This window comes from Crotalus tigris, unplaced genomic scaffold (assembly GCF_016545835.1).
Source record: "Crotalus tigris isolate CLP2741 ecotype Arizona unplaced genomic scaffold, ASM1654583v1 scf7180000017543.2237141, whole genome shotgun sequence".
Classification (NCBI taxonomy): domain Eukaryota; kingdom Metazoa; phylum Chordata; class Lepidosauria; order Squamata; family Viperidae; genus Crotalus; species Crotalus tigris.
Window position 1 is genome coordinate 1,543,463 of NW_024096463.1, and position 114,194 is coordinate 1,657,656.

Genomic DNA, 114,194 nt, shown 5'->3' on the forward strand with positions numbered 1-114,194 from the left:
GCCTCCAGAACTGTAAATGCTCCAACACTGGAGGTTTTTAAGAAGAGACTGGACAGTCATTTGTCCGAAATGGTATAGGGCAGTGGTTCTCAACCTGTGGGTCGGGACCCCATTTGGGGTCGAACGACCATTTCACAGGGGTCGCCAAACAAGACTGTCCGCCATTTTTCTCCCCTTTTCTTTGGCCACGCCCCTGGCATCCGGTGATGTATAAGTGGTTGGGGCTCACCACAACATGGGGAACTGTATTATGGGGTCGCGGCATTAGAAAGGTTGAGAACCACTGGTATAGGGTTTCCTGGCTGAGCAGGGGGCTGGACTAGATGACCACCAAGGTCCCTTACTACTACTACTACTACTACTACTATTACTACTACTACTACTACTATTATTATTATTATTATTATTATACTATTTTGCTGGAAAATGGCGTTTACTTCCTGTTTCCAGCAAAAAAAAATGTCCATTGTGAACAATGGATTTGCTACCAGCTGTCACATTTGCTTGATGACAGTGGCTTTCGCTTAATGACCATGGTGATTCACTTAACAACTACCACAAAGATGGTCATAAAATCAGGTACAGTCATGTGGTGACCCATTTAACAGCCGGCATAACTGTAAATCTGGGTTCAGTTACAATTGTAAGTTGAGGACTACAACATGTGGCTGAGAAGGGAAATATCGCAATGAATTCTGAAAGAGAATTTTAAAATCTCATTAAACAACAAAAAAAGCCAGTATATTCTAAGGAAGCAAAGATGGATGCTTCAGGATATCCTTTTACACGTGAACTGAGAAGCATGGGCAGCTGTTAATTGTTCCCTTTTAATTGGTTTAGCAATTCAATTTCTTTGAAATTAAGAAAAAAGTTCTGGTGGTACATAAATATTTTTTAAAAAATCTGTGTAATAGCATTCTTGATAGAATTTATTAGTTGAATTTATACCATCCATAACTTAACCTGGATACTGTATTAACCTATTTTCTGGAGTTTTCAATGACTAAATGACTAAGTTGAATACAGTTGAATAGCTGTATTCAACTCACTAAGCCAGCAAGAAAAGTAATCAAGGTTAAAACTAACCAAGCCTGGCATGTTTGCAGGTTACTGTCATCAATTGGTCTTTGATCTAGAATTTAAGCAGCAATTTAAAAAAAAGTCCATGAAAACAACCAACACAATTAACCAATCAAAATACAAACCTAGTCCCAACTCCAACTCACAACATGATTAACTCCCATAAAAGAGAATCTGTTCATAGCCTTGGGGAAAGATTTAACAGGAAAATTGTTTCACCATGTATGAGTGCAATTGCAGTGATTATGGAACAAGTTTCAGCATTTTGGGAAGCTTGTAGACATTGTAGAAGGAGAGCAGGAGTACTCAACAGTAGCAAAAAGATCAAGAGGAACTTGGGAACATCTGATAAAATGAAGAGCATGTCACAAAAATTTAATCCAGGGGTATCCAACCTTGGCAACCTTAAGATTTGGAGACTTAAGCTTTCAGAATTCCCCAGCCATCAGGGCTACCTGTAGCTAATTTAAGTGGCTTGTTTTTAGACCTAGCCAGCAACAAGAACAACAAAATCTACTGATTTGTTTCTGGCTGCGTTGAAGATACTATATTTTTGACACAGTGAAGTTGCAGTCTTGATCTGCAATAGTGATAGGTCTAGTTCAGGGGTCAGAAACCATAAACACTCAAAGAGCCACTTGGACCCATTTCCCACAGAAAAGAAAACACTGGGAGCCGCAAAATGCGTGTGCACACATGCATGCGGCGGGGGGGGGGGCTTGATTGAAGAGTTTAAGTAAAAAGAAATAGAGGGTGCTGTGCATGAGTTCTCTCCCTCTCTCTCTCTTTCTCTCCCTCTCTCTCTCACTCTCTTTCCTCCCCCCTCTTTCTTTCCTCTCCCCCTCCATCTCTCTGATCTTCTGCTCACCTGGCAAGCTGGCTTCACACTGTTCTCCAGCAAGCTGACACACATTCTTATTGGGCTGGCTCTCTTCTGCCCTTCCTGCTTCCTGCAGAGACGCAGCCAAGGCAGGAGCCCCACCCAATAAGCTTCTCAGCTCCTCAGAGAACAGCGTGAGGCCACTCTCTTTTTTACACACACACACACAGAGAGAGAGAGAGAGGGAGAGAGAGAGAGAAGGGAAGTGCAAGTGCCTCCCTCCCCCCCCTCTCTCCTTCCAAGTGGCAGAGGAGGCTGGGAGCCGAAGGAGAAGGCTCAAAGAGCTGCATTCAGCTCCGGAACCGTGGGTTGCCAACCCTTGGCCTAGTTCGTCTTTTAAAATGGCAAGTGGACCATAGCAGATTGGTGTCATCAGAAGGGACAGACCTGAAAATGGGTGGGTTAAGTTTTAGTTCTTAAAGGAGAGGGGTAGAGTGTTTAACCTCCCAGAATCTTTGTGTTCGCATTCCAACCCTGATCATGTTTAGCACTAAAATCTCAGGATGTTTAATGGAGAGACAAATAGGGCCTGAGATTGCATGTTGCCTACAGATTGCAGATAGACAGCTAAGTGAACAACAAAGGTAGCCATGTTTTGTTCCGAAAGGTCCCTCTTAAAGTTTGGGTGGAAATGAAAGACGGACAGAGCAAAAGTCAGGAAGAATCTGGTACAGTAGTATGTTTTGATTTGTTAGTCTGATAAGATATTACTAAATATCCTTCTGATTTATGACTGATCATGGCTGTCCTCTTACAGATGGGCAGGGCAACAATACAGGGAGCAGAGTCACCTCACCCAGATGAGTAGAACTGGGCTGAGCAATCTTTAATATCTACTCCAGACTTTTCCCAGGTCTTAATGTCAAGACCGGTCTGTCCCTTGCCCAATCTTTTCGAAGATAAGGAGAACATTTGCTCTCCTCCCATCAACTGGCATTTCACTAACTCTTCAGGATTTTCCAGACAGTTCAGTCAGACCATAAATTCTTCCAGCATCAATTCTTCGATTGTTCAACTGCTTCTGGCAATTTAAGCACATTTGAAATAAAGATTCCTCTTTATTTCAAGCTTACATCCTTCTCCTGTATTCTTCCCTTCACAATTTGTTGGTGCAATGCATCCCCCCCCCCTTGGAAAAGACTGGGCAAAGTAAGAATTGAATCGTTCAGCCTTTTCTTCTTAGTTCACAGCATTTTTCTTCACTGAACAGCTGATATACTGATTATTTTAATTCTGATTGCATCCAAAGAAATCCATTGTTCTTTTGCTTTTCCTATATGCCTCCTTTCCCTTTTTGCGGTTTAAAAACCCTTTTCAGGTTTTAAGTTTTTGGGGTAACTACCCTGGCTTCTTTGGTGTCTTCCATTTTTTTCCCCCTCCTTATTACAGTTGTTTGTTCAGGTAGTCCTCGACTTACAACAGTTCATTTAATGTGAAGTCACAGCGGCATTGATGGCCATTTTTCACACTTATGACTGTTGCAGCATACCCACAGTCACATGATCAAAATTTGGATGCTTGGCAACTGGCTTATATTTATGATCTCATATTTAGGATGGTTGCAGTATCTCGGGATCATGTGATCACCTTTTGCAACCTTCTGACCAGCAAAGTCACCAGACCTCGTGGTCTCCAGATTTGTAGCCTGTTGCTTTAACCATTACACCAAACTGGCTCTTGTACTTTATTTAGCTCTCTTTCAAATAAGAATTTCACTTTCTTCCAGCCCTCTTGGTATTCCCTTTATTAAATGCTTTGAATTGGTTTCAAGTCAAGAATAGCTGATTCGCTTGGCCTCTTCCAATACCCACGGAAAGAGAAAGCTGTCAACAAGACACATCAGGAATTTCCTGGAAGGACCCTGCTCAAAGACGTTTGTATCCTAACAGATGTTGGGCTAATTGATGTTTCCCATTTCAATGTCTTCATGCCTCTTGGAAAGGCCTGCCATTTGTTTTGGGAAGGCATCATGCAAATCTTCTCTGTAATTGGTTGGGTGATCATCAGCCTCATGGACCATATTGTTTTCATTTGATCCTCCACTTATCCAGATGCTCTCTGCAACATTGCCAGGTTTATCCATTTGTCGTTCTCAGCAGGAATGGATATTTTTAACCCACAGTACAGATCCTCCCCCACTTTCTTTTGCTTCTGTCTTTAGAACAAGTGGCATCCATAATTTGCTATATTCCGGTCATGGTGCCATCTCACCAGACCTCATTCCTGTTCAATCCTATTTGTCCTCCTAAGCTCATTGTGTTTACATTCCACACTCTGAGCATTAGATAGTAAAGGCCATGAACCTTTTGAGCCAATGTTCTTTTTTATTTTAATTTGAGTGGTTTCCGAGGCCTCCTTTCAGCAGCACTCCCATTTTCTACAGAGCACAAGTCTTTCTCTGAGGTGTTACTGCAAAGATTTCATCTTTATCCCTCTCTCTTTGAAGAAGTCCTCCTTGGTAGATATCTCCTTTAGGCTATGTGCATAGGGCAGTGGTTCTCAACCTGTGGTCCATGGACCCCTCGGGCTGTGATGTCGTCCCTGGAAGTCCCCAAAGAAATCTTGAAGAAATATTATGATTTAAGTCTTGAGGGGTAGGCAACCTTGGCTCTTTTATGACTCGTGGACTTCAACTCCCAGAATTCCTGAGCCAGCCATGCTGAGGGAAAAGAGAGGTTTCCAAGCTGAGCCATGCTGGCTCAGGAATTCTGGGAGTTGAAGTCCACCAGTCATAAAAGAGCCAAGGTTGCCTACCCCTGCCATAGTCCATGGCCACAAAAAGTATTTAAGGGGATCTGTGGTGAAGAAAAGTTTGGGAATCACTGGCACGGGCCATTTCTAGCCATCTATAACAGTGGTGGTGAACCTATGGCACGGGTGCCAGAGGCGGCACTCAGAGACACCTCTGTGGGCACGCGCGCCGTCACCCCAGTTCTAGGCCTTCAGCTGGGTTTTATAAAACCTTTTTGTTTTAGGCCTCGGCCGCCGTGTTAAAAAAAAAAAGATTCAGTCAGTCAATTTCAACTTCTTGTAGGGAAAAAAAAATCTTGCAAAGTTGGAATTGATTGATTGAATTTTTTAGTCCCACCCAGTCTGCTGTTACCACTGCAGCCATGCCCATCCAATGGCCACACCCACCCAATGGGCCACACCCACCCAGCACCCGACGATGCATAAGTGGGTTTTGGGTTGCAGTTTGGGCACTCGGTCTCTAAAAGGGTCACCATAACTGATCTATAAAGTTATATAAAGGTAGTCCTGACTTACAACAGTTCATTTAGTGACTGTTCAAAGTTACAAAGGCACTGAAAAAAGTGACTGATGGCCGTTTTTCACACTTGCAACCTTTGCAGCTTCCCCATGGTCACACGATCAAAATTTAGATGCTTGGCAACTGGTTCATACATACGACGGTTGCTTTTTCTCAAGGTCATGTGGCAAGCAAAATCAATGGTGAAACCAGATTCACTTAAGAAATGTGTTACCAACCTATCAACTGCAGTGATTCACTTAATAACTGTGGCAAGAAAGGTCATAAAATGGGGCAAAATTCACTTAATGACCACACCAAGAAGAGTGCCTAGCCAACAATTTCTCACATGCCTTTTCTAACTGTTGACAAAGCTGTGTTAGTAGAATTGCATTCCAAGGACAAACCTGTTCCTCCAACACAAAATGCATTCTTTACCCCATAGATGGTGTGTATATGTGTGTACAAAGACACCAGTGCTAATCTCTGCAGGAAAATGGCAGTCTTCTCTGCCTCTTATATAACAAAGTGACTGAGTCACTCCGAGTGTCATATTACAGATGTGCGAGACCTTGCACACAACTTGTATATTGCTGTCTGGCTTTGGTGATATTCTATCCCACTTTTAAGCCAAGACTGCTATTCAACAGAAGCTTAAAACCCAGCTTCACAACAAAAATGTGACCCATAACTGAGGAAGAACAAACTCAGTGCTGTGATAATAATGCTTCTGCCCTACAAACATAAAAGAAGATTTTGAAGCCCTTCCTTTCATCACTCCTCCATAACAACCTCTTCTCAACTCTACTCTCACAGACAAGGTTAATTAAATCTATGTCATCAATTCAAATCAACCCTGGATTGAAGTAAATCAATGAGGATTTTGTTCTGTCTCCAAGGCCTTCAATTCGGCCCAGGCTTGTGAAGAATCTTCGTCTAGAAAGGGTTGCCAAGAACACTATAATTTCTTCCCTTTGTCTTGCTTTAAGCTTTCAGTGAATCCAAACAAAGAATTGTAGCTGGTCAGAGATTGGATGAGTCTAATATAGTGGATGTCCTGAATCATAGTTAATCACCCCTTACTGTGCAGGAGAATCTAGTTTTCTATCATTTGTTTCCGTGGTTTTCTGGGTAAATATTTTCTCCATTGCTAGACACTGAAACTCAGAACTATCCTTTTTCTAATCCAGAAGGATTAATAGATTTAGAAAAGAGATCCCCATATTTTTGGACACCAGGGACCAGTTCCACGGAGAGAGTTTTTTTCCACGGAGTGGAGGGTGCGTGTGTCATGGTTCCGACAGATGAAACTTTTCAAAAAAACTTCGAGGCATTGCTTACCTTAAAGAATCTTTTATTCGAGAAATAAAGTATCGGCACTACATAGTTAAAGCCAAAAACTGAATTCCCCTCCCCTGGGCACAAAGTAACAAAGCACAATTCCCTCCTCCAACTAATAGTCATAAATCACATTCCCCAATTAGCTTGAAGCATGGGCTTTCTCCCCAGCTCTCCAGCCAGCCAAATCTTTATAAACTCTGGGGCAATAACCTTGGATTCCCATGGCTGAGTTATTATTGTTATGACTAAATGGACTCTCATCCACATTCCCCCTCCCAGCATTAACTAACTCTAAAAGCAAAAGAGTAAAATGGCTGCATTTCCTTCTGTTGTCAAAGCAAGAACATCCAATATTAGCAGCGTTGACAGCGTGTTTTTGTGTTCTGCCTGTATCTCGCGGATAGGGTTTTGCTTGTTTGTGCAGACCGGTTGCTGGCATGCTGCGGCCCAGTACTGGTCCATGGACTGGGGGTTGGGTATACCTGAAAGAAGAAATTTCATGACAGAACAATTAACCAGTGGAACAACCTGCCTCCAGAAGTTGTGAATGCTCCAACACTGGAAGTTTTAAAGACGAGATTGGACAACCATTTGTCTGAAATGGTATAGGCCAGGGTTTCCCGCCTGACCAGGGGGTTGGACTAGAAGGCCTCCAAGGTTCCTTCCAACTACTCTACTCTACTCTACTCTACTCTACTCTACTCTACTCTACTCAGCATATAAATGCTGATCAGTGTTACAGTGTACAAGTACTATGTTATTACTATCACATATGAACTAACAAATCTGGATACTAATACTTCTTGTAGATACAGTAGTACTAATTATTATCATTGGCTATTTATTTCTGAATAATTTATTTACAATTTAAATTATTCAAAGTTTCCAAGAGATCAGAATGACTAAAATGAAGAGTTGAAGCAACCAGATGTATGTATGAATTTATTTTCACATTTTTGAATTGTCAATATCCCTCCGAGAATGCACTTCAGCTCCCAGAATTCCCTAGCTAGCATGGGATTCTGGGATCCCATCTTAATTCCCTGAATTCTGGGAGTTAAGTCTCACAACTTAAATGTTCCCAAAATTGAGAAACACAGGGTTATTTGATAGCTTTGAAAAGAGAGTGAAATCCATGGAAAGAGCCTCCATAACTGCTTAGCCAGGTTATTTTGTTCTGAACTTCTTAAACAAGGCACAGTGGCCTGGGTTGATATGAAAGGAGAGCCTTTGAAAAATCATGAAAATATACAATATCTTGCTACAATTCTGAATCTATTCCATAACTACAGTTTAATATTGGTTAGGGGTTTGTCCTTGGTGCAAACTAAGCTTGTTGGTTCATCTAATGTTTCTCAACCTTAAGAACTTGAAGCTCTGTGGATTTCAACTCCCAGAATTCCCCAACCAGCATAGGTAATGAATGGCTTGGGAATTCTGGGAGTTGAAGTCCACACATTTTCAAGCTGCCAAGGTTTAGAAACACTGAACTAAGGCTAAGCTGCTGAAGATGATGCAAATGGAGAAAGTATCCAGAAAAAAAATCTAAGCACCAATTTAAAGCTGTTGGATAAATGCAGCTACTGAGGAATGGGAGAGAGACATGTGAAGAGGAATTTTTTTTTTAAAGAGAATAAAGTCCCCTTCATAAGAAAGGAGAACTACGGTAGACAGAACAGACAGCTTTACTCTTTAAACTAGCAATATTGGACAGACGCTCTGAGCATGCGTGACATAGCCCGCTTACTTGCCTCCTAAGTGTGAAGGGGACTGAGAAGAACCTCCGCGCAAGCGTAGAAAGAACTACTCGGCCCATAGAGATAGGAAAAAAGTCCATTGTGCGCCTGCTTCAAGGAGTTGCGCGTGCGCTAAAGTTCCTCGCTTCCAGGTTGGCTTCGCAAGTCGCGACTCTGACCGCTTTCCACCTCCCTTTCCCTAGTCTGCCTGTCCTTACGCCTGCGCAATTCGGTCCATTCGGCTACCTCTTGCTCGGACGGCGCATGCGCAGAAACGCGGTCCTAGCCTTTCAGGCGCTCGCTTCGGCCTCGTTTCTCTCCTGGTGCGCCTGCGCAGTTGGCGCTGCCTGGTTGGTGGTGCTGTCTGGAGCCCGGTGGGAGGGGGGAGTCGGGGGTGGGGGGGGGAAGAGGAGGAGGAGGAGGAGGAGGGATGCGGACGGGGGAAGATGGCGGCGGCGTCGTCGAACAACCCGCGGAAATTCAGCGAGAAGATTGCGCTGCACAACCAGAAGCAGGCCGAGGAGACGGCGGCCTTCGAGGAGGTCATGAAAGACCTCAGCCTGACGCGTGCCCACCGGGTGAGGAGGACCCGACGGAGGAGGGGAAGGATGGAGAGCGGGAGGGACCGATGGACTGACGCGCTGTCCGAGTCCCCTCAGAAAGGGGGGGATGCATCGAAATCCGCCCCTCTTCACCGTGGGGCTTAGGCAGGGGGCCGCTTTTAAAAGTCCATTTCGGAAGGGCAGGTTGAGGGGAGTCGAGGGGCACCCTCTTTTTCCTTTTCCCCGATAAAAGAGGAGGTGTTTAAAAGCCACCCCCTCAATTTGGGGTGAGGGAAGGGGATTAAAAGATTGTTAAGCGCGGCGCGGGAGACGCCAGATTGGCATCCTTTTCCCCTCACCGAGTGGGTGTGGGGGAGAGAACGGATGGGCAGCCCGTCATTTCAAGTTGAGGGGGGGGCAATTGAGGGGGGAGTAGACGCCCCCTGATCAGGGATGGAGCTGGGAATCAAAGCAAAAAAAGCCCCCGGTAAAAAAAAAAAAAAAAAAGAATCCCGTTAATGTTGTGATCATTACCCTTTACATTAATGGCTTATGTTATTTGCGAGGGGCCTTAGTATTTGTGATCAGAAAGGCAGGATGTTATTTAATACGTGTAGAAATGCTGGATGCATTCTTTCCCCTTGAAAAATAAATTGGAATGAAAAGCCCTTTCCGTGCTTTGGGTGAGAGATGGAGTGCAAAGATGGATAAACTAAAGAAAGGAGGTCAAGGGGGATGAAATGACCCACCTGTGCTCTTCTTTTGGCACAAGGAAGGGAATTATGCCTTCCCAACCTATCATGGAGTTATTAAAAGAGGGGGAAAGGATAGATAGATAGATTGGAAGAAGAGTGAGTCAGGAGAAGGAATTTTAATTCCTTTCTACTTCAGGTGAGGGATACTGGGTTAATAAAAGGTAAGAATAGGAGTGGGGGAGCATGGGAACGGAGTTAACCTCTCCAAAACAGAAGGGAATCATAACACTTTTGTCTTTCTTTTATTAAATATTAGGGGAATAAGAGAGAATGAGTGAATTTTGATAAAAGAGGTCATAATGACTACTCTTTCCTCAAGGGATGGGGAAATTATTATTTTTAATATCTAACCATGTAGCAGGACTGTATTACTATTATTCTTTACATCGTTCCTATTACCTACTCCTATTGGTATTTTATGACCATCACTTTGTTGGTTGTATCTTATGATTTATGATTGCATCTCATGATTTATCACTTTGTTGCTTGTATGTATGCTGAGAGCTTATGCACTGGAGACAAATTCCTTGTGTCCAATCACACTTGGCCAATAAAGAATATTCTATATAATGGCAAATATGGGGAGGAGGCTAGCAGTGCCTATATTTTTGGGCAGATATTCCCCTGCTCAGTGTATAGATAAAAATAATGATTTATAAATATTCTTTATAAGTATATAAGGAAATTGTAGAGGAAATCCCCTCCATATGTATGGGAAGGAAATAATAACTCTTCCCAATTTATAGACAGGGAATTGAAGAGTCTTGCGTTTATTGGGAAGAGTGTTTAATTAAAACATTCAAGAAGTGTGGTAATTACACCTCATCTTGTTATGTTTATAATGAGGAGTGAGGCTCCCATTCTTTTATTTGTATATAAGAAAGGACAGTATTGAGGGATGAGCAATATTGTGTCTTTGGAAAAGGGGAGAAAATTAATTAGCCCTTAATTTATGCATAAGGGAATCAATTCATTCTCCCTATGTGTATTTAGGAGCAAATTAAGAAAAGGGGTTAAAAATCTTTTCTTTGATAAAAAATGAGTGTGAAAATGAGGGAAATGCAAAATTAGAAAATGCTTACATCTAATTTACATGGTTGTGTGTGAATTGTTGAAAGGGTGACTTCTACCCATCTTTGCTTTTAGGTGGTATATATTTTCCTGTAGGATATTGTGAGGGCATTGTGAGAAGAAGCTCTATTTGTTTAAGCAATTGCTTAATGTTAGATGAGCGGGGAAAATTACAAAGAATTACAATCTATAGTCTGGGATACAGTATTCATTCGTTTAAGGAAACAGCTATCCAGTCTTTAAGAATCTGTTACTTGGTTTTATAGTGTGGGTCAGTGTGATCAGGTATCACAATATACTTAATGAAGTATGGATTATCAAGATGCTGCTGTTTTATCAGGGAGAATCATTCTTTTCTATTTTAGAATGCAATTACCGGTAATGCTCTCCTGCTTGGGTGGAGTATCTGGATTTGAACAAACAGGGAAAATATCTTTCCTTTGTATTCTATCTATCTCTGGGTAGAAATATATGAGATCAAGGATATTTAATATCCACTTGCTCTTGCTGAAAAAGAAGACATTGGAGAAAATAATTTTATTTCCCATCCTTGCAATGTTGTGTAATTGTGAATATTAAAGAGTTCAAGATAGTGCTTATATCATTTTAGTGCATAATAGCTATGTGAGAAAGAGCACTTTAAACAGTTGATTCCTTGGGAATTGATTTGGATATTAGCTTGTGTAGATTGTTTTGTAACTAGGAGTTTGCAATGCGTGTTGTAGCTGTCTATATTAGTAATAACATGTTACTAGAACTTTAAATTGTAGTACGCAGCTCTTTTCTGAAGTCACTAATCTTTCAGTGAGCAAGATTGGCTTTGTATTGAAATTAAGTTATTAACTAAGGGGGAATATTACATTTTCTAAATGAAATATCAATAGAATGATCAGCTATCATCTTCTAAGAAATGACTTTAAGGATGGGAGAATGGCTATTGCAATGCAGTTAGACGATTATAAATGTCATAAATAGAAATATTACAGTGGAGTAAAATGAACATCCCTCCTTAAAAATGCTGGTTGTCATCTATAAAATTCTATAAGGCCTATTGACTTGGGAGACTGCCTGTTTCCCATACGATGTGCCCAACCATTTTGTTCTTACAGTGTTGGCATACTCCATAACCAGTTTTGTCTATTGGGACTCCAGAATCACACATTGCAGTACCTTTACATTCTCCCAGACATCTGAATGGCCTCCAGAAGAGAAGATCTGGTTCCTCACACAGCTAGGGAGAGTGAACACCTTTTCACTCCATCTGGTCTGTCCTTTTTATCTTTTACTGATTTTATTGTAATGTCTTTATTTCTTTGTTGTAAGCTGCCCAGAGTCATTGAGATTTGGGTGGCAGATAAGTTTAATAAATGCTTATTTTAAAAATGCAACTTTGTTTATTCAATTTCTATAATCAGTCACCCATCTCAGCCAAGTGAGTGAATGGCTTACAATTCTAAAACTGTAAAACAGTTAAAACAATAAAAAAACAATAAAAATGTCCAAATAATAAATACAGCAGCCAAGGTGGTTTAGCCCAGGGCTTTTCAACCAGTGGTACGGGTACCACCTGTGGTACATTGGCACCTGGCAGGTGGTACGCGACCATCCTAGAAAAGTGGTAGTGGGGAAGGGGAATGAGCTGAACTGGTGGCAGCACCGCACAAGCCTGACCGAGAGATGGCTGGAGCTGCAGGGCTGTCAGGGCTCAGCGGAAGCGCCAGGATCAGTGCCGCTTTCTGGCTGATCGGGGCTTCTTTGGGGCTGTCAGGGCTCAGTGGAAGTGCCAGGATCAGCACCAGGCTCCAAGTGGAGCTTGGCGCTGATCCTGGCGCTTCTGCTGAGCCCAGAAGAAGCGCCGATCAGCTGGAATGTTGCAGCATCTCCAGGGTCTTTTGATTTACATTCAGATGCTTGGCAACTGATTCATATTTATAATGGTCACAGTGTCCCAGGGTCATGTGAAGTGACCAAAACCTGCTGCAACTACCCAGCAGACGGGGGGGGGGATAAAAACCAAACACCCCCCCACCCCACCCCCTCTGCCAATCCTCAACAGAAATGCTCACAACAATGAAAACCTTGGACAGGAGGAAGAGCGCTGCTGGGTGGGCAGGCAGGTGTCTTGCTTGGCTGTGGCTTGGGGGAACTTTTTTCAGTGCCATTGTAACTTTGAACAGTCACTAAGTGAACTGTTGTAAGTCGAGGACTACCTGTACTTTATCACTTTTTTCCTTTTTTTTTTTTTTTTTTTTTGGTCATCAAGTTTTTGACACCTTGCTAGGCGACTGGTGGTACTTGGATGTTGCCATATCCTAAAAGTGGTACAATGGGTGAAAAGGTTGAAAAGCCCTGGTTTAGCCAACTAACAACAAAGGCAAGGAATGGGGCCCTTAACTCTTTTGGAACTCCTGGTTCAGGAACAAGTTTTTAAAGCTTTATAAAAGAAAATCAAGTAAGACCCATGATAAGGAATTCCAGTTATGTCCCATAGCATCTGATGAGAGATGAATAAATAATTTATCTAGCTACACAGGGTCAGCTATTTGAACCAGTCTGGACTCTTCATTTCTTGTTATCTTCACACTGGTGTTCATTGTTTCAGAAGAACAGATGAAGTTGATATGGAGAATTAAACAGGACGTGCTGTGGGGTGTGGAGACATTTATTGGGCTAAATTAATGGTAGTGGTTTACAGAGGGCTGATGAAAATGGTGTAGTTCTGTGCCTCTGCTGTTTAAAGTGCCCTTTTCCTTTGAGTTCTTAATGTCATTGACAACATTGTTAAATCAGTGTGCTACTTACTATTATTGCATTTGGCAAATCAGTAAGATTTGTGAGGGTTTCTCATCCCGCCACCCCAATTCTTAAGCAAACTTTTCTGATTGTCTTGTATATTGAATAAATTCAGACATGGAATTGTAGCATCCATGGCAAATGCAGCGCAGATACTCTACTGCAGGACTTTTCAACCTTTTCACCCATTGTACCATTTTTAGGATATGGCAACATCCGAGTACCACCAGTCGCCTAGCAAGGTGTCAAAAACTTGACCAAAAAGGAAAAAAGTGATAAAGTACAGGTAATCCTGGACTTACAACAGTTCGCTTAGTGACTGTTCGAAGTTACAATGGCACTGAAAAAAGTGCCCCCCCAAGACACAGCCGACCAAGACACCTACCTGCCTGCCCAGCAGCGCTCTTCCTCCCATCCGAAGTTTTCATTGTTGTGAGCATTTCTGTTGAGGATTGGCAGTGGGGTGGGGCGGGGGTGTTTGGTTTTTATCCCCCCCCCCCGTCTGCTGGGTGGTTGCAGCAGGTTTTGGTCATTTCACATGACTCTGAGACACCGTGACCATCATAAATATGAATCAGTTGCCAAGCATCTGAATGTAAATCACAAGACCCTGGAGATGCTGCAACATTCCAGCTGATCGGCGCTTCTGGGCTTAGCAGAAGCGCCAGGATCAGTGCTGCTTTCCAGCTGATTGGTGCTTCAGGGCTCAGCAGAAGCACCAGGATCAGCGCCAAGCTCCACCTGGAGCCTGGCGCTGATCCTGGCACTTCCACTGAGCCCTGACAGCCTTGAAGAAACGCCAATCAGCTGGAAAGCGGCACTGATCCTGCCGCTTCCGCTGAGTCCTGACAGACCTGCAGCTCCAGCCATCTCTTGCTCAGGCTTGTGCGGTGCTGCTACCAGTTCAGCTCATTCCCCTCCCCCACTACCACTTTTCTAGGATGGTCGCGTACCACCTGCCAGGTGCCAATGTACCACAGGTGGTACCCATACCACTGGTTGAAAAGCCCTGCTCTACTGTAATAGTCTTGTAATATCTTAATTGTCATCCAGTGCTTGAAAATACATTTTCCTCCAGCTCCTCCTAGACCCTTGTGGTTATTGCAAAAAAAAAAAAAAAAGTAGCTACGAATTACACAGTGATTATTAAAGCTGTGAGTCTGGCTTTATACTTAACCTGGAATGACTTTAAATGGTTTTTTGAAAACCAAATTTATTTCTTAAATTTTATGGAGCCTTGTTTTTTCACTATCATTCCTTTCTCTGCATTATTTTGTGCTTCATGTCCATTAGTGTGTTTGTGTACTTTTTCTGAGGATCTAAGATAGCCAAGTAATAAATGATTACATTTATTATTCGTTTTCCAATGGATATTATAAATGGCTCCGCCAGGATTCAGCTGCTTGCTAATATTGTTAATGGTACTTTTTGATAGCTCATTATTGGCAATAGTTTAACTGATCTGCTAATTTGGTTTTTGCTTCTGTTCTGGAAGATCTTCAGAAGAATTTATCCCTTCCATGACCGATCAACTCCATGCTTCCTTCAATAAAATTCCTTATCCTCTGCCTTATGATTGAAGCACCCTAATATACAATTATTTTTATTAGAATGGAAAAGGTGGTGGTGGGAGAACAATACCTTTTCAAACTCTGCTGCTGCTGCAGTGCTATGTTCCTTTTTATCTGTATCCCTTGAGTGGCACCTAAGGGGATGCAAATCCCTCTCCTTTCAAAAGCTCTGAAATTTTGGTTGGGAATCGTTTGGGCAACTGATTCATATGTTTTCATGACAGAAAAACAATGTATACTGCATAGAGCTTTATTTTATGCAATATTTTAAAGATGTCTGCTTGAAGCAGTTGGAACCAATTCTTTTTATTATCATATTTGTTTACCGTACTTTCCGGCATATAAGACGACTTTCGCAAGTGTTAAAATCGGCACCGAAGTCAGGGGTCGTCTTATACGCCGAGTCATCTTATATGCCAGAAATTATGGTAGTTTCCGACATATAAGACGACTTTCTAGGCATGTGACTTGGCGCCGAAGATGGGGGTCGTCTTATACGCCGGATCGCCTTATACGCTGGAATATACAGTATTTATTATTGCAAAAAAATAATTATATCACCCATTTGTAAATCTCTGGTAAGTGTGCAACAATAAAAATAATATATAGGAAATAATAAAACCGTATACAATAAAACTATATTGTGGTTCATCAATATAGCTTATGCGTCAAAATCTTATTTGGAAAGAAAGGTTTAGCATCATCATAAATGCCAAAAGGAGAAGGAGCCAGGCATACTTTGATGTTTCAACACTTCTCATGAATTGAGATTTCTCCAGGCTTTTTTTTAAATTTAAAATTGGTCCTTTTTCCATCCATCTTTATAAAAATTAAATAGCATGTCCCAAATGGCCAACTAAGCACAAAGGAACAGTCCAGTATCCATTTGTATATTTTTTCATGAATACCACCAGTTATGAATCTCTGAGCCAAGAAAGAGTAGGCTATTTATGTTGTCACCAAGAGTCAAACACAAGGAAGTTTTTACAGTTGATTTCAAGCATTCAGCGTTTTGCAATAAAGATGCACCAGCAATGGCATTCTGCATTTTGTTGAATCCTGTCAAAGAATCGATGAATTAAAAAATACAACATATTTTTAAAATATCAGTACTTTTAAAAATTACACGAACAAATAAAGGTTGTGTTCTTGGGCACAAGTGTAGCAATTATATTGTACAAAATTAAAGATATTTTTTTTAAAAAATGTGTGGGTGAATGCTGCCTAAATAGGTGTAAAATACTGTATATTCTAACTGCAAAAAAAAGAAAAAAGAAAAGAAAACCCTCTTCAAATTGTGACATTAATGGGAAAAAACCTAGTTTTTTTCTTTCCCTTTTTCCTTAGTTCTGGTTAGGGTGGAATGCATAGTTTATCCAATTGTCACAGACACTCTTTGGGGTAGTTTAGGCTAATAAGTGTCTCAAGCCTGCTTCATGTGCTTCTTAATTAATGATTCAGTTTTGGTCCACATAGAATTAGCCTTACTCCTTATTGTTGACTGGATTTTGAATCTAGCCATTGAGTGATCATCTGGTGAATTTGATTGGGCTATGGTGCCATATAGTCAGTCAAATGGGCTATGTGCTGATGGGATTGATGGCAAACCTACATGACTGTTGTGTCAGAAACTGGAGCTCTTATTTTCCTTGCATTGGGAGTTTTGTTGCTTGTCAACTCTGCACAATAAGGCTTTTGCCTTGCTTTAACTTCAAGCGTGTTTAAGTAAAATATTGCTAGTTAGAACAGAAGGTGCTTTAGGACATTATCCCCATTCATGTCCTGCCAACTAATTGTTTCTTCATGACTGAACAGAGAGCACAACCATTCACGTGGTTACTTTGCCAATTGTAGTGTATCCTCTCATCTTCCTGGTAGGAAAATATATTGTAAACAGTCAGCAGAGCTTCACAAAGAGAGTGTCAAAAAAGCCAGTGAAAGAAAGAAAACATGTTTTGCAGGGGAAAAAGTGTTCAGAATATACATCACATGCGCACCTGGTTCATCTTGGCATGGATTCAGAGGGTTTCATGGACATGATTTTTATTTTCTCTACTCAGTAATATTCAAGAGAATTGGTTTGTTGGAAGCGTCTTCAGCTTAGTGCTAAGTACAGGTTTGAACGCCTGAATTCAGTCTCCAAATGATTAGGTGACAAATTATGAGAAAGACTTTTACTTTAATGCTTGAATTGTTAATTCTAATGGGGTTTTGAATTTAAAATGAACTTGGTAAAAGAGAGGTTCCTGTGTTGTTCTTTGTGTCTTTAGTGTGGGTGGGTTAAGAAGTTAAAAGTTGCTTGATATTGAGCACCCAGATAATATATATCAGAAGCCAGTTTCCGGCTGCATTAGTGTCAAGCTTTTTAGCTCACAGCCAATCTACTCACGGGTTGTCTGGAGGAAAATAGGCAGGAGCATTATGTGTGCTGCTTTGAGTTGTACAAAGTAAAGGTGGGTTATTTATTACCTGTTCACAACAGTGTGAAATCACAGCTGCCAGTTATTTACTGGTGTTGGCCTTCATATGCAGCAGGTTCTTCCCAATAACCTGGGAAAGGGGTCCTCAACCCTGGTCCATGGACTGGTACCGGGCCATAGCATGCCAGCAACCGGTCCGCACAAAGAAGCAAAGCCCCATCCGTGGGATGCAGGCAGCACACAAAAGCACACATTCTCTGGTCCGTGGAAAACCTTTCTCCACGGAACCGGTCCCTGGTGTCCAAAAGGTTGGTGACCTCTGACCTAGGATGTCCTAATGTATCAAAGTAGTGTATGTGCAGATTCAAGCAGTGTGGCCTTTTGTCACTAAGAGATGGAAATTTTGTCAGCGTGCAGATTTTCTAAGTGCTAGTAAAGATTTTTTGATGTGGCACCTGGTATGCCAATAACCACTGGGACCACCATGGCAGGTTTATGTCATAATCTTTCAATTTTGATTTTACTTTGTAATCTTTTTCAACTCTTTGTTTTCTACTATCCCCTGCTTTCTTCTGTTCAATCACAGTTAAACATAGTTAAGACTGTATCAGTTTATGTTTGGAAATACCACAGTATTTTAACCTGCTCATTTTCAACTACTTTTTCACCTCTATATTCCCACCAATATTTTATTGATAATTTTTACAAATGTTTCAGTGAATCATTTTGGCAACTATGTTATGTTGTTGTTTATAATCAGTTTGTGCTACCTTCTTGCATGATCTGACCATATAATCTAGTGTTTCTCCTGCCTCTTTCCACAATCTGCAATTTGGATCATTTCATGTTTTTTTGGTTCTGGTCTAGATTGCATCAGTTTAAATAGGTTGCTCTTGCACAGCCAAAATCAAGCCTTCAGTTTTCTTTTTTTTTAATGTTTAATGTTCCAGTTATAAGGCATTGCCAGGTTTTATTTTTATCCAGTTTCCCCTCATTTTTTTGTAGAAATTGACCATGCAATGCTTTTCCTTGCCAGCATTCTGTTTGCATTTTTATTACCGTATATGCCGGCGTATTAGGCGACCCGGCGTATAAGACGACCCCCGTCTTTATAGCCGAGCCGCATTCCTAGAACGTCGTCTTATATGCCGGAAACTACCAGTATTTCCGGCGTATAAGACGACCCCCGTCTTTGGCGCCGATTTCAGCGCTCGCGGAAGTCATCTTATACGCCGGCATTTACGGTACATTATTTTGATATTCACTTCTTGTTGCCTGCACATTCAGTAAATTCCAGTTTTAACTTGCATCGATGCTTGTTCTTGGCTGCCTTTTACATAATCAACCAATGCACGCTTTTCTTGACAGTTTGTTTGACCTGAAGAAGACCTCCTCCTCCATTTCTGTTGGGTAGGTATAATCAATATCACTGCAGGGATATAATTTATAGTTAATTCATTGCCTTCCTTTTTTTCAGTCCAGACTGTCTAATTCAGCTTGTATCCAGTTAATAATTCCAGCTGTGTATTGTATCACAGGTATGCACAGGTAAAAAATAACTGAATGGTGGAAACACCACCAAAACCATCAATACCTGTGCATACCTTTTCTCACTTGTTGTATGCATTGTTTACTGATCACATTTTTTACCTGTCCATGCTTGAGGTTATCCAACTGTAAAATGCTCAGATACTTTTAGGCTTGATCCTGATGGCTCCTGATGGTTTGGGCATTCAGTATTTAAATTCCATTACTGTTTGTAATGCTCCTAAATCATGCTACTGTAGCACATTACTCTGGGCCAAATTCCATTGCTATATCTATGCTAAAAAATTCTAAGGTTTTTGTCAATGACTGGATTTCAGTTTCTGGTTTTCCATAAAGCTTCAGATCACTCATATAAAGCAGATATGAGATTTAGTGGTATTTTTTGCTGTTTGATAACCAAGACTTGTTTTCGTCAAAATCACTGAAAGTGAGATCACAGCAAAGACAAATAATAAGGGTGGTCATGAATCAACCTGGAAGATGCCTCTCCTAATGTTAAAAAAACCATATTTTTTTCATCTACAACCACCAAGTTTGTCTTCCACTGATTCATTATTTTTTTCTATTAACACTGTAAAGTTTTTACTGACACCAGTTGTTTCCAAACATTTTATGATCCAGTTGTGTATAATGAATCAAATACCTTTTTATAATCAATCCATACCTTATGTATGTTTTTCACCTTTTGCGATTGTTTAAAACCATTTTATCAATCAATGGTTTATCTTTTGTACCTATGGTTTTCATTAATTTCCTTTCTGTTCTACTGGGAGAATGTTATTTTTTTCTAAATAATCTTGGATGTTGTCTGATATTATGCCAATAAGTAATTTAAATAGTGTAGGCAAGTATGTTATTGGCTGGTAGTTTCCTGTGTTGTCCCTTTCTTTATCTTTTGGAATCAGATAAATGTTATCTGTTATTAGCCAGTCGCTGATATATGCAATAGTTCATGCAGCTATAACTGTATGTAAGCTAATCAGATATTTGAGCCAAAAGCCACGTGATTGATTATTTCCAGGCAATGTCCAGTTTTGAATCCTTTTAACTTGATTTTTAACCATTTCTGTTATTAGTTCTTCCATTTGACTTTTACTAAATTCATGTTGAATTTTTTTTATCCATCCAGCAATTTTGTTGCAGGTTTTTTGAGTCTCCCATAAATCTTTCCAAAACTGTACTGTTCCCTTTTTGTTTTGTTTTCCATTTTCAGAATTTTTATTGCCATTTATACTTTGGTAAAATCATCCCTGGTCTCATTGAAATAGCTGATTTTGCTTAAATTGGATGATTTGTGCTTCATAATGCTGTTGTCATTTGCTGTTGTATGATTTCCAAAGTTGCTTCAAATTTTCTGCTGCTAAGCCAGTATTTTTTATTAGGCTTGATCTTTGCATTCTTCAATGTTTTGCTTTATCGTGTTTTTTAAATTATTCACATCTGATCTTAATACCTTAATCTTGACTCCCAATCTGATCTTCCACTTTGCAATTGAACATGATTTTAATTTTGGATTTCTAATGTCATCATCCAGTTCTTCTGTAACCATCACCACTGGTGTACTGAGGCAGTGATTGTTCTGTTTGATAGACATTATTTTAACTACTGCGTATGCCTAATTCACATCCTTCATAAAATGGTGGGTCTTTTTTTGATATTATGTTTAAGATTGGCTCTCTTTGTCTTTCTATTGGTACTGCTCTGTTGTTATTGCTTCTTTTAACTAAGTTACCAGTTTTTTAGTTCATATCAGCTTTTCCCTTTATACTTGCAATTGTTATAATCTTGAGTTTCTTCTACTAATCTAGGATTATTTTGGGGTCTTCTATTTTTCACAATTTTTCTGAATCTCTTCCAGTTCTGCATTCTTGAATATTTTATTTCTGGTAATGAATCTCCTTTTATCTGCTAATAGTTGTTTAGTGATATTTGATTCTGGATAAATTCTTTTCCAGTATTCAAACATTTGCTTTAAGTATCTCCACATGCTTTGTTGGTTCCAATTTATAATAGCAGGCAATAATGGTGTAATTTTCAAACATAGTACACTTTTGTCTTGTCTGTGGTGATTGTTGTTTCAGTAATCCTACAAGGCTAGGTCTTGGTTGCCCAGCCATAGCTCTTGAGTCTTGTTGCCCACTTGTCGACAGATGCTCAGGAACTTTAACATCTGACACAGGTAATCCAGTAATGGGATTCTTTTTCTTTTTTCCCCATGTTAAATGAATTGATGGATACACTTAGTTTGGCTCTTTTGCTAAGACTTATCTGGCATGGGTGACCTTATGATAGAATACACTACTGCCAGGATAGCTCTCAACCACATCAGAACATTAATTATTATTGGTTTGGTTTGTTGCACAATCAGCCAAATGTTTGGACTAGATTGGCATTTTTATCCACCTATCAAATCCTTCCCCAGGATCTGGAGTAGGCAGATGTTGTTTGATGGTGTTAAAGGTATTGTTGCAGAGTTTCCAAGTAAAGCTGCAATTGACTGATGATAATTTTGTCAATGGCGATGATGGTGTTTAAGTTGTGCTCCAGACTTTTTGGGATTGCATCCAAGGCACCTTTTACTTTGGGGACTATCTTTGCTTTCTTTTACCAGAGTTCTACTTCTATTTGCATTTTGTGGATTTTCTCCAGTTCTTTCTCTTCTGCTATCTCCAGGTATTGCCTTGTCCACTATCCAGACTTTCTTGCCTTTCCTAGTGACAGTTGTTAGGTCCAGAATGTTATGTGGCAGATGCTTGTCTGTTTGAATTCTAAAGTCCTAGAGCACTTTAGCTGCTTCATTTTCTATGACTTTTGTCTATTTTGTGGTCCCACAAGCAGATGGTATTTCTTGCAGATATTCCAATGTACTATTGTTGCTTCGTTGTTTTGTTATGGTTTGCAGTCATTCTTGTTATTCATATTTTCTGTTTGCAACATTGTGTAGTCACAGCTACCAGTTATTTAGTTGGGTTTGACCTTCATATGCATCATGCTATTCCCAAAATCCTAGGATATCATTGTGGATCCAAGCAGTACTGCCTTTTGTAATTGACAAATAGAAATTTTTGTCAATTTCTGTATTTTCTAAGTGCATTTTTGGTATGGCTCCCAGTGTACCAATAACCATTGGGCCACCCTTGCTGGTTTATACCATAATCCTTCAATTTTGATTTTCAGATCTTAATACTTTATGATCTTCTCCAAATCTTTGTTTTCTATTGTACTGTACACTGATATTGCCACATCAGTTATCCTTAGTTTCTTCTTTTCAAACATAGTTAAAACTGGTGTGTTATGAGACAAGACTTAAGCAGTTCATATTCAGAAATACCACAATATTTCTAACCTGAGCAATCTTGACTACTTTTTCAGTTCTGATTTTTTGACCAATTTTTAATTACTGGCATATGATGACTTTTACAGATGTCCCTGTGAATCATTCTGGTTACAGTTACAATTGTTTGTTTATAATTAGTTTGTGCTATCTTCTTGCGCAAGCTGATTTACTGTTCTTCTGCCTATTTTCACAATCTGCACTTTGAATCATTTGAGGACTTTTCAGTTCTGGTCTTGATTGCCTTAGTTCGAATAGCTTGCCTTTTCACAGCCAGAATCAAGTCTTCAGGTTTTTGTTTTTTTTAATGTTCTGGTTGTGAGCAATTGCCGGGTTTTATCTTTATCCATTTTCCCCCTCAAACTTTTGTAGAAATTGACCATATAATGCTTTTCCTTGCCAGCAATCTGTTCATGCTTTTATTGCATTAGTTCAATATTCACTTTTTGATTCCAGCACATTTCGTAAGTTCCAATTTTTAACTGGCATCAGTGCGTGTTCTTGTCTGTCTTTTATATAATCAGATAATGCACACTTTTCTTCTTCGATAGATAGTTTGACCTGAAGTAAACTTCTGCTTTCATTTCTGTAGGGCAATTTTTTCAATCTCATTAGAGGGATGTAAAGCATGGTGAATAGTAATCAGTTTCCTTGTTTTTTTATTCCAAACTATCCAGTCCAGCTTGTGGTCTTAAGTCAAGGATTACCTGTAATGCATGAATCTTGGCTTTTGGAACGACGGATGGGTGTGCTGGTAGTTCCGCCTTTGGATGTCTTTAAGCTAATTTTCTTTTCATGCTTTTTAAAAATTTTTTAATAAAAATGATGTGAAGTTAGAATCTATTGACATCGGTTGTGGTTTCTCTATTTTTTACCTCTCCTGCTTTTTTGGCAACAAGATGCTTTGCTATTCCATTTCTGAGATGGTGCATCAGAGTTTGCTCTCTTATTGCCTGTGCATATTTGATCTTTTCTCCCTCCCTGCAGCATTTTTCTTCATTAAGCATTGTTTACCATCATGCTTTTACTCTCGCATCCAGCGCAGGCTGTGGGCTGCCGTCTCGCTACACTCGTCTTCATTTTCAATCTTGAATGCCTGTTTTCTTTCGTTGTCGTTGCTGCCCCTCCCACACTTGCTGCTCTGATTTTGGGATGCAATCTTGTGTTGGTGGGTGGCGATATCTTTTTATTTGGTCTTTTATTATGATTTGATTAGAAATGCAGAGCTTTATTTCAGATCCTCTTTCCCTGGAAACAGTTTCACTGTGAAGAACAGATAAGCCCTTGAATGAGGGGGTGGAGAGGAGGTGGCTGAGTGTTATGTTAGCAGGGAGTATTCTGACATTCTGCTGTATTACTTAGTGTGGGAGGCAGATGGCTGATGATCAGGACCGTGCAGTAGTAAGGATACTTTGAAAGAGGAGGGATTTGCTTTTGTGGTACACATCTCTAAGTAACAGGAATCCATCTTGTCACAGTGGGGGTATTAAGAGGGAAAGACTGCTTTGAAATCTACTGTAAGGACCCACCCCACTTTGCATCTTAAGAAGACAGAACTCTTGGAATAATTCTTCCAACAGGAATCCTTTATTAAGAAAAAGTGGTTGCAGGCGTGCTAGACAGGACTTGGGGTTCAAGCTCTCCCATTCGAGGTTTTAAGGGGTTCCCCAGTAGTCCCACCCAATCACCCCCCCCTTCCAGTGATAGTTTCAGGCATCACAATCCCACCCCTTTTTTCCTTTCTTCCGTCTGGATGGAGACTTCAGATAAATTACATGAAAGGTAAATAGCCTCCTTTGTTATGATAAGGTCTTTTGGTGCTAACCACATTCAAACTCTTTGAGGTTGCAATAAACACATTCAGTTCCTTAGAAGTATATTGAAGGAAGTGAGGGCCATAAAGCCCCTTTGTTCTCCCCCTTCTCTCCCTCTTATGGCAGAATCCAGAGAAGGCAGAATTGGGGTTTTCTATATTTGATAACTAAAGATGAAATATAATTGGATTCTGACATCTACATATGAAGATATTATATCAGGAGGAAGAAGTGGCTATTCCTAAAAAGAACTGGTTTGTAGAATGAAGGTAATATATACTCTCTGCTCAGTTTTGGAGTCCCCCCCCAATAATTTTATTAAAGATTATATTATAAAAGAAGGAATAGGGGTGACATGATAGCAGTGTTCCTATATTTAAGGGCCTGCCACAAAGAAGAGCGGGTCAACCTCTTCTCCAGAGCACCTGAACGAAGGACAAGAAGCAATGGATGAAAACTAACCAAGGAGAGAAGCAACCTGGAACTAAGGAGAAATTTCCTGACATAACAATTAAGCAGTGGAACAATTTGCCTTCAGTTGTTGTGGGTGCTTCAGTGCTGGAGGTTTTTAAGAAGAGATTGGACAACCATTTGTCTGAAATGATGTAAGATTTCCTGCTTGAGCAGGCGGTTGGGCTAGAAAACCTTTGAGGTGTCTTCCAATTCTTATTCTGATATTATACAAATAAAACTAATATAATCTACAATAGTAGAGCAGCTGCTCCCCACCTTTTCTATATCCCGCACCCCTAGAACGCTTCTGATATAGTCTCGCACCCCTTAACAAAAGTTTGAAATAACGGCGACAAATTATGCATATACACCACAATTTTGAAAACCCAAGTTTTTGCACCCCCTAGAATATCATCTTGTACCCCTGTTTGGGAACCCCTGTAGTAGAGGAACTTATTACAGGAAAAGGAAGTTAAATTTAAAAAGTGCAGAAAAGAAAGGAAAAGCGAAAAGGAAATCTCCCCCTTCATCCTGGAGAAGTATAATCAGCATTAACAACTTATGACTATCTCTTAAAATAAAATAAAATAATGACCTCCAAGGTCTCTTCCAACTTTATTATTATTATTAAAACCAAACACATCATCATCCCGTATTTCATCTTTCATTCTTTTAAAGCTCATCTCTTCATATTAATCAGCAAAAGTCCATTCAGGATTATCAAAAATAACATAACTATGCCTGTTAGACCGTTTGAATCCTTCTATGTATTTATATTTACAGCTTCATTTCTTTATATCCCCTCCATTTCTTCTCTTCAAATGAACAATTTTTTAAAACATCACCATCCAGAGCCAATTAAAAAACCATGAAACATTATCAAAAAATAGTAACTCATTATTTTAACTTGGATCAAATTGGACGGATTTGAATTGTTTCTTCTTTTTCCCAATAGCATTTAAGTTCCTCAAAGAAAGTTCTAAAATTTGCTTTTTTATACCCTCTTTTCTCAAAGTTTTTAACATGTTTATTGAGCCCTTTTGTAATTCCAGTGTAGTAATCCCAGTAAATCCCTTTATTAACTCAACTTAAAAAAAACAACACATCACTCTTCTGATTTATTATTTTGAAGTCTTTTTTCATTACTAGATCATCATATAGTTTCATTTGCAAATCCATAACTTCCATCTCTTTCTTGTAAGCTACTGTTTTTTTTATCCACCTGCAAGTCGATTTCAGTTTTATTCAGTGGGGCTTGTTCCTTTTCACCTTCAGATTCTTCTATAAAGGTAAACGCTTTTAAAACTTCCTTTTGCCTGCCATTCATCAAAAATCTCTTTTTAAGATAGCCATCTGGTGTAGTGTGATGTCCAGCCTTCAAAGTAATCAGTTATTTTGAAATATAAACAAAGGCATATTTCCATGAGAAAGGATTTTTTCAATTGGCTTCAGACTTTAATCTTAAAAGGTCATTTGAGCCTTTAATTTGTTTAAAACTTTCTAAAGCCAACATTAATCATCTTTTTGCTGCAAATTGTGCAATACTTGTTTTGTAACAAATCTTTAAACTTGTAGTTAATTTTTTTTAAGGTTTGGACTCACCCAATGATTTTAATACAACTTGCCAATCTGAAGGTTCTCAGTCTTTAAAAAAAAACAGCAAAAAAAAAAAAAAAGAAACAGAAATCCAAAATCATTAAGCCTTGGTCAAACTTAAAGATCATATAGGCGACATTGGTGGCTATAAATATCAGGAAATCCTACAATTCCAACCAATTGCAAGCCAACTGTAAAAATGCAATTCCTACCACCTGCTCACAGAAAAATAGCTATGAGGAGTATGTATGGGTACTTTTACAATGTCTCCTTACTCCAGAAAGATATTGGCAGTCCGAATCCTGCACTTGAGTACCATTTTCAGCCAGAAAGTGTATTTTAAAGCTAGAGTTCCCCAACTTTTCCAACTTTGTGGATCGGTGGGTTGGAGGAGAGGGGATGGTTGGTAGTGGGGGGGACGGGGAGGTTGCTTTTTCCAAAAGTGTGGCTGCCTTGCAACATGGTGCCATCGCCTGGATGGCAGAGCAGAGGAGAGCCCTCCTCCCTTTACACACACCCCATTTTTTTCCTGCTCTTCTTTCTCACAGATACTGTATATGCCGGCGTATAAGGTGACTTCTGTAAGCATTAAAATCGGCGCCAAAGATGGGGGTCGTCTTATATGCCGAGTCGTCTTATACGCCGGAAATACTGGTAGTTTCCGGCATATAAGACAACGTTCTAGGAATGCGACTCGGCGACAAAGACGGGGGTCGTCTTATACGCCTGGTCGCCTTGTACGCCAGCATATATGGTAGATAGATAGATAGATAGATTGATTTTATATGCTGCTCATCTTGCAGTTTGAGGTGACTTGGAAACTCACCTGTCCTCTTTCCCTCACGTGTGTATGCGCACACTCATTTCTGCTGTTCCTTCTCGCTATAGGTAGTCCTCGGCTCATACCAGTTTGTTTAGTAACCGTTCAGAATTACAGCAGCACTGGAAAAAGTGACTTAAGATTGTTTTTCACACGACTGTTGCGGCATCCCCATGGTTACAGGATCCAAATTCGGATACTTGGCAATTGGTTCATATTTCTGACGGTCGCAGTGTCCTGGGATCATATGTGATCACTTTCTGCGGCCTTTGACAAGCAAAGTCAATGGGGAAGCCAGATTCCCTTAACAACGGTGTTGCTAACTTAACAGTTGCAATGGTTCACTTAGCAACTGTGGCAAGAAAAGCCATGTCAGAGCATGCACAGTCTTATTGCGCTGAGATAACTCAGGAGTAAATACAATAAACAGTGTTCTATACTAAATGGTGGTTTATATTATACTATCTTCAATGTACACTAGGAACAAAATACATACACATGGTAATACAGCAAACTCCAACACACAGCAGTTACAGCAGGAAATGAGGGGGTGGGGAGAGGGGGGAGAGAGAGAGAGAGAGAGAGAGAGAGAGAGAGAGAGAGAGAGAGAGAGAGAGAGAGAAGGCGGGCAGGCAAAAGCCTTCCCTTTTATACTCAGGCTCTTACATCATTACATAAGCTCTTTAGCTATTAAATTAATACCTTGACAAGTCGTAAAATGGAGCAAAACAAATGTTTTGCTTAACAAATGTTTCACTTAGCAACATAAAGTTTGGGCTCAATTTTGATCGTAAGTCGAGGACTGCCTGTAGTGTAGATGCATGTGCCCACTCCGCCTGAATGCCCTCCTGCGCCAAGCCAAGCCTTTCTGGGCTCCTTCCATTCTTGTCATCTCTCTTCCACTCCTGCCTAGGCAACCAGTGTAAAAGAGAGAGGATGGGCGAGTTTGACAGTGAGCAAGAAGAACAGAAAGCAGTGGGGGAGGAGGGAGGGACAGAGACCAGCCAGGAGGCAAAGAGAAAAAGACAGGAAGAAAAGGAAGAGGGAGGGAATACCCTTAGTTGCTTTTTTTCTTATGGGCTCTCCCCTGCTTGGCTGTCCAGGCCAAAGGCACACATGCTATTATGGAGAAGGTGATACCATGCAACAGCAGCGACCAGGCCCCAACTGTTTCTTTGCTTGGAGTCAAGGTTCTTCTGCAAAGTTATTCAAAGAATTCCAATTGCTCCTAAGCAGTCACGCCTGTAAAGGTTTAAAGCAGAGGTCCCTAACCTTTTGGGCACCAGGGACCAGTTACGTGGAGAGAGGTTTTTCCACGAATGGGAGGGGTCATAGTTTTTTGTGCTGCCTGCATCCTGTGGATGAGACTTTCCTTGTTTGTGTAGATCGGTTGTTGGCATGCCATGGCCCAGTACGGACAGGGGGTTGGGGACCCCTGGTTTAGAGAGCTTGGATTTGGGCAGGGAGGATTTTCAGCACCAGAGACAGTGATAGTAGGTAAAGTATGCAGGGTACCTCAAGAGAATGGATGAGGCTTGGGGAAGCTTCATACAGGCTGTGTGTGTGTGTGTGTGTGCGCGCGCGCGCGCGCGTTCCCCTATCCCCCCCCCCCCGAGGCACTTTGTGCTCCTTACCTGCATCTGCTTAATGACTCGTGAGATCCCTCATTGACTGTAACCAGAAGTGCCAGGATTGCAATCATTGAGAGAAGCAGCTCATGTGTTGTCTTGCTTAATGACTGCTTCACTCAGTGACCAAGATTCCTGTCCCAATTGTGATTGTATGTCAAGGACTACCTATATCTTCATGCTGGTAGGGTGCTGAGATTAATTTATAAAAGTGCGTCATGTACTCCTCTTATGATATTTAATAGCTTAGACAACTTTCAGAGAAGTTTGGGAAATTAATGGAAGAAAGGCTTATCAGTTTAGACTGTGAATGCCATTGTCAGGATTACCCTGGTTATCCTTGCAAATTGATGAATATTAAAATAATTTAAATAGGGGTACCCACCCCCCACAGTCTAACTACAGTATATGACTTTATGCCAGGTTTACTATAGGCACTGCCTTCTCTGCCTTATATTTTTCTGCATGTTTTCTTTTTTACTTGTTGAGGAAATTTCTTTAAGTTATTCTATCTCAGGTCTTGGTTGAAAAGAGAAAACAAGGTTAAGTACATACAGGTAGGAACTTGTGAACTGGCTAGTTCTGTTTTCCTTTTTTTGCTAGTTTTACTCCTTTCATCTTCACTCTGATTGGCTTAGCACCTTTCCCCAAACAAAATATAATTTCTATGACTAATAGAGCAAAGTAGGGCCTGATTATTATTAGCCAGATTATATCAGATGAAAATAAAGTGCCTATGCTTGATAAATAGTATTTGAGTGTTTAAAATATTTGAAAATAAAGTGCCTATGCTTGATAAATAGTATTTGAGTGTTAAAAATATTTGAAAAATGACGAAAATGTTGTAGAAAATGAAAGACTTGAGTCAGCTCTTTCAAGGAAAGGGAAGTTTATTGCGCAGGTTCAGAGAGCCATCGTGGCTAAAAAATCTGAACAACAGACTGTGCATTGATGACCATTTTTATAACCCTTCAGATGGGGTTATTTCCTGAGCAGGTCACATTCCATACATGGTTACATTCTATAGTTCCTTATTCTAACATAGGAAAACTACTAGACAGATCTATAATCGATAGTTCTTCTTTTACAGCGGAATGCTTTTAGCAATCAGTAATATATCAAGTGTTAAGCAGTTTAGATACACCATGTGATAGGCAGTTAGTAATATATTATGTGCAGAGCTGAGAACAGGATGTCTGGCCCTTCTAAATTTAAGAGCTGTCTGGTAAGCAAAAACAAACCTCCCTTTTACACACATTCTTTGTCGGGCCATCTGCCTTTTACACACATTCTTTGTCGGACCATCAGTATTTTTTCAGGTACCACTTTAAAATAGATTTTAGCAAATTTATGTTGTTAAACAAGATGGTTGTTAAGTGAGTTGTGCTCCACTTTTTGCCACAGTTGTTAAGCAAATCACTCCAGTTGTTAAGTGAATCATGCGGTTGTTAACAAATCTGGCTTCCCTCCATTGACTTTGCTTGCTGGAAGCCAGCTGAGAAGGTTACAAATTGTGATCACATGGTCCCAGGACAGTACAACTAACATAAATACATGCCAGTTACCAAGTGCCTGAATTTTGATCACGTGACTGTGGCGATGCTGCAATGGTCATAAATGTGAAAACTGATCATAACTTCCTTTTTTCAATGTTGTTATATCTAAATGAATGGTTGTAAGCCAAGGATTATCTGCAGTCAGTTGTTAAACAATCTGAATCAAAACCAGAATTTAGGTAAATTATCTAAATGGCTGAATTACTAAATAAACAAATCAAAGTTTCTTTTCTAACTTGCTTAGCAAACTCAGCTTTCCTTTACACATAATAGCAAACCAGGAATTTGCAAAAAGGAAAGTTTCCGATTTATTCATCTAGTTCAGGGGTAGGTAACCTTGGCTCTTTTATGACTTGTGGATTTCAACTCCCGGAATTCCTGAGCCAGCCATGCTGAGGGAAAAGGGAGGTTTCCATGCTGAGCCATGCTGGCTCAGGAATTCTGGGAGTTGAAGTCCACAAGTCATAAAAGAGCCAAAGTTGCCTATCCCTGATCTAGTTAAATGAGAAAGGGGGACTGTTTCCATGTGGCAGTTCGTGCAAGCTCATTCCTGCATATAATACTAAATAATGGTTTATTTTTGTGAATGGGGCCACCATGGTGTTTTTTTGAAAAATTGATTGGTTAAATGATTAAATGAAGGATTAAATGCATTTATTGCAAGTGAATTCTACTGATGTTCCTATGCTGCATTAAATGTTCTGATGAAAAGATGGGGAACCTGTAACTTTCCTAATTCTTGCTTAGCTATCTGGGAACAAACTAAATAACCAGAAGACACATAATTCAAATGACCTAAGCAACTAAACTCTGGGCAGCAAAATGAAGGGAAAAGGTTATAAGTGATGTAGGAAGAAGAAGGGAAAGTACAATCCTGATAGTGAACAATTAACTAACAAGATGGTGTTGTAAATATAATAGTCTTAATTCCTTAATTGTTACTAGCTCTTATAAGAAAGAACTCATAAGAAAGGAAGGGCTGCATGCAACACAGGCAAAGAAAAAGGTGCAGGTAGTCCTCGACTTTTGAAAACCACTGAGCCCAAAATTTCTGTTGTTAAGTGAGTATTGCTCCATTTTATGATCTTTCATGTCACAGTCGTTGAGTGAATCACTGCAGTTGTTAAATCAGTAACATGGTTGTTAAGTGAATCCGGCTTTTCCACTGACTTTGCTGGTCAGAAGGTCACAAAACACTACACTGCAATGGTCATAAACACCTGCCAGTTATCAAGCGTCCTAATTTTGGTCACATGACCATGCAGAGGCCGCAAAAGTCGTTAAGTGTGAAAAACAGTCATAAGTCCCTTTTTCAGTCTGTTATAAACTTCAAACTGTCACTAAACAAACTTATGCAGCAATAGCACTTAGACCCGTGGTTCTCAACCTTTTTAATGCCGCGACCCCCAACCGGTCGTAAGTTGAGGACTACTCAACCGGTCGTAAGTCGAGGACTACTCAACTGGTGCAACACCGTTTGCAGAATGGGACTTTTGGCGGGCTCAGCAGGGCAGAGACAGCCTGGACAATTCCTATTGGCTTTTGAAAGCCAATAGAATTAGACTCTATTCAAGAGAGTCTATTCTATTGGCTTTCAAAAGCCAATAGAATAAAAGGGAGTAGCACAGCTAAGGAAAAGGGGAAAAAAATGGCGGACTGCGTTGTTTGGCGACCCCCGTGAAATGGTTGTTCGACCCCAAATGGAGTCCCGACCCACAGGTTGAGAACCACTGACTTAGACTTATATACCTCTTCACAGTGCTTTACAGCACTCTTTAAACCAGTGGTTCTCAACTTTCTAATGCCGTGACCCCATAATACAGTTCCCCATGTTATGGTGACCCCCAACCACTTATACATCACCGGGTGCCAGGGGCGTGGCCAAAGAAAAGGGGGAAAAAATGGCAGACAGCCTTGTTTGGCGACCCCCGTGAAATGGTCGTTCGACCCCAAATGGGGTCCCGACCCACAGGTTGAGAACCACTGCTCTAAACGGTTTATAGAGTCAGCCTCTTGCTCCCAACCCTCTTGGTCCTCATTTTATCAACCTCGGAAGGATGGAAGGCTGGGTCAACCTTGAGCCAGTCAGAATCAAACTGCTGGCAGTCGGCAGAATTACTGCCTTGTAACCACTGCGCCACCAGAGCTCTTGAGGACTGCCTGTATTGTCCTGCAATCCTTTTGAAGGGCGTTTTAAACTAAACTGGAAAGGGCAAGAAGACAGGACAGAGACGGGCTGTGACAAAGCCTCTGGGCCCCATCTAAATCCCTGGTGCATTCCAGAGAGTCTATTTCATCCACCCTCAGCTCAGGGATCAAGGCTGAAGAGGTATCCTTCCCACCCTTTTAATTCCCTCAGCCTTGGCAAGCTTTTTTTCCCCCCTACTCCATTATCTTCCTGCATCACAGTCCAAATTAGGTGTGTTTCTGCTTGCTGATCATTGCTTCGAGGGAGCAATCTGTCTTTATTTGGTCCAGAATTAATTGGTTCTTCTGGCAGACCTTGGTGCTTGCAATAACTGTCTCCCTATCCCTAATTTGAAGGTTTCCTTTTTATTCATTCTTTGTCCAGCTTTCTTAGCCTTTCATTACCATTGGAAAGATCAGTGCTTTAACTATTCTGATCTTTGTTGTCATAGAAATAGCCTTATCCTTTGTGATGTTGCATAAGGTTTTCGATGTTTTGTACCTCAGATTAATCTCTGCTTTGTTTAATGGCCCTCTTCAGCTGTTTTGCGTCCAAGAAAATAAAACCATTCTCACCTTCACTTTTTATCCACTTTTTTATATGCTAGCTGATAATCTAATTGTCGTCTTAAATGTTTAACCTTAACCCAGATTTTCTACTTTCCATTTTTGTTTTTATGAAACAAAAATGGAAAGTACATTTTCCCAATAAACAGGGATCATTTACTTATCTCAACTTGTTAGTGCTTTCAGACTCCTGTTTGAGGTCCTTTTTTTCAATCCCGATATTCCTATATTTGCCGTGTGAGTTAAAAAGATACGGGGGCCATATGGATCTTTCTCTTACAGGTACTACTCATTTAATGACCAATCACTGAGCGATTGTTCAAAGTTACGATGGACCTACCAAAAGCTACTTAGGACCAGGTTCCAGAGTTCCAAAAGCTGCACACACATGACTGCATTTCAGGTGTTTGGCAACCATCTCATCTTTATGACTGTAGTCATGTGACCACAATTAACAACTTTTTTTACCACTTTCCAGCCAAAAATGTCCATAGGAATAATTTAACAACTACCACATTCATTTAATGACCACTGCAAAAAAGTCATAAAATTGGGGGCGGTCATATGGCTACTTTGACTTACGACTGTCATGATCGACAATGGAAATTCCAGGCTGCATTATGGTCGTAAATTGACAGCTACCTGAACTTTTCCTGTTTTGTATTGTATTTTCTCCAACTTCAAGTTCTTTATCCCTCACTTCTTGTTCAGTGTAAAAGTCTTCCAAGAAAAATATTCATGTGCTCTGATACAGCATTTTTTAGCCTTAATGTATTGCATATGCTGAAATATTCTACAAGATTTTGCTGAAGCCAATAAATAAAAGTAACTTTATATCCCTCCTCCCAAATCCTGCTGTGCTGCCTCATTGTGAAGAGAGGTAGATCTGTGTGTGTTCCTGGGAGGGATGAGTGAAGAACACAAGGAGTTTATGCGAAGAGTACATATCCCCAGTAGAGTCACCAAAGTGTGAAGGTTGTCCCAGTTGCCCAGGTAAAGCAAGCGGGCACTTCTATTGGGCAGTAGTGACATTAGAAAGTGCTGCAGACTGATGACCACTTCAGTAATGATGACAAGGGCTTAATTTTATATTGTGTAGGAGAAGTCAAGGCCATGGTTTTCCCAGTTGCAATGTATGGCTGTGAAAGTGGGACCATAAGAAAGGCTGAACGCAAAAGAATTGAGGCCTTTGAACTATGGTGCTGGAGAAGAGTCCTGTGAGTCCCCTGGACTGCAAGGCGATCAAACCGGTCAGTCCTAGAGGAGATCAACCCTGACTGCTCTTTAGAAGGCCAGATCCTGAAGTTGAAATTCAAGTACTTTGGCCACCTAATGAGAAGGAAGGACTCACTGGAGAAGAGCCTGATGCTGGGAAAGATTGAGGGCAATAGAAGAATGGGATGACAGAGAATGAGATGGCTGGATGGAGTCACTGAAGCAGGAGACGTGAGCTTAAATGGACTCCAGAAGATGGTAGAGGACAGGAAGGCCTGGAGGAACGTTGTCCATGGGGTCGCGATGGGTCGGACACGACTTCGCAACTAAGAACAACAACAAGGAGAAGGCAATAGTAAACACTCCTGTATTTTACAGAGAAAACCTCATGGTTAGAAAATATAAAATGATGGCTGATATTTCACACACAAATTAAATACAAGTAGTCCTCAACTTATGACCACGATTGAGTCCAAAATTTCTGTTGCTAAGCAAGACATTTGTTAAGTGAGTTTCCCCCCATTTTATGACCTTTCTTGCTAGAGCTGTTAAGTGAATCACCGAAGTTGTTAAATTAGTCATACGTTTGTTAAGTGAATCTGGCTTTCTCATTGACTGCTTGTCGGAAGATCACAAAAGGTGATCATACGATCCCGAGACCGTCAGAAATACGAATCAGTTGCCAAGTATCTGAATTTTGATCATGTGACCATGGACCTGCTGCCATGGTCATAAATGTGAAAAATAGTCATAAGTCACTTTTTTCAGTGCTGTTGTAACTTTGAACAGTCACTAAACGGGCTGTTGTAAATTGAGGACTACCTGTATTTAGGATCATCCAGTGCAGGTGATGGCCAATGTGCAAACTTTAGAAAAGGCTGAAGAACACAAAGCATTATTGCTCAAAGCATTATTTGCTGAAGCACATAAATAGTTGAGAAAGCCCAAGAACACCAAAAAGAATTCAGGATGTGATTCAATAATGATAGAAAGGCCTTAATTGTGTCAAAATCATGCCAATAAAATTGCAGAATTTTGTTCAGACATCAAAAACTGAACTCAAAGGCACACAGACAGAGTATTTAGCACTTGTTGAAATTTACCATAGAATTTCCAGTGTCTTCCACTGTCAGTAATTCACCAATCCAGTCGTTCATAAGCGTATATTATATTGGTGATTATTAAATATATTATTAAATAGATATATTCCTGTCACAAAGCATCTGTTTAGCAGTGCCCTTTTAGCAATAATAATAGCTATATTTTTCCTATCCTGCTCTATGGAGTAGAGAGTTGGTCTCTGACAGAAGGCCACCTGAAGAGACCAGAAGCATTTGAAATGTGGATTTACAGGCGGCTGTTACATATAAGCTGGGTTGACAAGAACAGAAATGAGGAGGTGATAAGCCACCTGGGAAAGCCAAGGGAAATCATCAAAACAATTAAAAAACGAAAAGTAGAATATTTCGGACATGTGATGCGACACCCAGGAAAATACGGCATACTCCATTTAATCCTCCAGGGAAAGACTGAAGGCAAACGAGGTCCAGGCAGAAGAAGAACGTCGTGGCTTCAAAATCTAAGGGACTGGTTTGGACAAAACTCAGCAGCACTTTTTTCGTGCGGCTGCTGATAAAAACAGGATCGCCAACATGATCGCCAACATCCGATAATGGATATGGCACAAGAAGAAGAAGAATAGCATTTAGCATTTATATACCGCTTCTCAGTGCTTTACAGCACCATATGGGTGGTTTACAATGTCAGCAAATGGTCCCCAACAATCTGGGTCCCCGTTTTACTGACCTTACTGACCTCGGAAGGATGGAAGGCTGAGTCAGCCTTGAGCCCTCTCAGGATTAAAACTCCAGTCTGTGAGCAGAGTTTGCCTGCAGCACTGCAGGTAATCCTGTGCCACCAGGGCTCCTTTTTAAAGTCTTCCTGCCATTTTATTCTTTTGCAGGATCTCATCACCCGAATCATGTCATTAATGAATAATAGAAGGCAGGGTTGGAAGGGACCTTGGAAATCAACTCTCTTGCCTCATGTGGTTTTTCTTTTTCTTTTTATGGCCCTTTAATTTGGGATGGAGTCAGGGCGACTGAATGGAACTGAATGTTTACTGGCCTGATGCCCTTCCTGATGCCTCTGTGGATTTTGCAGCAGATATTTTCCCTTTTCACCCTGTTAGAGAAACATCTGCAGCTGCCCAGGATTGAACTCTCAACTTTCCGAGTAGGAAGCGAGAGTCTTCACCTCTAGGCCACCACTCTGCTCCCCCTTCCCCCATGTTGTAATCCACAATTATAATATCCCTGAAAATAGCCCTCCAAACTCTGTTGGAATCTTTCCAGTGAAAGAGAGTCCCTCACATCCTGAAGCAGTCTGTTCAATTGTTGGACAACAATGAACACTACAAAACTTTGCCTGGTGTCCAGCCAATGCATTTCCCTGTAATTTAAACCTATGTGCTTCTTTTTCTGCTTCTGAAATACCTCTGAACAATATTGATCTCACGTTTGCATGACAGCCCATCCAACACATGAAGACAGTTACCATGCTTACCCTCAATCTTCAAGTTCTCCAGGCTAAACATATCCAATTGCCAACTGTTGTGATAACATTTTTTCTTCAAGGCCACTTGTCATTTTGATTTACCTACCTAAAATGTGCCCAAAATTCAGAATGCTAGGCAGGGTTTGACCATCATAGAATAGAAAAGAGCAACTATTTCTTTTGATCTTGATACCAGATTTCTCTTGATATGCTCTCAAGTAACTTTTACATGTAGTTGAATCAAATACATGTGGACTTATGACCACAACTGAGCCCAAACTTTATGTTGCTAAGCGAGGCAGTTGCTAAATGAGCTTTGCCATATTTTACGGCTTTTCTTGCCACAGTTGTTAAGTGAATCACTTAACTGGGTCCAGTTATTAAATTAATAATATGATTCTTAAGTGAATCTGGCTTCCCCATTGATTTTTGCTTGTCAGAAGGTGGTAAAAGTCGAGCACGTGACTCTGGGACATTGCAGCCATTGTAAATATGAGCCGGTTGCCAAGCATCTGAATTTTGATCACATGACCATGGGGATGCTGCAACAGTCGTAAGTGTGAAAAACAGTCCTAACTCACTTTTTTTCAGTGCAGTTGTAATTTTGAACTGTCACTATTGTAAATCGAGGACTACCTGTATTGCCTCAGTTTATACTCTACCATAACACCCAGAATCTTTTCCTGTGTACTATTGCTCAGAATGGTCTTTCCATCCTGTGCTCAAGATTTTGCCCGACTTAAATACATCTTACAGGTTTCTGACCATAGTTCCTGCTTGCCAGAATCCTTTGGAACTTTGATGCTCCTCCTCTCATTTATGGGTTTCATAAATAGCACAGCACCTAAAGTGGAATCCTACAGTATGTCATTTGATGCTTCCAGCTTGATGCGGAGGCATTGAATGTCTTGTTTGGAATAATTAGCCTACGTTTTGCTAATCTTCTGTACTAGAATCTCATGGAAACCGGTGAGGTCTTTACTGAATGAAAAGTGCGCTGCATTCTCACAGTCAGCCCCTTAGAAAGATCAGATTGGTTTGATGTGATTTATTTTTGACAAGGCTCCATTCTTTAGTTCTCAAAGTGGCCTGTTCCAATCTAGTTCCTGAACATTTCATTTGGTATGGCTGGTTTCTACTTCGACGGATTTTTTTTTTCCTGGTCCATATTTCTCATATTCAATGTTCCAATTTTATGTGTCTTTATATAAAAAGCAACTTCTTTTCCAACAATGGCACTATCATTGATGATAATTACTTGTGGGTATGATCAAGATCTATTTGTGAAAATTCAGTCATTATCTGGCAGTTAACCCACGACAACACTACCAAAGTAATTTATTTCATTTATTTATTTATTTGCCACCCATCTCGGCACAAGGCTAGTTTGCCAGACCTTCTTCCAGATTTGATTTTGTAGAGTTCCTTCTCGTAGGTATTTTGGCTACTCTCATGTCTACAGAGCTTAGCTGCCCCGTTTGTGAATTGCCTTCACATTCTTCCCTTTATTTTACCAACAAGCAACCATTCCAGGAACTTTTCTCCCAATCAGTATTATTCTTGTTGATTTAGGCTTGGCTGGTTTATGGTTTGTCTTCATGCTGGTTTGGGTCAGAATGTTAACTTTAGCTTCTTTATGGTCATTCACCAACATTTTGTGCAATTATTATAATTACAAGATTTAAAAAAAGACGTTTTCTAAAACCAATAGAAGTAAATAAAATAATTCACTATAATTAAATATGGAAAATAAATACCAAATAATCTAAATATTATAATTAATAGGATTATAAAACTACTTTGTGAATAGAAACTAAAACGCCAACGTACTAAACCACTACGTGAGCATGTATTCTATTCTATTATTATATACATACTACTATATGTATATGCATATAGTAATTGGATATAAATCTTATTAAGTCAGTGATTGGTAAAATACAACAAAGGACTAAAACTTAAAGAAAGTCAAAAACCATTTTAAAAGGTGGAAAAATGAAATTATATTGTGGTAGAGTTCTAAAAGTGGTTTTCTGTGTAAAACAACGGAGGCTGAAAAAAAATTGCAGTTCTCTTACGGTTCCTGTCCTACAGTAAGAAACAAATTAAATAGTTCCCAGAACTAGTGAGACAACAATTAGCAAGCAGAGTTACAAGGGTCGGGTACAAGTTACTGTAGAAAGGACATATAAGAAGTAAATGGGCTAGAATTTCAGATTCCTCCAGTCACAGAAGCAGGTTCACTGTGCCTACCATCCAAAATTTTGTAGCGCAAAACCTAAAAATTGGAATGAGAAGACAGCTCTGCAGGTAATACCGAATAGATAATTTGCTGGTGTGAAAAGGTTCCTATTTATATATTGGTGGTGTTAGTGATCTAATTTGCCCTGTCCCACCTGGAAAACTTTTGAAAAAATATGTTGCCTGATTATGGCTTTCCCTCTTAGTAATCTCATTACCAGGAGAGCTGTGCTTGACCAGCCAATGGCATCACTAACTCTGGATTCTTACTTTCCAGGAAGAGCAAAACTTGTCAAGAAGAATCGTGGCAACCTACGTCCTTAGGACTAACAGGGTCAAATCCTCCCGTGTATTTGAGAAAAACTGCGTCTCAGTCCACTCCTTAGGACAGTGGTGGCGAACCTATGGCACGGGTGCCAGAGGCGGCACTCAGAGCCCTCTCTGTGGGCACGCGTGCCATCGCCCCAGTCCTAGGCCTTCAGCTGGGTTTTATAAAACCTTTTCGCTTTAGGCCTCCGCTCGCTGCCGTGTGCAAAAAAAAAAAAAGGTTCAATCAATCAGTCAATTTCAACTTCTTGCGGGAAAAAAAAAGATCTTGCAAAGTTGGAATTGATTGATTGAACTTTTTAGTCCCATCCAGTCTGCCGTTACCACTGCAGCCACGCCCACCCAATTGGCCACACTCACCCAATTGGCCACACCCACCCAACGGGCCACACCCACCCGGCACCCCACGATGCATAAGTGGGTTTTGGGTTGCAGTTTGGGCATTCGGTCTCTAAAAGGTTCTCCATCATTGCCATAGGATCTGCATGGCTGGAGTGGAGCTCTGTGAATCCAAGCAACTTTATCCACCAAGTGCCAAGCAGCTGTCCTAAACGTTTCCTAAGGATATCAATCCTACATGTAGGGTTTCACACTCGCCTATCTGCCTGACAGTGCCCTAATAGCCTACCAAGTCTCCTAGACTAGGGGTCTTCAAACTTGGCAACTTTAAGACTTGTGGACTTCAACTCCCAGAATTCTGGGAGTTGAAATCCACAAGTCTTAAAGTTGCCAAGTTTGAAGACCCCTGTCCTAGACTACCATCATTACTCCCTTGCCCCTCTCCTGGAAGGGTCTGGGACAGCTGGCTGCAGGACAAGAGTTACCCTAATATCGAAGAAATAATCAAATAGAATCATTAAAGAAAAAAATACCAAAGGAGGGGCAAAATGAAATGGGAATGACAAAAATTAAAATATATTTTTTAATTATTTAAAAAAGTTAAATTGTTGAATTGTCCCACAGCAAGTTGTCCTGTGGCGAGTTGGCCGTGGCGAGTTGTCCCGCGGCAAGTTAGCCATGACAAGTTAGTCGTGGGGAATTGGCTGTGGTGAGTTGACTCTGACGAGTTGTCCCATTCCACTCCTGTAATTGTAGCTGGCACAATAGTTGGAAGTCCAAATGGACACTCCCTCTGTGCCCAGCCGGGTCTCAAATAATGCATGCCAGCCCAGCTCTCTCATCTTTTTAAGTTATGGATATGGTGAGTCTTGTTTGAGACTGATCAAAATGATTCATAATAACCTGTTTTAAAGTTCATTTAAATAAGACCTTATTTGGAATACTGCGTCCAGTTTTAGTCACCACAATACAGAAGATGTTGAGACTCTAGAAAGACTGCAGAGAAGAGCAACAAAGATGATTAGGGGACTGGAGGCTAAAACATATAAGGAACGGTTGCAGGAAGTGGGTATGTCTATTCTAATAAAGTGAAAGATTAAGGGATGATATAATAGTCTTCCAATATTTGAGGGGCTGTCACAGAGAAGAGGGGTCAACCTATTTTCTGAAGCAGGACAAGAAGTATAAGGGACGGTTGCTGGAATTGGGTATGTCTCGTTTAATGAAGAGAAAGACAAGGGGTGACAAATTTGAGCGGGGATAACCTATTCTCCAAAGAATCTGAAGGCAGGACAAGAAGCAACGGATGGAAACCAATCAAGGAGAGAAGCAACCTAGAATTAAGGAGAAACTTCCTGACAGAACAATTAATCAGTGGAACAACTTGCCTCCAGAAGTTGTGGGTGCTCCAACACTGGAGGTTTTTAAGAAGAGACTGGACAACCATTAGTCTGAAATGGTATAGGTTCTCCTGCTTGAGTAAGGGGTTGGATTAAAAGACCTCCAGGATCCCTTCCAACTCTGTTTTTCTGTATTCTTCCCAGATATTAGCTAACTGGTTTACAGTTTCCCAAAGCCAGGGAAGGAAACATATAATCATCTCCAGCTTGTATCTCAGAGGTTATCCAACATGAAGCAAATGGAATAATATCAACAAACTCCTTTGGGCTGTTTCCAGGCAGACCTTTTATTGTGCAGCATTCATTATGATAATTTCATAGGACTTCCAAATGACATTTTTATCCTATTTTCTTAATTAGGATAATCCATTTAGGTTGAACGGCATAGAACAGAAGAGCAGACCTCTGGATGTGTAGATGATTGCTTATTCCTTGTGTTCCTAAATTACAGAGCTTTTGTCCTCAGTGACAATAATTTCCCTCTCCTGTCTATCACTTATCTGAGTTTCTGTAGGTATTTCATACACTTGCACGTATACCTTTGCATCTCTACTTTTTATCTTAATTCTTCAGAATTCTACAATTGCCTTACTAGCTTAGCTTTGCACCACATTTTTCTTTATATTTTCACCTTTTTGTTAGATGTAAATAATAATAGGTGATATATCTGCAAATTAGCAGAATTTCTTTTAAAAAACCAATATGCTTATAAGATCACTTCAGTTCCATGGAGGTTAATGTGGAAATCAGTCACCATTATTCTGACAGAAAATAATCTAAGCCATTGCTCCTTAAGGCAATTCATTAATCTACCTTAGCTAGCCTTGTGATTCTGTTATTAAAGCTTTCATTTCAAATGGCAGCTTCTTTTCAATCTTATAAACACAGGATAACTGAACTATGATAAATGATCTCAGCAAAGGATGCTTAATATTTGAGTTCTTTTGAATTCTTGTCTGCGGTTTTAAAAAGGGTCCATTCATGCCTCAGAAGGTGGCAGTATTTGGCTGTCTATCCAGGTTCAGGAGCAAAGTAGAAATGGATCTAGTTAATATTTTCATGGGAGATTACCAAAAATTTCCAGGAATTTAGGCTAGATCTTCTGGAAAGTGAAGTGAATCGTGCCCTATTAAATAGCGCTAACAGCAGTGCTGCAGCAGAATCTTTTAAAATTTTACAAGATGACAACACAGTTAGCTACCGGGATGGAAAATAAAGCAGAGGCTGAAGAACTGGAAAAGATCGAATTATATTTTGATACCCCAAAAAAGCACAGTGAAAAGAACGTTCAGCTACCAAAACTACCAAACTACTGCACTTACCTCACATGGTAGTAAGACAGCACTCCAGATTCTGCATTCCAGAATTTTCCGTTTTACGTGGAACGAGAACAAGATGTACAAGCCAGATTCAGAAAGGCACAAGTGCCTGAGATTACATTGCTAACATTGGTGGATAATAGAAAAGGCCGGGGAACTCTAAATCAGAGTTCCCCAACCTTTTCGGCTTTGTGGACTAGCGGAAGAGGGGATAGTTCCGCACAAGTGACAGGCAAATGCACCCAGCTCCATTTGCGCGAATGGAGCAGACACACACGCTTTCGCCCGCTGCTTGCATGGGTGGGGATGCCCCTTCCGCAGCTCTGTTCCAAAAGGCTCAAGGCCCGGTAGTGGGCTGCGACCTGGTGGTTGGGGACCTCTGCTCTAAATGAGTAGTTAAGGTGCTGGACAAGTTGCAGAGAGACCCACATTCAAGCCCACTAAGTGACTTTGAGCCAATTTTTCTCTTAGCTCAAGAGCTAATGTTAAGATGTTAAACAAGAAATAGGAAAGGCAGCTTCTAGTCCACTCAGAACTATACAATCAGCAAAATGTTTACTGCCAAGGAGTCTGTCAAGATTATATATTGCCATCTTATTTACGCAAGCCATGGAAAACGTTGGCCTAGGAGAAACAGAAGTTGGAATTAAAATCTCTTAAGAGATTCAGCAGCACCAGTCTCTGTTTGCTGGAAGCAAGAAAGATTTAGGGAGTCACTTGTTGAAAGAAGAGATTGCAAAAGCTGGTGGGGCTGCTCAGTATTTTTTTAACAAACCAGCATGTGCATTCCTGGTACAAATAGCTGGACAGGAAGTTGAAATAATAACAAACCTTTATATTTCCAGCTTTCCAAATCCGCAGTGAGTTTTGCCCTATTTTACGACCTTTCCTGCCACCATTGTTTCTTTTTTAAACATTATATTAAGATGTAAAGTAAAATACAAAGCAAATAGTAGGGCACAATAGGGAGGAAAAGGGGAGAAGAAAGTGAGGAAAAGGGAGGAAAAAGGAAAAAAAAAGAGATTGACTTCCAACTTTCCCTGTTGCAGTAGAATAGAGCATTAACGTCGAGCCTCGACTTTCTACTTTTTCACAATAGTAAAAACTAGCCATTTCTGTAACAACAAATCAATCTAATCAGTGAAACCCAAAATTAAAGTTTCATTTCTTTGCCACCACTATTAAAGTGAATCACTGCAGTTGTTAAGTTAGCCACATGGTTGTTAAGTGAATCTGGCTTCCCCCATTGACTTTGCTTGTCAGAAAGTTGCAAAAGGGGATCACGTGACCCCAGGACACTGCCACCGTCATAAATATGAGTCAGTTACCAAGCATCTGAATTTTGATCACGTGACCACAGGGATGCTCCAATGTTCATAAGTGTGAAAAACAGTTGTGAGTCACTTTTTTCAGTCCCGTTGTAACTTTGAAGGGTCACTAAATGAACTGTTGTAAGTCAAGGACTACTTGTCCTAGTGTTTCTCAACCTAGACAACTTTAAGACCTGTGGACTTCAACTCCCAGAATTGAAGTCCACAGATCTTAAAAGTTGTCAAGGTTGAGAAACACTGCTATGTACAATATTAACATACAAGACATCACACTGACAACAAAAGTACATCTTGCCATTGAGGGTTTTCCACCCACATTTTCATCCTCCACGCTTTAGGTAGCTTGCTTAGGTCTTTCCTAATTTTTTGATTTTTTGCACCCTGGACCCTGTCTTCGTATTTCTGTTTTGTAAGAGATGGAAATGAAAGGTAAGGTGAATCTCTGCCAGGAGGAAGCTCCGTATAGCTATAATTTGTCTGTAATGTTGGGTGAAGAACAAAGGGTATTTAAACTGTATGAAAGAAATTAAATAATGTGCAGTTACGATAGAGGTTGCAAAACCTTGTGTATGTTGGCTGCCAGAACCAAAATTTGCTGGATTTCACATTACCCTGGTTGCTAATTCACTTCAGGCGTAGAAAGAATGATCAAGTGGCTGCTTCTTGATATAATTTGTTGGTGCAAATGTGTGACTTTGTATTTCTCACATAGGGTCCACCTCCCCTTGCCAGTAAATTCTTATAAATGATCCATAAGCCAAATGTGAACAAGAGACTTCATTTCTGCTAATTTTTGTTACTAATTTTTGTTTTTTTAATGGGATAGTGGTGAAAAGGTCTATTTTAAAGAGCTAGCATTTTTGCCATGATGGCTAGGAAGAGGCAATATATTTTGCTAGTAACTGAAAGAGTCACTGCTCCAGACCCCAATGCTTTTGTTAATTCCGGTGAAATAGCATTCCTTAATATGTTTTCTTACACTGCTCAAAAGAGGATAGCTTGTTGAGGCGAAGAGGTCACTATACCATCGTCATTAGAGGCCAAGGATTGCCACCATTTCTATATTGTAAATGAACTTCAGCAGAGAGGAAGATATAAATAGCTAGATCTTGGTTTCTTTCTTGGAATTCAGATCTAGAAATCTGAAGGGAAGGAAGGTGGCATTAGTAATGTGTCTCTGTCTTCCCCTTTTATCAGCCCCACGTTCAATCTTTCCAAATGTATACAAGTCCTGCCTCAACCTACAGCCATTCAAAGTTACAACGGCATTAAAAAAAAGTGACTTATGGTTGGTCTGCACACTTACAACTATTGCAGCATCCTTACAGTCATGTGATCGAAATTTGGGTGCTTGATAACTGGCATATATTTACATTGACTTCAGCATCCTGAGGATAAGAGATCTCCATCTGCAACCTTCCCAGCCAGCTTCCAACCAGCAAAGTCAAAAGGGAAAACTGGATTTACTTAACAAACACGGGATTAACAACTGCAGCGGTTCACTTAACAACTGTGGCAAAAAGGTTGTAAAATTGGGCGTGAACTCATTAACAACCACCTTGCTTAGCAACCGAAATTCTGATTTCAGTTGTGGTTATAATTTGAGGATTGCCTGTAATCAAGCCAGTTTGCTCCTTTACTCATTGCAAGCAGCAGTAACAGGTCACAGGCCATCCAGTTCGGGAATGCTAACCTGTTTCCAGCCAGTCAAGGCAATTGGGAGAGTCATAACCTAAAGTTCTGATAGTGACTTACAGGTAGTCCTCAACTTACAATCATTCATTTAGTGACTGTTCTACTGATCCTTGCTTGCCCTTAACAACCAACGCAGCAGCTTCACAGTTCCATGATTTAAAATGGTTGCTTGTTAACTGGCATGTATTTGTGATGGGTGCAGCGTCCCGGGGTCATGTGAATGCCATTTGTGAGCTTCCCAGCTGCAAGCAAAGGGGGGAGAAGTCAGATTCACTTAACCGTGTGATTCACTTAACAACTTAACAACTACAGTGATATGCTTAGCAGCCATGGCAAAAAAAGGTTCTACAGTTGGATGTGGCCTTGCTTAGCTTAGCAACAGAAATTCTGGTCCCAATTGTCATAAACTGAGGACTATTTATATAGGTTTCAAACTGCTTCCAGACTTTTCCTCTGATTCATTTGTTAAGGTGCCCAATATGTGTCATGTAAACTAAAGTTGCAGGTAGGTTTCAAAAAGGAAGGATAGGCCCTACTGACCGAGTTCCTATTTTGTCTGAAAAGATACCCAGACAGCTCACTTTCCTTCTTTTATTGCAGCCTATTTGCAGCCAGTCTCAGCAGAGAAACCCTGCCTGGCTCTATTGTTCGAAAGCCTGACTACATAGAAAGCAGTTAATAGATTGACAGAACACATGGCTTTGCCCGCAGAAGTTAGTTTCTGGCATCCTTGGTTGAGATTGCCTCTGCCCTTGAGGATTTAGAAAACTCAGACTCATTCAGATTAAAAGTGCTACACAATTCATGAGGTGAATGTATACACCCTCTCAGGTTTAGTTTTTGGCGTCTCTCATGTGACAAGTCTCGAATAGCAGTAGCACTTAGACTTACATACTGCTTCATAGTGCTTTATAGCCCTCTCTAAGCGGTTTACAGAATTAGCATGTTGCCCCCAACAATCTGGGTCTTTATTTTATCGACGGAAGGCTGAGTCAACTTTGAGCCGGTCAGAATCAAATTGCTGCCTGTCAGCAGAGTTAGCCTGCAATTCTGCATTCTAAAAACTGCATCACCACGGCTTTTTATAATAAGACTTTTGCGTCAGAGACTTGAAGAATAGCTGTCAGTCAAGAGGAGACACAACTGGGCCAATGGTGTCAGTGAGCCAATTTGATAGACTCATAAAAAACAAACAGATATTGTGCTGTGTGTGTGAGAGACAGCTTTTGCCGTTTTCCTGTTCTACATGGTAAGAGCTAGGGTGGCGCAGTGGTTAGAATGTAATATTGCAAGCTAATTCTGCTGACTGCCAGCAGTTCGATTCTCAGTGGCTCAAGGTTGATTCAGCCTTCTATCCTTCCAAGGTTAATAAAATTGCCCTATATTGTTGGGGCAATATGCTGACTCTGTAACCTGCTTAGAGAGAGCTGTAAAGCACTATGAAGCGGTATGTAAGTCTAAGTGCTACTGCTTTAGGAATTCATGGGGAGTGGCCCAGTGTCAGTAGCATCTTATTTTTTATGTGCTGTCTGCCACCCAGTAATGAAATGATAGTCTGTGCATTCCTTCACCCCAACATTATTTACACATACTGCAGAGCTACTATACTCTAAAACAGCATGCTGGCTGGGGCATTCTGGGAGTTGAAGTCCACACACCTTACATCTGCCAAGGTTGAGAAACTCTGCTCTAAAAGAATATAAATATCCCTTGTTTGCTCATATCAGAACTATGCTCAGTTACATAAGTGCATATTTATTCTGCTAAAAATAAAAACGGGAGCAGAAAAGCTATTTTAATCTTGCTCAGCAGTGGGCATGTCTGCTTTTTTTGGTGTTGGATTTTCATTTTGAGTAATTTTGTTTGCTGAATAGATAATTTAGTTAAAAGGGTAGGTAAGTTGACTGAGCATAATGGTTGGAAATTGAGCTATGAATTATTAAATCTTCAGCTTGAATATCTCTTCTGCCGGATATTTCCTTGGTGACTACGCAAATCACAAACATTAGTTATTCCACTTGTAATAAGGGGATAATAATACTTTATAAGAAATTATGAAAATTACAGCCTTACATAAATGGAATGGCTTGAACACTCAAAAGTGTTATTTTCTATATAAAATTTACCCAATGAGACATATAGCAAAAAAAAAAAAAACTATATATCTGAGAATTATTTCTATACCTAGGTTTTTAAAATAAGTCTTGAATCATAACTTGCTATTCAAAAACTAAAAAACAAGCAGCTCCTACTTTACTCCTCATTGTAATTGTAATAAAATATAAGTTTGTTCATCTATTGTATGTCATAAATTATCACTGAATAATATTTTGAAGCCAGATGGCTAACTTCTTGTTCTCTACACTACAACTAATAACAGTACCAACTGAGATGCTGGAAATTCAACAAAAAGCTTATGTTCCAGACATTTTCTGCTGGGTAGAAATGATCTAAGATGTTATGCGAGGGAAGTAGTGATCAGTAGAAACAGCAGATGACCAGATACTTTGTAACAAACAAGCTATTTTTTCCTAATCAGAGAAATAGAATGACCAACGATTGGGCAAAAAAAAAAGCAGTGGGAGCAGAAACAACTTCTGACTTCCTGTCAACTTCCTTGTCAATCTTTCCTTCTCCTCCTCCTTCTTTCCTTTCCTTTGTAAGCGACTACTGACAGGTGGAGGAGAGAGCAAGGGATTGTGAGATTGGCTGGGAAATTGTCACAGAAGTTTGATAATGAATCACATGACTGCAGACTACACCTGAAGAAGATATTTCACTTCTCATCCAAGAAGCTTTATCGGTTCTGGAAGGATGATGGGGGCTATTGAAGAAATAGTTCTGACAGGATTGGGGGAGGTTGGAAGGATCATACTTCTTTGCAGTCATCTGGTCGGTAGCCCTCTCCCTGAGAGCTCTTGAGTGCAAATGGGGGTGGGATCTTCTTGGAACTGCTGAAAGGACTGCCTTGTAGGCAGCAGATAGGTGGTATCTTATCCCTCCCCCTCTGTTAACATAAATGGCCTATTTTACCCCTCTTTCAAGTCAATGGTCCTCTCTCTCTAGAACAATGGTGGCGAACCTATGGCACACGTGCCACAGGTGGCACCCAGAGCCCTCTCTGTGGGCACATGCACCGTTGCCCCCGCCCTGCCTCCCCCCACGGCCCCCTCCTCACCAGCAGCCCCCCTGGAGGAGTTGCCCCTGAGCGCGGCCCACATGGAGCAGGGCAGCCAAGGATATGGCAACCAGGCAGCAGGGACAAGACTCCGCCCTTGTGCCCCATTGTGTGCAGTTGATGCTGTGGACTGTGGGCTGAGGGCGTGGCTGCCATGGCGCTGCTGGCTGCCTGGGCAATATGCGGCGGGCCGTGGAGGTGGTGAATGGCCCTGCGGGTGAGCCGGGCAGGGGTGGGGGGGACAGGGCGGGGCCAATTTTTGGACACTCGGTCTCTAAAAGGTTTGCCATCACTGATCTAGAATGTAGCAACTCTTCTTCCATCGTCCCCACCATCTTGCCAGAACCGATGAAACTTCTTGGATGAGAAGCAAAACATCTTCTTCAAGGAAAAAACAATCCACTTGCTTTTTAAAAAAGCACCTTTGAGACACCTAATAAAGATATTTCCTGGCAACTGGGCTGGGTGGGGGTGGGCAGGCAATACAATTTCCAGCTAGCCCCACCTCATTTCTCCACTTGGGAGTTTGAGTCCCCCCTCTCCCGTTGTTCTAAACAATGTTAAGCCATCGGAGGCTCACTATGCCCATTTTTCTTTTCCAGAGTAAAAAAAAAATGGGGGGATTGCGTAACTGTAGTTAAAGGAAAAACATTACCGTAAACCAGACTTCTTTCTCCAAATCAAGGAGCACCAGATGTCCAGCCCTAGCAAAAGGGGCAGCCTTTGCGGCTCTGCTTGCCAGCTTTCCAGAGGCATCTGTTCTGCTTTAGAAAGCAGAATGTTTGAGTGGGTGGACCTTGGTCTGATACAAGGCAATTTTTCTTGTCTGCCCACGAGGTCCTCTTTAATGCCTTATCCTTAGCAGATCAGACAGGCGGTGCGGTGAGTAGATGAAAAGGACAGAGCCGTCCGTTTGTTTTGGGATGGGAAGTGCATCATAATTCCCCCATTAGGTTCAGGATTCAAGCGGCAGGATGGACTGTCAGCTGACTGACAGTCTGAATCTGCCCCTCCTGGCTTTCCTCAGTCTGTATTGATCTCTTCTTATTTTTAACCAGGTTGCATTAATAATATAAAAACAGTTTGAACGTCTCTCAATTTTTGCTTCAAATGGGTAGGAGGAGATATTTCATGTGCGATTCTTGGTGAAGTAGCTTGCGTGCAACAACTTTTATAACTTTTTTAAAAAAATACTGAGTTTCATAATCAAAGGACTTTTATGTAAAGTGAGACATCTAAAGCTACTGTACAGGTAGTGCTCGGCTTAACAACCCTAATGAGGAGCAAGATTTCTGTTGCTTAAGCAAGGCGGATGTTAAGTGAGTCGTGCCTGATTTTATGAACTTTCCCCCCCCCCACAATTATTAAGCAAACCACTGCAGCTCTTAAATGAATCGTTGTTATTAAGCAAATCTGGCTTCTCCCGTTGATTTTACTTTTCTGAAGCCATCTGGGAAGGTCACAAATAGTTTAGGGTCTCCAGCTTGAGCAGGAGGTTGGACTAGAAGACCTCTAAAATCCCTTCCAGAGCTTATTCTGTATTCTTTAAATCCTGGTCTGCAGACCAGCCCCAGTTTGTGGTATGGCAGAAACCAGGCCATGCAAACAAATGAAGCCCCATCTGCAGGATGCAAGCAGCATTTGAAACCACGCCCCCCCCTGTGGTCCACGGAAAAACCTCTCTCCATGGAACTGGTCCTTGGTGCCCAAAAGGTTGGGGGCCGCTTCTCTAAATGGCAATCACATCACCCCGGGATGCTACAACTGTCATATATGCTTGTTGCCAAGCACCCAAATTTTGATCATATGTAGGATCATCACAGTAGGATGCTGCGATGGTCATAGGTGTGAGGACTGGTTGTAAGTCACTTTTCCTCAGTGCCGTTTCACTCACTAAATGAATGGTTGTAAGTCGAGGTCTACCTATACCTAAGTGAAATACATTTCCCACTCACCTGATGGGACAAAGCATTTGCCTACCTGGCAATCATCTGCTGGTCGTAACAAGAGTCACCAAAGACACTCCCTAGGATAGGTGTTTGTTGCAAGAAGAAAATCAGGAATTAATGTAAAGTCAAGTCCATCTAATTTTTGTAAGTTCAGAAAGGAATTTGGCATTCTATTTTCCACCCCAAAATGGTTTTACCATTACATTTTGCTGATTATAAGATTGATTTGCTCAAATTCTGTTGAATAGGTCGTTACTGGACAAGGCAATGTTCTCAGAGTGATTAACAAAAACAAAACCCATAAAAGAGTGGAATAATTTGGAGTGGAAGAAATACAAATTAGGAAACAAAGAAAATAATGCATCCATCTGTGATAATGATTGCAGCAGAAAAGCATAGATTGGAGAAAGAATGTGACCTTTCAACAACATTTATCCACATACATTTTCTCATGTAACCCAAGAAAAGAAGGAATAAGTTAGTGGAATTGAAAGATGGAAAGAGCAGAAGCTGCTACAGTGCTCTATAATAGGGCTTTAACTAGATCTGGCATTTTCCACGTGTCCTTTTAGAAGCAGCATCTTTTAAGTTCAAGAGGACTGACTAATACGGCTTGCATATTAATGTCTGCATCATGAGAAGAACTGAATGAGAAGAACAGCTTAAAAACCAATGGAGATTTCTCTGGGTAAAATACTATACCTGAGTCCATAAGCTGTAGAGAAGTTAGTTGTCTCCCCCAAACTTTCGCTCTACAGGTAGTCCTCAACTTACTACCATAATTGAGCCCAACATGTATCTTGCTATGTGAGACAGTGGTTAAGTGAGTTTTGCCCCATTTTACAAACTTTCTTGCCACAGTTGTTAAGTGAATCACTACAGTGGTTACGGTAATCACACGGTTGTTAAGTGAATCTGGCTTCCCCATTGACTTTGCTTGTCAGAAGGTCGCCAAGGGTGATCACATGACCCTGGCACAGTGCAGCCATCACTGAGTCAGTTGCCAAGTGTCTGAATTTTGATCACATGACCATGGGGGATGTTGCAACAGTTGTAAGTGCGAAAAACGGTCCTAAGTCACTTTTTTCAGTACCGTTGTAACTTTGAACGATCACTAAGTAAATTGTTGTAAATTGAGGACTACCTACAGTAGTGGCCAAAATTGTGGAAACCTTTTGGGAAAAGTGTATTTTTGAGGTTTGATGGCTAATAACAACCACTTTTTTGGGGGGAGTAGTACCATAAAATTATATATCAATGGAAAGATAATTTAATCAAGAATGTAATGCAACAAAGTTTGTTCAATTATCTGTGCTGTAGTCTATGAAAGGTTATAGCCAAATAACCAGAAAAAGGAAGCACAACTTGCTTAGGTTGATATCAGGTAGCTTTCCTTCATCTGATTGTAGCCAATGAGCACGAGTGTTTAGAGAGCCAATCAGGTATCATCTTGTTTTGGCAATGAGCCAATCAGATCACAGTAGGATTCAGTTATTGATGTCATGTATTGAAGCTGAGAGGAAGACATTTGTCAGTGTGTGATGTGATCGCTATCCAGTTGGTTGGGATTTTTTTGTGTTCTTTCATTTAGTGAGCTTGTAAAACGTAATAAAATTAAAGTAATGGTGCAAAGAGTTGACTGCTTGCCCAGAAAGCGATGTAAAATAGTATTATTAAATGAACAAGGCTAAAGAAATTAGAAGAAAAATTGGTGAAAACTTAACCTAAGGTGGCATTTCTACTGTTCACTTTTCCCAAAAGGTTTCCACAATTTTGGCCACTACTGTATATTATACTAGTTTCAATTTTAGGTTCTCTGAAGATGGGGGGGGGCATGATATCTTTCCTATTATCTAATACTTAAGAGCTTGTTAAATGCAGGTGCCAAGAATGTAAGCTGAGGTCTTCGGCATGCAAATTGGGTCTCTCTCCATCTTATCATCCCTCGACTTCAGTGAAGTTGCGTGTTAAACATTATACCATCACAGCTGATGAACTGTGTTGACCGGAACTTTTTTTTAAAAAAATTTTTTTTAGTAATCTTCTGGCAAACACACTGAATTATTTTCTTCTACTTCTGCTAAATTCTATACTCTGCAGTACCCTATGGATAATAATAATGATGATGATGATGATGATGATGACGATGATGTTGGAAGGAACCTTGGAGGTCATCTAGTCCAACCCCCTGCTCAGGCAGGAAACCCTATATCATTTCGGACAAATGGCTGTCCAGTTTCTTCTTAAAAACTTCCAGTATTGGAGCATTCACCGCTTCTGGAGGCAGGTTGTTCCACTGGTTAATTGTTCTCACTGTCAGGAGGTTTCTCCTTAGTTCTAGGTTGCTTCTCTCTTTGGTTAGTTTCCACCCGTTGCTTCTTGTCCTGCCTTCAGGCACTTTGGAAAATAGCTTGACTCCCTCTTCTTTGTGGCAGCCCCTGAGATACTGGAACACTGCCATCATGTCCCCCCTCGTCCTTCTCTTCTTTAAACTAGATATACCCAATTCCAGCAACAGTTCTTATATGTTTTAGCCTCCAGTCCCCTAATCATCTTTGTTGCTCTTCTTTGCACTCTTTCTAGAGTCTAAACATATTTTTTACATCGTGATGACCAAAAATGGATGCAGTATTCCAAGTGTGGCCTTAACCAAGGCATTGTAAACTGGTATGAATACTTCACGTGATCTTGATTCTATCCCTCTGTTAATGCAGCCCAGCACTGTGTTGGCCTTTTTGGCAGCTGCAGCACACTGCTGGCTCATATTTAAGTGATTGTCCACTAGGACTCCGAGGTCCCTCTCACAGTTACTACTATTGAGGAAGGTACCCCCTATACTATACCTGTACATTTGGTTTTTCTTGCCTAAATGTAGAACCTTACTTTTATTATAAGTTTAATAAGTAAATTTTTTTGTTTTCCCTCTCTGTCCTTGGGCCAAATCCCTCAAGAGGAAAGAATGAAAAATATACCATCCATATTCCCTTCTCCCTTGCAAAATGTCTTCAGGTTATGTCCGACGGTATCATTTGTTCTAGCAGGGATCGGTAGAAAAGGATATTTGTCAGTGGACTTCAGAGTGATGATGGGTTTTTTTTTTTCCTTTCAAGTAATGAATGTTGCATTTTAGTTGATAGACTGTCCATCTGTAAATTGGTGCTTCATTTCCTTTCTTTCATTAGAGAGATTCCAGTCATTGCTATGACTACATCATTTTCTCCTCTTTAGAACAAAGGCAAGAATCTTGTTAAATGGCTTCCTCGGTCCCAGAGGCCCTTGATAGCGGCTTTTCATCCACAAATCTAGAAATGTGATCAGCAGTGAGGCTCTGGAATAGATTCTGAATTTCCAGAGTATAGGAACTATTCTTGAGAGACTTGGGCTATTACGTCCCATTCCTCCCTTCCTTTGTCCTCTCTACTTGGCTGTCTTCCATCTTCTGGAAGGGTTCTTGAAGCACTTCTTATGTCTTATTCAAGAATTTCAGACTCTGAACAGCTTACATTCCCCTACTCCATAAAGAAGGTTAATCATATGCATAACAACAACATCAATTTACACTTAACTGCTAAGAAACAATACCAGAATACATTAAAATAAAACTCCAAATATTAAGGAGAGACAAAAATTCATCGCATATCTAACTCTAGGGCCTCTTGAAAAGCCGGGTTTTAATAGTCTTTCTAAAGCCCAGCAGAGTTGGAGCTGTACAGATCTCAGAAGAAATACTGTTGAGTCTCTTAAACATTAGTATAATCTAAATTTTTTATGTCTGAGCTTCTCTTTCCAGTCTTTATAGTTTCTTTGTTATCCACGAGTTTTTTCCTCATTTGCTGGAATTGTGACCTAAATCTAAAAATCACGTTTGAACTTATCTTAGCCATGTGCAAATGAAATAAGATGCATAACTCAAAAAAGATTTTCTTTAGGTCACAAAGGTGCTTTTTTTTTTTTTTTTCAAAAGGCAGCTGGATTTTCTTGTTTTTCCTTGAAGACGTTTCGCTTCTCATCCATTCTCAGATGAGAAAGGAAACGGCTGCAAGGCAAACAAAGTCCAGTTGCCTCCAAGTACATGGATCAAATTTGTCACACATCTTTGGGAATTTTCAAGCCTATTATGAGCTTGGGGGAGCGTTCCATCCATTGAGGGGTAAGGCACTGCTTTACAATTGATTCAGAGAGTTTAATGTTATATTTAAAAACCTGCATGGCACAGCACCAGGATACATGTCCAGTCAGCTGATCTAGGGTCCCTTTCCTTTCAAGTATATGGGGTGTGGTCTGGATAGTAGCCCCCACTTTGTAAAACTCCCTCCAGACGTATAAATGACGGTGTTAAGTTAAACACATTAAATACGTATCCTTTCAGCCCAAGGTATCTAATAGATGTGCTTGATTTTCAGAGGGTACTTGGGGAAATATCTAAAACCTCTGGAAAAAAGATGAAAACATATATATATACATATACATATACACATACATACATACATACATACAAGCCCATAGTAGGGCTTACATTGTTGCAATAAGAACAGCAACATATAATTATTTTACTGCTCATAAGAAGTCTGCAAATTGCCAATCAGTAGTCCTTTTCAAGGTACAGGTATCCTCAAATTATGACCATAATTGAGCTGGTGCTTTGAATCCCAAATCATGATGGTTGTAAAGCAGGTCACCATGTGACCACACCTGATTTTACTATCCTTTTTGTGGGTATCATTAAGTGAATGCAACAATCGTAAAATGAACCCATTGTTCACCATGGGGCATTTTTCATTGGAAACCAGAAGTAAATGGTGGTTTCCAGCAAAAACATTGCCAATTGTGGTCATGTGACTGTGGGATGCCGCAAATGGCCATAACTGCAGACTGATTGCTGAATAACCAAACTGCAGTCCTGTGACCATGGGAGGAGTGGGTGGATGTTGGAAAATTGAATCCAGGTCATAAGAAATTTTGGAGGAGATCCGTTGTAACTTTGAACAGTTACTAAGCAACCGGATGGAAGTCAAGGATTGCTGTACCTGTAACCCAAAGTCTCTTAAGAAAGGAAAGGTATGAAATGTATCTCAAGGGATGCCATGAGGAATATTCTACACATCTGGAAATAAAATTGCTCAGATTCGTTCCAAGTTGGACTCTGGATAGGCAGATTCAAGCTAAAGTTGGCTAAAGTAGTGGCCTTAGTTGTATGGAGGTTGAGCCTGTGGACAAGGCAAGCAAGTGGATCAGGTTCCTGAGATTATTAGCCCTGTCACATGCATATAATATCCATGTCCTTCATGGTTGATGAAGACTGTCAGGAAGGTGCATCGTGAATGGGTTCTGCAGTGAAAAATTCACCCGTGTGTGAATTTTCATCCTTCTCACCTGTTCTGAAGGATGGAGTGATATATTCTCTTCTCAGGAAGCCATCTCTGCTGAACACCTAAATCTCGCAGTTCTGTCTAATGTGTATGTATATCAATCCATAGAGCAGTGATGGCGAATCTTTTAGAAACTAAGTGCCCAAAAACTGCCCCCGCCCGCAGGGCCAGCCACCGCCTCCACGACCCACTGCAGCAGATCGCCATGGCGGCCCAGCAGCGCCATGGTGGCCACGCCCTGTGCCCACGCCACGCATCATCTGCGTGTGATAGGCACGAGGGCGGAGTCTTGTTAAAGTCTGCCCGGCTGCTATGTCCTTGGCTGCGCTGCTCCACGTGGACTGTGCCCAGGGGCGACTCTCCTTTGGGGGGCTGCTGGTGAGGGGGTCGTGGGGAGAGGTGGGGCTGGGGTGAGGGCATGGTTGCCCACAGAGTGGATTCAGAGTGCCGCCTCTGGCATGCATGCCATAGGTTCGCCATCACTGCCATAGAATATGGCTGTAGTATTATTATTTATTCCTTTTATTGTTTTCTTTACTTTGCCCGTTTATTGGTATCATCCCCGAGTGAGGCACTGCCTTGATGTGTTTATGGGACTTGTGTGTTCTGAGGAAGATGGGAGCTGTGCCAAACATAAATTACAGGTAGCCCTTGACTTATGACCACAACTGAGACATGGAGACATGATCTGGAATTAAGGGGAATAGAGATCTCGCCCTTGTCATGGACAGATCATTTCCTATTGAGGCTGGACTTCAGAGCATCACTCCCCCATCGCAGGGAGAGGGAGCCGACTAGGTGGTTCCGCCCCAGGCGCCTAATGGACCCAGATCGGTTCCAGGAGGAGCTTGGGGAAATACCTGACTCCCTTGTCCACAACTCGTCTGGGTCCCTGGTTGCGGCCTGGAATGAGGCGGCGTCCGGGGCCCTGGATCGAATTGCGCCTTTGCGACCTCTCTGTGGTGGTGGTCCCCGGAGGGCGCCTTGGTTTACTGAGGAGCTCCGGGAGATGAAGCGCCACAAGAGACGTCTAGAGCGACGTTGGAGGGCCAGTAACTCTGAATCTGACCGATCACTATTAAGAGCCTATCTTAGGACTTATTTAGTGGCGATAAGGGCGGCAAAGTGTGTTCACTTTTCCGCACTTATTGCGTCCGCAGAATCTCGCCCGGCCGCCTTCTTTAGGGTGACCCGCTCCCTTCTTAAAGTGGAGGAGGCGGAGGAACCCTTGCAGGGGAGAGCTGAGGAGTTTGTTCAGTTTCTTTCGGACAAAATCGCTCAGATTCAGAGAGACCTAGACTCCGACTGGGCAGTGCCAGCCGAGTTGCCAGGGGCTGGTCTTAGTCATGTTATCTGGAGCGAGTTTGAGCCTGTGACCCCTGATGAAGTGGACAAGGCCGTGAGGGCAATGAATGCCGCCACCTGTTTATTGGACCCGTGCCCCTCCTGGCTGGTTTCTGCCAGTAGGGAGGTGACACGAGGCTGGCTCCAGGCGATAATCAACGCCTCCTTGATGGAGGGGTCTTTCCCGCAACCTTTAAAGGAAGCGGTGGTGAGGCCCCTCCTCAAGAAGCCTTCCCTGGACCCAGCTGTTTTGAAGAACTTTCGTCCCGTCTCCAACCTCCCCTTTGTGGGGAAGGTTGTAGAGAAGGTGGTGGCGTCTCAACTCTTGCGATCCTTGAATGAAACCAATTATCTGGACCCTTTTCAATCTGGTTTCAGGCCCGGCTACAGCACTGAGACTGCTTTGGTCGCACTGACCGATGACCTCTGGCGAGCCCGGGATAGGGGTTATTCCTCTATCCTGGTGCTTCTTGACCTCTCAGCGGCTTTCGATACCATCGACCATGGTATCCTTCTGCGTCGTCTCGGAGAGGTGGGGGTGGGCGGCACTGTATTGCGGTGGTTCTCCTCCTACCTCTCTGACAGGTCGCAGTCGGTGTTGGCGGGCGGACAGAGATCGACCCCTAGGCGCCTCGATCATGGGGTGCCTCAGGGCTCGGTCCTGTCCCCCCTCCTTTTTAACATCTACATGAAACCGCTGGGTGAGATCATTCGGCGACACGGGGTGAGGTATCATCAGTACGCGGATGATACCCAATTATATATCTCCACCCCGTGTCCTTTCAGTGAAGCGGTCGATGTGATGGGCCGGTGCCTGGAAGATGTGAGGGTCTGGATGGGGGTGAACAGGCTTAGACTCAACCCTGACAAGACCGAGTGGTTCTGGGTCTTGCCTCCCAAAGGCCAACTGGATGGTCCATCTTTAGTCCTGGGGGGGGGGCAAATTTACCTCCCTCAGTGCAGGCACGCAACTTGGGTGTCCTCATGGACTCACAGCTAAATCTGGAACAACATCTATCGGCTGTGGCCAGGGGGACTTTTGCACAGGTTCACCTAGTGCACTAGTTGCGGCCTTATTTGGACCAGGAGGCTTTACTCACAGTCACTCATGCCCTCGTCACCTCAAGACTGGATTACTGTAACGCGCTCTACATGGGGCTACCCTTGAAGAGCGTTCGGAGGCTGCAGTTGGTTCAGAACGCAGCCGCTAGAGCGATTGTGGGCGCGCCAAGGTACGCCCACGTGTCACTTATCCTCCGCGAGCTGCACTGGCTTCCTGTGGGTCTCCGGATGCAATTCAAGGTGTTGGTTGTCACCTTTAAAGCCCTTCATGGCATAAGGCCAGGTTACTTACAGGACCGCATTCTGCCGCACAGCTCCCAGAGACTGGTGAGGTCCCATAGATTGGGCCTCCTTCGGGTCCCGTCGGCCAGACAATGTCGGCTGGCGGGCCCTCAGGGAAGGGCCTTTTCTGTGATGGCTCCGACCTGGTGGAATCAACTTCCCCCCGAGGTTCGAACTACTCCCACCCTGCCGGCCTTTAAGGAGGCCGTTAAAACTCTCCTGTTCCGGCAGGCCTGGGGGGCCGGGAAATGATCGGACTCGCGGTATGACTGTTTTATTTTATTGTTTTATCATTGTTTTAACTTTGTACGCCGCCCTGACTCCTTTGGGATTGGGTGGCATATAAATATTTGAAAATAAATAAATAAATAAACTGAGCCCAAAATGGCTTTTGCTAAGCAAGACAGTTGTTTAAGTGAGTTTTGCCCCATTTTACAACCTTTCTTGCCACAGTTGTTAAGTTAGTAACATGGTTGTTAAGTGAATCTAGCTTCCCCACTGGCTTTACTTGTGAGAAGGTCGCAAAAGGTGATCACACGACTCTGGGGATACTACAACTGTCATAAATACGAGTCAGTTGTCAAGTGGCTGAATTTTGATCAGGTGACCCTGGGGATGCTGCAACCGTCGTGTCAACAATGGCCATCGGTCACTTTTTTCAGTGCTGTTGTAACCTTGAATGGTCACTAAATGAACTGTTGTAAGTCAAGACTGCCTGTATTTATATCACCTCAATTGTTGCCTGGGGTTAACAAGGACCACACTAGATGTTTTTAGTATTATTTTCTCTGTTGCCTTGCAAGTACAGTGAGTGCTTTTGTACCGGAGATAAATTCCTTGTGTGTCTAATCACCCTTGGCCAAATAAATAAAATATTAAAGTCGGTGACATCTGTTGGGACTGGGTTAGCATAGCGCTATTTGCTTGGTCCTACTTCTGAACCACCTGCAAGAGTTGGGAAGGAGGTTTACTGTGTCTCTGCTCGGATCTCTTTGCACTGTTGGACTTTCAGGACTCAACTGTTTTTCACACTCCTGATAAGATAGGGTAGGGTAGGATGGGATAGGATGAGATAAGATAACCATTATTATCAATTTTTTACCGTGGGCAGAACGGCACACATCAAAAAATGAAATTTAGTTGCTCGCTCTCAAGTGAAACATATACATGACACACACCTAAAACATACTATGTACAACATATGTACAGACCCACATCCCTACATATACATAGCAAATAAATATTAAACACTGTCCATCTTGACTATATAACGGAAGGAGGAAGCTGTATGATCAAAAGCTGTAGGGTGCCATTTTGTGAAGCTCTCTGGCTACATGACGCGAGGTAGCCTCCGTGTGCAGATGATATGCCAGTGGTGGTGAATCTATGGCATGCATGCCAGAGGCGGCACTCGGAGCCCTCTCTGTGGGCACGCGTGCCGTCACCCCAGCCCTGCCTCCTCCTGTGGCCCCCTCCTCACCAGCAGCCTCCCAGGAGGAGAATTGCCCCCAGGTGCAACCCACATGGAGCAGAGCAGCCAAGGACATAGCTGGGCAGCAGGGACACGACTCGCCCTCGCACCCCATAGCGTGCAGATGATGCTACGGGGTGTGGGCGGAGGGCATGGCTGCCATGGTGCTGCAGGGCGGCCTGGGTGATCTGCTATGGGCCATGGAGGCGGTGAGTGTCCCTGCAGGTGGGTGAGGCAGGGGGCAGGTGGGAGGCGGAGCAGGCAGGGTGGGAGGCGGAGCGGGGGTGGGGGGCGGTCTCTAAAAGGTTCGCCATCACTGTGATATGCAGTTATTGGATCTTAGCCCCTGATCAGCAGATAACAATATTATTCACTTAACAGGTAGTCCTCGACTTAAAAGAGTTCATTTAGTGACTGTTCAAAGTTATAACGGCACTGAAAAAAAAGTAACTGCCCATTTTTCACAGTTCCAATCTTTGTAGCATCCCGGGAATCATGTGACCAAAAATTCAGGTGCTTGGCGACCGGTTCATACTTAACGACCGTTGCTGTGTTCCGAGGGGGTCACGCGATTCCCTTTTGCGACCTTCTGACAAGCAAAGTTAATGGGAGAACCAGATTCAGGTAATAACCAAGTTGCTAATTTATCGGCTGCAGTGATTCACTTAACAAACGTGGCAAGAAAAGTCGTAAAATGACTTAACCTGTCTCACTTAGCCATAGACAGTTTGGGCTCAATTGCGATTGTAAGTTGAAGACTGACTGTATTCTGGTGCACGAAGGCTGTTGAAGAGTCTGTTGTTAGGCTGTGTAATCTTTGTGTTACTTCATTAATATGGGTTCTTAATATTTTTGTGGCGATTATTTTCTCACTTTGTTGTTTTAAATTCATTTATTATTTTCTGCTGTTGTGATCGAGGTGGCTTATAAATCAAGTCAATAAATCACTCAGTTCTTAGAATGGTCTAATCGATAGAATCTACACTAGGTGTTCAACTTGTGATTTTTGTTATCACTCTTTGTTTTTGTTTGTTTGTATGCTATCCAAAGTCTTTGGGGATTTGGGTGGATTATAGAGATTGCTAATAAGTAAACAACCAAGCAAGCTTCCTTTACTTTACTGGATCAAAGATTCATCTAAGCCAGGGGTCTTCAAACTTTGCCCTTTTATGACTTGTGGACTTCCACTCCCAGAATTCCTCAGCCAGGCACATGTGCCTGGCTGAGGAATTCTGGGAGTGGAAGTCCACAAGTCATAAAAGGGCAAAGTTTGAAGACCCCTGATCTAATCCCATCCTTGCATGAATTTTAAATGATTTTTTTTTAAAAAAAATAAGTGCAATTATCTGAGGCACACAGCAGTAACATCAGGCAAAATTGGATTTTGGGACCTACTAAAACACCCAAATCTCTGCAGTCAAGGTTGGGTGAAGTTAGAGATTTCCACCCCGAGGCAAAAGCTAAAACCAGAACCATGGATAGCTCCAAGCCAGCCTCTGCCCTTGAAATTCTCTTTTCCTACATCAATAGGAGAAAATATCTCCACTAAAACCAATTGGAGCTTTAATTAGACAGCCATAACCGTAGCATAATGAGCTTCGTTCTCTCTGGGGGAGTTACATGGATCGTTAAAAAACCTTCTCTTGACTCTGCATTCTCAAATTTCTGTTCAGACCAAAGAGATGGAGGTTGTCTTAGGGCAGGGGTTCTCAACCTTGGCAACTTTAAGACTTGTGGACTTCAACTCCCAGAATTCCTCAGCCAGCAAAGCTGGCTGAGGAATTCTGGGAATTGAAGTCCACAAGTCTTAAAGGTGCCAAGGTTGAGAACCCCTGTCTTAGGGTTTCTAGGTAGAACTGCAAGATTTAGTTTTCTGCCCAGGAAGATGCAGAACAAGGGGTGGATTATATTCTCCTCTGAGCCACCACCTGCGTCCTGTGCATCATGAATGGTCTGATGGTTCATGGGAAGGAAAACGCTGCCTTTCAAGCAGGTGTTCTACCTGTCAGCAGCTGCTCTTTTTTAAAAATAATTTTTATTACCATTTTCCTTTATACAACTCTAATACATATTCAGCAGACTGTGTCATTTTTATATACTCCAGATCAACATTCTATACAATATATACACTATGTACATTCAATATCTAACCCACAATGGCCTTATGTATATTTCCAATTTTTGTTTCTATTGTCTATCCAAGTATACCATTTTTCCCAAACAGCATAAAATTCCGAATCATCTTTTTCTTTTAATTCTAAAGCGAGTTTATCCATTTCGGCACATTCATATATCTTCTGAATGATCAATCCCTCTGGTGGTATATTGTGTTCTTTCCAGTATTGCGCGAACGCAATTCTTGCCGCAGTTAATTTATGTAGAATCAAATATCTTATTTTCCTGTCAAATTTCTTTTTACGTATTCCCAGGAGAAATGTTTCCAGGTTTAGTTCTATTTGACATTTTGTTAGCTCTTGTAGCCACCCTTGTATCTTAGTCCAATATTTTTACGCTTCAGGGCACAGCCACCAAGCATGAAAGAAGGTACCTTGACGATGGTTACATTTCCAACATTTTGGGCTTTGGTTCAGATACATTTTCGCCAATCTTGCTGGGGCTAGGTGCCAACGGTATAACATTTTATACTGATTTTCCTTATATGCAGCGGATTTTGTTATTTTGTAATTTTTGTTCCAAATTCTTTCCCAATCTTCTAATTCTACATTGTGCCCTATGTTTTTTGCCCATGCAATCATCGGTTCTGTCACCATCTCCTCTACTCTATCAGATTCTAATAAATAGTTATATATTTTGGATACTAATTTTCCTTCAGGGCCTATCAATAGTTTGTCTAGTTGTTTTAGTTCCGTGTCAATTCCATTCTCTTTCACATCTTTCTTGTATCTAGAGTGCAGTTGTAAATATGGCCACCAATCGATAGTTATTCCCTGTTCTTTTAATAACTGACTATTTTTGAGCTTCCCCTGTTTATCTAACATTTCTGAGTATCTGGGCATTTTGCTTATATCTAACGTGTTAGGGTGGATCATTGCCTCCATGATGGACAGCCAACCAGGAATTTTCCTATAGTATTTTTTCCTTATATCATCCCAGGTTTGTAACAGTGCATCTCTTATTTTATGTCTATAGAAGTATGAGTGTGTCCTATTTCCTTTATCCCACATGAAAGCATGCCACCCGTTCAGTAAATCGTGCCCTTCCAGTGTTAAGATTCTTCTTTTCTTTAAGTTAACCCAATCTCTTATCCAAACCAGAGTTGCTGCTTTGTAATAGAGTTCCCACGCTGGGAGTCCAAAGTCACCCCTACTTTTGTTGTCTTGGAGAGAGACAACTGCTGCTTTTTTTTTTTTTTTTTTGAAAGGGAGGTTTTATATATTTTCATGCAGGATAAAGTGATAATTAAAATGTCTGCCTTAAAATGCAGACAATTTTGCTGCATCCCTTACACTAAACTAGGAGATGAAAAGTTGAGGCATCTAGGTTGAAATGCTTTTATTTTATTTTATTGACCCTATGCAATATAATGTTATTAAAATGAGGGCAGAGGCTAGGTCCTATCTACCTATAGGTGAAATATATTTTCAGGTATTTGGTTCTCTCTCTAACTAGTGGGACTGTGTATGTGTAAAAGAAAGTGTGTGTGTGTAAAAGAAAGTAATATCAGTTGTATAACCAATAACTGTTACAATAAAATAGTTCAGTGGTGGCGAACCTATGGCACGTGTGCCGGAGATGGCACGCAGAGCCCTCTCTGTAGGCACGTGTGCTGTCACCCCAGCCCCGCCTTCCCCCCACAGCCACTCCTCACCAGCAGCCCCCCAGAGGAGAGTTGCCCCCGGCATGGCCCGCGCAGAGCAACGCACCCAAGGATATGGCAGCCAGGCAGCATAGACAAGACTCTGCCCTACATCCCATCACATGCAGATGATGCTGTGGGGTGCGGGCAGACGGCGTGGCCACCATGGCGCTGCAGGGCTGCCTGTGTGATCTGCTGCAGCGGGCTGTGGAGGCAGTAGGTGGCCCTGCAGGTGGGTGGGATGGAGGCCGGAGTGGGGGCGGGGGGGGGGGCGTTTTTGGGCACTTGGTGTCTAAAAGGTTCGCCATCAATAAAATAGTTGTTAAAAGCTTTGAGGAAGGGAGTCCTTTATGTTTATAATGCTTCCAAACCAGACAATACATTATGACAGGATGCTCTTGATTGTCCTCTGTAGAAAGTGATAAGGACAGGGCAAGGAAGTTGTGCTTTTCTCACGTGACGCAGAAAATCCAGGCACCGCTGTGCCTGTTGAGCGACCAAGTTAGCCTACTTGTTACCTGCACATCCAGAAACTTGATGCTGCTAGCCACCTCTACAGGTGAATCATTAATACACAGCTGTGTGGCTGTGCCTGCCTTTTCTGAAATTGACAATGATCATTTTAGTTTTTCCTATGTTTAAAAGGAGGCTGCTGTTACACAGTTCACCAAACCCTCTATTTCAGTGATGGCGAACCTTTTAGAGCAGTGTTTCTCAACCTTGACAATTTTAAGGCATTTGGACTTCAACTCCCAGAGTTCCACAGCCAGCATTGCTGGCTGTGGAATTCTGGGAGTTGAAGTCCACATGCCTTAAAATTGTCAAGGTTGAGAAACACTGTTTTAGAGACTGAGTGCCCAAAACCTGTAGAGCGATTTGGAGAGTAAGCAAACTGAAAATGTCCTTTATCAGCCTCTCAAAACATTTCATAATGATGGATGTAAGTGCAACTGTGGTCATCATTGAGGCCCGTAATTGTAGTCTTTTTTGGCACTAGCAAAATAAAGGCCATCTTAAAACACAATGGGACCGCTGCCTGCTGCAGTGAAAGATTGAAAATATCTGTAAGAACACAAGCCAACTTGTCTGCACATTCCCTAAGGACATGGCCAGGGATATTATCTGGGCCTGCTGCTTTCTGAATGTTAACCTTGCTGGTGAATGTTAACCTGCTGTTTTCTGAATGTTAAAGAACAGAAAGTAGTGGAATTATTTGAAATCAAAGCTAGTGGAATTATTTGAAATCAAAGCAACATTGTTTTCCCATCCTCCTCCTGCTCTTACCGTTCTAAAGACTCATTAAAAGCAAATTTATCTTGGCTTTTAAGAAGCACTGCAATAGGTCTATGGGACCTTTAAATTCACGTTGAATTTTGAAAAAAATCTAAATTTTTGAAAGACGGTTCTCAATATCATAATCCTAAACACCCCCCTTTTTAAAAAAAACAAAACCCCACATTTTTTGGGTGAAGAGTTGCATAGTAAGAGTGAGATAAGGGGTTTTTTGGTACAAGACAGGAGAAGCTTAGCAACCACAGCTGTGTCTATTACAAGGCACCAGCATCAAGAGGCAGTTTTTGCTTATTACCAGCTGGGTGCTGTTAAGGAGGGAAGTTTCTTTTCTCGAGGCTTCTGAGATACGATGCGCACTATGTGCATGTTTTCTAGGATTAAAGTTAAAAGAAAACCTAAAAAAGAGATGTGTTGTTCTCCCATGAGGTTCTAGAGCAGGGGTAGGGAACCTCGGCTCTTTTATGACTCGTGGACTTCAACTCCCAGAATTCCTGAGCCAGCCATGCTGAGGGGAAAGGGAGAGGTTTCCAAACTGAGCCATGCTGGCTCAGGAATTCTGGGAGTTGAAGTCCACGAGTCATAAAAGAGCCAAGGTTGCCTACCCCTGTTCTAGAGGTATGAATATGATTCTCCCAGGATCTGTAGGATGATGATACTTTCTTGACAATATGCCTTTTGAGCGGCGCAGGCAAGTACGGTAACTTTACAATCTATGGACTTCAACTCTCAAAATTCCTGAACCAGTCATGCTTTGTCAGGAATTCTGGGAATTGAAGTCCACAGTTGCCTACCCCAACTTTTGGGACTCACCCACTGCCTTCATCCCCCCAAATAATGTTGCAATCCCTCCCCAGCCAGTCAGCAGGACTTCCAAAAACTCAGTTGGTTTATTCTGGGTTTAAAACAAAATGCATTCTACATTTCTGGCACATCCCTAATGCAAAGCCCGTGTGTTGCAGTATGGATTTGAACTACTGCAGGCAACAGTCCAGGTGGGTGTAGTTCAGCTTTGAGTCAGTGATCAGATTGAGCTTTTTCACCCATTTCCCCACTTTCCAACTCTAAACATCTCTCTGGTTTGCTTGTTTGTTTAAAGAATTTGCATGGCTGCCCAACTTGAACAGTGTGAGTCTGGGCAGCTTACAAGAAACACCCAGGAGTGTTTGAAGGATTATTTTGCTCTAAATATGTATAAGGGGACTTCAATGTCAATGGTATGGGATGCAGGTAAAGCATTCATGCGTGGGATTTTGATAAAAATGAATAATTTTTATAGGCAAAAGCAGACTCAGAAACGTATAGAACTGGAAGATGAAATTAAATTAAAAGAAAAGTCTTTGATTTTAAATCCTTCAGATGAAAGGACTAAGGAATCTATAAAGTTGTTAAGAACACAATTTAATATGTTGATGGTGGATCAATCCGCAACTAACTTATTGTTTATGAAACAAAATACATTTTGTAATGCTAATAAACCAGGGAGATGGTTGGCCTATCAATTAAGAAAGAAACAGAGACAGAGAATGATAGATAAAATAAATTATAAGGGTAAATTAGTGTTTCAAAAGGAATTGATTAAGAAATCTTTTTTAGATTATTATCAAAAATTATATAAATCTACTAATGTGCAAATCTTAGATATAAATAAATATTTAAGTGAGGCCAGCTTTCCCAAATTGACAGAGGACCAGAAACATGAAATTAATGGTTTAATTACTAATGAGGAAATTGCGACAGCAATCAAACAATTGAAACCAGGGAAAGCACCGGGTACGGATGGGTTGACATCTGTTTATTATAAAGCTTTAATGGAAGAGATGATTCAACCATTAGGTGATCTTTTTAATGATATTTTACAGGGTTCAGAGATTCCTCCCTCATGGCGTAGTGCTTTTATATCTTTGATTCCAAAAGAGGATCAAGATCTTACTTTACCAAAGAATTATAGACCTATATCTCTTTTAAATGTTGACTATAAGATATTTGCAAAAATTTTAGCAAATAGGTTTATGAGAGTCGTGCATCATCTTGTGCATAAAGACCAATCTGGGTTTATAACTGGTAGGTACATGAAAAATAACGTTAGACAAATCATTAACTTATTAGAATATCTAGATAAGAACAATCAAGTTCCTGCAGGGCTGATATTTTTAGATGCTGAAAAAGCTTTTGATCAACTGAATTGGCATTTTATGTTAAGAGTAATTGAAGAGATGAATTTTGGTGAACAGATATTACAAGCTCTTACGGTAATATACCAAAAACAAACGGCACAACTTATTGTTAATGGAGGTTTGTCAGAGGTTTTTACAATAGAGAAGGGTACTAGGCAGGGATGTCCATTATCACCGTTGTTGTTTGTTTTAACACTGGAAATATTGCTGATTAAAATTCGAGAGTCGCAGGAAATAAAAGGAATAGAAGTTAACAAAAAAGAATATAAGTTAAGAGCTTTTGCGGACGACCTGGTGGTTACTTTGTTGCGACCTTCTCACTCTGTTGTAAAGTTATTACAGTTGACTTATCATTATGGTCTGGTTTCGGGTTTTAAGATTAATGTTAATAAGACTAAAATTCTACCTAAAAATATGACTATTCAGGAGAAGCAGATTTTGGCTAACCTGACGCGTTTTGAAATTGTTAATAAGGTAAAATATTTGGGGTGATGTTATCTGTTTCTAATGCAAAATTGTTTAAAAATAACTATGAAAGGTTGTGGGCTAGTGTACAGAAAGACTTGAGGAATTGGGAGAAGTTGCAATTATCTCTCATGGGAAGAATTGCAGTGATAAAAATGAATATTCTACCCAAGTTTCTTTTTTTGTTTCAAATGTTACCGATTTTGAAGAACGAGATTAATTTAAGTGAATGGCAGAAAGGTATCAATAAATTCATTTGGGCAGGGAAAAAGCCCAGGGTTAAGTTTAAAATCATGCAAGACTTCCGTGAGAGAGGTGGACTCAAGGTACCGAATTTGAAATTATACTATGATGCGGTGGTTTTAACATTAATCAGTGATTGGGTAAATTTAACAAATCTTGAGATACTCCATTTGGAGGGATGGGATTTACTTTTTGGTTGGCATGCCTATTTAATATTTAATAAAAAAGTGGATCGGGCTTTTAAATCTCATATTATAAGAATTTCTTTACTTAGGGTTTGGAGAAAATATTATAAAAGTGATTTCAAAGTACCATTATGGGCTATACCTTGGCATGCGATAGAAGGAATAAAAAGAGGTGTTAAAATGGACACGGTGTCTTACACACAATTACTTAGATGGGATGGACAAAATTGGCAGTTAAAATTACTGGAAGAGTTAGTACATGAAAATATTACTTATTCTTGGTTTCAATACAGGCAATTAGTAGACAGATGGAAGATGGATCGTAAGGTGGGTTTTCTCAGAGAAGATGAAAATTTTATTAAGCAAGTGAAGGATCAGAGACAAACTCATATTAAGAGAATTTATGGGGTTCTAGTGGAATTGGACTCACAAACGGAATTAATTAAAGATTGTATGATTAGATGGGCGCAGAATTTTGGTGAACCAGTCCTATTGGATACCTGGGAAACCATTTGGGTGAGAAATGTTAAATTTACACAAGCACAGAATTTAAGGGAGAATTTCTACAAAATGTTTTATAGATGGCACCTTGATCCACAAAAAATGTCTTTTATGTACCCTGACCTACAGCCTAAATGTTGGAGATGTGGCTGTATGGATGCCACCTATTATCACATTTGGTGGTCGTGCAGAGATATAAAAGCCTTTTGGATTAAGATATGGTGGAATATTCAGAGAATTTTTAGAAGGAGGGTAAAATTTACTCCACAATTATTTTTGCTAGGTTTAGTTACTGATTGTGATACAAAGGAGGTTATATTGATGTTAAATTTGATCACAGCGGCAAGGCTGTTAGTTGGACAATATTGGAAGAAGGAATCTTTGCCTACTTTGCAGGAATGGTTCCTTAAAGTGTCTTATTTGGCGGAAATGGCAAAGATTTCGGCTTTCTTAAAAGAACAATCGCAAGAGAAATTTCTTGCTGTTTGGGATAAATGGATAAAGTTTATACAATTTAAATTGGATATAAAAAATATCATTTAGCTTTTTTATAACTTTTATTTTTATATATATACATATATCTTAGTGTTATATTCTCTTTTTTTATATAACTTTTTAAATTCTTTTTTAACTAAGCCTATATTCTGCTCTGGGAAGCTCCGGGGGGGGGGAGGGAGTGGGTGTTTTGGGGGGGGGTGGGGAAGGGTTGTTTTGTTTTGTTATGGTTAGTTTTTTGTTTATGTTGTTCTTGTATTGTTATTTTTTTTTTCTGTAAAAATTTATAAAAATTTTCAATAATAAAAAAAAAGAAACAGCCAATGAGCAATAAACCTTAATAAACTGCCTTATTCCAAGTCTGTCCATTAGTATCTGTAGCCTTAACCTGTCAGTCGGTAATAGCTGTATCTCTGGCAGCCTGGGATTGAACCTGAACCTTGTTCAATCTGCACATTCATTATGCTCAGCACTAAAGTCGGACCATCTCCATCTACTGGAAATTTCACAGGAAGCTTTCAGTTATCTCTTCCTAATTAGCACCAGAATACTCCTTTTCTCTCACTTAACCTCTCCATCTTTTGTTTTCTAGTTACAGCTACAGAAAACCCAGTATTTGCAGTTGGGGCAGAGCCGTGGCCAGTACTATGGAGGATCCTTGCCAAATGTCAATCAGATTGGCAGCAGTGCGATGGACATGTCCTTCCAGGTGACTTTTACCAGCTCTGCTGAGATGGGGAACAGTAGAAAACCAGTGTCTGTGTCTTGTGCCAAAAGTTAAACGTGTCCGTATAAATCCCAGGTAGTTTTTGACTTAACCCAAAATCTCTGTTGCTCAATGAGACAGTTGCTAAGTCAGTTTTGCTTCATTTTACCACCACTTTTCTTGCCATGGATGTTAAGTGACACACTCCAGTTGTTAAGTGAGCAACGCTAAGTCAATCTGGCTTCCCCATTGACTTGGCTTGTCAGAAAGTTGCAAAAAGTGATCACATGATTCTGGGACACTGCAACTGTTGTAAACATGAGTCAGTTGCCAAGCATCTGAATTTTCATTACATGACCCTGGGGGTGCTGCAATGATCGTACTTTACAAGTATGAAAAACTGTTACAAGTCATTTTTTTCAGTGTCATTATAACTTCAAACAGTAAGTGAACTGTTGTAAGTTGGGGACTACCTGTAGGTGCGTTTGAATATTAAATCTTTTAGAGCAGGGGTCTTCAAACTTGGCCCTTTTACGACTTGTGGACTTCAACTCCCAGAATTCCTCAGCCAGGCACGCTGGCTGAGGAATTCTGGGAGTTGAAGCCCACAAGTCGTAAAAGGGCCAAGTTTGAAGACCCCTGTTTTAGAGGTTTCACACTCTTTTTACAATGCCAATTTCCCCAGAGATGAGATAGTCACATGATTTATCTCCCTCCAGCAGCTTGATCCTATGGTGGGACATCCAGTAGATTGCGTTTTAAGCTTTTTCTCTGTCTTTTCTTCAGACTCCCTTTCAGCCATCTGGGTTGGACACCAGTAGGACAACTCGACATCATGGATTGGTAGACAGGGTATATCGTGACAGGAATCGCCTTGGCTCACCACATCGGCGCCCTCTCTCTGTGGATAAGCATGGAAGACAGATATCCTTTGATTTGATAAGTGGCATGAGTAGGATGGGGTGAGCTGGAATAATTCTTAGATCTTTTATTAGACGAGCAAGGGTTGAACAATAGCGATGGCAAAACACTTTTTCTTCTCTTTAAAATGGAGTGATTAAATTAAGTTGGGGAGGACAAAGTTTCAAAACAACTCCTAGGCTAATCAGCATGAATTTCAAGGCACTTTGTCTTTTAATCAGTATTTTGTGCTTTTAGTGGACATATAAATAGAGCCTATTGGCTTTGCTCTAGCTCAGTGGTGGCAAACCTGTGGCACGTGTGCCAGAGGTGGCACTCAGAGCCCTCTCTATTGGCACGCATGCCACTGCCGCCAGCAGCAGGTCCATCAGGCCGCCACTGCTGCCTGGAGCAGGAGCCCCACCCAGCACAGGAGCCCCACCCAGCACAAAGGAGGCAAAGCGGCCGACTAGCAAGCTCGAGTAGAGATGGTAGAGCAGAGCTCACCAACCATTGTTGATTGGTGGACTGGAAGAAAAGGGAGGGGGAAGCATTTTACATCCGTGTATGGGTGCACGGGGCTGTGAGCATGCACGCGCTGCAAATGGGACGGGGCTAGTGCCTGTGATACTAGCCCTGCCTCATTCTTGCATGGTGCAGTGCCTTGTATCTGTACTTCGCAACGCAGCAGCAGCCATTTTTGCGCCTTGCAGCACGGTGGCCCATTTTTGCGCCCCCGGGTTTTGCGTGCCAGAGGCAGCACTCAGGGGCGCTGCCCTGCCTCCCCCCCCTGAGTGCACCACAATGCTGGTGCGGCCCTGGCATTTTGCAATAAATAAGTGGGTTTTGAGTTGCGGTTTGTGCACTCGGTCTCTAAAAGGTTTGCCATCACTGCTCTAGCTGATTCCGCAGTGTTGGTCCCATGATTACTTCAGTTTGGTTATATATCATTGTTTTATGTGATCCTGAGTGGTTGGGAACACTAAGAGAATACAGCAGACCTGGAAAAATAATGGCATCATATTAACAACAATCATTATTTCTTTCCAAAAGAAGAGAACAAATAGGGCAAAAAGTGTGGGGGGTTTTGAAAAAAATTTCTTGAGGGAAAGAAACATCTAAAAAATATTTCTCCCTTGACTGTCTTAATTTACGTGGATAGCTGTCCATATGGTACTGTCTATCTGTCTCCTCCTTCAGATACAAGCTGGAGAAGGTATGTATACAATAATTTTGAAATACAAATGTCTAATTTTTCAGTTTACACATCAATCTCTAAAAGCATATTTTTGCCCAGTAAAAACTATATTATGTATCATATCTTCCAAGAAATATTTATTTACCTACCTAATTTATTCAGGCAACCAGGGTCACTCACTGAGATGGGCGACATGTAATTCGGATAAAAAAATAAATATTTATTTTGACAAAACAGTTTCCAGCAAGCACTTAGTGGGCAACCATAAATAGAACGTGCTGTGAGTATGTCAATTTTAAAAGTCTAGATATTTTTGCCCTGATTGTCAGAGATTGAATTGGTTGTCAACACTTACGTACAATCCATACAATAAATAAAAGTGGCAGGAACCACCACTGAAACATTAAATCAAAGAGTAAGTTATCCTAAGGAGCAAGGTTGCAATGAAGAGGGAGAAAGCTATCATATTAAAAAAAAAACATGATCTCATAAATTCACTTAGTGTTGTTCACACTTCTTCTTCTTGTTGTGCCATATCCGTTATCGGATGTTGGCGATCATGTTGGCGATCCTGTTTTTATCAGCTGCCACACGAAAAAGTGCTGCTGAGTTTTGTCTAAACCAGTCCCTTAGATTTTGAAGCCACGATGTTCTTTTTCTGCCTGGACCTCGTTTGTCTTCAGTCTTTCCCTGGAGGATGAAATGGAGTATGCCGTATTTTCCTGGGTGTCGCATCACATGTCCGAAATATTCTAATTTTCGTTTTTTAATTGTTTTGATGATTTCCCTTGGCTTTCCCAGGCGGCTTATCACCTCCTCATTTCTGATCTTGTCAACCCAGCTTGTATGTAACAGCCACCTGTAAATCCACATTTCAAATGCTTCTAGTTTCTTCAGGTGGCCTTCTGTCAGAGACCAACTCTCTACTCCACAGAGCAGGATAGAAAAAATATGGCATCTGACAAGCCTGATTTTCAGTCTTAGGCTTATGTCGTGACTGCAAAAAACCTTTTTCATTTTGAAGAATGCTGTTCGGGCTTTCTCTATCCTTGTCTTTACTTCAGTGGTCATGTCCCAGTTGTTCACACATATGCACAAAATAGGGACTTTCACGATAGAAAAGTTAGCAAGGTGCTGTTCTTTTTATCACTCACTTTACTTCAGCTGCTATGAGTTCGGAACAGACCTCTGCAGTCAGTTTAAATGGCTTGCTGTGCTCATGAAGGTAAAGACAATAGGTACTCCTATATTTGCCATTAGTGTCATTTGCATCATGCTTGGTTACTAGTACATAAAAAACTGTGGCTATAAACTATCCAGCAAAATACATTATGGAATATGAGGAATCCTTAGCAGCCAGGGAGCTTAATTTTTGCCTCCCGTGAAAAAAAAATGTGTACATTGCGAATGCTTTTTCTATTTGGCTAGCATCTTAATGGTTTCTTCCTCTTTGTCACTAGGACCAATTCTGATTCTGCCCTGCACCAGAGCACAATGACTCCCACTCAGACAGAGCCTTTCTCAGCTGGGTCACAGGATATGCAGCAAAAAAGAGGTGACTTTAAAAAAAAAAAAAAAAGCAAGCACAATCTAGGAGTTGTGAAAAAAAATAAAGAAAGAAAGCTGTAAGATTGCCTGTAAACTTCGCTAGAGGCTGGGGTGTATGTGTGGAGGAATTGGAGAGATGTAGCAAAGATTGTGACATTTCACATTAGAAAAATGCTGTCCAAAAGCTGAAGTTATTTTGGCTGTATGTGTATTTGATCCCAAAGAGGAAGAATCAGAATAGAAATGGACTCGCCGAAAACACTGAAAAGTATGTTAATGGTTATGTTTATACAAAACATAGATCAGGGCTCTTCAAACGTGTCCCTTTGATGACTTGTGGACTTCAACTCCCAGAATTCCTCAGCCAGGCACGTTTGAAGACCCCTGACATAGATAATGCATTGTAATGAATCGTGGCAAATAATAGTTGGATTCCTCTCTCATCCCCCCCCCCCAATTCTTGCATCTCGAAATAAATCAATAAATACAATGAATAGAGAAATTCACATTACTGTGTTAAATGGCCTAGTAATGTGATCAAGGCCAAAGCAGCTTCCTAGACTCCTCTGTTTTTCAGGGATATGCTGAGAGTATCAGCATTCAATAGTACATCTCTGAACTTTCAGCTCTTCTCAAGGTTCATATAATGATGTAGGTAACCTAGTGTCCATCATATCTGAACTTCACAGCAAGTTAGTATAAAGTTTTATTTGGCCTACTGCTTGTTTCTTGCTATCAGGTAGCAGTTCTCCTGGACTTCTTGATATGTGTGTGTGTGTGTGTGTGTGTGTGTGTGTGTTTGTGTAGGTCTTTGGTTATTCAGGTTTTCTCCCGCGTCAAATTGGAAGTGTCTTGGTGACGTTTCGACGAAGTCTCATTCGTCATCTTCAGGCTGGTGTTTTCGGCTTCGTGCCTGAAGATGACGAATGAGACTTCGTCGAAACGTCGCCAAGACACTTCCAATTTGATGTGGGAGAAAACCCGAATAACTGAAGACCTACATACAAACACCCGCGAAAACCTCAGAAAACTTATATAAAACTTAAATTGAAGATGCCAATAGTTTTGTCACTGAGCTATGATCTTCCCTTAAGAAGCTTTGAAAAATGCTTTCTGCTGAATGTAACTCTACCTGAGCAATAGCTGCTTTTACTTTCCTGATAAGAGTGAATTGATCTTCAAGTCTTCATCTTCTTTCCTTCCCACTGTAGCCCTGCGCAGCTGTCCACTCGGTTCACAATGAGCTTTAAAGAGTGGAGGGGCTGTAGACACGCACACCAGCCTTCTCCCAGTTTTGCCCTCACTGTCCTAAAAGGATTTCTACTTACATTTGCTTGAATGTAAGGAAACCGTTTCCTAGTAAAAGCAGAAGCCTCAACTATGTTGAAGCATCTTTTTTTTTTGTTCAAATCATGGGGGAATCCCTTTTGTCCCCTCCCTTCAATATCTGGGGATCGGGAACTGAGGAGGTGAGGTGGGGGACACAGATTGCCTCCACTTTTAGCACACACAAGAACTCTAAAGTTAGAGAGCTCATTGAGAACAAAGCAGATGGGACATCCCCATGAAGGATCCTCTCACTTCTCCTCTTTCCCAGGAAAGCAGATTTTCAGAGCACACTTGGCTGATATATTCTTTCTCACACCGTAGTCTTATTACTGACGGTTCCAGGCATGGAGGAAGATGCATCAGAGACCGAGAAGAATCTTTCAAAACAAGGATGGGATACTAAGAAGGTACTGGCACTAATTCTGTTCAAAGTGGAGGTTCTGGTGTATGAACTACTAATACCATTGCAACTGTCAGAGATAGCGGAGCTTCCTACTAAGAGTACAGCAGATATATAGAAGTGAAAGGAGCTGTTTCAGACGCTTAAAGTGAATGGTATGTTTGATGTATAAACCAGGGCTGAAATATTCTGTGAACACTTTTTTATTTTAATTTTCAAGTAATCAGAAATTGAATTTCGTGTTACTAATTACAGCATATTCCAACTGTTTGGCTTTCTGGGTGGGACTAAAAAGTTTAATCAATCAATTCCAACTTTGATTGAATGAACTTTTTTTTTTTTTGCACACGGCGATGGAGGCCTAATCCGAAAGGGTTTTATAAAACCCAGCTGAGGGCCTAGGACTGGGGTGACGGCGAGCATGCCCACAGAGAGGGCTCTGCGTGCCACCTATGGCACGCATGCCATAGGTTCGCCACCACGGCACTATAATTTTGAAAACCCAAGTTTTTGCACCCCTGGAATATCGTCTTGCATCTCCAATTGGGAACTCCTGGACTAGGAGAATCTCCCATTCTTCCACGGAAACATTTTTCCCTCAGTAAATAAATCCAGGTGTAGTACAGGTATCTGGGTTGATCCAGGTGGGACAGAGCTTCAGGTAGCAAGCTTGACATCTCTTCTTTGATATAATGACCTTTTTATTTTTTTATTTTTTTGTTTTGTTTTTTTACAGCTGTCTCATGCTGACCTACTGTGCTCTGTTCTCTTTCAGACAGGATCCTCAAGGCCTAAATCTTGTGAAGTTCCAGGAATCAAGTATGTTTAAAGGGAAGGGCATATTTGGTTTCTGGGCAAATATGAAGCTAGCATCATCATTTTGTGAAAACAAATTTTACGTTCTTTTGTGTGTATGTGTTTTTAGTAGATGGAATAACTGAAAAGCCCCATGTAATGGCTTGCAATAATTTTAGTAGTTGCTGTTCAATAAGGAGTATCAAGGATACCCTTGATCATCCCTCTTTGATATTTGATTATCCCTCTTTGATATTTGGCTTAGCACATTTTCTGAAATACCTGAATTAACAAACCATGGTTTTTGATGTTAACGGCAAGTCATGGTCCCTGTTAAATATAGTTTTGTAATTGCATCAAACAACTCACACTTAACACAGTTCTCCATGATTCAAGTCAAACATTCTTATTGTAATAGAGATATTAGAGGTGTGCACAAAATAGAAATGTTGCTTTATTTCAAACCTGAAACAAATGATTGTGGCCCAGAAGTTTAGCTGAATAGAAACCCAGAACGTTTTACTAAATGTGAGTTTTGGCTAAAAAAAAAAAAAAAAAAAAAAAAAAAAAAAGCCCCAAGAGACTTTTTATGGGGTAAATATGATCTGAGTTTTAAGGTGTACCCAGGGCAGATCTTATTCGTAGAAACCCTCCAATTTCTGTAAAAGGCACTTAGCTTGATTAGGTTTTTTTTTTTTGAGAAATCTTTACCTATCTATTTTTAGACTCCCACTGTGCTAGATAGCTAACTTCTGTTAAGATGGTGGCTGTTTGTAAGTGCTGTTTTGAAGAAAATTCTTACTTTTTACAAGAAAGGAAGGTGCAGTAGATAAAATTATCATGATCCAGATTCCAGGCAGGAATTATCAACCTGTGTAAGGACCTGCCTCAATCCCTCTTCCCAAGGAACAGCTTCATTCCAAAAGGAACTTTTATTAGGAGAAGTTGACAGCAGGCATAAAAGGCAGGATCTGAGGATTTCCCTTGCAAATCAATAGGTTAAAGGAGCAACTGGCAAACTCCACCCCAATAGACCATCTGCTCAGTTCAAATGGGCCAATCTCCAGGTGTGAACCTGGCGTGGGAACGGGGTTGATAAGATGCCATTCCCAAGGTTGTTAGGCTGTTAGGTCTTCCTGTCTCTTCTGCTGCAGAGATAAGGCAGATGGCCCGAGACACATTCCATTCTCACCCCAGGCTGGCAGTAAGGAAAAGCGCCTGAAGGGGTGGAAACTAAGCAAGGAGAGAAGCAACCTAGGAGAAACTTCCTGACAGTTAGAACAATTAACCAGTGGAACAACCTGCCTCCAGAAGTGGTGAATGCTCCAACACTGGAAGTTTTTAAGAAGGGACTGGACAGCCATTTGTCTGAAATGGTATACGGTTTCCTGCCTGAGCATGGGGTTGGACTAGATGACCTCCAAGGTCCCTTCCAACTTTATTATTATCGAACAGTCAGCCAGATGTTCAGACTGGATTTGGCATTTTGTCTACCTATCGAGTCCTTACCCAGGACCTGGGATGATGATATTATTATTATTATTATTATTATTATTATTACTACTACTACTACTACTACTACTACTACTACTACTACTATTACTATTATTATTATATAGATCAAAGAGCAGGCAGAGAGAGGAAATTGGAGAGGATATATTGTAGCAGCTATAGTGAAATGGAGACGATACATTGTATATTGTAGCACCCATCGCTTCTCCCCTCACGCCAGGAGTATGGCAGACCCCGCAGGAAAACAGAGTAAAGAAAGCCCACCCCACCCAATAACTGAGTTCAGACACCCTGTTTACTTCTGTGAATTCCAGTAAATCGGAAGGTCTTGACCCACATTTAACAAACATTTTTTTCCCTCTGTCTCTTGTCATAAATGCAGCATATTTCCATCGGCTGACCAAGAGAACACTACTGCGCTTATCCCTGCGGCACACAACACAGGGGGATCACTGCCGGACCTGACAAATATCCACTTCCCTTCTCCTCTCCCAACCCCACTAGACCCAGAAGAGTCCACTTTTCCATCCTTGAGCAGTTCCAACAGCACCGGGAACCTCACTGCCAATCTGACGCACATGGAGATCAGCACAGCCAATCAGGGTAAGGCGTTTGCAGGCACAGTCAGATGCATTCTGGGACGGAGTCTTGTCTGGGATGTTTATTTTCAGCCAGGACTGTTTTCTTTGGAGGCTGGTAGAGATAGTCCTCGATTTAATAACCATTCGTGTAGCGACGGCTGTAGTGAAAAAAAAGTGGTCCTGTAGTGAAAAAACGAGTGGTCCTCCTACTTACAGCCATCGCAGCAGCCTCACAATCGTGTGACCAAAATTTAGGCATATGGCAATGTATTTACAATGGCGGCAGAATCTTGGAATCGTGCGGTCGCCATTTGCAACTTTTCCCAGCAGGTGTTTGACAAGCAAAGTCAAGGGGGGGGGGAGCCGGATTCGCTCAACGGTCATGTGATTCATTTAAATGCGGTGATTCGTTTAAGAACTGTGACAAAAAAGTTGTAAAATCAGGCACAACTCACTTAACGACCATTTTGCATAGCAACGGAAATTCTGATCCCAATTATGATCGTAAGTTGAGGACTACCTGTATAGCATTGGGGGCAATTCACTTTAGATTTTTTTTATTTTTATAAATAACCTAAGGCATGAACATATCTGATGCTATATACCAGAGGTCCCCAACCTTTTGGGCATCAGTGACCGGTTACATGGAGAGAGGTTTTTCCGTGGTCCAGAGGGGGCATGGTTTTATGTGCTGCCTGCATACCATGGATGGGGCTTCGCTTGTTTGTGTGGACCGGTTGCTGGCATGCCGTGGCCCAGTACTGGTCCATGGACCAGGAGTTGGGAACCCCTGCTATATACTACATCCATTCCCAGCCTGAAATCCTCCAGATTTGTTCAACTGGGATTTCCTATCCCGCATGCTGCCTGATAATCATTGATATTTTAATGCATAGCTGCTCTGGAGGGCATCAGTTTGGGGAAGAGTGATTTAGCAGAGAGATTGTATTGATGTATTAAATATATATGCTGCCCATTTCACTAATCAAATGACTCTTGAGATGGGAGAAGGAACAAAACTCAGGTCCTCCTTCCTTTGAAACATTTGATTTGATCCCAATGATATTTTTGAAAGATGTTTTTCAGCCTGTTTTGTGAGCTCCTGGAGAAAAGATGTGATAGAAATATTAATGATATTCTGATTCAACCACGTAAGAACAGAGGTAGTCCTCATGGTTTGACCTCTTTAAAAACAACAGCATTATAAAAAAAATTCAGGCCATTTTTTTTCTAGGGGGGGGGGGGCAAAATGGATGCCTGAAGTTGCTTACAAGATTTCCCATTTCAACCCATTAACACAATTCTCCGAAAAAGACTTTTATAGTACCACTGCAGGTTGTTCCCGGCTTACAACCACAATTGAGTTCAAAATTTCTATCACTAAGCAAGACAGTTGCTAAATGAATTTTGCTCTATTTATAACCTTTCTTACCACAGTTGTTAAGAGAATCGCTGCAGTTGTTAAGTCAGTAACACGGTGGTTAAGTGAATCTGGCTTCCCCACTGACTTGGCTTGTCAGAAGGTCCCAAAAGGTGATCATGTGACCCCGGGACACTGCAACCGTCATCAGTACGAGTCAGTTGCTGACTGTCTAAATTTTGATCACAGAACCCTGGGGATGCTGTAATGGTCGTAAGTATGAAAAACTTTTTTCAGTGCCGTTGTAACTTCAAACGGTCACTAAACGAAGCATTGTAAGTCGAGAACTACCTGTAGTTTTGGACATCTGTCTGGAAAATCTCATTGCTCCTGCTAATTTTCTCTGTTGGTGGCAGGAATGACAACCACGCCAGCCTCTTCCCAGCAGCACCGGCAACCAACCGTCAGTCCCCTTTCACTGAACACCGACTCAAGGAGAAGCCAATCCCAGCAAATGTCTCCCACGCTTTCACCTCTTTCGCCAATTACTCAGGTACGAGAGGGAATTCTCCGAGGGGGTCTTGAAAGCCGTGGCATAATAACATCATAGACAGTCAGTGATGAATGATCCAAACTGGGAGCCTTTACCACAGGGGCATCAAACTCAATTTCACTGAGGGCCACATCAGCATTGCAGTTGCCCTGGGTGGGGGCAGAGTGGGTGCAGCCTACTGGGTGGGCGTGGATGGAGTGGGTGTGGCCTACTGGTGAGCGTGGCCAGTTCTACATTCGTGTCAAGGGTGCCTATGGGGGGCCTGGGCAGGAGTGGGACAGATCTGAGGGTCTCTGGCAGAAGGGGGTGGGACCGTGGAAAATGCCAAGGCATGGTCCACCGGGGCAAGTGCCAAGATGGCCACCACAAAATTGTACATTGGCTCCTGGCCGGCCTGGGCCAGGGCCAAGGCAGCGGGGGCCGTTCCCTCACTGTTTCCAGGATGGCTTCGCGGGCCACATGAAACCACTTCGCGGGTCGCATCCGGCCCCTGGGCCTTGTGTTTGACATGTCTGCTTCACCAGTATAGCAACTCTGGCAATAATGTTCTTTCAGTCATAATTTTCCCTTGAATTGTAGATTTAGTGGTTTATAGGAAAGATAAATTAGTGATAATTCCGTGTTGGTCCATGTTTGAAGTTATTTAGCCAGCTCCAGGATGGAACGCCAAACCCCAATGGGCAACCTCCAGATTTTGATTTTCATTAACTAACGTGAACGTTGCCTTCTAAAATGCCAGCATCTGGTTATTAATGACCCATTTTAAATTGTACCTTCTGGAAAAAAAAATCAAATCTATTTCCAGGCAGTTAGACAAATTAATGTGCCCAGCGCATTGATTTAGATAGTTTGCCCTGGCCCAGTTCTCAATTCAGGCTAAGACCCAGGAAGATTTATTTGGCTTAACATATCAACTGAACTCAGCTATAGTCACTGAGGCAAGATGGGCAGCAAACAAATATAATAATAAATTTGTACGTCATATTTAGAGCTTAGCGTGCCCTGTAAATCCCAGATCTGGCCTGTAAATCATGGTTTGCAGCTCGGGTTCTGTTAGCCCAGGAAATTGTGGTTAATGCATAATTAGTATAGAAGAGAATATTTGTAGCTCAAGACTGAACTATGGGGTCCTTGGTGTGCTTGGAGCGTGGTTGTTTTCTTGCAGGCATTTCATTAGCCAACTGGGTAATATCAGCACTGCACTGCAAGATGTCTGCAAGAAAGGAGCAAGCTCAGAGAGCCCCAAGGACCCCTCTAGTAAACTATGGCTAAATAAACCATTGAACTCATTCCACAAATACTGTATGTCCATAGGGCCAGATTGTTAGAATAGGAACATTCCCGCCTCTCCAAAAGATTAGCGTAATAGAGTCGAGTGTTTCCTTCTGAAGCCTTCACACCAAGAAATCTGATTCCACTGCAATGATGTCCTTCTGTCCTTTTCTCCTTAAGGCTGTGGCGTTGGACGCGCTTTCCATGGAACAACAGCTTCCTCCCTACCCGTTCTTCACCCAGACAAGCGCGCAGCATCAGCAGCAGCAGTCACAGACCCAAGTGGTCAGTGCTTTACCACCTAATGCTTCTCTGATGCAAACCTCCGGCTTGCAGCGAGGCGTTCAGCTCCCCCCACTCTCCGTCTCTATCCCTTCCACAATCCCACAGTCTCCTCCGGGCAGCCAAACCCAGACTTCCATGGGGATAGACATCAATTCGGTAAGCTTGATGGGAAAGAGTTGAGACCTCCAGCTTCCTAGACATCTCAGACCAATAGCACAGGAAACAAGAAGAGGCTTGGCCAGAGCTGTCCGTCTCCCGAAAAGTGTCTGGTTTGGATACGTTGAGGTTGCAGTTTGAAACTGCACAGAAATATGGTGATTTGTTGCCATTTCTCCCCCGCCTGGAAAACGTAGTCCTCCAAGTGTCATAGAAACTTCTGTGAAGGGACTGGATTAGAAATCAGAGATAAATGCGGTTCTCAAAAGCCTGACTTTTTGAACAGGTTTGAGATGTGATTTCTACCTAGAGGGAGAATCAACAGCTTCCGCAAGTTGAACTTGATGACTTCGCAGATATGTCCATATTAAGTTGTTCTTGGCAACAACATAGAAATGGTTTGTCTGGGCCATTGTCCAGAATGTTTTTTTTCCCCCAGTCATCCATTGTATAGACTCAGTTACAATGGCGGCGAGAGCACTGTTGGAAATGCCGAAGGATCAGGTCAGAGATAGATCATAGGTCATAGAAAATCTATGTGGATGGTTGCTAAGAGTTGACAGCAGCTTGACTGCATGTAATGAAGATAATTATGATCTGAAACCTTGGTCTCCTGCTGGAGGAGGTCAACCAGGTGCTGCCATCTCTGAGTGAGGGAAGGCCTACTCCTTCAACCCAGTCTAACAACTATGGAGTGATTTGACATTGTTCCTTTTTTTTTAATGCTTCCCTGAGTAAAATAGAAAACGTATCCTGAAAAATGCCACCTCACCTGCAATCTCATCCACAACTCCTGCAGCTGGGCTTCGTGGAGGTCTAGTTAATAAATAGCCACAATCTTACAAGATCATGGTCCTGTTTTATCATTAGTTTTTGATGCCAGGTGCCTGAAAATATTTCCATCCCCTAACCTAACCTGGGGCTGGTCATGGCAGTTCCCCTAAAAAGCTGAAGCTCTGAGCCCCCCACCCATGAATCCTTTCCATACTTCTCCTTTTGCTAGCAGGCAGTCTCCCAGCCTGGGTTCAGAAAACCTTAGAGCCAGTTGAGATCAGTGCCCAGCCATAATGGAAGCTTCCTCTTGGGATTGAATCATCTGAATCCAATGTTTCTCAATCTTAGCCACTTGAGGATGTATGGACTTCAAGCTTCCAGAATTCTCGAACCAGCATGCTGGCTGTGGATTTCTGGGAGTTGAAGTCCAAGCATCTTCAAGTGTCCATGTTTGAGATAATGTTGGTCTAGCTAGCTAGAAGCTACAGTGGCTATTAACTCCAAGCCGAGCACACAGAGTTGCTTATAGTATTTGCTCTTTGTTTCCAACCCCAAAGAAGCTTTCTTTTAATTTGGCACTCCTAGGTAACCATTTTTTTAACTGGGATGGATGATTGCATCCCTCTTCCCCATTTTATGCAGACTTTTCCCCCCCCCCCTTCCATTTCCAAGGAGTTTGGAAATTTCCATTTTAGGTTAATTGTAGCTTCATAGCGTTTAGCTATGAACCACATTTAACGGCTTGAAATGAGCCCTGAAGCCATGTCTTATGGGTGGAATTATTTTTCCCAGGAAAAACATGCCTCACATTAATCACATCTGTTCAGCTTGATTGTGTCCTAACCTGCAAAATCATTAAGATCAAAAATCATAGCTGGCTGGGGAATTCTGGGAGCTGATGTCCACAAGTCTCAAAGTTGCCACAGCTGGACACCCCTGACCTAAAGTGTGGCTTTCACCCAGAATAAATTGCCCCTGCAGTAAACAATGGATTTCAGTGATATTTAGACACAACCACTAGCCATGGTACCAGTGACTTCAGGGCTCTGTGTGTGACAAAATGCTGCCTCCCTGTTTCTCTGCCTTCCATAGTCTAGCATTAGGTATGTCTGGTGGCTTTTTTTTTTTTTTTTTTTTTTTAGAAAGACTATTCCTGTGACACTGGCTGTTCTAAATACTTTGCCTTTTTGAACTGCTGTGCCTGTTCTGCATCTCACACACGGGGTGGGGAGAGGCTGGCTTTCTACACACTTTATGAATCCTTCACAATTCTCCACTAATCCGCACAAGTTTCCCAAGCAATAGTCTTTGCAGCAAGGCTTGCTTCCTTGTGTCCAAGCTGAATCTGTCAACCGAGCTAAAGCCAGCCATCCTTCAGATAAATTTTAATACGCCTATGTAGCTTTGAAGCGTTTTGGTCCCATCCTTTGGAGGAGGAGACTATTCATCTAATAATCTTTTGCAAATTCACACAGAAGCATGAGAATACAGGTGAGTCCCGTAACCGTTTCCACAGGCTCCTCTGAAAAACAAAAGAAATTGTGCAGGTCAATGTGTTCCGCCTTATTTGCTGCACAGATATGAAAGAAACACAAGAGCTGAAGTAGAAGGGGGGTTTCCCCCCCCCTCCAAGCTGGGATTTCGGTGTATTGTGGTTACTCAGTCTTCCCCTGTTTCTAGTGGAAGAAACACTGCAAAATAGGCAACCGGAATCACCCTGGGTTATAACAGAAGCCCTTTTTAGTCTGTGGAGATTCTCAGTCATCCAGGTTGTCTCAAAGGTGCTTTTTCAAAAGGCAACTGGACTGTTTTTCCAGAAGACATTTTGCTTCTCATCCAAGAAGTTTCATAGGTTCTGGAAGGACAGTGGAGGTGATAGAACAGTGGTGGCGAACCTATGGCACGCATGCCAGAGGCGGCACTCAGAGCCCTCTCTGTCGGCACGTGCGCCATGCCCCTGAGATGGCAACCGTCCCTCTTCAACCAGCCGCCCGCTAACTCGCCGAGGGCCCATGTGGCTGGATGCATCCCAGCACCGCTGGTTTCCCTCCCCTCCGTCCCATCCCTCCTAGTCTCCTTTTCCCGGGCATGACCCACTGCATTGCCTCCTCAGCTGTCGGCTGGCTGTCCAGCTCAGAGGCAGCTTCTCTGAACTGATAGCAATGGGCTGCGGAGCCCCAGAGTGCGCCAGTCGAGGGGCTGGCAGGTTGTGGCTGCTGACGGACAGTCGGCCCCCATGCGCTCGTTGGCCTCTGTGTGTGGGGGCCAACAGTGTTAGGCAGCAGCCGCCCCAGCCCCTGCCTCGCCTTGCCCTGTGACAATACCACCCCCGCCCTGCCTTGCCTTACCCCGCAGGACAAGCCTCTGCCCACCACCCCACCTGCCAGAGACCCCCCTGGATCTGCCCCAACCCTTCCCGGCCCCCACAGGCGTCCCTCCCCATGAGCAACATCGAGGTGACCACGCCTACCTTGGTCACACCCACCCAATCTGCCATGACTACCACAGCCACTCCCACCCAGTGGGCCACGCCCACCTGGCACCCAGCGATAAATAAGTGGGTTTTGGGTTGCAGTTTGGGCACTCGGTCTCTGAAAGGTTCGCCATCACTGTGACAGAAGGATTAGTTCCGAGAGGAAGGACGGGGGGGGGGGTTGTTGGAAGGCTCATCTTTCTTTACAGTCATCTGATTTTTAAGCACTCTCTCTGAGGCCTCTTGAGGCCGCTTGGGGGCTTTTTTCTGCGACCGTATTAGAGTGCAAATGGGGCTGGAATCTTGTTTGGCATTGCCAAAAGGTCTGCGCCGCAGGCGTTGGACCAGTGGTTCTCAACCTGTGGGTCGGGACCCCATTTGGGGTCGAACGACCATTTCACGGGGGTAGCCAAACAAGGCTGTCCGCCATTTTTTCCCCCTTTTCTTTGGCCACGCCCCTGGTACCCGGTGATGTATAAGTGATTGGGGGCCACCACAACCTGGGGAACTGTATTATGGGGTCACGGCATTAGAAAGGTTGAGAACCACTGCGTTGGACCGTACTGTAGACCCGGTCGCCTGCATTGTGGATGCTTCTTGGATAAGAAGGAGAATTTCGTCGTCTTCCTCAAGGAAAAATAGTCCGGTTGCCTTTTGGAAAAAGTACCCTTGAGAGAAGCCCTCCGTAGGTTCGCGACTTCTCCGAGCATTGTTGGACGAGTACCGTGTGCTGCTGAATTCGTCCAGGACTATCCTTGCCTTCTGTTCTTTTCTCATTTTTTCCTCCCTCCCCCGCCCCCCCCTCCTGTACATGAAAGAAACGTGTGTCTTCTCTCCCTCTCCTCCTGTTCCCCACCGACTCTAACACTGTGTCCTTCTGTAGGGCTCACTCCAGCAGTACCGCAGCAATGCTGGCTCCCCGGCCAACCAGTCTCCCACTTCTCCTGTCTCCAATCAAGCTTTCTCTCCTGGCAGCTCCCCTCAAGTAAGGGACTGTATGCTTCTAAGGCCTTTGGATTCCTTGCTTCTCGTATATTTTCTCTCCTCTTCTTTAATTTTTTTTTTTCAGTCCAGCTTTTTGAACGGTTTCAACTCCGTCCAGTTGGGGTGGGATGTGTTCCAACTGACTGGGACCCTTTGGGGGAATTCCTTCTTGTTAAAAAAAAAATCTGAGGCCACCTGACCTTGACCTGTTCTTCCCATACTAATATCTGCCTCGTGGTGTTAATTATCTTTCAAATGTTGTCTTTCTCTAAAACAGGGGTAGGCAATCTGGGCTCTTTTATGACTCGTGGACTTCAACTCCCAGAATTCCTGAGCCAGCGTGAGGGAAACTTTGGCCCCTTCATGACTCGTGGACTTCAACTCCCAGAATTCCTGAGCCAGCATGGCTCACCTTGGAAACCTCTCCCTTTCCCCTCAGCATGGCTGGCTCAGGAATTCTGGGAGTTGAAGTCCACGAGTCCTAAAAGAGCCCAGGCTGCCTACCCCGATCTAAAAGATTACAGACGCCATTCTTGACTCCCAAAGCATGCCGAAATGTGTCACCCTGCAGAATTAAACTGTTTTTAATGCACTTTATTTATGTTTTATTTTTTTTGACTGCCCAACTCTGTAGTGAACTCTGGGCAGCACACAAAATATGAGATACGTTGACAGATGCATATTGGAGGGGGATAAATGGGAAAGTATGGATCCGTGTGATTTTCTTTGAGCGCTTTTTGAATCTTTAAAATGTTTACAGAGCAAACCCGCAAGAGAACTGTGCCACTATATAAGAAAAGTCTTCTTGTTGAATTTTGTTTATTTTCTCTTGTACGTTTATGTGATGAGTATTTGTTTCTTTGGTGAACCACAAAGTGCAGCACCATCTTTAATTTGGATAGCTTTTTTTTTTAAAGAGTACTTTTGTAGAAGAAATTAGAACAGCATTTCTCAACATAGACAGCTTTATGCTGTGTGGATTTCAACTCCCAGGCAGCCACGCTGGCTCGGGAATTCTGGGAATTGAAATCCACACATCTTCCAATCAGCCAACCTTGATAAAAAGTAAGTTAGAATATCAACAGCTATTAGCATAGTAGTCGGGGTGAGTCCCCACACATTTAGAGATGGTCTACTTTTGAATTATACCAGGGAGTATGTCAAAAATACCTGGAACAACAGAGATTTATTGAAAGCTAGAATAAAATAGGCTTTACTGGATATCAGATTGTGGAGATGGGATTGGAAGAGATCTCTGGTCTTTATTCCTGGTTTATGAGCTTCTTGATCGATCCTGTTAGAAACATCAGTCCTGATGGCCTTCTGATTGAAAAAAGAAATTGACTGAAAGTAATACATTTAAGAAATAAAAGTACAAGATTCTTACCTTAAAAAACAAAAATGGACTGCTATGGGATGGAAATATAGGTAGTCCTCGACTTAATGAGCACAATTGAGACCAGAATCTCCATTTTTCAGCAAGATGGTTGTTAAGGTTGTAAATAGTGATTACAGGACCCCAGGATGTCGCATTTGTTTGTAAATACATGCCAGACACCAAGCGACCCAGTTTTAATCATGTGATTATATGGGTGCTATGTCAGTTGCAGATGTGAGGACTGTTTCTCTGTTGCATTTTCCAGTGCCGTTGTAGCTTTGAGGAGTCACTTAATTAATGGTTCAGAGCTGAAGACTACCTGTAGTATTTGTGAGAATTATTTTGGAATAATAGTGGATCGCAAACCGACTGTGAGCGAGCAATAGGACGGGGCTGCAAATCAGGCAAAAATTCCACGGGAGCATCATTTCCAGATCATTGGAAGTAATCATTCTTTTCATTCTGTCCTGACCCAGTTCAGAGAAGAGTAATTAGAGTGACCGGGTAACTAGAAATTAAGGTTTAAATTAAGTTGCCTGTTCTCATTGCAGAGGGCAAGACTCGGAATAGTAAATTTAAGTTACAAGGAGGAAGGTTCTTCTTTATTCATTATCCCTCCTTTAAAATCTTTTTTTATAAGCAACTCAAGAGGGCAAACATATTTAATACCTCTTCCTCCTCCTATTTTCCCCACAGCAACTGAACGTTACAGGAAAAAAAATCCTCATGATAAGAACAGTTTAATAATGGGACAAGTTACACAAGAGACATAGTGGCTCTTTTTTATTGTCTATCTTCAGAAGGTTGGACTCAGTAACCTAATTAATCCCATGCTGGCTCAGGAATTCTGGGAGTTGAAGTCCATGAGTCATAAAAGAGCCAAGGTTGCCACTCCTGGTATAATATAACCCACAGTACGGGTAAATTAATTTCATTATCAGTTTCTGGATTTTTAGCAGATCATGGGATGGCATTTTGTTCCTGCCCTTTTCTGCTGTAAGCATTTCATAGTCTACTCCCTATTTCATTTTCAGATACAGTGGCACCTTGGTGCTCATCTTTCCCATAAGGAATACAGGTAGTCCTTGACTTACAATGGTTCATTTAGTGACTCTTCAAAGTTACAACGGCAGTGAAAAAAGGGACTTAATGATCAGTTTTCACACTTACGATCATTGTAGCATCCCCATGGTCATGTGATTTAAAATTCCGATTCTTGGCAATTGACTCATATTTATGATGATTGCAGTTCTAGCCTAAGTGTTGAATACCAAACAAACCATGAATACCGGGTCAAAATGTGTTGAGTACCAAATTTGATGAGTTTCAAAGCAGTCGAGTTACCAAGGTACCACTCTATCAAAAGTTGACAGTTCATGTAGTACAAGAATCCCCAACCTCTGGTCTGTGGACCAGCATCGGTCTGTGGCATGCCAGCAACTGGTCCGCACAAACAAGCAAAGCCCCATCCGTGGGATGCAGGCAGCACACAAAACCACACACCCTCCTGTCTGCGGAAAACCTCTTTCCATGGAACCGGTCCCTGGTGCCCAAAAGGTTGGGGACCTCTGATGTAGTATATTAACGGCAGATCTTTTGATTAAATCTGGATTGGACATACCATTTCTTTTTTATTGTATAGGGCTCTGGTAAGGTCAGTGGGTGGTATTAAAACAATGGTAGATTTTTTCCCTTTAGAAATCAATTGTCCTTTAACATAAATTTGTCCAAATAAATTAAGTCCCAGTAACTCCCAGTCTGTTAAGTGCTGGCATTGTTATGTTTTAACCTCCTTTTATAAATTACTTTGTAACTGGAATGTTGGTTTGATCCCCGAGTTTGACAATTTGACTACAAACGTTTTGTCTCCATTCAGAGGGGACATCTTAAGTGCATTTTGAATTGTACAATTCAAATTCAATTGAATTGTACAATTCAAATTCAGCACAATTCAAAGCGCACTGAAGACGTCACCCTGAATGGAGAGGAAATGTTTGCAGCCAAATTGCCAAGCTCGGGGATCAAATCAACAGCCCAGTTACCACCCTGAGCTACTAATATTCAAACACATTTCACTTTGTAACTGCTCTGTTGTGATATTTTATTCCTATTCTAAGTTTCCTTACCTGACTTCATCCTTCCAGTGCAGAAATAAAATAAAAATACAGATAGTCCTTAGCACCATTTGTTTAACAATCATTTGAAGTTACAGTGGCTCTGAAAATAGTGACTTACAGCCAGTTCTCACGCTTACAACCACTGCAGCATCACCCAGTCATGTGATCAAAATTTAGGGGCTTGGCATCCTGTAATGTATTTATGGCAGTTGCAGGTTCCAGAGTCATGCAATCAGCATTTGCAACTTTCCCAGGGGCTTCCGATTCATTGGGAAGCCAGATGTGCTTAATGACCATGTGCTTCGCTTAACGACTGCAGCAAAAAAGATCATAAAATTGGGCAAGACTCACTTAACGACTGCTTAATGACAGAGGTTCTGGTCCCAATTGTAGTAAGCTGAGGAGTACCTTCCTCAACTTACATTCCGTAAGTTCAGCGAACTATGCAAAGGGTTGTAGGATGAAGGGGGGGGGACTCAGGAAAGCCAGAAGTTTGCAGAATTGCTGTTCTGAAACCAGATCCCGTCTTGGGGATGCAGTTTCAAGCATCTGAGACTTGGGATATTGAAGGCTTGTCAGACTTTTGCCAACTGGAAGAGCAAACTGTTGTGATTCCGTGCCAGCCTGTGCTCCCAACAGCTGAGTCTGAGGAATCTGAGGAGGAGGAGGTGGAGGAGGCATTTGAAGGGCCATCAGGGGCAGAGGGAGGCTCTGATGAATTACAGGACCCACGGTTTGATGCAGAGCCTGGGCCCTCCAGTCGTGTTCCCGATGAAGCTCAGCTGTGTGAGGAGAATGAGTCAGACTCGGAGGACTCACACCTGATGGACATGCTAATTGATGCACGCACACGTCGTCAATTAGAGAGAGTAAATCAGCAGCAGTCAATACGGCAACTCCAGAGTAAAAGGAGAAGGCACTGAGAGGCAACGCCTTGGGACTGCTGTATAAAAAGAGGAGGTGTGGGCGGTGCTGGTTGCTGAAGGCAACCGTTTGCAAAGTACTTCTTGGGATCCTGGTCTGTTCGTCTTGCTTGTGACTACTCTTCTGTGTGCATCGTGTTTCCTGTGGACTATTTCCTTCATTTGGATTGAGTTTTGCTGTTTGTGTTTTGGACTATTTGGCAGGTTTGTCACTCATATTAAAAGGGGTTTGTTTTGTTTTAAAGCAGTGTTTCTCAACCTTGACAATTTTAAGGCATGTGGACTTCAACTCCCAGAATTCTACAGCCAGCATTGCTGGCTGTGGAATTCTGGGAGTTGAAGTCCACATGCCTTAAAATTGTCAAGGTTGAGAAACACTGTTTTAAAGTCTCCAGCCTATTTTATCAACAGGGGTTTGGTCCTTGTGCCTTTAACAAGGACGTCTGTAGGCTGGGATAGAACACAAATATACAAATCGTCCTCAACTTACAATCACAATTAGGACCAGAGTTTCTGTTGCTAATACGTAAGGCACTTATTAAATGAGTTATGCTCTTTTAACAACCTTTTTTTGCCATTGTTGTTAAGCACATCGCTGTGGTTAAAACTGAATCAGGTGTTTAAGTGAATCCAGCTTCCCGTATTAGCTTTGCTTGTCAGAAGCCAGCCAGAGAGGTCACAAATAGCAGTCACATGACCCCGGGTGCCGCAACCATCCTAAACGCATGCAGATTGGCAAACACCTGGATTTTGATCACATGACCCTGAGGAGGCTGCAGGGGTTGCGAACGTGAGAACTGGTTGTAAGTCACTTTTTCCAGTGCCGCTGTAACTTCAAACAGTTCTAAGTCGAGGGCTACCTGTAAATTAGCATTGAAAAACAAGCAAATACACGTAGTCCTCGGCTTACGACCACGATTGGGCCCAAGCTTTCTGTTGCTGAGCGAAACATTTTTTAAGTGAATTTTGCCCCCATTTTATGACCTTTGTTGCCACAGTTGTTAAGTGAATCCCTGGAGTCATTAAGAAGTGGATCTGGCTCCCTTCCCCATGGGCTTTGCTTGTCAGAAGGTCAGAAAAGGGGATCACACGACACACACATATACCTCCGGGACACAGCAACGGTCATAAATAGGAACCAGTTGCCAAGTGTCTGGATTTTGATCGTGTGACCCTAGGGAGGCTGCAACGTTCTTAAGAGTGAAAAATGGTCAGAAGTCCCTTATTTTCAGCGCTGTTGCAATGGTCACTAAACGAACAGTTGCAACTTGAGGACTACCTGTACATTGTATTTTGATCTCCAGAATTCATTATCCCCATAATGCAGGGATAGGCCACCTTGGCTTTTTTATGACTGGTGGACTTCAACTTCCAGAATTCCTGAGCCGGCATGGCTCAGCTTGGAAACCTCTCCCTGTCCCCTCAGCATGGCTGGCTCAGGAATTCTGGGAGTTGAAGTCCACGCGTCATAAAAGAGCCAAGACTGCCTACCCCTGCCATAATGTAATTAAGGAATGGCAGCCTCCCAGTTGCAACCACCACTTTCTCCTGGCAGGGTCTGCATTTGGCTCCATCATGTACTTCTCTAGTGCCTTGCTAGGCAATGCAGACACGGATAGTTGCAACTCTAGCAATTTTTACCTTTAAATTTTGGATCCTTTGAACATTGGGGTAGTACGAACTGGCTGAGGTTGTCTAATGGACATTGGTGACACTCCTGCTTTTGAAAGGTCAATTTGTTTTCTTTTAGGGTTCAGGCACATACAGGTAGTCCTCAACTTACAACGAACCCCCACAAGAACTACTTACCACCCAGTTTCAAAGTTACAGCTGCTGCAGCACTCCAATAGCATTCATCCTTACAACCAGGCACAAGGATGCTGCAGTGCCCCCCCCCCCCCCAAGCTGGTTCCCCACAGGCCTTGGGCCGGCTTTTCTCCCAGATCTTACACTTTCCACCCCATTCTCCATTGTGGATCACGCACTTACCTTTCAAAGATCTCCGCAACTCCAAAGCTCATGTTAGGGGAGAAGAGCAGGTCACTCTGTTTATAGGCCTCGGCGAAGCCACAGTTCATTGTAGCCATTTTGAAAATAGCGCCTGCTTCCGGGACACAGCCACGTGGCCCAGAGACACCAAGGGATGGAACAGCCTGCTGTCCACCTCTAACTTAGCTCCAGAGCTCTGCAGATTTATCAGGCCAATTTCTACACATGATGATAAAAGGCTGAATCAGTGCATGATTTGGGGTTACATATGAATCCTTTGGTTTTATTCAAACCCACACTTTAAAATATACCTGGTATTGACAATTGGAGATTTGATAATTTGTTACCAAAGTAATCATAGGGAAAGGACTGTTTTTCACCTACTCCATGTTTCCTGTTTTTCTAATGGAAAAAAAAGGTACTTGCATGGCAAAAAGACTCACTCATAAAAGCAGAAAAAGGGGAGCAAACCCCCTTTCTGTTGCAAAAGCTTACAATGTAGGCATCTGGTACTGTTTCAAAAGGTGATGGTTATTCTCTTGCAATCTTAGCTTTTTTCATCTTTTTGTTTTGATTTATATTCCGTATTATAAGATAAGCTATATTGTTTTAACTGTAGCTGTCTTTCTACACTGCCCAGAGTCACGTTATGTGAGATGAGTGGAGATACAAATTGCCGAAATAAACAGATAGATACAGTAGTGGCCAAAATTGTGGAAACCTTTTAGGAAAAGTGTACAGTAGAAATGCCACCTTTGGTTAAGTTTCCACCAATGTTTCTTCTAATTTCTTTATAACTATAGCCTTGTTCACTTAATAATTCTATTTTACATCGCTTTCTGGGCAAGCAGTCAACTCTTTGCACCATTACTTTAATTTTATTACGTTTTACAAGCTCACTAAATGAAAGAACACATAAAAAACCAACCAACTTGATAGTGATCACATCACACACTGACAACTGTTCTCCTCTCAGCTTCAATACGTGACATCAATAACTGAATCCTACTGTGATCTGATTGGCTCATTGCCAAAACAAGATGACACCTGATTGGCTCTCTAAACACTCATGCTCATTGGCTACAATCAGATGAAGGAAAGCTACCTGCTATCGACCTAAGCAAGTTGTGCTTCCTTTTTCTGGTTATTTGGCTATAACCTTTCACAGAATACAGTACAGATAACTGAACAAACTATGTCGCATTGCATTCTTGATTAAATTATCTTTCCATTGATATATAATTTTATGGTACTACTCCAAAAAAAGTGATGTTATTAGCCATCAAACCTCAAAAATACACTTTTCTCAAAAGGTTTCCACAATTTTAGCCACTCCTGTAACTATCTTTGGCATATTAATGTTCTTCACTCAAAATCAATGTATGTCCTCTCCTGGTGGTTTCATATAGTTGCTAAATATGAGGGTTCCTTGGTGCTCTCTGAGCTTCTTTGTTTTCTTGCAGATGTTTCATTACCCAAACTAGGTAACATCATCAGTGCTAGTGTTAAATAGCATAGAGGAGAGGACCAAGCCTTGTGGCACCCCATAGTGGGACAGCCACTACCACTTTGGATTTTCTACTCCATGTTCCCCAACTGGTGTCCCCCAATTAGGAAGGATGGAAGTATGCTTCAATCCCATCCCTTGTAGGTATTGCAGATGGTCCAGAGAGAGATCGTGGTCAGCTGAAACCTGACTGAAAAGGTTTTTAGATTAGGGCTGAGCAACTGTGGCCCTTCTCCATCCTGCAGGCTTCAACTCCCAGAATTCCTGAGCCAGGAATTCTGGGAGTTGAAGTCCACAGGTCATAAAGGGGCCAAAATTGCCCATCCCTGTTTCAGATTATATGTTTCCTATGAAACCCTCTGAAACCGAAGCTCCATTACCAGAAAGGAAAGGTTGGGAATTGGCCAGGAATTGTCCAAGGTGGCTGGAGCTTTGAAAGGGGTAGGTCAACAATTTCTGGAGGGCCATCTATGATCTACCCATCAAAAATGCCATCAACATGTAATTGTTCCCTTCAGCAACTGCAACTTTTGTAATGTCATAAACGTTACGTTTCTCTGTCCCAAGTGTTTAAAATCTGTGTGCAGAAATGTTTCTGAATGGTAGCGTTCTTTTCCTACTCTTATGTTTTTCTTCTGCAGTCATTATCTAGCATGGATAGAGCTGTAAATATATTGTTTTCTCTTTATTTCCCATTTTTATCTCTCCCACTCCAAATTGTCCCTCCCTTTTATAAGTTTCCTTCTGGATAATCCCTCTGAGAACACTGCCTTGTCCAGTAACTTCCTATCTGTCGAATTTGAGCAAATCAATCCTATAACCAACAACATGTAATGGTAAAACCTGGAAGCACCATTTTGGGGTGGAAAAGAGACAGCCAAATTCCTCTCTGAACTTATAAAAATGAGATGGGCTTGACTTTACATTAATTCTTGTTTTTCTTCTTGCAGCAAACATCTATCCTAGCGAGTGTCTTTGGTGACTCTTGTTACGACCAGCAGATGACTGCCAGGCAAGCAAATGCTTTATCCCATCAGGTGAGTGGGAAATGTACTTCATTTATGTACAGGTAGTCCTCGGCTTACAGCTGTCCATTTAGCGACCATTCAAAATTACAACAAGTGACTTACGACCAGACTTTGCACTTAACAACAAGTCACGTCATTAAAATTCAGATCCTTGGCACCTGGCTCATATTTATGACTTTTGCAGTGTCCTGGGAACGAGTGATCTCCATCTGTGACCTTCCCAGTTAGCTTCTGACAAGCAAAGTCAATGTGGGCAGACTCGCTTAGCAACTGAAATTCAGGTCCCATCTGTAGTCATAAATCGAGGGCTATTTGTAATGGGATTGAGGGACCAGGGCCTGGTCTAGAGCAGAAATGTACCAACAATCTCAGCAGATAATTTGGTCGACAGAGATCTGATTTCATGGAGTGTCATTCTGATTTTGCCTCCTTCCAAGCATCTTCCACAGGGATTCCTCTCCTTTGCTGCATTAAGTTCAATATTGATTTTTCCCTGAAAGAGTTGATTAATTATGAATTCTGCAACATAATGGGGAAGTTTAAGGAAGGGAGATCCGTTAGCATTTAACATTCTCAAGCACACTTTTTTTTTGAATCAATCTATTTTAATTGGGGAGTGTGATTAAGTGAATCCGTTGCCAATTTTGGAAGATAAATGTCACATAAATTATTTCAGAGAATCACTTATCTCCTAAATTAAAATGAATGGCCCTGTGTTTCTTAAGTTGACCTTTTTAAAAAAGATTTCCACAATTCTGAGGTTATTGGTGTCTTTCTGCAGCTGAGCAATAGAAGATATTGACCATTATCTTTTTAATTTAATTTGAAACATTATAGCGTATATCACTGGCTATCTCCATCTTGAATGCCTTTGAAGTGCAAATCTCGTGTTCAAAAACGATTGCACTCTTCTCTTTCTTCTGACTCCCATGCTTTGTGCACTACAAGTGTGAGTAAGCAAAGTATAAATGCAAAAGATAAATAAGATTAAAAATTGACCTTGATTCCTGGGATTACACAGATCCACCCATGCAATTTTTGTGGCAACAATGTGGATATAGATTGTTCTTGCCTTGTGCAACTTTTTTTTCTCCCCAATTTCCTAATGTAGCCTACAGCTCTGGAAACCACTTGTGATTTTTCATCCCAAGTATTGCTGAGGCTTGATCCTACTTAATATACAAATCCAGACAAGCTCAACCAATGCTGAGAAATAAATAGGATAGAAGAATTTAATGGAATGAAAATTAGGGCAATAATTCAAGGTCTTCTATCCAACTGTGGGGCATTGCTGCCCTCTAGTGGGAAGAAGCAGGAAGTAAGGATGCCTGCTAAACGTTTGGGGTGTGATGATGCTTGCTTTGGAGTAAGATCCATTAAGACTGTGATAATATGTAGCAAAGTGGATATGTTAAGATTTTGATTGTGTTTTGCGAAGTGTCAGAGCAGTGATCAGTGGCCAGGTAGTTGATTCCTTTGGATCCAGAGACAAGGAACAGCCCAATAAATAAAGGGATTTAAAGCATTATTATTAGCTCAAGCAAGCAGAGTTAAGAGCACGACATAAAAAGCATACATATAACCAAGCAAGATAATATCTAAATCTCGTACAGGATGTCAGGAGCTCCTTCGTAACAACAGCAGACATACCCCAAGGGATGGCCAGTTGCCACAGTATCTAATGTTAAGTTCCATGCAGAAGTTCCCCCTTAATAACAAGAAACCACAGTTTGAATCAAAATTTGATACTATGAATTCATGGTCCTGCTATAGTCAGGAGACTGCAAGAGCTGATCTTGACAGGGTGGCACGTGACTCTGGATGAGAATCGAACGTCTTTCACAAGCGACGGGACAGCCATTTGTCTGAAATGCTGGGTGGGGTGGGGAACCTTGGCTCTTTTATAACTTGTGGACTTCAACTCCCAGAATTCCTGAGCCAGTGCAAGTCATAAAAGGGCCATAGTCCCCCACCCCTGCAGAGGGCAAATGATGGAGCCAAGTGGGATGGCTGGCTCAGGAATTCTGGGAGTTGAAATCCACAAGTCATAAAAGAGCCAAGGTTCTCCACCCCTGGTATAGGGTTTCCTGCCTGAGCAGGGAGTTAGACTAGATGACCTCCAAGGTCCCTTCCAACTTTATTATTATAATTACAGTGGTAAATGTTTTTTTAATTATTGGAAGATTTTCCTCCCTCCTCCTCCTCCTTTGTTTAGCACAGTGTTTCTCAACCTTGACAATTTTAAGGCATGTGGACTTCAACTCCCAGAATTCCACAGCCAGCAATGCTGGCTGTGGAATTCTGGGAGTTGAAGTCCACATGCCTTAAAATTGTCAAGGTTGAGAAACACTGGTTTAGCAGGTTAGAGCAAAAAACAAGCAGGTTGGCTCAGAACGAGCTCTAAACTTCTAGATTTGTCTTAACATGATGGAGAAGTCACTAACTCCTTGCAATGCCACTGTTCTGCATTGCCACGATGACTGGCCTAGTCTAGGGTTTTTCTAGCTGTGTTTGGGGGAATCCCAGGTTTCTACAAAAACTTGATAGGGTTCTGGAGGGGACTAGAGAGAAAAAAATGAACTCAAAGCAGTCAGTTGTCTATCACTAGAGATTTGCTTCTTGATCCGAAATTCTGGAGCAGGGGTAGGCTCTTTTATGACTCGTGGACTTCAACTCCCAGAATTCCTGAGCCAGCATGGCTCAGCTTGGAAACCTCTCCCTTTCCCCTCAGCATGGCTGGCTCAGGAATTCTGGGAGTTGAAGTCCACGAGTCATAAAAGAGCCAAGGTTGCCTACCCCTGCCCTATATTTCTAAAGTAACAGATCCTGCAATCTTAAAATAACAGTTTGAATAACACCAATTTTAATGACAACTTCCAAATATTAAAAAAAAAAAACCAGAATTGAGAGCTCTGCTTTTCAATTGACACAAATGGTTTTTCATTACTTTTAATTAATTAATTGCTAAGTGCTTTAGGTTTAATTGACAAGTGTGTCGCTTGTCCACACAAAAAGTCATTTGCATGTTTTTTTAGGAGTAATGTTAAGCATCATTTACCCAGAAGAAAAGAATCATGGAAATGGTCATAGACTGACCGTGTGGGTGGATGCTAGATATTCAACCTGGCTCCTCTTAGTGTATGGTTGCTCCTAGCCTTCTCCAGAACCAAAAGCAAAATCAGGAAGAGAGCGGGTTGCCTTCGGCCCCTGCTTGTAAAAGATCTCTTGTCTTGAATTGGTATGGGCTTCTACTCCAACTGGGGAATTCTGGGAATTGGAGCCCACAAATCTTAAAAGTTGCCAAGACTCTAGAGTAGAGGTGGAGAACTACAGCCGTTTTATGACTTGTGGGCTTCAACTCCCAGAATTTCTGAGCCAGCACAAGTCATAAAAGGGCCATAGTTTCCCCATCCCTGCAGAGGGCAAACAATGGAGCCAAGTGGGATTTATGTCTGTAGGTGCAATGTATCTCAAAGTGGGTTGGGGGGTGAGAACTGGGGACGAAATGGTGGCCTTCACATCCTACCTCTGGTGGGCCTTAGAAATAGGCCTTGTGATCTGATCTCCAGGATTCCTTCCTTCAGCTCGAGCACTTCAACATGATTGAAAACGCCATCAGCTCCAATAGTTTGTACAGCCCCTGCTCTACCCTCAACTACTCCCAGGCAGCCATGATGGGGCTGACCGGGAGCCACGGGAATCTCCAGGACCCACAGCAGCTCAGTTACACCAGCCACGGGAACATCCCTAATATCATTCTTACAGGTAATGCAGCACTGTGATTTTAGCTCTTTGGGAAATGCAGATAGCAGGGGCTGCTAAACCTGTAAGTTTCAAGGATAGGTAAGCTTTCTTGCATCTGGGGGCGGTGGTTAAGTTATTTATTTTATGAATAGCGATGCTATAAGACAGTGGTGGCGAACCTATGGCACGGGTGCCAGAGGCAGCACTCAGAGCCCTCTCTGTGGGCACGCGCACCATTGCCCCAGTCCTAGGCCTTCAGCTGGGATTTATAAAACCTTTTCGCTTTAGGCCTCCGCCGCCATGTGCAAAAAAAAAAAAGGTTCAATCAATCAGTCAAGTTCCATTTCTCGCGGGAAAAAAAAATCTTGCAAGGTTGGAATTGATTGATTGAACTTTTTAGTCCCACCCAGTCTGCTGTTACCACCGCAGCCACGCCCACCCAATAGGCCATGCCCACCCAATGGGCCACACCCAATCAATGGGCCACACCCACCCGGCACCCGACGATGCATAAGTGGGTTTTGGGTTGCAATTTGGGCACTCGGTCTCTAAAAGGTTCACCATCACTGCTATAAGAGCCTTTTTCCAGGGAATTGTGTTAATGGGTTGTGAGGGGTACTTCAAACCTTCTTTAAGCATTTTGCCTCCTTCCCTAGGGGGAAAAAATGGCCTGGTTTTCTTTGATAATCTTTTTTTTTTAAGAGATCAAATTGCTAATTTCACTTCTTAAACTCCATAACAATAAAAAAAATAAACTGGAAGAGCATTCCGAACTGGAGGTTAAGGGGGCTGCAGAAGGGGTCCTGGTTAATCCTGCACGTGATCTCTGTGTTATGAATTACCAACCCTAATTTGGAGAAGGAGGCCTTTTGCAAATGAGGGTTGTGATGAATCTTTTAAATATAGATGAAGGGATAGCGAGGGGAGTAAGAAAAGAGAGGTAGAACTGGGCGGGGACAGATAATTAACCTCCTGAAAGATCATTATAAAGAAGCAGAACACTTTTGCATTCTGTGTTGGAGGCCAAGACTAGACCCATTTTTTTTTGTTTTGTTTTGTTGTTCCGTTTAACACAAGGAGAAACTTGGTGATGGCCAGAATAATTTAAAAGTGGATCCTGAACAAAGGCCAGAAAGGAAATTTAAAACCCCCTAAGATCCAAAAGATTTGGTGAACTCTCTGCTTTTTATTTATCATTTATAAAATGGCTGGACCTTGAATTCGAGGAAAATGGAGCTGCTCAGGGTCAGGCAGAGCCTAGCCACTCCCTGCACCCCCCCTCCTCCCCCCAATTTAGCCCCAATCGTGAATTGTTTGCACTGAACAGGAGATTGGTTGAGGTTGGGGTGACCTCCTTGGTCATCCTACGGCTCTTGACACAAGAGACCCCCCCCCGGCTCATGGTCATTGGTCATCCACTTGTGACTTGAAATAGGAATCATCTGTTTTTCCTTTTTTTTTTTTTCTTTACTAGCTTCATTGAGTTAGAACAGGGGTAGGCAACCTTGGCTCTTTTATGACTTGTGGACTTCAACTCCCAGAATTCCTGAGCCAGGAATTCTGGGAGTTGAAGTCCACGAGTCATAAAAGAGCCACGGTTGCCTACCCCTGGGTTAGAACAAATAGCTCAGATTGAAGGGGAAACTGAGCAAACCTGATCAAAATTCATTCTCTCTCTCTCTTTCTCCCCCTCTCCCTCCCTCTCTTTCTCTCTCTCCTCTCTCTCTCTCTCTCTCTCTTTCTCTCTGTAGTGACCGGGGAGTCGCCTCCCAGTCTGTCGAAAGACCTCACCAGCTCTTTGGCCGGGGTGGGGGATGTCGGCTTTGACTCAGATTCCCAGTTCCCTCTGGACGAACTAAAAATCGACCCCTTGACCTTGGATGGGCTTCACATGCTCAACGACCCCGACATGGTCCTTGCGGATCCCGCCACAGAGGACACTTTCCGGATGGACCGGCTGTAGTGGGGAGGGGGGGAGGAGGAGGAGAACGGGGAAAGGGGATGATGCCGCGCGGTCCAAAGGAGCGCACCCGAATCTCCCAAGTCCCGGAATGTCCCATGCCGCTCTGGTGCTCGGAGGGAGATCGGGGCCCGAGCCCGTCTCGGATCTCGTGCATCCCATCAGGGTCCCTGGAGAGCCACAGCTCCACTCTCGTCTCCAGTTTAGCCAATGCTTGTTCTACACTTGCCCCGGCGGCGGTCCTGCTCGCCCCTCCTCCCCCAGCACCAACCTTAAAACCTTGGTTCATGCCTTGCTTTGGGAGAACGTCCCTCTAAAGCAGTGATGGTGAACCTGTGGCACGCGTGCCAGAGTTGGCACTCAGAGCCCTCTCTGTGGGCACAGCTGCCGCCACTGCCGCCAGCTCGCGCAGGTCCATTAGGCCACCGCTGGTTCCCGGAGTGGCAGCCCCACCCAGCACAAAGGAAGCGAAGCAGCTGGCTAGCAAGCTCGAGTAGAGGTGGTAGAGCAGGCCCCCATGCGCTCGCTGGCCTCTGTGTGCGGAGGCTGATGGTGTCAGGCCATAGCCGCCCCTGCCTCGCCTTGCCCTGCAGCAATGGCACCCCGGCCCTACTCCCCCCCCCGCAGGATGAGCCTCCTGCCTACCGCCCCACCCACCAGAGACCCCCCTGGATCTCCCCCCATCCTGCCTAGCTCCCACAGGCATCCCCCCCACGAGCAACATCAAGGTGGCCATGCCCACCCCAGCCACGCCCACTCAGTCTGCCATGACCACCGCAGCCACACCCACCCAGTGGGCCACGCCCCCTTGCCCCCCTTGAGGGCACCACAATGCTGATGCGGCCCTGGCACTTTGTGATAAAGAAGTGGGTTTTGGGTTGCAGTTTGGGCACTCGGACTCTAAAAGGTTCGCCATCACTGCTCTAAAGAGTTGTCTCTTCTTCTTCCCCCTCCCCCCCCCCGGACCCCCTTTCTCCCCTCTTTCTCTGTCACCAAAGTTCCAGCATTTTGGCCCTCTTTCGTCCTTTGGCCCTAAAAGAAGCTTTGGGCTTTGTGTTCAGGAAGTGGAGTGGCAGAGAAAGTTATATTCCCCCCCCCCCCCAACTCCTCTTTCCAAGGCAGAGGAGCTGTTCCGGAAGATAAAATTGGTGTATCGTTTTGTTTCCCTGTGTACGTAAAACTATCCAACCTTTGGCTTCTGTTACAAAAACAGACATCCCCGCATGGAACAGAGGGCTTCCCCCCCCCAGTTAGGGGGCTGCTTGATGAATTGGGGGGGGGGAAGAGGAGGATGTGACTTCTTTGTGAATACCACTGCCTTTCCATGGAAAAGGACTGGACTTGGAGAGGTAGAGGAAGCCAGCTGTGGCTCTCGCCGAATGAACTCTGTAAAGCAGCTGCTTGCATTGGGAAGTGGGGGGGTGGGTGGGGGGGAAGAGTGGCTTGCAACTCTCTGCTTGAATCTCCATCCCTTGACTGTCTCCTGGAAGTCCCATCATGGCCTGTTAGCTCATTTGCCTATGTGCATGCAGCAGCTTTCAGAAACGGCTGTCTGACCGCCACCACCCCCACCCCCATTTGGGAGATTTAGTTGCATGAGCCACATAATTCCTCTCGGCAAACTGACCGTGTAAAACTGTTCCTTTTTTTTTTTTCCTTATTTTATTTTTGTTGTTGTCGTCGTTCCTTCAAAGAGTTTTCAGGGAGAGGCAAGGCAAGCCGAGGGAGGAAAAGAAGGCACAAACATTTTTTCTAATTATACGTGGAAATTCTGCAATTTGTCCGAAGGGATGAGATCTGGGTCGTCTCCTGCAGGTTTTTTTTTTTAATAACTTTTTTTAAGGCAGCAATCTCTCCCCCTCCCCCCTCATCTGCTTGGGAAGGAGTAGTTCTTGTTCTGCATATATTAAAACACACACACACAAAAAAAAAAAACCACCCCGCCTTTCTCTTGTGCGTGAAACGAACCAGGGTCTGGTTATCTTTGTGCTCCAAATTGATTAGATGGGAATCCTTTAAAGTGGCTTCACCCATACAATGAGGCCGTGACGTGTTCAGGTTATGGCATTCGTCAGGCTAACCACCCTGGGATTTATCTGCCTAGTGGGTGGATTCAGTAAACAGTGGCCCCTAAATCAAGGGGTGTCCAACCTTAGCAACTTTACAACTTGTGGATGTCAACTCCTAGAATTCCTCAGCAAGCACGGCTGGCCGTGGAATGCTGGGATTTGAAGGCCACAGAGTTGCCAAGACTGGATCCCCTTGCCATAAACCACAATCCCAGCAGGTCAGCAATGCTTCCCTAATTCTGGGCTCTGCAAAATAGCCTGGCGTTGCTCTCTTCACGGAAGCGTTGTGTCGTAAAGGAGCGTTTGTTTCAAATGCAGTTGGACAAAAGCAGAGTGAGATAGTTGGCGTACAAATTTAATAAATAATTTACATGGATGCGTTCAGACAAGAGGGGAAAATTTGTAGCCCTGCCACCTTGAAGACTGCAGAACCTGGAAAAGTTCTCTCTCTCTCTCTCTCTCTTTTTTTTTTTTTTTTTACTCGGGGTCGATAAAAATTTTATTAAGCAGCTTCTCCTGATCTAGGATCCGTTTTGCTTTGAGTGTTCATCCCCGTTGGTTCTGGAATGGCCGTGTGGCTGAATGCTCCTCCTAACACCGCACGGTTGATGAGATCCTTTAGGTCAGAGGTCCCCAACCCCCGGTCCGTGGACCAGTACCGGTCCGTGGCATGCCAGCAACCGGTCTGCACAAACAAGCAAAGCCCCATCCGTGGGATGCGGGCAGCACACAAAACCACGCCCCCTCCAGTCCGCGGAAAAACCTCTCGTCATGTAACTGGTCCCTGGTGCCCAAAGGTTTGGGAACCTCTGCTTTAGGTAATTCTTACTCCCTGGGACAAGGTTGTTTGAATGTGCAGCCATTTGTCTGGAGTGGTATGGGTAGTCCTCGACTTACAACAGTTCCTTTAGTGACCATTCGAAGTTACAATGGCACCAAAAAAAAAAAAAAAGTGACTCGCAACTGCTGCAGCATTCCCATGGTCACACGATCAAAGTTTGGAGGCTGGGCAACTGACTTGTGATGGTTGCCGTGTCCCAGGGTGATTTTCCGACCAGCAAGGTCAATGGGGGAAGCCTAAAAGATTCGCTTAATGGCCGTATTACTGACTTAACAAAATGCGGTGATTCATTCAACAGTAATATGGCAAGAAAGTTCGTAAAATGGGGGCAAACCTCACTTAACCACTGTCTCGTTTAACAACAGAAATGTTGGGCTCAATGGTGGTTGTAAGTCAAGGACTGCCTATATAGGGCAGGGGAAGGCAGCCTTGGCTCTTTTATGACTCATGGACTTCAACTCCCAGAATTCCTGAGCCAGCATGGCTCAGCATGGAAACCTCTTCCTGTCCCCTCAGCATGGCTGGCTCAGGAATTCTGGGAGTTGAAGTCCGAGTCATAAAAGAGCCAAGGTTGCCTACCCCTGGTATAGGGTCTCCTGCTTGGGTTTCTGCCAACTCTGTCATTCTGTATTCTCTAGTTTTGAAGAAGCCTCTTTCTGGCCCAAGCTGGATGGGTGGTCCCCAGACTGAACACCCCCCCCACACACACACACAGTTTGCCCTGAATCTAAGATTTGATCCTGGTCACCATCACCACCTCTCTCTCTCTCTCTCTCTCTCTCTCTCTCTCTCTCTCTCTCTCTCTCTCTCTCTCTCTCTCTCTCTCTCACACACACACACACACACACACACAGTCACTCACTCACTCACTCACTCACAGATAACTCTTACTGTTCTTGGTTCCCCCTATATTCAGACTCTTTCTCCTCCCCCAGTGAGTTTTAGCTGGATCTTTGTGTGTATACAAGCAGGTGCAGGTAGCAGGGATAATCCATTCTGAATGCGTGTTCAGTTACATTTCGTTTGTGCCATGGTCAGTTTATAATTTTTGCACTAAAAAGATGGGTTTGGTTGGTTGGTTTTTTTGTTTGTTTGTTTGTTTTTTAGAAAAAAGTGTTGTAGGTTCTTTGTGTAACGTTTTTTGCTGTGATGTATTCTTCTCCCCCTCCCTCCACCCCATCCTGTAAATTCTGAAAAATGCTCTCTCCATTTCATAACCCGTTGTCAGTGTTTTAGTTTGAGCGCCTCTGATACAGCCTAGCGGGCTGCTTATTTCAAATTTGTTCTGGCTGTTTCTCAGAGGAAACCCATCAGAAAAGGCTGTGTCTGTCCCTGCTTTAAGCACAGGGCCCTAGGTACTAAAAGGGGCAGTTTGCACTTCTCGCGTTTCCTGCAACCCAGTTAACATTGGGTACAGTCAGATCTCTTATTTCATCGGCATGCCAAAATTTCCTTTGAATTTTGACCTATAATTTTGGGGGCAATGGGTAGGCAAAACGCAGAATCCAATTTAGGGAAAGATTCATTGATTCTTGAGCTGGATTTTTTTACACGGAGAATATAAATGGTTATTTTTCTTTCTCTCATTTTTTAGACTTACACATGTACATAGGAAAACTTGTGTATTGATAAATTGTAAGTAGTTTTACAAAATGGCCTTAATTTACTATTTATGTATATACATAACTGCGTATGATTGTGCATGTATATGTGTGCGTGTACTCACACACATCTACATCCACTCAAACAGACAAAACCCTATCTGAATGCAATTTAATTTGAAATCTGAGCTTCAGGGACCATTTTGCTTTCAACAAATATTACTTCAATTTTCCCTTGTTAGGCTGGGGGAAGCTGGACGTACACGTTAAAAATAATAAAAGTCGTAGAACAAGGAAGAAATTGAAGACATAAACAGCAACACAAGCTGTGTTGCGGATCTGATTTTGCCCTGTTGAGGCAGTAATGATGGGCCCGACGGTTGTCTCTTTTACGCACCTTACTTTCTGTTGTTTTATAAAATGGAAACTTTCCCTCCCTCCCTTCAACTCTTGAGTAAAATCTGCATTAAAGATTAAGGAGTAGGGGAGGAGGAAAATAATAAATGCACTAGAGCTCCAAGTTAGGGGATCTGCAACTTGCCAAAATTGATGGGGGGGGTGGGGGGGAAGAAGGCAAAGGAATCTTGTTACGTGTAAGACTTAGAGACCCCAAAGTTGCATTCTGTTTTTTTGGATTCCGCTTTGTGTTTTTGTTCTGTGGGGGGAAAAAAGGATTGTCTGGGGAAATAAGCCTTTTTATGGTTGTTGATGTCTGCATGAATGGTGAAGAATCGGTCAAAAAGTGGTGCCTGTTGTCTAGGTAGAGAATTAAGACTTTAATTTTTTTTAAAAAAACAACAACAGATATGTCTTAACTGTGAGCTTGATCTGGAACCGGATTTGATCCCACGTTGGTCATAGTTATGAAGTGGTCCTTCTTTATTTTCATTCCTTAAAATCTGATTTCATTCCCCCCACTCACCCCCAAAAAGGTTGGGGGCAGTATTGACAAATCTCTGCCCCATCCCTTCATTTTTAGCCCTCGTAATCAGCACAAGAGAGAACCTCAGTCAAGCGAAAATGACTGGCCCAAGATCGCTAGGTAAGTTTTGGGGCCGAAAGAAGCTCCTGTTTCCAATTTGAGTCGGATACTAAAACCCAGATGGAGGAAGCCTGGGGTTCTCTGGATATTTTTCCTGTCCATTTCCAAGAGTCCTGCCAACGTGGTCAGTGGCAAGGGATTGTGGGTTTTGCCACCCAAAACATCTGAAAACCAGCAGTTTGTGGGGCCCTCTGAGCGTCATTGTTTTCTCACAGACATTTCATTACCCGACTAGTAACATCATCAGTGCTTGGTCTCTGCCTGTAAAGAGTGGCTTGTTCTTGATGGTTCCTTGATTAGACTGTTAGGCCACTAGTCTATAAACAGAGAGGAAAGGCCACTCCTTTCCATCACTGATGATGTTGCCTAGTTGGGTAAGGAAAGGTCTGAAAGAAAGGAACTAAGCTCAGAGAGCACTAAGGACTGGACAGCCATTTGTCCGAAATGGTGTAGGGTTTCCTGCCCGAGTAGGGGGTTGGATTAGATGACCTCCAAGGTCCCTTCCAACTTTACTATTATTATTATTATTATAAGGACCTCACCGTTCAATTTTGTAGCTCACAATTTGAGCTACAACTATTCTCTTCTATTGGAACCGCCAGGTTGTCTATTATTCAGAACTACTGTTGTGTCTTATCAGCTTCCAGGCTGCCATTCATTAGGTAGACACCTATGCCTACAGACCAGGGTGACATGCATTAATTTGCCCTGCCGGCAGGCCTTAAGTCCTCTCCTGTCCTAAAGCCAAGTCCAGAGTGCCACTGGCCAGACTGAAGGAATATTATGTCAGAATGAAGGATATTTTGTGAGTAAAGACATCCCTTCTAGGAAGTTTTTGGAGATCATTTTCTTCACACTGGAAAATACATTCTTCAAATAACTTGTCCCCTCCCTGAGGCTTTGCTCCGTTTTGATTTCCGTACCATTTCAAAGGAACCCTTCATTTCTCTCTTAATAAGCTGGTTAGCGAAGGACTAGGTCAGGGGTAGGCAACCTTGGCTCTTTTATGACTCGTGGACTTCAACTCCCAGAATTCCTGAGCCAGCGTGTCTCTCCCTTTCTCCTCAGCATGGCTGGCTCAGGAATTCTGGGAGTTGAAGTCCACACATCTTCAAGTTGCCACGGTTGAGAAAGATGCCCTATAGAGGCACTTTTCCCCTGAATTCCAGGTCAAGGGTAAATCCTAGTTGCAAGTTGGCTTTCAGAAGACACCTGACCCTGGGTCTAGACCAGGGGTAGGCAACCCAAAACACTTAAAGAGCCACTTGGACCCGTTTCCCACCAAAAACAAAACACTGGGAGCCACAAAACCATTTTGATATCTAAAATGAAGATAACACTGCATATATCCTTTTTTACCTTTATTATCAGTGTGTGTGTTTGTGTATGTGCGTGTGTTTGTGTGTGTATATGTATGTGTGTGTGTATATATGTATACACAAACACACACAAACACACACCCATAATAAAGGTAAAAAAGGATATATGCAGTGTTATCTTCATTTTAGATGTCAAAAGGGTCTCTCTCTGTCTCTCTCTCTCCCTCCCTCTCTATCTGCCCTTGGTCTGCCACTCCTCTTCCCCCACTCTCTTTCTCTCTCTCTTTCCTCTCTCTCTCTCTCTCTCTCCCTCCCTCTCTCTCTTTCTCTCTTTCTCCCCCCTCTCCTATCTGCTGCTCACCTGGCAAGCTTCAAGCTGTTGTCCAACAAGCAACCTCGTCTCTTTTATGACTCATGGACTTCAACTCCCAGAATTCCTGAGTCAGCCTAGCTAGGCTAGCTAGCTCTCTCCTGCCCTTCCTGCTTCCTGCAGAGACGCAGCAAAGGGAGGAGCTCCACCCAGTAAGCTTTTCAGCTCCTCGGATAACACTGTGAGTGCACTCTCTTTTTTTTACACACACACAAACACACACACACACACACACACACACACAGAGAGAGAGAGAGAGAGAGAGAGAGAGAGAGAGAGAGAGAGAGAGAGAAGCGAAGCGAAATTGCCTCTCTCTGTCTCTCTCTGCAAAGGCAGAGGAGGCTGGGAGCCACAGGGGAAGGCTCAAAGAGCCGCATGCGGCTCCGGAGCCGCAGGTTGCCGACCTGTGGTCTAGACCTTTGTCTGATTCAGCAGCACGTTTTGAATGAGAGTGTGCAAAGGGGACAGCTTACCTTTTGCCTCAAGGCCATGCTATTGCATGTTCAAAGAAACTGCATCTTGTTATTGTTACTGCTGCATGTTAACAAAATTCTGGGCTTAGTCTCCTTGGAAACCTAGTTCTCCATGAACATAATGTCTCCAGGTATACCTATTTTGTTTCTGTTTTTTAAGTAGTCACCTAAGAGATTTATATATAAATATATATATATGAAGATAAGTATTTCTGTTTTTCTTTTATGGATGGATGCTTTGCGACCTGCCTACTTCATTTCCCTTCTCCATTGGCTGAACCGTTGAAAAATATTCAAAATGAGGCTGTATCTCCCTGACCTTATAAAGCTCTGTGCTTTTAAACAGTGAGGGCGCTTTAATTTTAGGGGGGGGACCTCCCTTGTCACTGTGATGACATTGTGAAAGAGCAATTTAAATATTTACGTATGCACACTTTTTTTTAATAAAAAAGGAAAAAATATTTTTAAAAAAACATTTCTGTGTTTTATAGGAATAGCAGCGGTGGGTGTGACGCTACAGTTCACACCTACACAAGGGTATCATGATGACATTTAATAGCATATTATGAATCATTTTTATCTTTTTAAAAGCAGAACTTTTATCATTTTTGTGGTTCTTTGTGTGAAAAGGCAGGAAAGATGATAAACACTACATCAAGGCACTTACTAATCTGTGCTTTCATCATTTTCTTTCTTTTTTTTTTCTTTCTTTCAGTGTGATATGTTTGTACATAAAAATAAATGTGAGATTGGCCAGTTTTCACTGTTGAAGAAATAATAAGGGATGGTTATATATTACTTCTTTGGAGATGCATGCATCCTCCTAACACAGTCACTGTTTGACAGAGCATTATTCTTTTTTTTTTAATTTAAAGCAAAATTTAGCAAGAGTCAATATCCACAAGGCATATTTGGCAGGGGATCTATAAATACTCAAAAACGTCTGTGTCCCATGAACCCAGAACAGTTTATAACAGTATTTTTCAGACTTGACAACTTTAAGATATATGGACACTATTCCAATATCTCAGGGGCTGCCACAAAGAAGAGGGGGTCAGCCTGTTCTCCAAAGCTCCTGAAAGCAGGACAAGAAGCAACGGACGGAAACTAGTCAAGGAGAGAAGCAACCTAGAACTAAGGAGAAACTTCCTGACAGTTAGAACAATTAGTCAGTGGAACCACTTGCTTCCAGAAGACATGGGTGCTCCATCGCTGGAGATTTTCAAGAAGAGACTGGACAGCCATTTGTCTGAGATGGTGTAGGGCAGGGATAGGCAACCTCGGCTCTTTTATGACTCATGGACTTCAACTCCCAGAATTCCTGAGCCAGTTATGCTCTGACTCAGGAATTCTGGGAGTTGAAGTCCATGAGTCATAAAAGAGCCGAGGTTGCCTACCCCTGGTGTAGGGTCTCCTGCTTAATTAGGGGGTTGGACTAGAAGACCTCCAAGGTCCCTTCCAACTTTGTTAACACTACACTTCATTTAAGTTATATGTAGCAAAGAAAGAACTTTGCTGAAAAGTTATTACTATTTTGCCTGAAAAAAAACATTGAAATCAACCACATAGTAATAATTTACTGACAAAAGAAAAGTTTATAATAATTGGAATGACAATAACCAGATGAATAGTAGAGGACTTTAACTCCCAGGATTCCTCATAACTTAAATTTGCCAATTTTGAAAAACACTGGCCTATAATTACACTGGGGGGAACAGAACGTTTTGGTCCAGTTCAACTCATCACTTTCTTGGGAAGAGCTTTTTGCAAGTCATCAAGGGCTGAAAATACTCTTTGGTCTGCCTTCATCCTTATTCCCTTCCTGGTATGAGACCCTGTCTTGGTATTTTCTTTGAGAAGCTTTTCAGAGGTTCCAGGAGCCAAGAACATCATTGGTGCATGAAAATGACGTATATCTATAAATCATAGTTTCCCCCCCCTTGCTTGTCCATAGAAATTTGACAGCAAATTGCTGGATTCATGTGGCATGGTTTTGGGGTTTTTTTGTATTTAAAAAAATAAATGGCAAAACAGGTCCATTAAGTAAGTTTAATGCACTATCGCTGTGTTTATGCTAATCAGTGTTTCTCAACCTTGACCATTTTAAGGCATGTGGACTTCAACTCCCAGAATTCCACAGCCAGCAACGCTGGCTGTGGAATTCTGGGAGTTGAAGTCCACATGCCTTAAAATGGTCAAGGTTGAGAAACACTGTGCTAGATGCTTAACCTGATTGCTATATGAATGTGTTTTCTGGGTTGGCTCAATATATTGAACCATAAACTAGCCAGATGGTCCCAAAGAGAACTAACCACAACGCAGTGTGAATGCCTCTGCTAGGTTTGTTAACATGCATTAAGCAGGTTAAGAAACAACCTATTTTGTTGAGAAACTAATCAGAAAAGTGTCGACTCAAGGCTCCAAAGTACTGCCTCGGCTGGCTGTAACATTCAGAGCAAATAAAATCCCAACTGCCTCCCCTCCAAACTTTTTTCAAAAAGTTCTTCCCCTGGCCCAGAAACACAACTGTGGCTGCTGGAAATGTGTTAGCGTCCACATTGCCACCCTCCCTTCTGTGCTGGAAGGCACACCTGGAGGAACATTCTTGGCTCTGCATTCTGAGAGGTTATTGGCAAAGTGCCTAGAGCAGTGGTTCTCAACCTTTTTAATGCCGCGACCCCCCCCCAACCAGTCGTAAGTCGAGGACTATTCAACCGGTCGTAAGTCGAGGACTACTCAACTGGTGCAGCACCGTTTGCAGAATGGGACTTTTGGCGGGCTCAGCAGGGCAGAGACAGCCTGGACAATTCCTATTGGCTTTTGAAAGCCAATAGAATTAGAATCTATTCAAGAGAGTCTATTCTATTGTCTTTCAAAAGCCAATAGAATAAAAGGGAGTAGCACAGCTAAGGAAAAGGGGGAAAAAATGGCGGACTGCGTTGTTTGGCGACCCCTGTGAAATGGTCGTTCGACCCCAAATGGGGTCCTGACCCACAGGTTGAGATCCACTGGCCTAGAGCCTCCCCAAAGAGTGAGGTGGGCAGCATATAAATTTAATAAATAATAAAATAAACTGAAGCCCGTCCTGAGGGAAGGAGGCTCTAAGAATCTGGGAAGAGGAATCTGGGCAACCAGACCAGTGAATTGTAGCATTTAGACTGGAAAAGATTTAAGGAGGACCCCAGAATATTGAGTCCCTTGAACTGCGAGGAGATCAAATCAGTCAGTCCTAATGGAAAGCAACCCTGGCTTTGGAAGGACAGATAACTGAAACTGGAGCTCAGATTCTTTGGCCCACAGATGGAGGAGAGAGGGCTCCTTGGAATGACGTTGGGAAAGTTTGAAGGCAAAAGAAGAAGGGGGACAATTGGGCAAACTGCAGGAGATAGTGGAGGGTGGGGGGCTGGCGTACTATGGTCTGTGAGGTCACAAAGAGTCATAACTGACTTAGTGTCTGAACAACAACAATAAAGGAATTTTGTAGGATTTTACATAGGATGGACAGACTTGTTTTCCGTTATTCCAGGAGATGCTAGAACAGTGGTTCTCAACCTTTTTAATGCCGCGACCCCCAACCGGTCGTAAGTCGAGGACTACTCAACTGGTGCAGCACCGTTTGCAGAGTGGGACTTTTGGCGGGCTCAGCAGGGCAGAGACAGCCTGGACAATTCCTATTGGCTTTTGAAAGCCAATAGAATGAGACTCTATTCAAGAGAGTCTATTCTATTGGCTTTCAAAAGCCAATAGAATAAAAGGGAGTAGCACAGCTAAGGAAAAGGGGGAAAAAATGGCAGACTGCGTTGTTTGGCGACCCCTGTGAAATGGTCGTTCGACCCCAAATGGGGTCCCGACCCACTGGTTGAGAACCACTGTGCTAGAATAAGCAGCTGGAAATAGAAGGGAGCTGAGCAGACGTTTCCACCCTCAAGAGCCATGTGGCAATGAATCTGGCTATTTCAGAAAAATATGGGCTCTCTGAAAGTATTTAAGCAGATCCTGGACAGGTATCTCGTTGAGAAAGTTGCACTCAAGCCTTGCCGAAATATTAATCTTCAGAATAATATATTGGCTGTTGAAATAGGTGGTTTTCATCATCACCTCCAGTTCTAGGCTGGCATTGCTGCCGTGCCTCTGAACCCTCTGAAATTTGGCAGACTGTAAAACAGCTTCCTATAAATGCAAGATGACTGGATCCCATCTGTGGGTTACAGGGGTAAAATGTATGATAACAGCAGTTCCATTGCTGTGTTTGTGCGGGATCTAGTAGTTTGTGCCTCAGTGTATTGTTAGAAACCCAACCACAGTCTTAGCAGGTCATCAGGTTAGAAGGATTTGCTTTAGCATAGCGTGTTAAAAAACACAACTCTTGTGTTTTGTTCACCTGGGATTAGTAGAACCCAGCCTGAATGGAAGTGGGGGGAACCCCACAAGTATTGTGAAGTTGACTGCTTCCTGGTTTATCAAATAAACAGGAAGGCGGGCATAATAGCTGCCATAACATTCGGCCCGGTCCTTCGGGTGCCTCAACTTGCAACCATCGTGACTTACGATGGAAATTCCAGGCTCCATTATGGCCATAACTCAAGGACTGTAATTCTTGCTGAGGGCCGCCCGTAAACAAAGAAAAATTGGCCGAGGAGATGCATTAAAAAAAAGTGTTTATAAAATGTCCACATCAAGCAATAGAAGCAAAAACAAATCAAGCATATTTGTATAACCCCTGCCTACACAAACAGCCAGCCACAGAAAGGAGCCAGCAGAGAAGCAACAACACATCAGCACCGATGCCCTCGAACAACACAATAGTAGCAAAAATTACCCTTTTATCTTGAGAATTGCTAACAACCTCTCCATTGTGTAGCTTGTTCACTTTGCTAGCTACTTGGAAAAGAAAGCCGGAGAGAACTTAAGGTGACAATATTTCAGCCCAGTGAAACCCCCGTATGCTGTTTTCCTGTCTTTTGAATTTAAGTAGCTTGAAAGAATTACTTAAGTAAAAATCCAGCCAGTTTTGTGGCCTCCAAACAATGTGGAATAAAATTTCCTGTTTTGTGGAGCTCAGAACATTTGGCTGCTAGCCTCACTTGGAAGTCAAGACATTTTTATCATCTTTTCTTTCGTTCTTGTGCAGGCACAGACTCTTAAGTAGACTCTAAATGTTGTGTGCATACACAAAGCTTCCACTAACAGAAGGAAGCTTGTCCCACAAAGGTCCTTTTTCAAGAGACAACTGGACTTCCTTTGTTTTTCCTTGAAGATGTTTCACTTCTCATCCAAGAAGCAGAACTGAAGAAGCTTCTTGGATGAGAAGCGAAACATCTTCATGGAAAAACAGGAAGTCCAGTTGCCTCTTGAAAAAGCACCTTTGGGATGATCTGGATGACTGAGAATCTCTATAGACAGGGGAAACTTGTTTTTTTTTTTTTTTTTTTTTTTTTTTGGAAAGGGGAAGGCAAATGTGATTTAAAAGGTTGGAGATCAAAAGTCAGAACTGCCATGGGGCTGCATTTCCAAGCCATGGCTCTGTCTGGAGGGGGGAAAAAACCTTCATTAAAAAAATTGATCTTGTCCTAGTGCAGTGTTTCCCAAACTTGACAATTTTAAGGCATGAGGACTTCAATTCCCAGAATTCCACAGCCAGCAACGCTGGCTGTGGAATTCTGGGAGTTGAAGTCCACATGCCTTAAAATTGTCAAGTTTGGGAAACACTGTCCTAGTGGATTGTTGAAAAGCATGAGGACTAGTTGCACCACGAATTGTGCGCGTCTTCTTATTTGTCCTGATACAGCTGCGTGTATCACAGTGTCAATATAG

At 42.4% G+C, this 114,194-nt stretch overlaps 1 protein-coding gene across 6 annotated transcripts; it reads left to right on the forward strand.

Annotated features, from left to right (window-relative positions):
• Window positions 1–8,720: 8,720 nt before the first annotated feature.
• CRTC1 (CREB regulated transcription coactivator 1) lies at window positions 8,721–101,097 on the forward strand. Of its 6 annotated transcripts, none has more exons than XM_039320787.1 (14): window positions 8,721–8,865; window positions 69,786–69,902; window positions 70,686–70,823; window positions 71,954–72,015; window positions 73,458–73,552; window positions 75,196–75,281; window positions 76,050–76,093; window positions 77,964–78,184; window positions 79,939–80,075; window positions 81,528–81,788; window positions 85,919–86,020; window positions 94,884–94,970; window positions 98,531–98,726; window positions 100,457–101,097. In XM_039320787.1, the coding sequence occupies exons 1-14, from the start codon at window positions 8,734–8,736 to the stop codon at window positions 100,666–100,668; spliced, it is 1,890 nt and encodes a 629-aa protein (XP_039176721.1). In that variant the 5' UTR covers window positions 8,721–8,733; the 3' UTR covers window positions 100,669–101,097. The 6 variants fall into 6 exon arrangements, with proteins under 6 accessions (XP_039176721.1, XP_039176798.1, XP_039177057.1 ...); XM_039320864.1 differs by having other exon boundaries at window positions 98,546–98,726; XM_039321123.1 differs by having other exon boundaries at window positions 81,528–81,632.
• Window positions 101,098–114,194: the final 13,097 nt, after the last annotated feature.

What these genes read in the sequence shown, in the direction of transcription:
- CRTC1 (XM_039320787.1), top strand. Translation starts at nt 8,734, where the DNA reads ATGGCGGCGGCGTCGTCGAACAACCCGCGGAAATTCAGCGAGAAGATT. An exon ending in AAGGATGGGATACTAAGAAG is followed by an intron (nt 75,282 to 76,049) that starts GTACTGGCACTA and finishes GTTCTCTTTCAG; the next exon opens with ACAGGATCCTCAAGGCCTAA. An exon ending in TGGGGATAGACATCAATTCG is followed by an intron (nt 81,789 to 85,918) that starts GTAAGCTTGATG and finishes GTCCTTCTGTAG; the next exon opens with GGCTCACTCCAGCAGTACCG.